This window comes from Hyperoodon ampullatus (assembly GCF_949752795.1).
Source record: "Hyperoodon ampullatus genome assembly, chromosome: 14".
In the NCBI taxonomy this organism is placed as follows: Eukaryota; Metazoa; Chordata; class Mammalia; order Artiodactyla; family Ziphiidae; genus Hyperoodon; species Hyperoodon ampullatus.
In genome coordinates this window covers 66,048,170-66,177,757 of record NC_136927.1, presented here as the reverse complement: position 1 = coordinate 66,177,757, position 129,588 = coordinate 66,048,170, and the positions used below count along the sequence as shown (strand labels likewise).

Genomic DNA, 129,588 nt, shown 5'->3' with positions numbered 1-129,588 from the left:
CAGGGATGAGCATTTTTGTAACCTCCAGGGCAACAGAGACAGGCCAAAGGATTTATGCCAATGTCTCTTTTAAAAAAACAACACAGGGCTTCCCTGGTGGCTCAGTGATTAAGAATCCGCCTGCCGGTGTAGGGGACACGGGTTCAAGCCCTGGTTCGGGAAGATCCTGCATGCCGTGGAGCAACTAAGCCTGTGCGCCACAACTGCTGAGCCTGTGCTCTAGAGCCTGCGAGCCACAACTACTGAGCCTACATGCCACAACTACTGAAGCCTGCACGCTTAAAGCCTGTGCTCCACAACAAGAGAAGCCACTGCAATGAGAAGCCCTTGCACTGCAACGAAGAGTAGCCCCAGCTTGCCGCAACTAGAGAAAGCTGCGCACAGCAACAAAGAACTAAGGCAGCCAAAAATAAATAAGTTAAATAAATAAATTAAAAACAAAAACAAAAAAACCCCACAGATTTATTGACATTTTCATTAAAGAGTATTTGTGAAGTGCAGCATTGCTTGTACAGTTCCCCATCTTTCTCCTTTCTACAATAATCTAAAAAGGATTATTGTCCTTTTTTAGTAGAAATGCCATATTTTATTCTCTTTGACTGTTTTTAATCAGCTTGTTTCTAAAACTTTTACTGTCATAACAACTCCTCCTCACTTTAGTTCCGAGCTCATCAAGTGCATGTAACCCTTCCTCTTTGGTATTCATTTCTTACTCAAATTGAGTATCTCTATTTTGATATGCTCATAATCTATTCCAAAATGATATTTATTGCATTTACTAAGTGCCAGAACTGGGAATAGAGTGGTGAATCAGACACAGCCCCCCACATCAAGTTCACAGAACAGGTAGATTTGCCCCAAATCTCTTCCTGTTGGTAGTTGGTTCTAAGGTCTTATGTATCTTGTCTTTCCATTATATTGTTGCTTTCTGTCTTTTGACAACTCTGTGCGTTGACTAGATCTCATGTTGGGAAATTACATTTCTCTTCTCTCTAGCAGTTCCTTGTTTTTCAAACTTTCCTCCTTACCTTCCCCACCTTATTTCATACTTCTCTTCATACACTGATGTATTCTCAGTTGCTTTTTGCTTATTCTCCAGCCTTGAACTGAGAGAATTACTTCTTTTTAATTCACTTTCTTGAGCTGCTTCATTTACCTTCTGCATTTGGCACTGAGCCTCCACAGGATACATTCCCCTTAGTTGGCTTCTACCTTGACTGCAGCTTTCAGTAATGACTTCTTTTTTTCCTTGAGTTATTCTTTTTTTCTCTTCCTCCACATTATTCTATTTAAAATTTTTTTTCTTGAATCCCTTTCTGCTACTTAAGTCTGCTTAGTGCAAGAATCTCTCTGAACATGGAATTAATGGTATATTCAAAATGGACAGAAAATAGAAAGAAAGCACACAGAGCCTGAAACTTCTGGAAGTTTTGTTGGAGTGGAACCTTGTACCACAAATATAAGAGACAAATAAGTCCCCAGGGAGGTCTTTCTCCTTCCAGAATCTACCAAGTGGGTAGTATTGAACTTTTTTTTGTTTTGGCCATGCTGCGTTGGATGCAAGATCCTAGTTCCCCAAGCCTCCCTGCAGTGTAAGTGCGGAGTCTTAACCACTGGACTGCCAGGGAAGTCCCCAGTAGTATTGAATTTTTAATGAGTTCAGAGAATTTGGCTTCAGTTGACTGCACTCAACTGAGGACCAGCTAATGAAAGTCATTCAGAAACTCTGGATCCACCAGAGGGCAGACAGCAGAAGCAAGAGGAACTACAGTCCTGCAGCCTGTGGAACAAGAACCACATTCACAGAAGGGTAGACAAGATGAAAAGGCAGAGGGCTATGTACCAGATGAAGGAACAAGATAAAACCCCAGAAAAACAACTAAATGAAGTGGAGATGGGCAACCTTCAAGAAAAAGAATTCAGAATATTGATAGTGAAGATGCTCCAGGACCTTGGGAAAAGAATGGAGGCAAAGATCGAGAAGATAGAAGAAATGCTAAACAAAGACCTAGAAGAATTAAAGAACAAACAAACAGAGATGAACAATACAATAACTGAAATGAAAAATACACTAGAAGGAATCAATAGCAGCATAACTGAGGCAAAAGAATGGAAAAGTGACCTGGAAGACAGAATGGTGGAATTCACTGCTGCAGAACACAATAAAGAAAAAAGAATGAAAAGAAATGAAGACAGCCTAAGAGACCTCTGGGACAACATTAAACGCAACAACATTTGCATTATAGGGACCCCAGAAGGAGAACAGAGAGAGAAAGGACCCGAGAAAATATTTGAAGACATTATAGTCGAAAACTTCCCTAACGTGGGAAAGGAAACAGCCACTCAAGTCCAGGAAGCACAGAGAGTCCCACACAGGATAAACCCAAGGAGAAACATGCTGAGACACATAGTAATCAAATTGGCAAAAATTAAAGACAAAGAAAAATTATTGAAAGCAGCAAGGGAAAAACGACAAATAACATACAAGAAAACTCCCATAAGGTTAACAGCTGATTTCTCAGCAGAAACTCTACAAGCCAGAAGGGAGTGACATGATATACTTCAAGTGATGAAAGGGAAGAACCTACAACCAAGATTACTCTACCCGGCAAGGATCTCATTCAGATTCGATGGAGAAATCAAAAGCTTTACAGACTAGCAAAAGCTAAGAGAATTCAGCACCACCAAACCAGCTCTACAACAAATGCTAAAGGAACTTCTCTAAGTGGGAAACACAAGACAGGAAAAGGACCTACAAAAACAAACCCAAAACAATTCAGAAAATGGTCATAGGAACATACATATCGATAATTACCTTAAACGTGAATGGATTAAATGCTCCAACCAAAAGACACTGGCTTGCTGAATGGATACAAACACAAGACCCATATATATGCTGTCTACAAGAGACCCACTTCAGACCTAGGGACACATACAGACTGAAAGTGAGGGGATGGAAAAAGATATTCCATGCAAATGGAAATCAAAAGAAAGCTGGAGTAGCAATACTCAAATGAGATAAAATGGACTTTAAAATAAAGAATGTTACAAGAGACAAGGAAGGACACCACATAATGATCAAGGGATCAATCCAAGAAGAAGACATAACAATTATAAATATATATGCACTCAACATAGGAGCACCTCAATACATAAGGCAACTGCTAACAGCTATAAAAGAGGAAATCAACAGTAACACAATAATAGTGGGGGACTTTAACACCTCACTTACACCAATGGACAGATCATCCAAACAGAAAATTAATAAGGAAACACAAGCTTAAATGACACAATACACCAGGTAGATTTAATTGATATTTATGGGACGTTCCACTCAAAAACAGCAGATTACACTTCCTTCGCAAGTGCGCAGGGAACATTCTCCAGGATATATCACATCTTGGGTCACAAATCAATCCTCAGTAAATTTAGGAAAATTGAAATCATATCAAGCATCTTTTCTGACCACAACGCTATGAGATTAGAAATCAATTACATGGAAAAAATGTAAAAAACACAAACACATGGAGGCTAAACAATGCATTACTAAATAACCAAGAGATCACTGAAGAAATCAAAGAGGAAATCAGAAAATACCTAGAGACAAATGACAATGAAAACACGACAATCCAAAACCTATGGGATGCAGCAAAAGCAGTTCTAAGAGGGAAGTTTATAGCTATACAAGCCTACCTCAGGAAACAAGAAGAATCTCAAATAAACAATCTAACCTTACACCTAAAAGAACTAGAGAAAGAAGAACAAACAAAACCCAAGGTTAGCAGAAGGAAAGACATCGTAAAGATCAGAGCAGAAATAAATGAAATAGAAACAAAGAAAACAGGAAAGAACAATAAAACTAAAAGGTGGTTCTTTGAGAAGATAAACAAAATTGATAAACCATTAGCCAGACTCATCAAGGAAAAGAGGGAAAGGACTCAAATAAATAAAATTAGAAATGAAAACGGAGAAGTTACAACAAACACTGCAGAAATGCAAAGCATCCTAAGAGACTACTACAAGCAACTCTATGCCAATAAAATGGACAACCTGGAAGAAATGGACAAATTCTTAGAAAGGTGTAACCTTCCAAGACAACCAGGAAGAAATAGAAAATGTGAACAGACCAACCACAAGTAATGAAATTGAAACTGTGATTAAAAATCTTCCAACAAACAAAAGTTCAGGACCAGATGGCTTCAGAGGTGAATTCTATCAAACATTTAGAGAAAAGCTAACACCCACTCTTCTCAAACTCTTCCAAAAAACTGCAGAGGGAGGAAAACTCCCAAACTCATTATGAGACCACCATCCCACTGATACCAAAACCAGACAAAGATACTACAGAAAAAGAAAATTACAGACCAATATCACTGATGAATATAGATGCAAAACTCCTCAACAAAATAGTAGCAAACAGAATCCAACAACACATTAAAAGGATCATACATCATGGTCAAGTGGGATTTATCCCAGGGATGCAAGGATTCTTCAATATATGTAAATCAATCAATGTGATAAACCATATTAACAAATTGAAGAATAAAAACCATATGATCATCTCAATAGATGCAGAAAAAGCTTTTGACAAAATTCAACACCCATTTATGATAAAAACTCTCCAGAAAGTGGGCATAGAGGGAACCTACCTCAACATAATAAAGGCCATATACGACAAACCCACAGCAAACATCATTCTCAATGCTGAAAAACTGAAAGCATTTCCTCTAAGATGAGGAACGAGACAAGGATGTCCACTCTCACCACTAGTATTCAACATAGTTTTGGAAGTCCTAGCCACAGCAATCAGAAAAGAAAAAGAAATAAAAGGAATACAAATTGGAAAAGAAGTAAAACTGTCATTGTTTGCAGATGACATGATAGTATACATAGAGAATCCTAAAAATGCCACCAGAAAACTACTAGAGCTCATCAATGAATTTGGTAAAGTTGCGGTATACAAAATTAATGCACAGAAATCTCTTGCATTCCTTTACACTAATGATGAAAAATCTGAAAGAGAAATTAAGGAAACGCTCCCATTTACCACTGCAGCAAAAAGAATAAAATACCTAGGAATAAACCTACCTAGGGATGCAAAAGACCTGTATGCAGAAAACTATAAGACACTGATGAAAGAAATTAAAGGTGATATCAACCGATGGAGAGATATACCATGTTCTTGGATTGGAAGAATTAACATTGTGAAAATGACTATACTACCCAAAGCAATCTACAGATTCAGTGCAATCCCTATCAAATTACCACTGGCATTTTTTATGGAACTAGAACAAAAATCTTAAAATTTGTATGGAGACACAAAAGACCGCCAACAGCCAAAGCAGTCTTGAGGGAAAAAAACGGAGCTGGAGGAATCAGACTCCCTGACTTCAGACTATACTACAAAGCTACAGTAATCAAGACAATATGGTACTGGCACAAAAACAGAAACATAGATCAATGTAACAAGATAGCAAGCCCAGAGATAAACCCACGCACCTATGGTCAACTAATCTATGACAAAGGAGGCAAGGATATACCATGGAGAAAAGACAGTCTCTTCAATACGTGGTGCTGAGAAAATTGGACAGCTACATGTAAAAGAATGAAATTAGATCACTCCCTAACACCATACACAAAAATAAACTCAAAATGGATTAGAGACCTAAATGTAAGACTGGACACTATAAAACTCTTAGAGGAAAACATAGGAAGAACACTCTTTGACATAAATCACAGCAAGATATTTTTTGATCCGCCTCCTAGAGTAATGGAAATAAAAACAAAAATAAACAAATGGGACCTAATGAAACTTCAAAGCTTTTGCACAGCAAAGGAAACCATAAAGAAGACAAAAAGACAACCCTCAGAATGGGACAAAATATTTGCAAACAGATCAATGGACAAAGGATGAATCTCCAAAATATATAAACAGCTCATGCAGCTCAATATTAAAAAAACAAGCAACCCAATCCAAAAATGGGCAGAAGACCTAAATAGACATTTCTCTAAAGAAGACATTTAGATGGCCAAGAAGCACATGAAAAGCTGCTCAACATCACTCATTATTAGAGAAATGCAAATCAAGACTACAATGAGGTATCACCTCACACCAGTCAGAATGGGCATCATCAGAAAATCTACAAACAAGAAATGTTGGAGAGGGTGTGGAGAAAAGGGAACCCTCTTGCACTGTTGGTGGGAATGTAAATTGATACAGCCACTATGGAGAACAGTATGGACGTTCCTTAAAGAACTAAAAATAGAACTACCATATTACCCAGCAATCCCACTCCTGGGCATATACCCAGCAAAAACCATAATTCAAAAAGACACATGCACCCCAACGTTCATTGCAGCACTTTTTTTTTTTTAATTTTTGGATTTTATTTATTTTTTTATACAGCAGGTTCTTTTTTTTTTTTTTTTTTTTAGTTTCTGCTTTATAACAAAGTGAATCAGTCATACATATACATCTGTTCCCACATCCCTTCCCTATTGCAGCACTGTTTACAATATCCAGATCATGGAAGCAACCTAAATGCCCATTGACAGACGAATGGATAAAGAAGATGTGGTCCATATATACGATGGAATATTACTGAGCCATAAAAAGGAACGAAAGTGGGTCATTTGTAGAGACGTGGATGGATCTAGAGACTGTCATACAGAGTGAAGTAAGTCAGAAAGAGAAAAACAAATATCGTATATTAACACATATATGTGGAACCTATAAAATGGTACAGATGAAGTGGTTTGCAGAGCAGAAATTGAGACACAGCAGTAGAGAAAAAAACGTATGGACACCAAGAGGGGAAAGTTGGGGGGCGGGGCGGTGTGACGAATGGGCGATTGGGATTGACATGTACACAGTGATGTGTATAAAATGGATCACTAATAAGAACCTGCTGTATAAAAAAATAAATTAATTTTAAAAAAATAGAAGGAAAAGAAAGTCTGGATGCCAGACACTTCAGACTGACCCAGTCATATCCTTTCTCCAGGATGATCAATCACTCATGAAGCCTGAAGCCATTCTCCAAGAGGATCTGGCATCCCTTTGAGAAAAAAAAAAAAAAAAGCCAAGAAAACAATTGTTATATAGTCTTCCTCTGATTATTAGTACCTTTTTTTTGGGAGTCTAGCTGTGTACATTGCATGAGGAACATGGAATTTTTTTAAAATTTATTATTTTATTTATTTATTTTGGCTGTGTTGGGTCTTCGTTGCTGCGACCGGGCTTTCTCTAGTTGTGGCGAGTGGGCTTCTCATTGCGGTGGCTTCTCTTGTTGCGGAGCACGGGCCCTAGGCACGGGCTTCAGTACTTGTGACTCGCAGGTTCTAGAGCACAGGCTCAGTAGTTGTAGCACACGGGCTTAGTTGCTTTGCGGCATGTGGGATCTTCCCGGACCAGGGCTCAAACCCGTGTCCCCTGCGTTGGCAGGCGGATTGTTAACCACTGCACCACCAGGGAAGCCCCGTGGTATTGTTTTTTTGCTAGGTTCTCAACAAAGAAAAGATCACTTTGGTTTCTGGAGAGAATTGCATCTTTCTGCTTTTGGTACTTCCCTTTGCGCTCTTCTCAGGCTTCAGGGCCTCACAAAATGCTTCGTGACTGTGATCACATGATAGTGAGTAAGGGAATTCATGCATACAGGGACAGCTGCTTCTCAAATTGCTCATCAGAATTTGTGTTTCTCTGTTTCAGGACCAAGATTTTAGTTCAGACTAGAGCGATTTCCCCTAATCTTTCTAAATAATCTGTAAAGGAACCTCTGGGAGCCCAGTAGGATTGAAGCTCTAATATGGTCTGTTTTGACATCATTATAAATTATTCTTCAAAAGATGAATGAATCTTTAAGTTGTATATTACAAAATACTAAGTTACAAACTTTTTTTTTTTTTTTTTGGCCACGCCATACGGCATGCGGAATCTTAGTTCCCTGACCAGGGGTTGAACCCATGCCCTCTGCATTGGGAGTGTTGAGTCTTAACCACTGGACTGCCAGGGAAGTCCCGGCAAACATATTTTTTGTGCCATACCAAATCCTTTTTTTCTAATTTTTTAATTACAAAAGGTAAAGTATATGCTCATTGTAGAAAAGTATAAAAAAAGTTGTAATCTCCCATAATCTGTCTATTTAGAAACAGCTGCTATTGTTAATGTTTTGGTTTTTTTCTTGTAGTCTTTTTTAGTGCATATTTTAATGTAGATGAGGTCAAACTTTGAAGACCATTCTGTAGCCTACTTTATTATCATTTAATAACCGTATCATGTCTTAAACTGGAATGCAGTGGAATTTTTTGTTGTTTTCCACCCAAAGTCTTAACAGAAGTATTTCATCATTTAATTTTGTTATATTGGCGTATTCATTTTATAAATATATATTAACTTATACCTGGCCCTGTGCTGTATGTGGTGGAAGGTGCAAATTGAATCAGGGATCAGGGGCTCACTGGCTGGTCATTTATATCCTACTACAACGATCTGCCCTAGTCCCTGAGAGGGCCCTTCCTCCTGCTTCTCATCGTCTAACTAGATGTTCAACACAACGACTTCTCTGAAGGAGTTCTCAGGAATTGTATGGGGCTAGTGGGGAGCTAGGGAACTCTGTGATCCTTTTTTTTTTTTTTTTTTTGCGGTACGTGGGCCTCTCACTGTTGTGGCCTCTCCTGTTGCGGAGCACAGGCTACGGACGCGCAGGCTCAGCAGCCTCACGGGCCCAGCGGCTCCGCGGCATGTGGGATCTTCCCGGACCGGGGCATGAACCCACGTCTCCTGCATCGGCAGGCGGACTCTCAACCACTGCGCCACCAGGGAAGCCCTGTGATCCTTTTTACCAAGGGCGGCATTCCTTGGAAATGTGCTACCCAGTCCCATCTACGTGACATCTTAGTTGTCTTTCCACGCTGGGACTGCATCAGACTTTACTTTGTGAACTTGGCTTCATGCCAGGACTAATACCTCAGACCGGCTGCCTCCACCACTCTCTGTCCTCTGTGTCATTTGCAGTCTCTCTGTGATTGGTAATCTATTGTGACGTTACTGCCACCTTTACAGAAATGAGGTGGTAGGATACAGAACTGTTTCTAAGAGGATCTTCTTGAAGGGGGATGGGATTGCTTAGTACTCCCTCAGCATCAGATTTCTTGATCTTCTCCGGAGGGGCAGCTTTGGGGAAGGTGCTGATAATTATTATAGCTCCACACCTTCTGGAAGCTTTGTAGACAGATATAACACAGTTTCTAACGAATGAGAGGGTTTTTTTTCTGGGCAGGAGCTTTTACTTTATGAAAAATCAAGTCAGAAGGTTTTCTTTTCCTCCCAAACACGTCACTCATTACCCTGTTTATACTCTTATGTCATACTCTTGCAACTCTGGCATCTGAAATGCTACAAAAATGCCTCTGAGTCATTGCCAATGATTTTTTTTTTTTTTGGCAATCAAACATTACTATGATACAATCTCTTTTTAGAAGCTTGGTGAATTCTCCTCGGATCTTTTGACTTTTGTGTTTTACTTTTTAAACGATTCAATGATTTGTCCTTTTTCCTATTAGCAGTTTCCTGGGATTTACCAGTGTATTAGGAACCCTGTTGTATCCTTCTTTCCCTCCCTCAATGACACCGCCTTTCTTCCTTGTTAAATTTCAGATCTTCCATTTCTGATCCACCTATATCTTTGTTCTCTCTCTCTTTTTTTTTTTTAATTAAAGACACTTTTTCAATTTATTTTGGCTGCATTGGGTTTTCATTGCTGGGCGCGGGCTTTCTCTAGTTGCGGAGAGCGGGGGCTACTCTTCGTTGCGGTGAGCAGGCTTCTCATTGCGGTGGCTTCTCTTGTTGTGGAGCACGGGCTCTAGGCACGCGGGCTTCAGTAGTTGTGGCTCGCAGGCTCTAGAGCACAGGCTCAGTAGTTGTGGCGCACGGGCTTAGTTGCTCCGCGGCATGTGGGATCTTCCCGAACCAAGGCTCAAACCCGTGTTCCCTGCATTGGCAGGCGGATTCTTAACCACTGCGCCACCAGGGAAGTCCTTGTTCTCTTCTTAATCCTTTCTTTGCTTCCTTGTCCCGGGCACTCTGGCTCCTGCCTTCCTTTGCACGTCTCAGGGTTGGCCTCTAGCTCCTTTCCTCCCAGATACCTCCCGTGTGGGTTGTGAATGTGCTCTCAGACTCTGATGCGTGTTTTACTCTCTCTCACTGCTCTCCTTAGGTAGGGAGACAAGAAGTTACAGGCTTTACTGGGAAACCAGGCTCCTTTCCTTCATCTTCACAGGAAGCCTGCCAAAGTGTAACCCCACCTCTAAAGGCTCACCTTTTACTAACACACGTTAGGAACCCACCCGGCCTCCTCTGAAGCCCATTGATGAGAACCATTTTAGTTTCATGGCAACCAAGAGGCTGCACATACACTGCTTTCACTGTGAACTGAATTTGCTGCACATTTGGGGAAGCCACATGGGGAAACTGACTGTGTTTTCTGCCTTCTGTTGACAGAATGGTACACGAAACTTCCAGGACTTTGACTGTCAGGTAAGGACTGTACAAACACCAAGGAGGGCTGTGTACAGGATCTCTACAGTGCTTCCCTCCCTGTGCTGGTGGTGTTATATAGAGGTGGATCTCTCTTCGTAGCTAATCATGACGCCTTCATGTTCTTTTGGTCATTGGATCAAGTTTATTTAAAATGATTTGCCATTGTGTTCAAAAATTGCCTGCCAGGTACCTGTTCTGTGGTTGTAGGTTATTGGGTGGAGCTTTCTCTTTGTAATTAAGATCTCCTTTCCTCAAATGATATTAGAAACCCTAGTTACAGGTGTCAAATGGTTGTCACCTCACTGCAGAGAAGGCAGGGGAGGGGCATTTTGAGGGGAGACTTAACCAACAACAAAATCTTTTCCTAAAAGAAAAAGACACCTTAAGTGTTATTAATATAAAATGCAGATATCTCTTGGCTTTATCTTTGGAAACGCAAAATTCAACCTGGCTCATTAGTATTTTCCTAAATGATATTGTTCGTCTTAGTCTGCTTTTGCCTATAGCTCTATTGCCAATTTGAAAATCAAGAAAGTGAACCAGCAGCCCTCCCTCCATCTTCCTACTTTATCTGTTGCCTGGCCCTGAAAGAAATGGGAGGAAGGAGTATGGAAATGGGAACCTTATAAGCCCGTGCAGCCTGACTCTCCTACTTTTGGGGTAGATGTCATAAGAGTGGCTATCAGAGGCAACATGAAGTAGACTCAGAGGGTACTAGGCAGGAAAGGAAGGTGCAGGAAAGCCAACTTCCTCGTGTCCAGGATTCACCCAACGTGTGTACCCACAGGCAGATAGTTATTTTCAGATATATTAAGTTATGTTAAGTACAGTGGAATCTCTCCATATAGCATTAGAATCAAAAGGAAGAACTAATATCTATCTCATAGGCAAACCAGTTATATCATAATAATTTATTGGGCACCTACTATAGATACTAAACATACATATCTCTAGTGCTTGGAACAATATCATTAGGTGGTTTTTATTACAGAAGAGGAAATTGAGAATCACATTTCATAACTTGCCGTTGGGTGGAATTGGAGTTGAAAAACCCCCCTTGTCCTGAATCCATTGCTCATTCTTTCTCACTTGGGAATGTCCAGAGCTGAGATGTGGCAAGGAGTTGAGTTGTGTGTAAAGCTGAGGTTCCTTGGCAGGAAAATGAGACTGAGACTCACTTTAGAAGGGACAGGCTCCCTGTTACAGACTTTTTAATCCCAGTGCCACACACCTCTTGATGTGACTATTTGGTATACTTACATATACAACATAATCAGCAAAGTGCTATTAGGGAATCATTTGCTATAGACACTTACTCAAAAACAAGAAGTCGGGCTTCCCTGGTGGCGCAGTGGTTGAGAGTCTGCCTGCCGATGCAGGGGACACGGGTTCGTGCCCCGGTCCAGGAAGATCCCACGTGCCGCGGAGTGGCTGGGCCCGTGAGCCATGGCTGATGAGCCTGCACGTCCGGAGCCTGTGCTCTGCAATGGGAGAGGCCACAACAGTGAGAGGCCCGCGTACCGCAAAAAAAAAAACAAAAAAAACCCCAAGAAGTCATATTATTTTTTTGGTGAATGGTGGCAATCAAGTTTGGGGTTAGTTGTCTTTAATTTGATCTAACTTCAGTTACGGTTTGGATCCTAGGTTGAACCAGTTTAACTTGATTGCTGTTAATATTTGATATAATTTACCTAGAAGGAGATCATTTGAGAGAGGGTGACAGTAAAATTCAAGGTGAGGAATCCCAGAAATAGTATATATATTCCTACCTAAAAGTGTGGAAGCATTTATTTTCATCAAATTGAGCACCCCGCCTTCAAAAAAATGGAATATTAAAAAATTATGTGCTTATTGCAAAATAGATAAGAAAATACCAAAAAGCAAAAAAATAAAAATCACTTGTTATTTCACCAGTGTTAATATTCTGGTATATATACTTCAGGATTTTTCTTTCACACATAAACATACTTAGATATAAATGAAATTGAGTTTTAGAGATATAATTATCAATCACTTTTTAATATAAAGGCTTGAAAATAGTCTGGCAAAAATTCTTGATGTTTTGAGTGAAGCTCTAATATATTAACATGTTCTGGCCTCATTAAATATAACTTTTAGTTCAGTTCTGATACAAATAGAATGATGGCAAATGTTTGTCACTGTTTGTCACATGTCTGTTACTGGTTATGAATGTGTAGGTTCTCTGTGTTCTAAAGAAGAAAATATCATAGGCCCTTCTTTTTTTCTTCTCTCAACACTCATGAATGCTCTTCATTCTCATCTGTCTCTTTGTTAAAGGTTTATGTGGTGTTCTGGAGATTGGGGGCATCTGGGTCAGGAGTCTAGCGACAGGTGATAGAAGGCCTAGGAAGTAGGAACTGTGCCGTGAGACATCTAGAGTGGCCCAGTTTGCCTGAAGCCTTCCCGGAGACCACTGGACATTCTTAGGAGACAAAGCAGAACAAATTTAAAGCCTCCCACTGACTGTCACTTAATGGAAAGGCATTCAGCCTTGACATTGGTGTTGTTCATTAGCATAAATGTGGCATGGGGCTAACTGAGGCCAGTTAATCTGGGCTTCCTTCTGGTCTCTGTCTTGCCTCAGAGAGATCTTTAAGGAATCTTTGATGATATTCCAGGAAGTTATCTTAACATCACAACCGTGAGAGACCATAACTTCAGTCTGAACTGCCTTTTCCCCCTGTTTCCTTTACTAATCACCTACATGCTTTTTTTTTCCCCCAATAATTGAAAATATAATTAAAATTGTACCATTTCTCTTGGTTCTTTGATTGTCCTAGTGACTTCATTGCTATATAGCTCCCCTGAGGCCAAAAGCAGTTATATTGGGATATAAGAGTAATGAGGGGAGGGGTGCTTAGAGGTGACATGCTTAGAATTTCTGTAAAAGGAGAAAGCCTGTTGCCAGTTGAAACTGAATCAGCAGGCTTATTGTCCATTTATCTACTTCAGTGCTGCTTAATTTTCTTCTACTTATGAGATTGTTTAAAAATTTGGAATTAGAGCTGAGACAAATGCTATATAGCTTCTTTGTGTTTGTGATATATTGCTTTAAAAAATAATTATACCAGGGGATTAAGAGGTACAAACTACTATATACAGATAAATGTTACAAGGATATATTGTACAGCATAGGAAATATGGCCAATATTTTATAGAAACTTTAAATGAAGTATAATCCGTAAAACTTTTGGATCACTGTGTTGTACACCTGAAACTAATATAGTACTGTAAATCAACGGTACCTCAACTTAAAAAAAAAAGATGAATTAATAAGACGGATAGAGGGATGGATAGACGGATAGATGCATGATAATTAAGTATAGTAAAGTGTTAATGGTAGAGTTCAGGTGGTGGGTATACAGATGTTCACTGTAAGGTATTTCAGCTTAGGCATATGGTTGAACGTTTTCATGATAAAATATTGCGGGGGGACCAATGTTTACTTTTGTTAAAAAGTACACAAAACTGCTTTTAATTTTCACACAGCTCTCTCCATGGACATTTCCAGTACTTCTCCATACGCACGCACACTTGTGAACTTGTGATCACTATGTTTGTATAAATATCATCATTGTTATTTCTCACATGTTTCTAAAACTTCACGTGTAGTATTTAATGTGTGTATATCACATGAGTAAATATGTTAAAAGATAACACTTGTGTATAATCAAATTTAGAAAATGCAGAAAAGTATGAAAATAAAGGTTTCCTATAATCCTGTTCCCTAGAGATAACCGTATTTTATTATATTTCTTTCCAGTTTTTACTTTTATATTCTGGTTATCAAAAGAGTATGTGCTCGGGCTTCCCTGGTGGCGCAGTGGTTGAGAGTCCGCCTGCCGATGCAGGGGACACGGGTTCGTGCCCCGGTCCGGGAAGATCCCACATGCCGCGGAGCGGCTGGGCTCGTGAGCCATGGCTGCTGAGCCTGCGCGTCCAGAGCCTGTGCTCCGCAGCGGGAGAGGCCACAGCAGGGAGAGGCCCGCGTACCGCAAAAAAAAAAAAAAAAGAGTATGTGCTCATAGTTGAATATTTGGAGAGCACAGAGAATTATAAAGTAGCTAGAGAAAAGCTCACAGTCCTAGAACCCAGGGGCAACCATGTTAATGTGTTCAGTGTTGAGATGTATGTCTGTGTGTATTATTATTTATTTATATTATTTATATTATTTATTTATTTTTATTTTGGCTGTGCCGGGACTTAGTTGCCGCACGAGGGATCTTTTTTTTTTTTTTGCGGCAGGCAGGCTTTTTGGTTGTGGCATGCAGACTTTTAGTTGCGGCATGCAGGCGGAATCTAGTTCCCCGACCAGGGATCGAACCCAGGCCCCCTGCACTGGAAGCGTGGAGTCTTACCCACTGGACCACCAGGGAAGTCCCTGTATATTATTTTCTAAAATACAATTTTTAAAACTTATATAATTGGTCACTCTGGATGTACAATTATGTATCTCCTTTTCTGACTTAACATTAGAACACAATCTCATTTACATGTCATTTTAAAACTCTCATAAAAATAATCTCTAATGGGGAACTCCCTGGTGCTCCAGTGGTTAGGACTTGGTGCTTTAACTGCCGAGGCCCGGGTTCAATCCCTGGTCAGGGAGCTAAGATTCTGAAAGCCACGTGGCACAGCCAAAAAAAAAAAAAAATCTCTAATGGCTGCCTGTTATTTCATCATATGGCTGTCCCATGACTTAACTATTCCATTATTTTTGGAAATTAGATTGCTTATAATATGTTCAGTTCACTGAGCATTTTTGTGCATAAATTTTACATACACGTTGGATTATTTCCTTAGATGGATTCATGGAATGAACACACTTAAGGCTCTTGGCATATCTTGTCAAATTGCCTTCCAATTCCACCAGAGGGGTACTCAAGAAATATTAATGGAAAGTGAAAAGCTGCTGTCTGCCACAATATATCATTCGTGTAGAAGATGCTGATGATGGAGTGAACTCACAAGACTGGAGTTCTTGCTCCTAGGTTAAGAACTCCAGGCCTGGCCAAGGGCTGAGTAATTTCATGCTGGCTGTTTAATTGCAGTAGCTCTTAGGAGGACTCATTTACAGAACTCTACTGTGAGGACTGGTTTTTAGTACCACAGTTCAAATGTATGTATGTGACTGCCTCTTCTAAAGGGGTATAAACAGCTTTAAACTCTTGCACGTCACTTGGTGAATGGGCACTATTACAAAATAAGAATTCAGTGAAGTAAATAACTGAAAGTGCCTTGCACAGAAAAGAGGTGTTTGGAGACATCTGGGATTCAGCCACCTGCTACAGTCTGTTAGAGAGCTTGACCAGTTCCACGCTCCTCCCCTTGCCTTGAAGGATGTGATTGTGGCCCCAGTCCCCCTTTCAGCCTGTTGTCCCACTGCTTCCCATTGTACACTCCACCCACTCCCAGGAAAACTAGAATTATTGCTGACCTACACATCCTTCTGCTTTGTGCTTTTCCTTTCTGATGGCCTTTGTTCACAGGTCCTCCCCTTGAGATGCATACCCATCCCCTTTTGGGTCTTTTCTCTTTTTTTTTTTTAACTGTTATTTATTTATTTATTTTCTTATTAGTTATCCATTTTATACACATCAGTGTATACATGTCATTCCCAATCATCCAGTTCATCACACCACCGCCACCACCCCCCGCCGCTTTCCCCTCTTGGTGTCCATACGTTTTTTTCTCTACTTCTGTGTCTCAATTTCTGCTCTACAAACCGGTTTATCTGTACCATTTTCTAGGTTCCACATATATGCATTAATATATGATATTTGTTTTTCTCTTTATGACTTACTTCACACTGTATGACAGTCTCTAGATGCATCCACGATTCTGCAAATGACCCAATTTCGTTCCTTTTAATGGCTGAGTAATATTCCATTGTATATATGTACCACATCTTCTTTATCCATTCGTCTGTCGATGGGCATTTAGGTTTCTTCTATGACCTGGCTATTGTAAATAGTGCTGCAATGAACATTGGGGTACATGTGTCTTTTTGAATTATGGTTTTCTCTGGGTATATGCCCAGTAATGGGATTGCTGGGTCATATGGTAATTCTATTTTTGGTTTTTTAGGGAACCTCCATACTGTTCTCCATAGTGGCTGTATCAATTTACATTCCCACCAACAGTGCAAGAGGGTTCCCTTTTCTCCACACCCTCTCCAGCATTTGTTGTTTGTACATTTTCTGATGATGCCCATTCTAACTGGTGTAAGGTGATACCTCATTGTAGTTTTGATTTGCATTTCTCTAATAATTAGTGATGTTAAGCAGCTTTTCATATGCTTCTTGGCCATCTGTATGTCTTCTTTGGAGAAATGTCTGTTTAGGTCTTCTGCCCATTTTTGGATTGGGTTGTTTGTTTTTTTAATACTGAGCTGCATGGGCTGTTTATATATTTTGGAGATTAATCCTTTGTCAATTGATTAGTTTGCAAATATTTTGTCCCATTCTGAGGGTTGTCTTTTTGTCTTCTTTATGGTTTCCTTTGCTGTGCAAAAGCTTTTAAGTTTCATTAGGTTCCATTTGTTTATTTTTGTTTTTATTTCCATTACTCTAGGAGGTGGATCAAAAAATATCTTGCTGTGATTTATGTCACAGAGTGTTTTTACTGTGTTTTCCTCTAAGAGTTTTATAGTGCCCAGTCTTACATTTAGGTCTCTAATCCATTTTGAGTTTATTTTTGTGTATGGTGTTAGGGAGTGATCTAATTTCATTATTTTACATGTAGCTGTCCAATTTTCTCAGCACCACTTATTGAAGAGACTGTCTTTTCTCCATTGTATATCCTTGCCTCCTTTGTCATAGATTAGTTGACCACAGGTATGTGGGTTTATCTGTGGACTTTCTATCCTGTTTCATTGATCTATATTTTCTGTTTTTGTGCCAGTACCATATTATCTTGATTACTGTAGCTTTGTAGTATAGTCTGAAGTCAGGGAGTCTGATTCCTCCAGCTCTGTTTTTTTCCCTCAAGACTGCTTTGGCTATTCGGGGTCTTTTGTGTCTCCATACAAATTTTCAGATTTTTTGTTCTAGTCCTGTAAAAAATACCATTGGTAATTTGATAGAGATTGCATTGAATCTGTAGATTGCTTTGCATAGTATAGTCGTTTTCACAGTACTGATTCTTCCAATCCAAGAACATGGTATATCTCTCCATCTGTTGGTATCATCTTTAATTTCTTTCATCAGTGTCTTATAGTTTTCTGCATACAGGTCTTTTGTCTCCCTAGGTAGGTTTATTCCTAGGTATTTTATTCTTTTTGTTGCAGTGGTAAATGGGAGCGTTTCCTTAATCTCTCTTTCAGATTTTTCATCATTAGTGTAAAGGAATGCAAGAGATTTCTGTGCATTAATTTTGTATCCTGCAACTTTACCAAATTCATTGATGAGCTCTAGTAGTTTTCTGGTGGCATCTTTAGGATTCTCTATGTATAGTATCATGTCATCTGCAAACAATGACAGTTTCACTTCTTCTTTTCCAATTTGTATTCCTTTTATTTCTTTTTCTTCTCTGATTGCTGTGGCTAGGACTTCCAAAGCTATGTTGAATACTAGTGGTGAGAGTGGACATCCTTGTCTCGTTCCTGATCTTAGAGGAAATGCTTGCAGTTTTTCAGCATTGAGAATGATGTTTGCTATGGGTTTGTCATATATGGCCTTTATTATGTTGAGGTAGGTTCCCTCTGTGCCTACTTTTTGGAGAGTTATTATCATAAATGGGTGTTGAATTTTGTCAAAAGCTTTTCTGCATCTGTTGAGACGATCATATGGTTTTTATTCTTCAGTTTGTTAATATGGTGTAACACATTGATTGATTCACGTATATTGAAGAATCCTTGCATCCCTGGGATAAATCCCACTTGATCATGGTGTATGATCGTTTTAATGTGTTGTTGGATTCTATTTGGTAGTATTTTGTTGCGGATTTTTGCATCTATATTCATCAGGGATATTGGTCTGTAATTTTCCTTTTTTGTAGTATCTTTGTCTTGTTTTGGTATCAGGGTGATGGGGGCCTCATAGAATGAGTTTGGGAGTTTTCCTCCCTCTACAGTTTTTTGGAAGAGTTTGAGAAGGATGGGTGTTAGCTCTTCTCTAAATGTTTGATAGAATTCACCTGTGAAGCCATCTGGTCCTGGACTTTTGTTTGTTGGAAGGTTTTTAATCACAGTTTCAATTTCATTACTTGTGATTGGTCTGTTCATATTTTCTGTTTCTTCCTGGTTCAGTCTTGGAAGGTTACACCTCTCAAAGGATTTGTCCATTTCTTCCAGGTTGTCCATTTTATTGGCATAGAGTTGCTTGTAGTAAGTAGTCTCTTAGGATGCTTTGTATTTCTGCAGTGTCTGTTGTAACTTCTCCGTTTTCATTTCTAATTTTATTTATTTGAGTCCTCTCCCTCTTTTTCTTGATGAGTCTGGCTAATGGTTTATCAATTTTGTTTATCTTCTCAAAGAACCACCTTTTAGTTTTATTGTTCTTTCCTACTGTTTTCTTTGTTTCTATTTCATTTATTTCTGCTCTGATCTTTATGATTTCTTTCCTTCTGCTAACTTTGGGTTTTGTTTGTTCTTCTTTCTCTAGTTCCTTTAGGTGTAACATTAGATTGTTTATTTGAGATTTTTTTTGTTTCTTGAGGTAGGCTTGTATAGCTATAAACTTCCCTCTTAGAACTGCTTTTGCTGCATCCTATAGGTTTTGGATTGTCGTGTTTTCATTGTTATTTGTCTCTAAGTATTTTTTGATTTCCTCTTTGATCTCTTCAGTGATCTCTTGGTTATTTAGTAACGTATTGTTTAGCCTCCATATGTTTGTGTTGTTTTTGCGGTATGTGGGCCTCTCACTGTTGTGGGCTCTCCCATTGCCGAGCACAGGCTCTGGACGCGCAGGCTCAACGGCCATGGTTCGTGGGCCTAGCCGCTCCACGGCACGTGGGATCTTCCCGGACCAGGGCACGAACCCGTGTCCCCTGCTTTGGCAGGTGGACTCTCATCCACTGCGCCACCAGGGAAGCCCTGTTTGTGTTTTTTACATATTTTTTCCCTGTAATTGATTTCTAATCTCATAGCATTGTGGTCAGAAAAGATGCTTGATATGATTTCAATTTTCTTAAATTTACTGAGGCTTGATTTGTGACCCAAGATGTGATCTATCCTGGAGAATGTTCCCTGTGCACTTGAGAAGAAAGTGTAATCTGCTGTTTTTGGATGGAATGTCCTATAAATATCAATTAAATCTATCTAGACTATTGTGTCATTTAAAGCTTGTGTTTCCTTATTAATTTTCTGTTTGGATGATCTGTCCATTGGTGTAAGTGAGGTGTTAAAGTCCCCCACTATTATTGTGTTTCTGTCGATTTCCTTTTTTATACCTGTTAGCAGTTGCCTTATGTATTGAGGTGCTCCTATGTTGGGTGCATATATATTTATAATTGTTACATCTTCTTCTTGGACTGATCCCTTGATCATTATGTGGTGTCCTTCCTTGTCTCTTGTAACATTCTTTATTTTAAAGTCTATTTTATCTCATATGAGTATTGCTACTCCAGCTTTCTTTTTTTTTTTTTTTTTTTTGCGGTTCGCGGGCCTCTCACTGCTATGGCCTCTCCCGTTGCGGAGCACAGGCTCCGGACGCGCAGGCCCAGCGGCCACGGCCCACAGGCCCAGCCGCTCCGCGGCACGTGGGACCCTCCCGAACCGGGGCACGAACCCGCATCCGCTGCACCGGCAGGCGGACTCTCAACCACCGAGCCACCAGGGAAGCCCTCCAGCTTTCTTTTGATTTCCATTTGCATGGAATATCTTTTTCCATCCCCTCACTTTCAGTCTGTATGTGTCTCTAGGTCTGAAGTGGGTCTCTTGTAGACAGCATATATATGGGTCTTGTGTTTGTATCCATTCAGCAAGCCTGTTTCTTTTGGTTGGAGCATTTAATCCATTCACGTTTAAGGTAATTATCAATATGTATATTCCTATGACCATTTTCTTAATTGTTTTGGGTTTGTTTTTGTGCGTCCTTTTCTTCTCTTGTGTTCCCACTTAGGGAAGTTCCTTTAGCATTTGTTGTAGAGCTGGTTTGGTGCTACTGAATTCTCTTAGCTTTTGCTTGTCTGTAAAGCTTTTGATTTCTCCGTCGAATCGAATGAGATCCTTGCCGGGTAGAGTAATCTTGGTTGTAGATTTTTCCCTTTCATTACCTGAAGTATATCATGCCACTCCCTTCTGGCTTGTAGAGTTTCTGCTGAGAAATCAGCTGTTAACCTTATGGGAGTTCCCTTGTATGTTATTTGTCGTTTTTCCCTTGCTGCTTTCAATAATTTTTCTTTGTCTTTAATTTTTGCCAATTTGATTACTATGTGTCTTGGCTTGTTTCTCCTTGGATTTATCCTGTATGGGACTCTCTGTGCTTCCTGGACTTGGGTGGCTGTTTCCTTTCCCGTGTTAGGGAAGTTTTCGACTATAATCTCTTCAAATATTTTCTCAGGTCCTTTCTCTCTCTCTTCTCCTTCTGGGGCCCCTATAATGCAAATGTTGTTGCATTTAATGTTGTCCCAGAGGTCTCTTAGACTGTCTTCATTTCTTTTCATTCTTTTTTCTTTATTGTGTTCTGTAGCAGTGAATTCCACCATTCTGTCTTCCAGGTCACTTATCCGTTTTTCTGCCTCAGTTATGCTGCTATTGATTCCTTCTAGTGTATTTTTCATTTCAGTTATTGTATTGTTCATCTCTGTTTGTTTGTTCTTTAATTCTTCTAGGTCTTTGTTTAGCATTTCTTGCATCTTCTTGATCTTTGCCTCCATTCTTTTTCCGAGGTCCTGGATCATCTTCACTATCAATATTCTGAATTCTTTTTCTGGAAGGTTGCCTATCTCCATTTCATTTAGTTGTTTTTCTGGGGTTTTATCTTGTTCCTTCATCTGGTACATAGCCTTCTGCCTTTTCATCTTGTCTATGTTTCTGTGAATGTGGTTTTTGTTCCACAGGCTGCAGGATTGTAGTTCTTCTTGCTTCTGCTGTCTGCCCTCTGGTGGATGAGACTATCTAAGAGGCTTGTGGAAGTTTCCTGGTAGGAGGGACTGGTGGTGGGTAGAGCTGGCTGTTGCTCTGGTGGGCAGAACTCAGTAAAACTTTAATCCACTTGTCTGCTGATGGGTGGGGCTGGGTTCCCTCCCTATTGGTTGTCTGGCCGAGGCAACCCAACACTGGAGCCTACCCGGGCTCTTTGGTGAGGCTAATGGTGGACTCTGGGAGGGCTCACGCCAAGGAGTACTTCCCAGAACTTCTGCTGCCAGTGTCCCTGTCCCTTGGTGAGCCACAGCTGCCCCCCTTCTCTGAAGGAGACCCTCCAACACTAGCAGGTAGGTCTGGTTCAGTCTCCTATGGGGTCACTGCTCCTTCCCCTGGGTCCCGATGCGCACACTGCTTTGTGTGTGCCCTCCAAGAGTGGAGTCTGTGTTTCCCCCCAGTCCTGCCGAAGTCCTGCAATCAAATCCTGCTAGCCTTCAAAGTCTGATTCTCTAGGAATTCCTCCTCCCGTTGCCAGACCCCCCGTTTGGGAAGCCTGATGTGTGGCTCAGAACCTTCACTCCAGTGGGTGGACTTCTGTGGTGTAAGTGTTCTCCAGTTTGTGAGTCACCCACCCAGCAGTTGTGGGATTCGATTTTATTGTGATAGCGCGCCTCCTACCATCTCACTGTGGCTTCTCCTTTGTCTTTGCATGTGGGGTATCTTTTTTGTTGAGTTCCAGTGTCTTCCTGTCGATGATTGTTCAGCAGTTAGTTGTGATGCAGGTGTTCTCGAAAGAGGGAGTGAGAGCATGTCCTACTCCACCATCTTGAATCAGTCTCCCCTTTTGGTTTGATTTTGTTGGGGTTTTTTTGTGGGGGGTGGGGGGTAAGGGGAAGATTGATTAAGTACTAAAGATAGAGGTGACTTTATTCTCATTTGGGGAGAAAAAAAGAATCTTATAGAAAAAGTTAAGACCTTTTATCACCACCCCCAGTCTCAGTTCCCTTTTCCCCTGTCACTAGAGGGTTTATTTCTCTGACAAGCTCTGTCATAGCATGGGCGTGACGGCTGCCAACTGTCCAAAATTCACATCCTTCCAGCTCAGCAGCCTCACTGCTAAGAGAAGAGATCTTTACCTGTAACTTGAGGGAAAAGGCTAGGGGAGGAATCTTATTGGCTTAGTATGGGTCACGTGTGTGGGGATCACATGCATATCCCTGGACTGCTCACTGTGGCCAGAGATTGGGGTGTCTGAATTGGCCAAACCTGGACCCCTTCCTACCTGGACTAGAGAGTCCATGTTCTGAAGGTGTTCTGGGCCGTTGCATGTGGGTTAAATAGTCATTCACTCTTTTTCTCTTCATTGTTAGCTAAGGCTGTGTGAAGAAGATATTGGAGTCGACTTTGAAAAGACAGATAGGAAAAGATAGATTTTATGTTGACATATTGCAGAAGAAGCTTTCACAAGAAGAGCATGATTTGTAGGAAGTCTGAGAGTGTGGGTAATTGAAAAGTAAAAGTCAATGTCTCAAAGAATATTGATTTAACCAGGCTGAAAGATCTAAGAGGTAAGAGGGGAGAGAGCTGAGGCTGGAGTCAGGGAGAACGTATTATAGAACTTTAAGAAGGAAAATATGATGTACTCATAGGCAGAAAGGCTGAGTAATTGTGGAGGTGGATTCTTTTACTATGGGATTAAATGAAGTCATGCAAATGAACTTTATACCACTACACAGGGGTAAGGCAGTGGGGGCATTATATTAAAATTTCCTATGTAATAAATAACAAAAACTATGCCCAAGGCTTATACAGTAGCCTGCTTATTAGAAACAGAATAAAACTCATACTAATAAGAATGTTGACATTTCCAAGAGTATGTTGTCCTACAAGTTTACCTAAACTGTTTCAGACTGGCCAGGGAGAGGAAGAAGCACTGATACACATGATGTGATCAAAATTTAACGAAGTTCAGAGAGGTATGACAAGTCAGATTTTGTAATAACTCTGGTGATTGCACATTTAGCAGAAGGAAAAGGACTCAGAAAAAAGGTGAACACTGATTATTATCAATTAATGGTAATATCCTAATCTCTCAACTACATCTTTGATTAAGAGGGAGAGGCAGTCTAAGATGGATTCTGTGTGTTGTGGACCGATACGATTTCAGGTGGTTTTATAAGCCTGGAGAATAAAGGATCATGTTTTAAAAGTGCATAGTCCTGGAGGTGGTAAGTAATCAGAGAATGCTGGGAAAGATCTATGACCAGAGCCTATTGGACACTTTCATTGTGCAGTCACACCCTCTAGAATGCTGGAGTGAAGGGTGAGGTAACTGGAGAAACAGCCTGTGCAGCAGCTTATAGTTGGCTAAAGCAGAAAGGTGGCAGCAGCATCACCCCAGCAGTGGCCTGACCACTGAATCAGCTCCATAGCCAAGGTCTCTGCACACTCATCTCCAGATGGAGACTTGGTCAAGCCATTCACATATAAGGTCACAAAGGATATATTTACAAATCCACATGGATGTGAGTGTCTCCTTTCTTTTCATATTACTTTGAAAATGAAGAGAAACCATAAGAGATACTGACCATCAAGGGTTGCTCCAAATAGGGCAACAGGATTGACAGATAGGGCCCAGGACTTGGCCTTTTGGTACTTTGGTCGCTACACAATTTGAGGGCATATTATGGGGAGGTAGGGGCTAAGATCTCCGTAAAAAGTTGAAATTTTGTAAGCCGATTTTAACTCTGAATTTCGTCCAGATTATGAAATGATGACAAAGTAGTTACTTTGCCCTATTGCCTCGTCTGCTTTTTTTTTTAAGGAATTCTTTAATTTTTATTATTTATTTATTTATGTATTTATTTTTTGGCCGTGTTGGGTCTTCGTTTCTGTGCAAGGGCTTTCACTAGTTGCGGCAAGTGGGGGCCACTCTTCATCGCGGTGCGCGGGCCTCTCACTATCACGGCCTTTGTTGCGGAGCACAGGCTCCAGACGCGCAGGCTCAATAGTTGTGGCTCACAGGCCTAGTTGCTCCGCGGCATGTGGGATGTGGGATCTTCCCGGACCAGGGCTCGAATCCGTGTCCCCTGCACTAGCAGGCAGATTCTCAACCACTGTGCCACCAGGGAAGCCCACCTCGTCTGCTTTTTAAATGTGTTCTCTTTTGCCCCATCTGTTTTATCCCCCTTTTCATCATCCTTCTGAACTTCCCTGACAGCTCACTATCCCCCACCCTCCACTTGGCACCCTCCCTTTTCCTGCACACACTATCCCCATCAATTACCAGGTCTTAGGAGGTCCTGCTAACCCTAGGGCCAAAGTGTAAATTGTTTTTTTCCTCAGTTCTCAGTAGCACAGCTGAGACCAAGCCAGGATATTTATGCAAGACTCTACTGAAGGCTTAGATATGACACAGGAAGGCTCCAGCAACTTGACTGTCAAGATGACAGATGGTTGCGCATTCTCTTCAATTTGGGTTCTCCTGTATTGTCACTCATCTGGCAGGGGCTGGTTTCTCCCTGTCTCCCTCCTTATTCTTTCTTTCTCTCAAGAAATGAAACATGAGAGAGATCGAAGCCTCCTTAAGTTCATTTTCGGAATATATCACCTCCCAGAAGGAATCAAGTCCTAACTTTAGTGTACATTCCTTCTCCAAGTTTTTATACTTTAAATATTTGTATGTAGGGACTTCCCTGCTGGTGCGGTGATTAAGATTCTGAGCTCCCAATGCAGGGGCCTGGGTTCAATCCCTGGTCAGGGAACTAGATCCCACATGCATGCCGCAACTAAGAGTTTGCATGCCACAACTAAGAGCCGGCGCAACTAAATAAATAAATATTTTTAAATATATATATATCTATGTATATGTAAACATATACAATCTGTATAGTGTTGCTTTTTTTAAAAATCTACATATGTAAGTCATATATCATATACAGATCCTTCTGCATTTCTACTCAGCATTGTTTTTTCAAGATTTTCTCTGTGTATTAATGCTTATAGTTCTAGTTCATTCATTTTGGTCTGCATCTCATTATATGAATGTCATAATTTATCAGTTTCCTTACTGATGACTAATTAGACTACTTTCAATTGTTTGACATTATAAATAAGGCCTCAGTGTATATGTATATATATCTGCACATATCTTTTTGTCTGTGTGAGTGTGTTTGAGAATCGCTTTAGATTATACCTAAAAGTAAAATTGCTGTAGGGTAGACATCTCTTAACTTTACTAGAAATTACCAAATTTTTCTCCAGAGTAGTCGTTCCAGGTTACATGCCTACCAATAGTGTATGAAAGTTCTTATTTCTCTACATCTTGGCCAACACTTGGCATTATCTGACTTAAAAATTTTTGCCATTCTGGTATGTATGAAATTGCATCTCATTGAATTTAATTTATACTTTCCTGACTGCTAATAGAGTTAATGTCTTCTTCTTCAATTTTCCATCACAGCATCCTATTTATTTCTTTCACAGCTCTGATCACAGGCTATTGTTATGGGTTGGTTGGTTTGTGTGTTTATTGTCTGCCTCCCTGTGTAGAATGTAATCTCTGTGAGAGCAGGGATCACATCTCTCTTGTTCACTGTTTTGTGCCCAGAGCTCAGTCCAGGGTCTGGTAGTAGGGGTTCAGTAGAAACGTAGTTGTTTAGGGAATGAGCCTGATGATGGTGGTGGAGGGGGTTCCTCAATAAGTGACGTTACCACGTGAGAAATGCTTATACAGCAACAGGAATTTATGTCTTTATATTCCTCCCATCCAAACCCTGTACTTTATTTCATAGCCAGTTCACAGTACCTGATTCTCTCCTTCATTTCTTATTCCCCCTTTTCAAGCCTTTGAAGAGGATGTAGCAAGCAGTAATAGAGAATAGCAGAAATATTGAGTCACTTGTGGTTTGATTTGCTAGAGAGATACCTGCTCGCTTGCAGCCCATGATTTGAGATATACTGACGTTCAATTAGTGTAAGATTGTTCTGTGCCCCACGTGAGAGAAGAAACCAAGGCTCTGATGAGGTTCATTATTAGATAGGAAATTAAGTTGGAAGTGCTTTGCCTTTGTTGGGATTCTCACTGACAGAGTTATTTTGTCTCAGCTACTATAACACTTCCTGAGATAGGTACAGACTTTGTCAGCAAAAATTCACTAGGCTAGGTGTGATAATTCATTTTTAAGAAATATAGATGTTGAAGAAGACTAGAATAAATCTCAGTTACTTTTTCTAGAGTCTCTTTCTTTTCTACCCAACCACTCTTAGTGCTGGTCCCAGTAGCTCTGATTTCATCTTGTTCTAGCTTTATTCAGTTCCTGAGCTCTGCTCTGGCTGCATCTTAAATTTTACTCATTGCCTTGGTTAGGACCCTTTAGGATGCAGGGAACAAACCCACCCAAATTGCTTAAACCAGAGGCAATCCGGGGATGTCTCAGAACTTAACAGCACACACAGCCGGAACCAGGAATTAAAGTGGTGGAAATGCCTACTATAAGCTCCCAAGTTTACTTCTCCTTTCAAGAGAAGAACCAAGCTGAGGATGGAATCTTAGTCCCAATTACAAATTCTCAGGGAAGGATGCTGACCTAGCATGGACCAAATGCCCACGTGACTCCAGTGAGCCATGGCCATAAGGTTATAGTCTACAGACAAGGCGGCCAAGAGCCACTCCTGTACTGTATGGATGACACAGAAGGGCAGCTCCCAGGGAAGGGGAGAGATTTTAGGCAGAAACACCCATAGGTGCTGTTGAAATTATCAGTTGTTGAACATGCATTTAGAGGCTCTGAAGCCTCTGCCTTTTTACCCAGCAGCTTCTTCACATCTTCTGCTTCCTTGACTTTCCTTTCCCCAGGTCTTACCTGGCTCCTCACTCAACTCGCTGATCTCCTTGCCATAGCCAGTTGCGAATACATTCTCAACAGATCCCTGGCTTCCCCCACTTAAAAAAGTGAGGGGCTTCCCTGGTGGCACAGTGGTTGAGAGTCCACCTGCCGATGCAGGGGACACGGGTTCGTGCCCCGGTCTGGGAAGATCCCACATGCCGCGGAGCGGCTGGGCCCGTGAGCCATGGCCGCTGAGCCTGCGCGTCCGGAGCCTGTGCTCCGCAACGGGGAGAGGCCACAGCAGTGAGAGGCCCGCATACCGCAAAAAAAAAAAAAAAAAAAAAGAAAGTGAGCTTTGTAGATAAGGTACATTTTTCCTTAGTTTGTTTGTTTATCCGGAAGGTAGGAATATTCTGTATGATACAACATCCCTCTAGTTGGCTTGTAATTCAGCGATGTGTCCTGCCCCAGCTAGTGGGAAACAGCAGTGAACTAGGTATTGTGAAACTTCAGTAACCTGGGAAGTCTGTTCTGCCCTTGCTGAGACCTTTATGTTCTCTTGTTACAGGAACATGATGTAGAAACAACTCACGGTATGGTCCACGTCACTGTAAGAGGCCTACCGAAGGGAAACAGACCAGTTATTCTGACGTATCATGACATTGGCCTCAATCGTATGTATTTGATTTTATACCTTCCCTATTTTATTATAATACATAATCTCTGTATATTTTTTTAAAACACACAAGAAACCCCGGTATTCTGATAAACCATAGGTTTTCTCCTCTCTGCCTTAACCTTCCCTCCTCATTGCTACATGTTAATGGCAGAATTAAAGTTCCTGGGAAGTATGCAGTTGAATGCGTTTTGGGGGGTACTGGGATTATATCTCACTTTGTGTCATATCTGCTAAAGGACTGAAGATTATATGATGAACTGGTTAAGAAAGTAGAACTGCAATTAGTTTTTTTTAAAAAAACAATCTGTGCTTTGGGTTTTTTCATATTTCGGGTTAGAAAATTCAGAGCTTGAACTTAACTTTGTTGTGAGCTCTTTAATAAATTAGTAAAAGTATTCTTATTATAGCCTGTCATGAGTGACTTTATTTAATTAATTAGTTAATTTTTAACATCTTTATTGGAGTATAATTGCTTTACAATGGTGTGTTAGTTTCTGCTTTATAACAAAGTGAATCAGCTAGACGTATACATATATCCCCATATCTCTTCCCTCTTGCGTCTCCCTCCCTCCCACCCTCCCTATCCCACCCCTCTAGGTGGTCACAAAGCACCGAGCTGATCTCCCTGTGCTATGCGGCTGCTTCCCACTAGCCATCGATTTTACATTTGGTAGTGTATATATGTCCATGCCACTCTCTCACTTTGTCACAGCTTACCCTTCCCCCTCCCTATGTCCTCAAGTCCATTCTCTAGTAGGTCTGCGTCTTTATTCCCATCCTGCCCCTAGGTTCTTCATAACAATTTTTTTTTTTTAGATTCCATATATATGTGTTAGCATATAAGTAACTTTAAATGGACTTTGCTAGATGGTAATATAAGATTCTGGCCCTAGCCCCAGGCATACAGAGTCTACGTGTTTTCTTTCACGCTCCTCTGGCTTTCAGAGGTGGCCTGCATTTGAAGTTATAGTCTAGTGCTGGAGCTTTTGTTGCCTCTTTAGCATGAGAAGGGATTTAAGCAGTTCCACCAGCAGGGTAGAAATTGAAGCAGAAACCCCTCCCTGCACCCCAGCAATTTTGCCAAGAGACACGGTCTTCCACATGGTGATTGTAAGCAGCCTAAGATACTCACTTCGGCCAGGTTCTTGGGATATGGTCAGTATCTCTCTGTTAGGTAGGGGAATAAGATACATGAAAAATGGCAGTATTATGGGTGTAAGACTGTTCTGTGAAACACCAGGATTGGTTTCCTCTTTGTAGACATTCTGTAGAATTGAGGATTACTTATCCTTTTCAAGTTGTTGAGATGTCTGGTAGTCAGCCTTTAGGGCAGCTTGAATCAGACAGATTGTTCAGACACTTCACTTTAGTGAGACAGTGATTAAAAGGGGGTGAAAGAGGACGATGATATGGAATTGATTGAGTAGAGGAAAACTGGGGAGAAATGGAGAGCTTGTGACTTATGAGTGTTTTGCTCTTGCAGATAAATCCTGTTTCAATGCATTCTTTAACTTTGAGGATATGCAGGAGATCACCCAGCACTTTGCCGTCTGTCACGTTGATGCCCCAGGCCAGCAGGAAGGTGCACCCTCTTTCCCAGCTGGGTAAGACCACAAGCAAGACCTTCTGGAAGACACGCACTCAGAGAGCAAACGGCTAAGCTCCAGCGGGAGCAGTGGCCGTGTGCTTCCCTCCAAGCTGGTTTTAGCACAGCCTACAGGTTATACTTGTCAACCGACCATCCGCATATTTTCTCTCCTTGTTCTGAGAGGACTATGTACAGTCTATTCACGAAAGCTGCGTGTTTCCCCATATCCAGGAATGGCCCTCCATGAATGGGAGCCAATCACAAGGCATTAGTGTCTGGAACACCCACTTCTCACTGTCTTTTAACCGTCTCCTTCCTCATCTGTTTTAAATCTGTCATTTTTGTGTCCCTCCCTGAAACTCCCAACTACCTAGGCCCGAACTCAGATCCCTCTGAGCTTCCTGGGAGCGCCTTCCCACCCTTACCTTCAATCTGGTGACAGGAATTTGAATATCACTATAACCATTTATTTGGAGGAGGCTGCCCTGTCAGCTGGAGGTGCATTTAACTGGACGTGGACATGGAGCTCTCAGCCTCAGCCTAAGCCTGCTTTGCATGGTGGAGTCACAGTCTCCCTGACTCTTCCCTGGACAGCATAATTATTGAGGAGACCTTGGAGGAGGAATGAAAACACAAGCTGTGGAATGCTAATTCTTCCCCTCTCCTTTACTCATCTCCAGAGCTGCCTTTGCCAGTGACTGCTGTGAAATAGACCATTGCAGTGTTAGAATAATAGCTAACACTTACCTAGTACTCAAACAGTATTCTTGTCACTGCATTGCATACTTTACATTTATTAACTCATTTAATCCTTACAACCCTATGGGATAGGTTTACGGTTATTCCCATTGTACAGGGTAGGGTATTAAGGCCCAGAGATATTAAGTACCTTGGCCAAGCTTACATAACAAATAAGTAATAGAGCTGGGATTTTAACCCAGGCAGTCTGGCTCCAGAATCTATGTTATTGACTACGTCCAAGCTATTCTGTCTCTTAAACACAAATTGGCCGGTGACCAGTTTATATCCAACAAGATTTAGATCCAGTTCCTTTTTTCTGTTTTATGTACAAATGGCTCAAGAGCACTCCAGTGCTTGAAGTGTTTCAAGCAGAGGCAGGCTGACGTCCCTGTCAAACGTAGAGCAGATCCTGCCCTATATGTAGGGGGTTGTTTGAAGATCCCTTCCATCTTTGATGCTGTAATTTCTATGGACACTTCCTACTTTTCTTGGATTCTTGGTCTGGGTCAGTTTCGGGCTTGCCTGACCATCTTAGAATCCAGTGGCTTAGATCATGAACCAAATTCAAAAGCAAATAATAAAGTAACTGGGTTATTCTAGGCCTAAGTAAAACAAATCAGCCTCTATGATGAGGAGCCCAGGATTTGCAACTGTGTGCCTAGGCCCAGTAAAACTTTGTTTAATTTTACACTTAGCTGCCTAAACCTAAGCAGCAGACCAAGAGCAGTAGGTTGACTCTTACTGCTAGAAGTTTACTGAGCCTGAACCCCAAATGAAGTGGTTATTAGGGGTTTGGAAATACCCTGGAGAGAACCGTATTACCTGTTCTTTTCAAATGGCTTCCTCTCGTCCCAGAGATTGCTCTTCAGGTTATAGAAACACGTAGGAGTTTTTTGTCTGTTTTTTACTTTCCTCTTAGTGTGGCAGTTGTAGAGAGTCACACAGCATGCCACAATCATTGCCGGGTACCACATCACCTCCTTTGAGCCTTTGGTAAAGGGAATGCTTTTATCTAAGAACCCTGTACTTTTCTAGCTGTTCTAGTGATGGGGAACTGTGATACATTCTAATTCGGGAGGTATCCTTCTGGATTTCAGGTACCAGTATCCGACAATGGATGAGCTGGCCGAAATGCTGCCTCCTGTTCTCACCCACTTAAAGTAAGTTCATTCTCCAGTTCTTTCACATGGTTTTTGTTTTTTGTTTTTTCGCACTTTCTACTATGTGTCTGATCTGGGGGATGTGACGATGAGCAAAACAGTATCGTCACTACCCTCGTGGAGTGTGGAGCTTACATTTTGGAGTGGGAAATAATTGACAACAAGTAAGCAAACAAATAGTCACAACTTACGTGCTATAGAAGTCAGTGGGGATGTTGTGATAGAGAATAAGGGCAGGGTGTACACAGATAAGGCTAATTGAGGATTACCTCTCTAAGAAGGAGTCCTTTAGATTGAGACCTGGAGGATAAAAAGGAGTTACCTAAACAGAGAGCCAGGACAAGAGGATTCCAGACAGAAGGAATATGTCCAAAAGGCCTGAGCCAAGTGAGCAAGTGGGAGAAAGTCACAGGGTGAAATCTGAGAAATAGACAAGGACCAGGTTGCACAGGTCTCACAGATCAGGTAAGAATTTGGGATTTTATTCAAAAGACAAAAAAACACCGAAGGGTTTTAAGTGCTATCCAATTTAGTCTTTTAAAATGATCACTCTAGATATGTAAATTGCACATCAGCAAAGCAATTTACATTTTTAAAAAGAAATTACTCCAGCTGTGGAGAGAATGGTTTAGAGAGGGGTAAAAGAGAAAAAGCAAGGGACCAGTTAAACTGTTACAACAATCAGGCAAGTGATAATGATAGCTTGGTACTGGATACTGCCCAGGGGATGGAATGGAGTAGGAGAAGGCAGATGGAAATGCTTTGAAGGTAGATTTGCTGATGGGTTGGATATGGAGGTATTAGGAGAGTGAGCTGTCAAGGATGACTCCCAGGTTTTAGTCATATTTCATTTAATCCTTAAAATCAACTTAGAAGTAGGTGGTCATATTCTTGTTTTATAGGTAGGGAACCCAGGCTCAGGAAGTTAAAGAAACCTGACCAAATTCTACATCCAGTAAGCATCAGAGCCAGATTTGAACCCAATTGCATTCTTTTCATTATGCCATCCTACCTCCAAATGAGTTAACCCTGTCAATGTTGGTGTGTCCCATTCACAGCCTGAAAAGCATCATTGGGGTTGGAGTTGGAGCTGGAGCTTACATCCTCAGCAGATTTGCAGTAAGTACATGGAGGATTAGTCTCAACACCCTTGAGGCACTGCCTAGGTCACAGCTCTTACTGCTGTGTTAAATGACAAGGAACTGTTGTGAATCTTATGTCAGTTTTTCTATAAATTCTGTCAACAGATACAGGTTTGTATAAGGCCTTGCTTTGTACTTATAGCACCTGAAGAATAACAAATGAGGGCAAGATATCATCAATAAAAATAGTTCTCAGAGAATACTTATGGTGGAATTTCTTACAACCATTAAAATTTTGTAAGAAGAGCTTGTAATGATATGCAATTCACATACACCATAACCTTAACAAAAAGGTTAGAATACAGATGCACATAAAGTTTGTCATAGGCATAGGAAAGCACTGAAAGAAAACATGAAAATACTAACAGATTGATGTTGTGTGGTTAGATAATATGAGATTTTATTTTCTGCTTTTTATAATTTCTCTGTTTATCAAATTTTCTATAGTGAGCATAATCGGAGGGGAAAAAGTAAGCTGGAAAGTTTTTAGTTTACATAGAAATGTTCTTATTGATTTCTATTTAAGGAACTCTTTCCCAAATGCCTCCTGGGTGAAGGGTGGTCTTCTGGAGGGTGGTATCACCAATTCATGTGGTTTTAGAAAAAAACTTAAGAAGTTGCTCTTGGGGACAAGGTGTATGAGTATGAAATAGCCAGTCTAAGCCTCAGTAGCCCCTTAGGCCATGTAGTCCCAAGGGCACTGCCCCAGCAGGGGAGACCCACCATGAGCTAAACAACTGTAGAGATAGCAGGTGCCGTCCTCTGCTGTGGAAATAAAAACCATCTCCCCCGTAGATCTTTGCCAGGCGAGATCATCTGATGGTAATTTAGGAAGCTGGTTTTCCAGATGCTAAGCTAGATTTATAGAGCTATTTTTCTAAATATCCTCCCTAGCACCTCTCTGACCTTTCTTACTTTCAACTCTGAGGCATTGAGGCCTTGTAAGAGGTGACTAACCATGCTGCAGTATTTTTAGAAGAAGCTGAGAGTGGGGCTCTTTACTGTTGTCTTTGTCTTGTTTCAGCTCAATCACCCAGAGCTCGTGGAAGGTCTCGTGCTCATTAACGTTGACCCTTGTGCCAAAGGCTGGATTGACTGGGCAGCTTCCAAAGTAAGACCAGTGTCCATTGGCTCATCTCTTGGTCCCTTCTCAAAATGGCTTATCTGGTTTTTATTTTTATTTTTTCATTCATACGGTCAAGGGCAAGAAGTTTTAAGTATATAGCTTGATGAATGTTTACACATGTAATCACCACTTAGTCAATATACAGAATATTTCCAGCTCTCTGCTTAATACTTCCTCCCTTTCCCAGAAATAACTGTTATTCTGACTTCTACCACCATAGATTGGTTTTATATATTCTTAAACTTCATATACTTGGAATAATAGAATATATATTCTTGTGTATCTTGCTTCTTTGATTCATCATTGTGAGTCTCAGTCACGAATGGAATACTATGCAACCAAAAACTTATGGGTTTTTTTGGTTATTTAAGGAAATGTGAAAATTCTCATGTTTAAAAAAACAGATAATAAAATTTTGTTAAATACATATATGCATTTATAAGGAAAATAATTTGCTACCGGTAGTTACATCTTTGGCTGGTAGCATTACAGATGATTCTTATTTTTATTTTATGTATTCTATGTTTTCCTAATTTTCTATGATAAATATGTAGTGCTTTCATAGTTACTTTAAAATATTAAACTATTCCACCTGCCAGCAGACCAGATTCTAAAAAGTTTATCCATTCCTCCCCACATTTAACTTCTGGAGAAATGATGTATTTCCTAGCTTTGGATGAAATATATTAACAATGCTATTGCCAGATGCTATGGAAATTCTTTCTTACAACCTGACTTATTTAAAATTTGTTTTAATTCCTATCTAGGATGTGGGTACATTAAAACTTACCTGAACACTCTTAATAACGTGATACAACCTAGTAAAAATTCTTATAAAGCTTTAGAATGACCTTATGAGTATTAAACATGAAATGAAATAGGTTATTAATTCTTATTATCTTTAATGTATAACCTGTGGATCATTGATAACCCATGTGAAGATTTCTGGGCTTCTTTCTTCCTTAATCTTTCTGGGACTACATGATCCTGCTCCACCCATATCCACATCTGTCCCCCTGATTTCCTCTTGTCCATCTCCACCCCCAACTCAGTACTTCACCTCTGATCCAAGGCAGCAGTAGGAATTGAGCATAAAATCAACAAAGAAGGAAGGCTTAAGGAAATCAGCAACATAATTTGAGATGGAAATTTTTCTGAAAATAGACTAACAGTCTGCAGATTTACACAGATTGATGCATTTATTAGACTGTGATGTGCATAGTTTTGAGATGGGAAAAATTAGGAGAAAAATGTTCAAAATGCAAGAACATTCTGTAAACATAGCAATTTCCTCCCACTAATTGAAACGAAGATAGCAAAATTAAAAGAAAGAGAAAAATCATTTTTTCTTTTGGATGGCTTGGGAGTAGTTGTAAGTCATTCCTTATTAACTGTAAACCCAGCGTAACTGCGGAAATACAGGCAGGAATGAAGCAGCTAATAGCTGTGAGTTCTCGGTCCCACGTTTTCAAAGAAGTAATGGCAGCATTTCTTCTAGCCACCTATTTCAAAGCAGGCTATATTATTACCCTGGAAGGAAAACTTTTCGTTTTTTTCTGACTTGTTCCTTGTTCTCAGGTTTCCTGGGACCACCATCTCACGAAAATGTGTGACACTGAGTTGTGTTGTTTATTTGTTGAAGGATAACATATATACAAGAAAGTGCACAGCTTGATAAATTTTTACCCATGCTAACTCCCTTGACACCAAGTTTTTATCTTTGTAGCTCTCGGGCTTGACAACCAATGTTGTGGACATAATTTTGGCTCATCACTTTGGGCAGGTAAGTGCCTGTGCCAGCCAGGAGAGGGGTGTGTTTACTGGCTTGTGTGCAAAGTCTTACTCACCTCAGGAAAGAAGGGGTGCCCCAGAACTCACCTGATCCCAGTGGGTTACCACTTTCAGTGCCGTGTGAGATGCACGTGGCCCAGCAAAGGCCAGTCTTAGGGGAGAGGCATGAACTCAGTGCCACGTGGCTCTCGGCATTTGGAGAGAGGAGAGAAGGCAGCCCCCACCGCCGACCTGTTCCCTGTGAGCAGATGCCATCTGTTCATGTTTGACAACATTATGTGCTTCACCAAGCATGTCTGGAGCCAAAGTGAGGTCTGGGAAGGGCTTCACAGAAATAGAAGTTTCAGAGAAAAAGAAACCAAGAATGTTAGTGCTGAAAGAACCTTAGAGATTATCTTGTTCAAACCCCATGTCTTACTGGTGAGGAAACAAGTCCACGGAGGAAATGACAATTATATGGATAATTGTTACGTGAAAGAGGGGATCCCAGTCCTCTTTTCAGAGAGAAAGTGAGTTGGATAACAGAAGTCTTACACCAATTACAATGTGTGTTTTCTCCTTCACCACCAAACAATTCTCAGACACCAGCTGGGTGTCCTGCAGTTCAGCTCAATGATGCCACTGTCTACCTGGAGATAGGTCAGATCCAAAAGATGGGGGCTCGGTCCTAACAACCAAGCCACCACCACTGCTCCCCCTTCCCCCACTTCAGCCACCAGTTGCCACTCCAGGTTGTCACCTGTGCTTCTGACCAACCAGCTATATAGATCAGAGGTTCCAACAACCCCCTACTTGGGTTCAGTTAATTTGCTGGAGCAGCTCAGCAGAACTCAGAGAAACATTGTACTTACTAGATTACCGGTTTATTGTAAAAGGACACATGACTCAGGAACAGCCAGATGAAAGAGATGCATAGGGCAAGTCATATGGAAAGGGGCACGGAGCTCTCATGCCCTCTAGGGTGCACCAGTCTCCCAGAACCGCCACGCCTTCACCAACCTGGAAGCTCTACCAGTCCCGTCCTTTTGGGGTTTTATGGAGGCTTCATTACAGAGGCATGATTATGTGGTAATCAATTCAATGGCCAGCTCCTCTCCCCTCCCCGGAGGTGGGGACTGGGTGGGATTGAAAGTTCCCACCCTCTACTCACAGGGGCTGGTTCCATCTAGAAGTTACTTAGGGGCTCTCCTAAAATCACATCGTTAACAAAAAAAGATACCTTTAGGGCAGATAAAAAGATATCAATCTCATATCAAAAAAAGATATCAATCTCATCAGTTTGGAAATTCCAAGCATTTTAGGAGCTCTGTGCCAGGAGTGGGATGAAGACCAGACACATACTTCTTTTTTTTTTTTTTTTTTTTTGGGCGGTACGCGGGCCTCTCACCGCCGTGGCCTCTCCCGCTACGGAGTACAGGATCCGGATGCGCAGGCTCAGCAGCCATGGCTCACGGGCCTAGCCACTCCGCCGCATGTGGGATCTTCCCAGACTGGGACACGAACCTGTGTCCCCTGCATCGGCAGGCGGACTCTCAACCACTGCGCCACCAGGGAAGCCCCCCAGACACATATTTATTATTATAAATCAAAACATCACAGATGACCTATGAAGAAGCAATAAATGAGCAATGAGTTTGGGGAGCTGTGAGGTGTCTGGAGTTGGGGAGATAAAAACAATATAAATAGGAGTAATGCGGGCTCAACTGTAGTCTCTGTACTGAAGGAAAATGGTTGGTGGGGAGAAAATTAGCATTTACTGAGTACTCATTCTCTGTAAAGCACTTTGACAAGTACTTTTAGGTACAAACTCAGTTATTTTTCATGTGGTTCTATTAGACTTATTTTAAAATGGAGAAACTAAGGGCCAGAGAGGCAGCATAACTTGCCACCATTGTCCAGATGGCAAGTGGTTTGAATGCAGGCCAAGCTGACTCCAAAGCCCATAGTTTTTTTCTTTCATTGAGATTTTATTTTATCAAAGGTACAAATTCACACATATTTTAGAGTAGAGATGTTCTGCAGGGCTTATTACAAAGAATCTGCCACCCTATTTCCTTCTTCTTAGATTAATTCTTTTAGCTGATTCTTTTGGGTTTTGCCTCTTTAATTAAGGTATTTACTTGCATATAGTAAAGGACACAAATCATAAGTGCATCTCAGTGACCTTTTATGTTACATACATATACTCCTTTGTAACCACCACCAAATCAAGTTACAGAACATTTCCATCATCCCCAAAAGTTTCCCTCATGCCCTTTCCTAATCGCTATAATCCCCCTCCCCAAACAAGGTATTCACTATTCTGTTACCTCTATACATTATCTTGCCTGTTCTTAAACTTTATATAAAAGTAATTACAGTGTACACTCTTCTGGGTCTGGCTTCTTTTGCTCGGTATAGTCTTTGAGATTCAACCATGTCATTGTATGTATCAGTAGTTCATTCTTTTATTCTGTGTAGCAGTCCATTGTTATATACCATGAATGTTCCTATGAACATTTGGGTTGTTTCCAATCTTTTGTTTTTGTTTTACTATTATATTTATTTATTATTTTTTTTTAATTTTATTTATTTATTTTTGGCTGTGTTGGGTCTTCGTTGCTGCACGTGGGCTTTCTGTAGTTGGGGCGAGCAGGGGCTACTCTTCATTGCAATGCGAGGCTTTCTCACTGCGGTGGCTTCTCTTCTTAGAGCACAGGCTCTAGGCACGTGGGCTTCAGTAGTTGTGGCATGTGGGCTCAGTAGTTGTGGCTTGCGGGCTCTAGAGCGCAGGCTCAGTAGTTGTGGCACATGGGCTTAGTTGCTCCGCGGCATGTGGGATCTTGCTGGACCAGGGGTCGAACCTGTGTCTCCTGCATTGGCAGGCAGATTCCTATCCACTGGGCCACCAAGGAAGCCCTGTTTTACTATTATAAATAAAGCTTCTATGAACATTCTTTTCTCTTTTTTTAAATATTTATTTATTTGGTTGCACTGGGTCTTAGTTATGGCAGGCGGGCTCCTTCGTTGTGGCATGCAAACTCTTAGTTGCGACGTGCATATGGGATCTAGTTCCCTGACCAGGGATCAAATCCAGGCCCCCTGCATTGGGAGCACAGAGGCTTACCCACTGTGCCACCAGGGAAGTCTCCTATGGACATTTTTGTATGTGTCTTTTTGGACATATGCTTCCATGTCTCTAAATATGCATATATTTCCACTTGTTGATTTTTCATTTGTAGGCATTATCTGTTGGCATTCCATTATGAAAGATGATTTCTCTCATATACACATACACACCGACCCCATGACACACGTTTGTGTTTTCCACCGCTCCATCCTCCCACTATAATGTAATTTGGATTAGATCAATTTCCAGCATTTACACTAGCATATAAATGTTATTCAGAGCTGAGCCACGACAGATTTCTTTTTCTGTACATTTCCCCTTTACCCAGTGACAGTGTTAGAATTTTTAAGTAAGGGCCACTGGGGGGACACTGCAAGGTGATAGTGGCAGGAAGGCACTTCCTTTCCTTTTTAAAAAAATTTAAGGCTTCCCTGGTGGCGCAGTGGTTAAGAATCCGCCTGCCAGTGCAGGGGACATGGGTTTGAGCCCTGGTCCGGGAAGATCCCACATGCCGCGGAGCAGCTAAGCCTGTGTTCTACAACTACTGAGCCTGCGCTCTAGAGCCCACGAACCACAACTACTGAGCCCACATGCCTAGAGCCGGTGCTCCACAACAAGAGAAGCCACTGCAGTGAGGAGCCCCCACACTGCAATGAAGAGTAGCCCCCGCTCGCTGCAACTAGAGAAAGCCGCGCACAGCAACGAAGACCCAACACAGCCAAAAATATATTAAAAAAAAAAATTTAGCCCAAGAATCAGGGCTTGCCATACAGAAGGCCTGGTGACACTCATCTCAGCAGTCTTCAGGTCACACTTTCTCCATCCTGTGGGCTGTTTCCAGGGTCCAGTCAGGAGAGAGAAACCACACACTTTGAGTTGAGAAAATTTAACATAGAATATTGTTAACTAGTAGAAGGTTGCTTCCTTCTCAGAGAGGTGAAAGAGGACTCTCAGGTGTCTAAAAGTAGCAGGTGGAAACCAGCAGCTACTCCTAGGTAGAGTGCATGTGGACACTCAGGGAACTGTGGACTTAGTTGGGCCCACCCCCACCAAGCCTGACAGTCATGCCTCTTCAAGGAAGGTAAGGTTTCCACAGAAAGTACAACCAGGCAGGAGTGAAAAAACTTGCCAGAGGGTAAGGGCTGTAACTGGTCCATAGAGCCACTCACCAGATGAGGGAGACATTTGTCTAAAATAAGGTCTGAACAGCTGCAGAAGCTCCAGAAGCTGCAGCTGGATGGGGGAGAACCTGGGCCTAGGGTGCAGCTACAGCTTTTCTACGAGAATTCCTGACACCTTGAGCCAGTGGCTCCTGTGCTAAATTTTAAAAAGGGACTGGCAAACGGAAAATGTTTATGCATTCTAGCTCCAGTACTACAAAGAACAGTGGATCTGAGGCTGAGGATAACTGGCCTAGGTTCTTTGCCCAATGGCTAGTGATCCCTGTCTGTCCGAATTTTATAAGGGTGGATCACTGAAAGGCCTGTGTACACCAGGTGAGGCTTATCCCTTGGGTGATTAGACTGGGCCATTTCCTTGGGGAGCCCCTGATGTCAGCAGCTTTAGGTCTCTTCTCTGGGACTGGTCAGATTCCCCAGATAAGCTTTGAGGTTACACACCAGACACTAATGTTAGTATTCTTGGAGCCAAGTTCAGAAAAAGACAGAGAGCCTCAACATTCAGGCTTTAAACTTTCACTTTTCAGTATGGTGTATCTACCCATCTGGGCCTGTGGTCTTCCAGATCAAAGACCTTGTGTTTTATTGTTTCCAGAGAATAGACCGTCAGTCTTCTTCTGAGGTGGGAAAAGGGAAGTCCCCCAGAATGCAGGGGAGGGATCTGGAGCTCCGGCTGCTTTATGCTTTGTTCCCATTGGACCACAGGTGCAGATAATTAGAATGATCATAGTCTTTGGTTTGTAATACACCCTCATCATTCATTGGTCATGCACATAACCCACTTTTATTTAGTTAATTAGCTAGTTATTTTTAATAATGTAATAAGCACCCAAGATATTACCACCCAAAGCAAAAGCTAGGGTTTGACAGTAACCTGCATCTAACCAAATGATACTCTGAATTAACCTGTCCCCCTGCTTTTCTCACCCTGAGGAAACTATCATCTTTTGTCAGCCCTTTGTTTTCCTTTATGATAGTGTTACTGAATTTATATGTGTTCTTTTACATTATGTACATATTTCTAATTATAAAAGGATATTATGCTGATGTAATTTGGGAAACTTTTTTCACTTAAAATTGCCAAGATTTATCCACATTACTGCTGGATGACTGTGAACAGTTTTGTATATGCCTCCTGCTTTATTCGTACAAAAATCCATCTTGGGTGTAAGTTTAGGAGTGGAATTGCTGGGTCTTAAGTGTTCATATATCATAAAATTCAGACTTTTAAGGTTTAGTGGTTTTTAGTATATTTATGGAGTTGTGTAACATTGCACTATCTCATTTCAGAACATTTCCATCACCCCAAAAAGAAACACCATACCTCTTAACAGTCACTCCCTATTCTCCTTCCCCCTGTACCTGACAACCACTAGCCTACTTTCTGTCTCTGTGGATTTGCCTATTCTGGACATTTCTTAAATGGAATCATGTAATATGTGGCATTTGTGTCTGACTCCTTTCACTTAGCATGTTTTTGAAGTTCATCCATGTTACAGCATGTAGCAATACTTCATTCCTTTTTATGGCTGAATAATATTTCGGTGTATGGATATACCACATTCGGTTTATTAGTTGATGGACATTTAGGTGTTTTCCACCTTTGGGCTATTACGAAAAATGTTGCTATGAACATTCATATACCAGTTTTTACATGAACATATGTTTTCGGTTTTCTTGAGTATATACCTAAGAGTGGAATTGCTGGGTCACATGGTAGCTGTGTTTAACATTTTGAGAAACTGCCAGACTGTTTTCCAAAGTGGCTGCACCATTTACAGTCATACCAGCAAAACATGAGAGTTCCAGCTTCTCCACATCCTTGTCAACATTTGATGTTGTCTGTCTTTTTGATTATAGCCATCCTAGTGGGTGTGAACTAGTGTCTCATTATGGTTTTGATTTGCATTTTTTTAATCTTCTTTGGAGAAGTGTCTATTAAAATCTTTTACCCATTCTTTAGTTGAGTTATTTATCATTTTATTATGAAGTTGAAGATTTCTTTATATGTTCTTGATACAGATCTTTAGATATATGAAATGCAAATATTTTCTTGCATTTTGTGGATTGTCTTTAACTTTCTTGATGGTGTCCTTTGAAGCACAAAAGTTTTTATTTATCTATTTATTTATTTATTTTTGTTTGTTTAACCTAATGAAAGCATCTTTTTTTGTTTTGTTTACATTTTATTGGGGTATAGTGTTGATTTACAATGTTGTGGTAGTTTCAGGTGTACAGCAAAGTGAGTCTGTTATACATATATCCACTCTTTTTTAGATTCTTTTCCCATATAGGCCATTACAGAGTATTGAGTAGAATTCCCTGAGCTATATAGTAGGTCCTTACTAGTTATCTATTTTATATGTAGTATTGCGTATGCGTCAATCCCAGTCTTCCACTTTATTCCTCCCCCAACTTACCCCCCCCAGTAACCATAAGTTTATTTTCTACATGAAGCACAAAAGTTTTAATTTTGATGAAATCCCATCTATTTTTCCTTTTGTTGCTTGCACTTTTAGTGTCATATCTAAGAAACCATTGCTTAATCCAAAGTCATGAAGATTTACTCCTATCCTTTCTCGTAAGATTTTTATAGTTTTAGCTCTTAACATTTAGGTCTGTGGTCTATTTTGAGCTAATTGTTTGTACATGGTGTGAGGTTGCAGTACCAGTTCGTTCTTTTATATGTGAAAATCCAGTTGTCCCAGTACCATTTTAAAAAAGACTTTTCTTTGTCCAGTGAATTGTCTGGGCTCCCTTGTTGAAAACAAGTTGACCATAAATGTAAGGGTTTATTTTGGAAGGCTCCTTTTTATCCTATTGATATTTGTCTAGCCTTATGCCAGTATCACAGTGTCTTGATTACTGTATCTTTGTAGTAAGGTTTGAAATAGGGACGTGTGAGTCCTCCAACTTTGTTTTTTACCAAGATTGTTTTGGCTGTTTTGGATTCCTTCCATTTCCATATGAATTTTAGGGTCAGCTCATCCATTTCTGCAAAAGAGCTAACTGGGATTTTGATAAGGATTGTGTTGAATCTGTAGATCAATTTAGGGAGCATTGCTATCTTTTTTTTTTTTTTTTTTGCGGTACGTGGGCCTCTCACTGTTGTGGCCTCTCCTGTTGCGGAGCACAGGCTCCGGACGCGCAGGCTCAGCGGCCATGGCTCACGGGCCCAGCCGCTCCGCGGCATATGGGATCTTCCTGGACCGGGGCACGAACCCGTGTCCCCTGCATCGGCAGGCGGACTCTCAACCACTGCGCCACCAGGGAAGCCCAGCATTGCTATCTTAACAATACTGTTTCAATCCATGCACATGGAGTGCCTGTCCAGTTATTCGGGTCTTTTAAAATTTCTTTCAGCAACGTTTTGTAGTGAAGTCTTCCCACTTCTTTTGTTATATTTTTTCCTAAGTATTTTATTTTGGGGGTGCTATTATAAATGGAAAGCTTTCTTAATTTCATTTTTGAATTGTTTATTGCTAATGTATAGAAATACAATTAAGTTTTGTATATTGATCTTGTATCCTTCAACCTTGCCGAACTAATTTATTAGCTCTAATTGTTTTTTTGTGGATCCTTAGGATTTTCTACATACAAGATCATGTCATCTGCAATAGACATAGTTTTACTTCTTCCTGTCCAGGCTGGCTATGTTTTATTTCTTTTTCTTGCCTAAGCAGAGCTTTCTAGGCCCTGGATAGAGCCTCTGGTACAGTGTTGAATAGAAGTGATAAGTGGACATCCTCATCTTGTTTCTGATCTTAGGGGAAGCCATTCAGTGTTTCATCATTAAGTATGATGTTAGCTGTGGATTGTTCATAGATGTCCTTCATCAGGTAGAGGAAGCTCTCTTCTGTTCCTAGTTTGTTGAGCACTTTTGTCATGAAATCGTGTTGGATTCTGTCAGATGCTTTTTCTGTATCTATTGAAATGTATGTGTGACTTATGTTCTTTATTCTTTTAATATGGTGTATTACATTTATTGATTTTTGTATGTTGAACCAGCCTTGCATTCTCTGGATAAATTCCACTTGCTCATGGTGTGTAATCCTTTTTATATGTTGTTGCATTTGGTTTCCTAGTATTTTGTTAAGGATTTTTGTGTCCATATTCATAAGAGATATTAGTCTATACGTTTCTTATGTTGTCTTTGTGCGGTTTTGGTATTAAGGTGATACTTGGCCTCAGAGAATGAGTTGAGAAGTATTCTCCCTTTTATTTTTTGTAAGAATTTTGGAAAGATTGCTGTTAATTCTTTAAATGTTTGGCAGAATTCACAGTGAAGCCATCTGGGCCAAAGTTTTTCTTTATGGAAAGTTTTTATATTACTAATTTAATCTTTGTTTCTTCTTGAGACACTTTAGGTGGTTTGCATCTTTTTAGGAACTGGTCCATTTCATGTAGGTTATCTAATTTGTTGGCATATAATTATTCATAATATTCCCTTATAATTATTTCTGTTTCTGTAAAGCTGATAGTGATGTCTCCTCTCTCATTCCTGTTTTTAGTAATCTTGAGTTTTATCTTTGTTTTTCTTGGTTAGTCTAGCTAATTTTCGATTTTATTGATTTTCCCCATTCTTTTTCTATTCTCTCTTTCATTTATTTCCACTCTCATCTTTATTATTTCCTTCCTTCTGCTTGCTTTAAGTTTCCTCTCCTTTTTCTAGTTTCTTAAGGTGGAAGGCTAGCTATGAATTTGAGATCTTTCTTCTTTTTTAATACAGGAATTTACAGCTGTAAATTTCCTTCTAAATATTAACATAGCTGCATCCTATAAGGTATTTTCATTCATTTCAAAGTATTTTCTAATTTCCTTGTGATTTCTGCTTTGATCCATTATTATTTAGGAGTATGTTGTTTAGTTTCCCACATTTCCTTCTGTTATTGATTTTTAATTCATTCCACTGTGGTCAGGGGATATTCTTAGTATTTCATTCCTTTTCAAATTTATTGAGACTTGTTTTATGTCCTAACATGGTCTATCCCAGAGAATGTTCCATGTACACTGAGAAGAAAATGTATTCATTCTACTGCTGTTAAGTGGAGTGTTGTGTAGATGTCTGTTAGGTCTGGTGGTTTATAGTGTTGTTCATTTCTTCTATTTCCTTGTGATCTTCTGCCTCGTTATTCTATCCTTAATTGAAAGTGGGGTATTAAAGTTGCAAACTGTTGTTGTTGAATATTCTATTTCTCTCTTCAATTCTGTTTCATTTTGCTTCATCTGTTTTCATTGTTATGTCTTCCTGATGTTATGTCTTTTTTTAAATATTTATTTATTTATTTATTTGGTTGTGCTGGGTCTTAGTTGCAGCAGGCGGGCTCCTTACTTGTGGCTCGCCGGCTCCTTAGCTGTGGCATGTGAGCTCTTAGTTGTGACACACATGTGGGATCTAGTTCCCTGACCAGGGAGTGAACCTGGGCCGCCTGCATTGGGAGCGTAGAGTCTTAATCACTGCGCCACCAGGGAAGTCCCGGATGTTACGTCTTTACTAAACAGGACTTTCAACCAATCATCCTTTGTACCATGTTTACCCTCTGCTTACAGAGAGAACTGGTGCAGACAAATCTTGGGCCTTTTCAGGCTCCTTGGTACATGATCACTTACTTTTTTCACTTTCCCCACTGCCAGCCTAGCCGCCTTATTGAGTCTGTTAAATGAGTGATTACAGTCTTCCTTCTGCTTTCCCACTTTCAAAATGTTATTGCTGTTGTCACTTTTCTTTGTTGTCTTTGTCCTTATGAGTTTATGGCTTATAAAGAAAAAAATTTACTGTTATTTTTATGATTTTTCTGGAAGGAGTAAAGCTGTATTTTAATCCAGGATCTTTAATTGGAAGTTTCAAAGACCATGATCTTTCCACTGCATAGTGCTAGGTAGAGTGGGTACTTTCCTGAAGACAAAGGATGCTTGGTTTTGACTGTAGACCTTAAAAACCAGTTCACAGAATTTACAAAATTCCATGCTAAGTGCTCTGGGAGAGACAAATGTATATAAGATATGGCCCTTCTTCTCCAGGAGCTCACTCTGTGGAGAGATGAGATGTACAGAAATACTGCTATGGCACATGTAAAAAGGGATAAGTAATAAGAACTATTGATACCTTTCATTGAACGTCTACAGATTTCAGACAGACGTGTTATGTACGTTAAACAATTCAATCTAATAATCTCATAATGGGAATTGTATTAGTCCCACTTTCCAGGTGAAGAATGAATTGTTTTATACAAGGCCAGCAGCTAATAACATATCAAGGGAGATTTGAAGCCACGTGTATCTAACTCTGAAGCTTTCCTCTTTCTACCATGTCAGGGTATCTTAGGAGAGGCCCCGTTAGGGACTAGAGGAATTCAAAGGCAGGAGAGCATCAAGGAAGGCTTCAAGGTGGAGGCATCCCAGCTGGGCCTTGAAGGGTGGATAAAATTCAACATTTCAGATTTTTTGGGGAAGGGGATCATTCCAGGAAGGGGGAATAGTGTGTTCAAAAGCCAAAGAGGAAGGAATTATAAGATGCATTTGGGGGTTTTCAATAACCTGGTGGTAGACTTAGTGTAGGATACCTGCGGGAGGTTAATTGCCAAAACAGCGCCTGACCTGGAAGAGTGAGGCCCTGAGGTGTTTGCATTGGAATAGGGGAGAGAATTTTAATGATTTTTGTAAAGTAAGAACAGCCTCACAACATATATATAATGTGTGTTTAATTAAAAATGTGTGAGGTCACAGACAGTGGGTTGTCACAAGGCTGAAGAGTTCATTTAAAATTTAAGCCAGCAAACACATGTATATGGAATCTAAAAAAAAAAAAAAAAAAAAAGGTTCTAATGAACCTAGGGGCAGGACAGGAATAAAGACGCAGAGGTAGAGAATGGACTTGAGGACACAGGGAGGGGGAAGGGTAAGCTGGGAGAGAGTAGCATTGACATATATACACTACCAAATGTAAATAGATAGCCAGTAGGAAGCAGCTGCATAGCACAGGGAGATCAGCTCGGTGCTTTGTGACCACCTAGAGGGGTGGGATAGGGAGGGTGTGAGGGAGACGCAAGACGGGGGTGGGGGGTGGGGGGGATATGGGGATATATGTATATGTATAGCTGATTCACTTTGTTGTACAGCAGAAACTAGCACAACATTGTAAAGCAACTATACTCTAATAAAGATGTTAAATAAAAAATAAAAATAAATAAAATTTAAGCAAACAAATGCTTGTATTGCTCTTATTGCTTTGAAATGAAAGCAAATAAGTTTTCTAAACGTTAATAATCTCATCTTCTCTAATAAGAAAAAAAACCCACAGTGATATCCCCTTTCTTATCTATCAAATTAGCAAAAATCAAAAGTGATCATTTGTACTAGCAAGCCTGTGGGAAAACAGGTAGAATAAATAAATGAGATGGCTCCATATATCCTGATAAGGAATGACGACCTCTACCATACTTTTAAGTGGAAAAGCACAGTGTAGAACGGTACGTGTAGCAGACTACACTTTGTGTTTTAAAAAAATGTGAGTGGGGGGAGCAATTTATACGTAACAGCTTTTCCTGGGAAGTTACATTAGCACTTAAGCCAGTTTTACCCCTTTTATACCAATATCATTCCTTCTCTTTTTTTTAATCTCAAACTTTGCTGCTCAAGTTCCCCTTCAGACTTTCAAGGGGGAGCTGGATAGGTCATTTCATCTCTAATTGCCATGTGGTTCATTTGTTGTTCACTTTTCTTAGTATCTTCAGCATTTATCACGTTTCTTTGGAATGGCTCCAGTGCCCTTTAGTTTCAGGTAGCCTCTGATCCAGTTGGTAAGTTTCTTACTGTATTCTTGGCTCACTTAACCCATATAGTAGTGAGAATGCAAATACACGTTCTCCTTATCTCTGTTTCTCTACAAGGCTTGCTGGTGGTGACCTTTACACACTGCTTTAGATTTACTGACTCTCACTATCCCTGATACATTTCTTTCCTCCAGTGTAAACATTTTCCGTTCTGCTTAAAACTATTTACTGGGGTGTGTGTGTGTGTGTGTGTGTATACATATATGTACATACATGCTTATGTACACAAAAACCTAGCAACTCGTTCTGGTGGCCTCCAAGAAGACCAGCAAGATAGGGACCGCTGGACAATGGGTAGTGGGGAGGGAGATTCTCTTTTTACTGATAGACCATTTTGTTTCTCTTGAATTTTATACAGGGAATATAGCCAATATTTTGTAATAACTTTAAATGGAATATAATCTATAAAAATTTTGAATCACTGTGTGGTACAACTGAAACTAATATTATATTATAAATCAGTCCTACCTCAACAAAAAAAATAGTATTGGTAATAAGAATAAATAAATGATAAATTGACTTAATAAAGTATTATAAATGGAATGTAATATATAATACTACAATGTATATTATTAAATGATAGTATATAAATAGATATTATACCCGTTATATTGATGAAGATACAGATACGTTAATTATGCAGATTTATGGCTAATAAGAGAAATGTTACTTTCCACTTATTTTATACATTACAGTCCATATAACTTTTCTTATTTAATTTTTAAAACAGCCCTGGCAGGTAGCTGGTTATTATCTTTATTTTACAGACACTCTATTTTTATGAGAATGGCAGAACATGAATAAGACACAAATAAGGAAACTAGGCTTCCGAATGGTTAGGTCACCTAAGTTTCACATCTGGTACTCAAATCCAAGTTTAGTGCAGCTTCCTCTGTGCTGCAGAGAAGGGTATTCAGAGCATATCCCCAAGTTTTTGTGCTTGATTTGGAGTTGATTACCGACCTTTTCCATCATAGCTTCTTTGGTGCCCTCATTCAACACAGAATATGGCACTGAACCAGTCTGATGCAAATAAAAAAGAAGCCATTCAGCCTCCCAGTACATAAGTAGGCCCCCCAGGCTCTGCCCCATCTCCCATCATGGGCAGGGAGCTTTGGCTTTGGGCATTGAGAATGCAAACCAAACAAGATAGACTTGTACTGTAGCTCAGAAGTTCACCTGTGTCTTCTTTTCATTGTTCTAGGAAGAGTTGCAGGCCAACCTGGACCTGATTCAAACCTACAGGCTGCATATTTCCCAAGATATCAACCAAGAAAACCTGCAGCTCTTCCTGGGTTCCTATAATGGGTACAGTTGTTTCTGTTCCTTCACTTAAATGCAGACTAGGTCTAAGAAGATAACGGATATTTAAGAGAGAAGGAGAAGAGGAAATAAACTACTTCTTCCAGTGTTTTGTGATGGGATTGCTTTCGTACTTTTTACCACAGTAGAAGGGGAAGGGCTTTCAGACAGAAATGAAGACAGCTTTCAAGAGCAATGCATGAATTGAAGGGTGTTTCAGGCATGTTCAACTACCAGTTGTACTTTTAAGATGTTTTGAGACCAGAAGTACCTAAAGTTACGTACACACACAAAACACACAAATTGAGGTGGCACAGAAAGATGCATGTAGAGGAGGCAAAGAATAGAAGTCTTGGGCCCCAATTCAGTCTCTCTGCTGGTGTCCTGTCATCATGCAGAAGTGACACACGGAGAGAAGCTTAATTCTTATCACACACGGAGAGAAGCTTAATTCTTATCTTGGGACCAGCTTCTCCAAGGTGAAAATGTTAGCTCCTTCTAGCTTTCTGGGTACATGGAAAAAGATTGAGGAAATGCGTCAGCTGTAACTTAACCCGGAGTCACACAGCCGGTCAGGAGCAAAGCCAGGTTTTGAACCCAGTCTCTCTAGCTCCTTCCTCTGTGTAACAAAGCCTCCTTATTTTTCGTTGAAATCAGAAAGGTTATTAAGTACTGCACTGAACTGTTAGTTACCAGGAGAATGTTCCCCCAAAAAAGTTCCCCTTGGACCTCCATGGCGGTCCAGTGCTTAAGATTCTGTGCTCCCAATGCAGGGGGCACGGGTTGGATCCCTGGTCGGGGAAGATCCTGCATGCCATGTGGTTTGGCCAAAAAAAAAAAAAGAAAAAAGTTCCCCTTAAGAAATTATTCCTATAAACTAGTTGGAAAGTTGAACACTTAAGACTTGAGTATTTCAACAGCATTGCTATTGAGTTTTGAAGTTGCCTCCTTTTAGCATCCTGCAGAGTCCCTTTTTCCTGCTCTGTACCACTCAGGATGCCACTGAACAAAGTGCACAAGGGCCCCTTCCCTCATCTGTGTGAAAGAAAGATAGTTTTCAGATTTCTTGATACATTTTGTTTTTCACAACCAGGAAGTAACCTGAGTTGCCATGATTTTACCTGAAAAGTGCATTGATTCCTTTGTGTTTCGCTAGACGCAGAGACCTGGAGATCGAAAGACCCATTCTGGGACAAAATGATACCAAATCAAAGACATTAAAGTAAGTCCCTCAGTCTCCCCCACTACGTTGCTCAACATCTTTGCCTTTCATAGAGCCATTTTCAGTGGAGTATATGTGCTGCTTGCTGAGTGTCCTCTTATTTACCCTTTCCCTAGGTGTTCTACTTTATTGGTGGTAGGTGACAATTCACCTGCAGTTGAGGCTGTGGTAAGTACGTCCTGATGTTGTGAAGGTGAATAAGATGAAATGCAATAAATTGTGCGTAACACACTGCTGACGCACTTGAAACAGTTGGTAGGTACTAGTTTTTGTGATTTCCCATTACACAGACCAGGGTTTGTACTTTGTTACCCAATTTGGAGGAAGAATTCCTCGTTGATCACTGTGTTTCATCAGAAGGGATCAGGACTGCCCTTGAGTTCTTTGGGTGGTGGAGCTCGCTCTGTGGCAAGCAGTACAGGTAAAGGCCACTGGCTTATCGTCAGACTTCTGACAGCCTTGGCCTTCTGCAGCCACCACAGATAGAGAAGGCTGCTGGGAGCCTGTATACTTTCCTCAAGCACGTAGCACACTGGCAAAAAAAATATGTGCTCATTGTAGAAAATTGGTAAATAGGAGAACAGGAGGAGAAGTCATGATCCCATTACTCAAAGACAAGCCATTATGTTTTTCCTTACAATAGATAGGATGATATTAGCTATACAGTGTTTTGGGACCTCATGACTTAGCACTGTTGAGAGCATTTTTCCATACTGTAAAGTCAGGATGTCTGTATAATAGTCAGTCTTATAAATATACCCTTGTTTATGTAACCTCATTCTCCTGTTGATTATTTCTGATTTTGCACCATTAATAATGTTGCTGTTGAACATCCTTATAGAATCTTTGCCTGAATCTTTGATCATTTCCCTGGGATGAGATGGAAATAATGGGTCAAAAATCATAAACCTCTGTAAGGTTTTTAATACGTTTTGCCAGATTCCTTTCCAGAAAAGACATAACAGTGTGTTGCCACTGCCTGTGTATGAGAGTGCCTGTTTCACAGCATGCTGTTCAGCATTGGACTTTTAAATTTCATTAGTAGTTAATTTGATTAAAAATGGTCTCCCACTGTTTTAATTTGCACTTCTATAATTACAGATGAAGCTGACAGTTTTTCATAAGTCTGTTATCACTTGCTTGTCTTTCCCACAGCATATATAACTTAAGTATCTGCGTGAAATTATCTGGTTTTCTTTGGCCTACTTCACTTCTACCCTATAGCAAAACATAAGGAAGTAAAGCTTTTAGAAAGGGAATCTAATAATTAATCAGAGATGCAGACATAGATGAGAAGGTTGGTGGGCAGGGGGAGTGTTGGTAGGGTGAGATAGGTGTGACAATAGAATATATTCACACTTCCCTGAATTACCCTGTAAAACATTCTGTGTCTAGTGTAAAATACATAGTGTGGCTTGAGCACAGAGGCAAATAACTCTCAACTCAAAAAAAAAAAAAAAAATCCCCAAAGGTAATAAAGTTATAGTGAAGATCTCATCAAGAAGGAGTTTTGTAAAGGTCAGTCTTTTTTGGCTAAAAAGGTAGAGATACGTGCTACAAAATATCTGTCAAAACCATTTTTTCATAAACATGTGTTTATGAAAATAGTATCGTTTACAGAAAATACCCTTAATCAGAATTCTCTAATCATGCTGAGTTGCCTTTTGGAAATTACTTGGACTTAAAGCAACATTACCAATTATTTTTCAAGATTGTGTAAGTTGGCCAATACAGATAAGATCTTTTTCTCTTTCTGATTTCCACACCTTCAGTGTTTATAGAGAAGAACTTCAGGAACCCCATCTGTGCCACAAAATAGATGCTCTTCCAGACGCATTCAAAACCAGCTCCCCTGCCAGAGCCTTTTATCCCATAAGTTGGTAGGGATTCAAGGGCTATATCCTTGCATGGAAGAGCAGGAAGAAACTCGACAAATTCTGGTCACTGTTGCTAGCTATTCTTTTTTTTTTTTTTTTTTTTTTTTTTTTGCGGTACACAGGCCTGTCACTGTTGTGGCCTCTCCCGTTGCGGAGCACAGGCTCCGGATGCGCAGGCTCAGCGGCCATGGCTCACAGGCCCAGCCGCTCCGCGGCATGTGGGATCTTCCCGGACCGGGACACGAACCCGTATCCCCTGCATCGGCAGGCAGACTCTCAACCACTGCACCACCAGGGAAGCCCTGTTGCTAGCTATTCTTGCTCACATATTCATTCAGCATCATTTTTTGAGCATCTCCTATTCTCTCGATGCTGTGGAGAATTCAAAAATGAATAAGACGGAGTCTCTGCACTTGGAGCTGAGGAGAGAGTAGACGTGTCAAAAACCAACTGTTGTTCTTGGCCTACCAGAAACTGAGACTTCTTATAAAGTTACAGAAATTACAAAGTGGTGAACCAGGAAAGCATGCTTTATTATATTAAATACAGACTTGGGAGTTCATTCTTCCAGAAAATATTTATTGTATATCTACTGTGTTCTCAGCATTGTGCCTGGCAGTTAGGGATCCGGTTTTTACATTCTGCCCTTTAGAGCACCTTCTATAGTAAGTAAACGGGTACATTTGTTTGTCACTGCCTGCATTGTCATTTGTATAGAGCAAAAACCTTCATTTGGTGATTCTGGCTTTTAGATCATCCTGTGATTTTAGAAGAGTTTTGAATACCTACCCATCAGCAATCCCCAGAGTAAACGTTCAGCTGGGTTACTGGTTCTTGCCTAGGTAATTTTAATAACTCCCTAACTGGCTCGCTGCCTCTGCAGTCTGTCATACAGACCACGGCTGGTTATTTTCCTAAAACAACTCACATCCTGTCACCCCAGAAACCCTCTGTGGCTTTTTGCCTTCCACAGTCAGTTCAAGTCTTTCCAACCTCTCCCCACAGTGCACCCTCACGCCATGCTTGTCTCTGTAACGCCACGCATGCCCTGCACACTCACTTCGTATCCCCTGGGTCTTTGCTTATGCTTTCCCCCTGACTCTGGAAGCCTTCAAACGCCCACCCCTTCTTACTCTAGCTATAGAAATTCTACTCATTCTTCTATTCTCACTCAGCTCAGAAGTGAAATTTTCAAGTGATCTCATTCTGCCTCATATTACATTATTACATTTCCACCCCACTAGATTCCATGCTCTTAGCACAGTGTTTTATATGTGTGCTTGGGCAAGCATGTGTAAAGAAGAGATCCAGTTAATCAAGTTAACCATAAAACATTGTTGAACCTGGAGATTATCTCCCCAGAACATTTTCTTTGAGGTCCCTGCCTTTGTGGATAACAAAGGTATGAGATACGATACATGTAAATATACAAGGTTGTAATTCTTAATTGTAATGGCTACAGTGAGAGAAAAACCGCAGAGAGTTCAACTTTCTGTGGGATAGCCAAAGATCTTGAGGCAGAAGAGAGTCAGGGTGTAAGGAGTGGCAAACCCACTACCTCCAGGGCACGGGAAAGGGGTGAGAAATGGGCAGAGGAGGGGTATAAGGGCCAGTCATAAGGGCCGGTTGTGCTGGGAAATCATCAAGACCCCAGCAGGTGAGGGCCACGGTCCAGTTCACTTCTTAAAGTAGGTAACTTGTCCCCATGTTATATAGCGGGTAGGAGGAATTAAATTCAACATGTAGTCCTTTAAAGACTCTACTCGTAACGGATTCAGAAAATGAACTTTGCCAGATTTTTAGATCTACTAAGAAATACAAGATATAAAGTACTTCATATAAATATGTCTCCCACTCTGTATTTTGGTAATTTGGTTGATTCAGCCATCTCCAAATGAGCCATTGATCTTGGAAGATCAATCTCATGCCAAGCTATTTCTGATTTTTCTAGCAGTTCATAAAATTGTCTGTCTCTCTCTCTCTCTCTTTTTTAAGGTTGAATGCAATTCTCGCCTGAATCCTGTAAATACAACTTTGCTAAAGGTAATGTGTCTTCCTTCCTCATTGCCAACCATTAGTGAGTAAATTATACGTGGTTCAAATTACTTTATTTCTGGAATAGTTGCCCAGAAAGAAGGAAAGCTTCTCTTTCTCTGTCTGATTCTCTCATTCTCTTAAAAAAAATTTCTTTTCCTGAATATATTCTCATTGTAGAAAATTGGAAAATAGGAAAAAAATGGAAATATAAAAAAGAATAAAATAAAAATTACCCTAATCCTGCCACCCAAAGGTAACCTTCTGGTAAAAATATCAGTCTTTTTCCTATACATTTTACATCATTAAGATCATAGGCTGTTGATAGCCCTGTGTCTGTTTTCCTCAACTTTTTGACATATAAACATCTTCCCGTGTCACTAAAAATGTCATAAGCATTATTTAATATTGTTGTGAGAAATTAGATAATGAATGGAAATTATTTACTTGCTAAATCCCCTTGTATGGATAAGGAAGCTTCCAATAACATTCTCATGATAAGGGTAAATGCATTTTTTCTTTCTCTTAGGGCAAATAGAGAGTAACTCTTGTACTAAATTTCTAGGGTTAATATCTAGCTTCGGGCTTCCCTGGTGGCGCAGTGGTTGAGAATCTGCCTGCTAATGCAGGGGACACGGGTTCGAGCCCTGGTCTGGGAGGATCCCACATGCCACGGAGCAACTGGGCCCGTGAGCCACAACTACTGAGCTTGCGCATCCGGAGCCTGTGCTCCGCAACAAGAGAGGCTGCGATAGTGAGAGGCCCGCGCACCGCAATGAAGAGTGGCCCCCGCTTGCCACAACTAGAGAAAGCCCTCGCACAGAAATGAAGAGCCAACACAGCCATAAATAAATAAATAAATAAAGCAAAAAACTGTCAACAAGTAAAAATAAATAAACACTATAAAATCCATGACTTAAAAAAAAAAAAATATCTAGCTTCTCCCCATTTTGATTGTACCCCAGGCTCACATTTTCTGGAGCCTCTAGTGACATATTTAAGGGCCTGACCTCCTGGTTTGAATTTGGATTACAGTAGATTTAAGTACTGATCTTATGCTTCTCACTGTTTCTCAGCCTGAAAGACCTCTGCTTTCTTCCCTTTCTCTTTGAAGTGAGATTAAAAGGGAAGTGCTGCCACCAGAAGCAGCCCATAGTTCCTGGAAATATAACATGAGGTTAATGCTCTGTGGTGACAAAACTCAGAGTGTTCTGGGGTCCAGGTGATTGATGAACTAGTCTAAAATTTGAATTTTTTTTTTAAAGCATGTGGTTTCAAATGAGCTTTTTGTTGCAGGTTTGAATCAGTTTTCCAAAAGCGCAAAACAACTTTACAGTAGCCATAGATGTGCTTATTTCTGGGCAAAAATGCCCATCCACAACAACATGATGGAACTGATTCTCTGTTTGATAGGTATCAAGCTTGGAAACAGTCTTTCCCAGTATTCTCTCTGCATACGGGAACTGTTTTACAGTTCTAATCAGACTTTGACTCCTAACCTTCATGAAAATACAGCCTGGGCCAGTTAGGTCTATTTGATACTTATTCAGGTTAAATATTTGTTCCTGATCTTACACGTAGAATTTTCAGGGAACTGTTCTTATTAACCTCAAATTCCTGTGTCTCCTGTGGCATCCCATCTGCTGAATAACAGTCCACCCTCAAAGAAAGTTTTCATGTTAGTGAAGGGAGACCATGGGGTTCATGTCTCTTTTTTAAAAAATGCCAGTCAGCCTGAATAGGCTACTATCTGAGTATGGAATGCATAGCAGCTGGAAGGAGGAGGGTGGCCTCATGGTTGGCCATCATGCCCTAGAAGCAGTGTTCTCTGCGGATTGGCAGAATATGCATCACCTGGCTTGTTAGAAATGCAAGTTCTTGAGACCCGCTCCAAACCTATTAAATAAGAATCTCTAGGGACTTCCCTGGTGGTCCAGCGGTTAGGACTCCGTGCTCCCAATGCAGGGCGCCCAGGTTTGATCCCTGGTCAGGGAACTAGATCACACATGCTGCAACTAAAAGATCCCACATGCTGCAGCTAAAGAACCCACACGCCACAACTAAAGATCCTGCACAGGGCAATGAAGATCCCATGTGCCGCAAAATAAATAAATATTAAAAAAAAAAAAAAGAATCTCTAGGGCAGGAACTCAAGAATCTGAGTTTTAAGTCCTCCTGGTAATTCCAATGCATGCTAATAAAACCCTACTCTAGAAATCTTTGCACAGGTGAGAATAACCAACTGTAAAGATTTATGAATTGAGAGACAGCCTTACCAAATCCAACTATGAAATGAAAGTGGCTGACCAAGTAGGTTGGCTGAATTCAGCCTCAGTGCCTGACTGGAGACATCCCCTTAGTCGTGAAGTGAAGACAATGTAGAGTTGAGAGGAAACCTTAAAAGTGTGGTACCCTGAGAAGTTAGGATCACACTGTTTGAGGACTCTGAAAGTAACGTTCTCCAGGTGGAGGCAGAACCATGGTTGAAGGTAGTGGTTAACTTCACTGTCACCCAAATGGAAAGTTCCCGACATGGGCCTGAAAGTTAGGCCCTGCACTACTCATTAATGTTGAATAATCCTTCAAAATTACATCCAAGGTTATTGCTAGGATTTAAGTCTTTGTGTAAGAGTGCATTGAGGGGGACTTCCCTGGTGGTGCAGTGGTTAAGAATCCACTTGCCAATTCAGGGGACACGGGTTCAAGCCTTGGTCAGGGAAGATCCCACATGCTGCGGAGCAACTAAGCCCGTGCGCCACAACTACTGAGCCTGTGCTCTAGAGCCTGCGAGCCACAACTGCTGAGCCCATGTGCCACAACTACTGAAGCCCGCACGCCTAGAGCTCAGGCCCCACAATGAGAAACGACTGCAATGAGAAGCAAGCGCACTGCAATGAAGAGTAGCCCCCGCTCGCCGCAACTAGAGAAAGCCCGCGTGCAACAACGAAGACCCAACACAGCCAAAAATAAATAAATAAATAAATAAATTTATTTTTTTAAAAAAAAGAGTGCATTGAGGAGATGGACACTTGGATGTAGTTAAACATTAAGTTAAGGAACCTAAAATTTGATCCTGTCCTGTTTGAAAGGACCCATGGATGTTCAGAGCATTTCCCTTAAGAGTAAGTCTCAGCTGACTTACCTATTTTTCCTCTTCTAGATGGCAGACTGTGGTGGACTACCCCAAGTAGTTCAGGTAAGGAGATTTTTATAAAAGCACCCATTTGATTCCAGCTCTCTGACTGTGCAAAGATTAATGCCTTCTTATTTTGTCCCCCTAGCCCGGGAAGCTCACCGAGGCCTTCAAGTACTTTTTGCAGGGAATGGGCTACAGTGAGTAGTACACAGCTTTCTATTCTACCAAAGATTTATTGATAATGGGGTCATTTCGGCATCTGATGAGTACTCAATTCTCAGGGCTTAACCTCTGTGCTAGCCAGCCTGAAATCAAGTAGAAACCAAAATGTTTATGGAACATTCATCTGTGCATATATATAAAGATGAGCTAATGCTTATTAAGCACTTACTTTGTGCCAGGCACTCTATATTCTTAACCTTGAGAGGTAAGTTCTGTCATTAGTCCCATTTTATAGAAAAGGAAACTGAGGCTCAAAGAGGCTAAGCACCTTTCCCAGGGTAACAATTCAGCTGCAGAGCCATGATTCAAACCCTGGCAGTCTGACTCCAGAGCCCACATTTTCAACCACTGAAGCTTAGCCAGACCTAGCTATGAATCTGAAGTTGTTATTTGCATCTGAACTCAGCTGGTTAATGACTCCTGGACTAGAGAAACAAAATGGAGACTCCAGAAGAAAAGGAGTTAAATCAGTTAAGTCTGCTTCACCACAGGAGATGAATTTGCAGAGTATTTTAGAGTGAATCCAAGGATGTGTCCATATCATGTGCCACTGTCCTGGTCTCTTGTATTGTGAGACCCCTGAGCTTTCTCATTTGTCACAGAATATCCACACTTGCTCCTTTCTTGGAGTTATAAAAAGGAAAACTCTTCTACCCAGGTACAGAGCTCTTTATCCAGTAGGGTGATTTTTCTCCTGTCTTTGGTATCGGTGTGATTAATGACGATTGGGCAGCTGCTCTGGGCAGCAGCTGGGCCCCTGGGTACAGCCCTGTACCTGGCAGGCAGCTCGTGTATGTCTCGTCTAGAGTGGCTGTGTCATCCCCGTCTGTGAGCCACTACCAACCGAGCCCACACCCATATCCCTCTGGGAGGAGCAGAAGTCCCTCTCCTTTCCTAGGAAGCAGCTGATCTTCCAGCTGTTGGATCCATTTCTGATCCAAGCAGGTTGGCTATTTTTAGTGAAGGAGAAAACCTTTGACTAGTTGAGAGAAGTAACATCTGAGATGTAATTGAAGCATCAATTGGCCTCACCTCCTTTCTGGGCCCTTAAAATAAAACTTCACCCCTGGCTTAGAGTGTTCTGTCAGTGTCTGCTAGGCAGCCAAGGTTGCCGCTTGGCACTGTCGGGTCACTAACCTGCCTTTTCCTGTGTCCATCCTGCTTCCAGTCCCGTATGTGCAGCTCAGTCACCTGAGCACCGAGTCAGGTACCTTTCTCTACGCTGGGCCCTGCCCCCGCCTCCCAGCCATGCTCTCCTGGCTGCATTGGCTGCCCGCAGCATGTCCGCGGTTTTCCTGTGCGGTGAGAGCCCGATAGAACGTGGCTCGTTCGTTGTGCCCTGAGCGAGTTAGCCTCCAGGTCCCGCCCTGGTCCCCCAGGAGGAAAGGAGCGGGTTGTAACAGCCAGGGTCACAGCAGCAGCTGAAACTTTATAGGCAGGGCCCCTCCTCCACCACCACCTACTTACTGATCCCTTGAGTTAAACCCCAGACACTGGATTCTCAGTTAGGAGCGTCAGAGCCTGTGCCCGGAGAACTGCAGGTGATGGCATCTTCGGACCCCAGCGTTGAAACGGCAGCTGGGGGAGTGGCTCGTGTCTCAGAAAGATAGGCAGGGGGGTATGCCGGGTAAGGCCCTTTCCTGGCCAAGCTGGAAGGACCTTACAGACAAAGCAGTGGCAGTAGGCAGGAGTCTGAGTTAAACAGCCACCTCCAGTGCTGTTCCTCACAGGCAGCCTGTACCTCACCCCCTGTGCAGAGACCAGCTCCAGGCCTGCCTGCCCTCCCTACACCTCATCTTCCTCCATGTCTCCTCCCCAGGTAGCAAGGGTCGCCTGTGGACACGGGTGGTAGTCTTGTTGTATCGGGCTTGCACTGTGTTTGTGAAACACCTTCCTACTTGTGTGGTGTGGTTTGTCTTTCTTTGGTTTAGCCTTGCATGCACTGCAGGTTTTGGTTACCTGCTTGGGTTCCCAAAGCCTGCTTCCTAATCACCTTATGAATGGCATGGGCACAGCTAAGAGGCTATACTCTGGACTTAGGTTTCCCCTTGTTCTGCTGTGGACTAGAATCAGCTGAGATTCCAGCCAGAACCAGAGGATTAAAGCAGCCTTGCCTATAGCCCCTCACCTAGAGCCAGTAATGCAAAGTGGGGATGGCTATGTCTTGTCCTGGTGTCACCTTAAATGGGTTGGGAAAGCGAAATGTAAAGCTTTTGGTGAAACTTCTAGATTAGCTGAGTTGAACCAGGGCTCCTTCCTATAGTCCTCTTGGTTCTTTCTTACAGTCCCATCTGCCAGCATGACCCGGCTCGCCCGATCACGGACCCACTCCACCTCAAGTAGCATCGGCTCTGGAGAAAGTGCCTTCAGCCGATCTGTCACCAGCAATCACTCAGATGGAGCTCAAGAATCCTCTGAGTCTCCTGATGTTCTGGACAGACACCAGACCATGGAGGTGTCCTGCTAAGCAGATGCTCCTCCCCTGGACCATGCAAGTCCACCCCCCTTCAAACAAGCACTCCATAATATAACACTTCATCCAGCAAACTGGCATCTTATCTATCTTTAAGTCTTGCATGGCCACTGACTCTCTCTTTCTGGTATCCTGGATTAATCATCCTCTCTGCCTGCCCACCCCCCTTTTTGTATGTACCAAGAACCACTTCCATGCCATTACTATAGCATTCCAACATCTTCAGCTGGTCAGATCTCCATATCTTCTCTTGCCAGCTTTTCCCTGTGCTTTCCCAACTATGTAGCTAAGATTGTTTGATCCTGATGTATGTGTGTGAGCACGCGTGTCTGTGTTTGTGTGTGCATAGTTCTGTGATTTTAGACAGGCTTTCTTGTAGAGCTTCTGCAAAAAACAAAAAAAAGGGACTCTTTTTTTGCATTTTCAGTGGTGTTTTTAGGGGAAATATGCAGAACAGGTTTCTAGGTTGGGTAGGCCATTGCATTCCCTTTCGCTTCCATATTGGTCAACAAGATCTGCAAAGTGACTTCAGGAGAGCAGTTCTGAGGAATGTGGAAGATCATAATTCCTGTTTGGATTGTTGACTGTGACCAACAGAAGGGAGCCTGTTACATAGAGAAGCAGGCCGGGTGGCCAGCCACCTTCTCCTCTCCAAATGAATTCACATATACTCTTCTGTGAATAAAAGGGAGGGATATGTTCTCTTAGAAGCCCATGAATAATGAGGTTCTGATGCAACATGGAGTTTTTCCCGAGGAGTGAGTGTGGCTTAATCGCTGGACTTTTTTAGCACAGGAAGGGGAAAACGAAATTCCAGGCCTCTGCTCTGTCAGAACAAAACTGAGTCTCTGCAGTGTCTGATACCACATACCAGACGTCTGCAGGAAGCACCTCCCAGGAAGAACACTCTCCATCCCTCGATTGCCCCAGAAGGGAGAGGTATTATAGCCTGAAAATTAGGTAGATGATGAGGAAATGGCTGGGGAGAGAGGAACAGTATCGACTTGATTTCAGCAGACTTAATGGAAGCTAAATGAAATTCAGATAGAACCCATTTCTCAGGAAGTTATTCCTGTGAACTCCCTTTTGTAGGAGGGAAGGGACCAATCTGTAAGGGCAGCCTGTCCGGGTAGAATTTTGTTCAGTCCGCTGCTATGTGAGGGAGTCACAGTCACAGAGTATCACCAGGAGGAGGGTGAAAGCAACTGCCACCCAGTAAGGGCCCAGCTTTGAGGGCATTGAGATGTTACATAGAGAAGGGTTACACAGTTCTGATCTTAGGAAGGGGCTTTTCGGATATAGCATTTGCTTTCTGCTGAGATACGGAATGCGTTACTCTGTCAGAGTACAACTTTTTACGGATGGTGAAATAAAGCTGTATATGTCTCATTGTTACCCGGCGGTTGGTGTGACTTCTCTCAAGCCACTTCCTGGGGCTCAGGGGGGTACTGAGTGACTGCGTGTGGGCTCCGCGCTGGGTGTACTCACATACCTGATGATTATCCACCCAGCAACACTGTCCATTTAAAGTGAGGAAACCAAGACCCAGGATAAATCATTTGCCCGAGGTCATACCAGTAAGCCAGCCGAGACTGAGCCCTGAGTCCATCTGACACACCTATATTCCTCTCAAACCGAAAACCTGACCGTGAGCAGCCTGACCGTGAGGTGATGCAGGAGAAGCCAAGCTCTTGGAAAGGCATTCTGCATCTCAGCTCTGCCCTCTTTGTGCAGTTGCCACCTCCCACCCCTCATGTAGTAATCTGCAGCCACCTGCCAGGGCTCCTCCAACAGACCAAACTGTATTTTGCCAGAAGGGGCTGTCTTCCTACCCACCAAGGATAATTTCAGGAGGCAGCCGTCTCAGGTCAGTTTTGAATGGTCCAGGGGCTGCAGCTACCACTACATCGAGGTTGCTGTGTCTGTGGCAGATACTTGTAAAATGACTCGACCCTGTCCATCCTGGTAGAGGACAGGAAACAAATGCATGTGGGCCGATACAGGTGACTGTGCTGAGGTCCTTACAAGACAGGCAAAAGCAGAGTTCCAGAGCTGGAGGTGGTCTCATGGGCACAGTTGCTCTACGAACCCACCTTGCTCCAGCTGCCTTGGCTACACATCGGCAGGGATGGTTGCCTGTTTCCCACCTTGGCTGTGTGCGTGGACTCGGGCCCCAACTAGCTGGTCCTTACCACACTCATCCTCTTCTCATTTTCATTTCCTTTCTTCCTATTCAATATATTCCAAAAATAAAAAAGTTGGGGTACCTGCTTTGTGAGAGGCAAGGAAGTGGCCAGGTCGATGCTACCTACCCAAGATGATTGTGTGAAGCTTCTCCGTATAAATTGTCTCACCCAGTTCTCATGGCAACTCTGCAAAGTGGCAGTGTGTTTTACAGACAAAGAACAGCTGAGGAAAGTTAAGTGATTTGGCCAAGGACATCTAGCTAGAAAAAGTTCCCAGTTCTTCCAAAATCAATGCATTTTCGTATTTTATTAACTACAGGCCACGCCCTTACACCTTCCTGAATGTTCCTCCTACTGAGCCAGTGAGACCCTATTCCAGTTTTGTGGATGAGAAAACAGGCCTAGAGGTAACCAATTTACAAATGGTCAAAAAACTAACAAAGCAGCAGATCTAGGCTTTAAACTTTCTAATTCTCAGGTGCCTCCCTGAGTGGAACGGGAGAGGATATGGTATGATTTTTTTTGAGACCATAGATGGTCATTCCCTACTTCCTTCCTCGTTCATGGGCCTCTCCTTAAGGCCAGTCCAAAAGTCTGCCTGTCAGATGAAAAGATGGACATCGTGGTGGTGTGGGGGCAAGAGCAGGAGGGTGGGCCTGTGATCAGTTCCCTCCCAGCCACAGGCCACATCCTTGAGTGGCCGTCACCCACCCTAACATCCTGGTTAGAACCTCCACTCTGGCTCCCTCAGCTCTCCACGCCAGGTGCCGCAGGAGTTAAATCTCAAACCAGCCGTCCCCGGGAGAAAGGGAGAACGAGAGCCCAGGTGCGCTCAAGGCCCCAGAAAAGGCTGCATTGTCTGTGAAATAGCGGTTTCATGTTAAAAGCATCTGTCTCCAGGATTGCTAAGCCCTAATGGGGAGGCAGTGAATGGGTGGTTATTTAGATACTAATGAGCTGAGATTTTTATTAATTTAAATTCCAAAAAAAAATTTTTTTTTGGCCACGCCACACGGCTTGTGGGATCTTAGTTCCCCAACCAGGGATGGAACCCAGGCCCTCAGCAGTGGCAGCGTGGAGTCCTCACTACTAGACAACCAGGGAATTCCCTAAATTTAAATTTTAATGACTGATTTAAACATACCAATCAAAGGGCTAGCCGAGTGGTTCTTAAGTTTAGGGTGTACATCAGAATCACCTGGAGGGCTTGTGAAAACAGGTTACTGGCCCCCTACCATGGAGTTTCTGATTGGGTAGATGAGAGATGGATACTGAGAACTGGCATGTCTAACAAATTTCCAGATGATACTGAGGCTGCCGGCCTAGGGACCGCACTTGAAGAACCACTGTCCAGGTCCTGCTACGCAAAGTGTGGTTCCCAAACCAGCAACATGGGTATCGCCTGGGAGTTGTTAGCAATGCAGAATCTTGAACCCCACCGAACCAGAATCTGTTTAACCAGATCCCCAGGGGATTCCTATGCACATTAAAGGTGGGGACACTCCAAGGCAGTGCTTCCCATACTCGCTAGTCAAAGGAATCTCTTGGAGTGTTTAAGATTCACATTTTTGGGCTGCTCCTCTGGTGACTTGGATTCAGAAGATGTGGGGAGATCCCAAGAATCTGATACTAACAAGCCCCTCAGGTGATTATTATGACCAGGTAAGCATGGGAAACTCCTGCTCATTTAGCTTGGTTCTGTGTTCCTTGGATCAGACCAAGCCACAAAGTCAGAGAGAAACCTCTCCCTCCAGGATCATGATGAGGCAGCTGCTTCTCCCCCATAAACAGGAACTTGGGGAAGGTGACTCCTCGATGGTCTGTGATGCCGTCAGAGGAAACGGGTGGTTGTGAGAACCACAGAGCCTGCAGATGTGAGCTGGGAGCTCCAAGGACCCTGTGACAGAGCTTGAAGAGCCCTGAGCCTGCGTCCTGGCCTGGCTGTGCTTGGGAGGGCCAGCCAGTTGGAGGTCTCTAAGGAGCATGGGGCTCCTGTCCCATCCCCGGGGTACAGACTGCTGACCACAGGCAGATGCCAAGCTCCCCAAAGCAATATCAAGAGCCTCTCCCTGAAGACTCCCAGGCTGAGAGGGTCCCAGGTGACCTAGGACTAAGGACATTGGCAGACTTCCAGAAGGGGCCCCCCAAAGCCCTAACCTCTTCAGCTAAAGCATACGTCCTAGCCGAGCCCCTGCCCCAAGCCTCTGATGACAGGAAAACAGTAAGTACGCTTGTTTTTTGTTTTCCGATGGCCTTGGAACTGTGTGGAAGGATGGTCCCCTCAAGACTGGGAGTGGGCTTTACGGTTGGGACACAGTGTCAGTGGCTAAGAGGAGTCTCGATTATAACTTCTGAAGTCACGTTCAGCTCTAGAGTCTACAATTCTTAAAAGGGTGATCTTTCTCAGTTGAAAGGGAGGGAGGTCTCCCTTCAGCTCAATCCAAATTTATCACTTACGCCACCACAGAGAAATTATCTGCAGAAAATTATCTTCAGAAAAACACAAAAGACGCGGATTGTAGATCCAGCTCTGCACTAACCAGCTACGAGCAGTGAGCACGAGGTTGCTCTCCCTGGGCCCTGGTCCTTGTCTTGAATGGCATTCAAACCCTGCCGACGTCTCAAAGGGTCAAGTACTATGGTCAAAACACCAGATGTTCCACATGCTGACCGCGGCTGCCTTTAACTCTTTGCTTCCGCCCATGCCTCGGTCCCCTAGAAAGCGCCTACCTAACATGTAGTAAGTTGTTCAAATACTTAGACAATTATGATTAGATTCTTAAAAGTTCGGGCCAGTACCATCTCCCCCTCCTAGGTCTGCCCACCCACCGTCTTCATTTTGCCCCTAGAAGGCCTGACGTTGACGGGACCAGGTGAAGGGAGCTGGCAGAGTGCTGGGGGCTCTGCTGGCCTGAGTGCAGGGTTCTCCGGCCTCATGGGCCCAGCCCCCGGCACCACCTGCAGTGGGGAGAAGTCTCGGTTCAGTGTGGTTGGTGACTGTCTTGTTGAAGCAGGGGAAAGGAGACTAACCTCTACTGAGCACACACTCCATGCCAGGCCCCTCAGCTTCTCCTCACAACCCCATGGAGTCAGTATTATCCCAGATTCACCAGTGAGACTCAGAGAAGTTACACGCTTTGCCTGAGGTCACACAGCTCGAGCTTGGTTGGTCTGAATCACTCGTGCTCCCCAGGAATGATCTCTCCCAGGGATTTTCTGGACCCCTGTCTGTCTGCATAGTTAAGCACAGAGCATGTGCCCCATACCCAAGGGGAAAGGACTGTTGAAAACCTGGCCTGAAGGGTGCCTTGGCATTGAGGGAAGCAGAGACCCCAGGAGGCAGCAGCGCCATCTCGGGCTGCCAAGGCTTCAGGATCCCAAAGTCGGAGCAGGAGGTGGCTGCCGGGAGCCATTCCCTAATGGTGGGCCTGTTTGTGTTAAAGAGCTCTCCTGTCCCATGAATACGGAGCTCCCCCAGGAGGCAGGAGCAAACAGGCCGTCATCCGCATGTGGATGGCATGAGACTACAGACAGCTGTTCCATTTTCCAGGGCCGGATCCTTGCTCCTCGGAGAGGAAGGCCCGTGAGGCCATGGGAGTCACTCCACCATCATGACGGACACCTGTCTTCACCCAGGTGTGGGAAAAGGGTCAAAGGCAAGGACGGAGCCTGCTATGTCCCTAAACTGGTATAATTATGCCTTGTCTCTAACGAAGAGACTGAAAACCATCTGAAAGAATGAAACCGTCTCCCCACAACATCTTAATACGTATAGTGTTTGAAAAAACGGCATTACCCTGGAAACCTGGGAATTTAAATTATTCTAAGGATAAGACACCTGTCCAAAGAGCTAATAATCACTTCGTCCATTTGGATAATGTGTATCAAGTGTGGGTGATACACTTGTGTGGGTGAAAATGCTGAGGAAATGGGCAGAGAGGTCCTTGTTCTCAACAAGCTCTAGAATAATGGCTCATTAAACAAGCACCCTAGTACGTGAATAATTAAAACTTGGGAAGAGCACAGCAGGGAGCCCCGAGAGGGAGAGAAGGGAAGGTCCCCAGGAATGGCCTCTGGGGAAGTGACACTCGGAGCGTGAAAAAGGAAAAGCAGGCCCTGACCTGGCTCTTCACATGCGTTCTCTCTCAGACCCGTATGGTGGGTACCGTTATCCCCATTTTTCAGATGGAGAAATGGAGGCAAAGAGAGGGAAATGGTTCGACAACCAATCCTGTAAAGGCTTGCAAGTCATCACTGTGCCATACAGTCTCCCAGGCGTCTTACTTTGCCCTGTGGCACTAGTAACAGTGTGCTCAGTGTCACCTTGGCGCGTGAGACACGCCAGCCAGCTCCCAAGCCCCCTCAGATCCCCTTTGCCCACCCAGCCGTGGGTCCTGGTGTGCCTGGAGTGCACTCTGTCCTGTCACTGGCCCCTGCCACCCAGTGGCAGAATGTGATCCCAGGTCAGGCAGTGGTTCTGAGGAGCCATAGGAATGATCAGCTAGGGCTGGGGGATTCGGGGAAAGCTTCCTGGAGAAGGGTGGGATCCAGACAGGCCCTAAGTGGAAAAAGGGTCTTCCAGTAATGGGAGGGGGCTTCACACACGCAAAGGCCCGGGAACAAAGAATGGAGCATGGCTACAGTGTAGAAGAGATGGGAGGCAAGGAAAACAGGGTCTGGTTTGCAGAAAGCCTTAACAGTCTGGTGGAGGGGCTGGAACCTGGTTCTGATGGGAGGGATCTCATTTGCTTGTGTCAGCAAGGAGGTCAGCAGGGCTGAGCTGGGGAGGGAGGGTGTCTGGGCACCAGGCTGGGAACCATGGCTCTGTCCCCATCACAGCATCTCTTTCAGATTTCTCTTGGTGATGCACTTCTGAGTGTTCTGCTGAGGAACAATGGGAAGTCAGCCCAGCAGGGGGAAAGCCCTTCCAAGCCCAAGCCTGAGCCCCTGTGTGCAAGGCCAGGGTCCTGAGCCCATGCAAGCAGGTAGGCCGAGGGCCCCAGGGCAGCCAGGCCCTTCCTGAGCAGCCACTCCAGCCTCAAGTATCAATGAGGACCTGCTGTATACCAGGCCCTCCCCATGAACCACACAGCCAGGGTCCCTGCTCTTAGGAAGCTTACATATTAGTGGTCAGAACATTAAACCAGATAAACTAGAAAATGTGAGGGTGACCAGAACTAACCAGGAGTGTGTGATGGTCCCCCAGGCATCTCCCATGGCTTCCCTCCTCCTAAACCAGTTTATCCAGAGCCTGAGCTGCAACCCTAAGACCAACCCACATCCATAGCTCTCCAAAGCTGCACCGTCCATTATGATAGCCACTAGCCTTATGTAGCTATTTCAGTTTAAACTGAAGTTAATTAAAATAAAATAAAATTAAATATTCAGCTCCTCAGTAACACCAGCTATATTTTAAGTGCTCTCCAGCCATATGAAGCTAGTGGCTACCTTATTGGGCAATACAATTATAGAACATTTCCATTATCACAGAAAGTCCTACTGGACAGAAATGGTCTTATCCTGAGAGGTGCTGTGAAATACTTGAAGCAAAATAGAGCTATGATGATTGGAAAAAATGAGTTCATGCAATGCATGGGCTGAACCTGTAATTGTGGTTTTCTGAGGCAGTCCTGACTAAAAAATACCAGTTTTTAGGACGATTAGACAATCAAAGTATCTTGCAATATCTAGTACTTTGATGTCAGAGCTACAGCCCCAGTTTGTTTCTTGTTCCCTGAAACAGTTCACAAATCCTTTCTCAAATCACATTCTGATTTGGGGTTTTGATAATGTATTTGTCAGGGCTCCCCAGAGAGACAGAACCAGTAGAATGTGTGTGTGCGTGTGTGTAAGAGAGAATTTATTTTAAGAAGTTGGCTCACGCAGCTGTGGGGTGGCCAGTCTGAAGTCTGTAGGGCAGGCCAGAGGGCTGGAGACCCAGGGAAGAGTTGATGCTGCTACAGAATTCCACAGTGGAGTCTGGAGGCAGGATCCTCCCTTCCTCAAAGGACCTCAGTCTTTTTCTCTTAAAATCTTCAACCGACTGGTTAAGGCCCACTCACATTGTGAAGGGTAATCTGCTTTATTCAAAGTCTACTGATTTAAATGTTAATCTTGTCTCAAAAATAGTGTCACAACAACATCTAGACTGGTGTTTGACCAAATATCTGGGTACTGTGGGCTAGCCACGTTGACACATAAAATCAGCCGTCAGAGATAACAAGATGACTCTAAACCAAGCAGCACTTCTAGGAGGAAGGACACACACACACAGTTAAACAGAAGTAGAAGACTGCAGAGCCACACTGGCTCTCTGTGTTTGGCAGGCTCTCCCCCAAACTGAAAAGACCTCTGCAATGGCTGGGGCTTCCTTTCTGCTCCTCAGCCCCCATCCCCAATATCCACCTTTCTTTTTCTTAAATACTCTTATTTTTTATTAATTTTTTTTCTTTTTGGCCACGCTGCACAGCACGTGGGATCTTAGTTCCCCGACCCAGGATCGAACCCGCACCCCCGTGTTGGAAGCGTGGAGTCTTAACTACTGGATGGCCAGGGAAGCCCCAATGTCCTCCTCCTCTCTTTAACAGCAACCTCCCCTAGTCCCCTTGGTCATAGATCGGCACCCTGGACCCTGTAGACTCCTGCTGGGGAGGCAGTCGCCTCCTTCTAGCCACGCAGTGTGCGCCGAGAGCCTGGGGCCCAGCAGGCCCTGCAGGAAGAGATCTGGAAACCACACAGACCCCCACCTCATTTCCTCTGAATCTAGCCACAGGCAGCGGCCCCGAGCCTGCTCTGAGTCATGCCCAGGATGCTGAGGGGGTGACCCCCCGGCAGGTGTCCTGGGCCCCTCCTTGCCTGTGGGAACTGAGGGGCACTGTGTTCCCCTCTCTGTCAGGGTCTCCAGGGGACGAATGGGCTTCTCTCAGTACTTCTACCCCTGGTCCCAGCAGGAGCATGGATTCTGGGCAACTCCTTTGTCCATCAGCCTTGCATCCATCCAAAATCTACCAAGGCTCTACCCCATGCCAGGCCTTGTGCCAGGACCGGGGTACACAGTAGTGGACAAGACGGATACAGTCCCTGGGTTCAGGAACAGTCAAACCTCAGGGACAGGTGCTAAACCAGTAATCAATTACAACTGTGTTAGATTTTGATGACAGTGTTTTAAGGGACTCTGACCAAGAGTGTGTGCTGAGGGGCTCATCAGGGAAGGGACGTTTCATCCAAGGAGTGAAGGATGAAGGTGACTCAGCCACCGGAGGGGACCCATCAGGGGGACAGCATGTGCAGCTCAGTGGCTCCTGGGGCGCAAGGCCAGGGCTTCCAGGAGGGGGAGGGGCCCTTCTGGCCACCTGGCTCTGTTCTTGTCAGAGGACACCCTCCCCAGACTTACTTGCACCGTGCATTCGGGCATCAGGCAGGCATTTCCCTGCACCAGGGGACGGCGAGGCCCTGCGTTCTGAGGAGCTCCTGTCTGAGCTCACCACGCGGGGCTCCATGTGTGTCTGGGAGGACATGTAGGAACTGGTCCACTTCCAGAACCACAGTCTCATTCTGCTCATGTCCCAGAGGCCCTCAGCCCACAGAGCGTCCAGCTCTGTGTCTGTCCCACCCGTCCCCTGGGTCCTTGTCTGTCCTCTGCTCTCCCTCCCTCACTTCCTGGGGCCCCAGCTCTGTCTAGAGGGCTTCACAGAGGCCTCTCAGCCTCTGAGGAGCATCTGTGAGGCACATAAACCTTTTCTGCTGACCTCACTGCTTCTCATAGCTTCCTGCAGAGACCCCTGCTGAGATGGGGTTGGAGGCAGCGAAGGGAGGGCGCTGGGGTGTGGGTGAAGGGCGCTCTGCAGCCCATGTGTGTTCAAGACACGTAGGCCTGGACAGGCATCAGGAGGTCTAGATGGTCGGGGCAGGCTGGTCCCTGAGTGGGGGACGAGGGGATGAGCGTCCTGTGCTAAGGGAGCCGCTGGCCGCCTGCTGTCCAACCTCAGAATTGGGCCTCAAGGCCACCACGTGCTCAGGACCAGTCCTGGTGTGATGGGGTGGGGTGCGGCGGCTTGGTGTCCTGTCTCTGTGACTCCCTCTTTGAACGCCAGCCTCCCGGGGAGTCTGGGCCTTTCAGAGATGTGCTGCTGCTGTCCAGCCCAGTCCCCCCACCCTGGGCCCATGGGAGGACAGGGACAGGGTGATGTGGCATAGGAGCTGTGCCCGCCCTCCCCAGCAGACTGCTCCGTGGCGCCTCAGTTGCCTTGCTGTGTAATGGGGCTGAATGGAGATGACACATACAGCACCCATCAGGCCCTGACACAGAGCAGGTGCTCAGGAAGAGATGGCAGGTGTGTGACCAGGACACTTGGCTGAGACACACATTCCTGCCGGGCGTCTGCTCTGGGCCAGGCCTGTCCCAGGGGGCCCTGGGGCTGCACCTCTTCTGAGGGGGCAGCACAGATCTACGCCTGTCGCTCTGGACAGAGGTCACGGGAGAGCCACTCTGCCCACGTGCACGGCACTCCAGAGTTACAAAGCCCGTCCAGGTCAGTGATTTCCTGGGCCCCTCCAGGAGCCCTCCCCCTCCTGTGGCCACCTCCCAGCCCCTCAAAGCTAGTCCATCTGGTGGCCACCTCATCGGTGCCTTTCAGAAGCTGAGCTCAGAGATCCAGGCTGATACCTGCTTAGAGCTGTCGGCTTTAAGTTTGCTGAATTCCTTTATCAGAATCTCCTGTGATGATCTGCATAAAAAATGGGATTGTAGCCAGGAGCCCCGCTTCCTCTTGCCACGCCAATCCTTTCCCCGAGGGGCCCCCAAGAGATGTCTGGGCACCCCCAGGGCTCTGCAGAGCCCTATGGAAAAGCATCAGATTCCAGGTTGCCATCCCGGGATCCCAGCAGACATGCCGCCCTAGGGTGCCCGTGGGAGGATTGATGGTGGGAGCCCAGCCTCCACTGGAACTCATGTCTGGCCAGAGGGTGACCATCTCTGTCCCTCCATCCAGAGAGGAGCAAGGCCAAAGCTGTGGCCTTGGGCAGTTTCCCGGTAGGCGAGCAGGCAGAGCTGTCTCTGAGACTGGGGGAGCCACTGACCATCGTCTCTGAGTAAGTCCCTCTGAGGGCACTGGGTGGGGTGCTCTCTCCCCTCCCCCGATCCCCGAAGATGCATTAGTGGGAGGAGGGGCCCCTTCCAGGAGAAAAGAGCATGGACTTTTGTGCTGAGCTCACACAGCACTCTAATGGGATTTTAGGCAGCTTGACACACCTGTAGGGAAAAGCAGCGGGTGGGCAGGGCCTTGCAGGGGGGCCCTGAATCAGGCCATTCACTGCCCAGGAGGTACCCAGACTGGCTGGTGCAAGGAAACCTGGGAAACTCAGGTGGGATAGGTGGCCGCAGGACCTCACCTGGAGGGTCCTCGTGAATCCCACATGAGCGGTGCCCAGGGCCTTGGCCCTTCTGAGAGGGGTCCCCTCACCCTTCTCTCTCCAGGGATGGAGACTGGTGGACGGTGCTGTCGGACATCTCAGGCAGAGAGTACATCTTCCCCAGCATCCACGTGGCCAAAATCTCCCATGGGTGAGTTCACACCCCAGGCCCTGCCTCCGGGGAGCTTCCTGCTTTCTCCTCCCACAAGTGTAGTTCTTTACGCCCAGTCTTATGCTGAGCAAAGCTGGGGTCAGGGGAGAATCAGGCCCAGACCCTGCCCTCCAGAGGAGCTGACGACTGACTGTCTCAGGTCAGCCTGTGAGACTTGGGAGCCCAGAGGAGAGGGGCTCGGCAAGGCCTCATGGAGATGTGGCGCCTGGGCTTTGGAGGGTGGCCGGGAATCTGGTGGTGGAGAATGCTGGAAGGGACTTGCAGGAGGTGGGGGCAGCCTGCATCAATGTCCCCAGAGAGCCTCCTCAGGCTGCCCTTCCAAGAGGCACTTCCTCAGGAGGGCTGGACTCGGGGACACAGGGTCTCTCAATAAGTGTGAGCCATCCCTTGCCCAGAGTAAGGGACAGACTGACTCCAGAGCAAATTCTATGTCGAGAGAGAAAGACAGTGAATAACCTGGAGCCAGGGACATGTCCCTGTGTCACTGTGTGTGCTGTGGCAGCCACGCTTCAGTTCTGAGGCAAAGCACGGCTCCCACACTGGATGGCCTTCCTTTCTGAAGCTCGTGGTATGTCTGGCTCTGAGGAAAGCAGCATAGGATCCTGAGACATGTGGACACATCATAGAATCAGCTCGCGTCTCCCAGTGGCCTGGGCCTGCTGGGCAGGGTTTTGCCTCCACAGCCTGGCGTGAAGTTTAAACAGAGGAAACACCGACTACCTCTAAGAGGCCCCTTTCCTTGCCTCTGCTTCATTTATAGCCTCGATTTTCCTAAGTCATATGAATGGTGTATTTTATTTACTATAAAACTAGGCTCAGTTTGCTGCTGGCCCCAAGACAATCACAGCTTCTCTACTTTATTTACTTGGAATCAACTCAACCCTGACTCTGGCATTTCACAAAATGACAGGGAGGCAACCATTTCCATCAAATTGGCTTCAGGAGGCTTTGCCTGGGACCCCCGGACATGTCTCTGGGGACAGTAAGAAGCTGATGGACTGTAAGCCAAAAAATTCCTGCATGACTCCTTGAACTTTTCACTGCAGTGAAGTCCTTCATGGACATACATAGGTGAGGGATTAAGTGAAGAGAGAAAAGGAAGGTGTGGACTCAGAGTTATCAACAATCCCAGCACCGGAAGAGGCACGTATGGCTACTGATGGGCTACGTGATTTTTTCCAAAATCTTAGAATGTCTTGAATATTCTAGTTCCAAACTTTCTACCCACAAATAAGCTACAGTGGAAGTTAGATTTCAGTGATAATGAGTAAATGTTCACCTGCATACCTTTTGGCTACAAAGTTAAACTTTAAACTGTTGAAAGAAAATATTTACTAAAATTTAAAAAAAGAGAGAGGCAATTCTTGAAGAGGTAAAGGCTTAGACAGGTGAGTGGATGGTGTAGGGGCGCTGGGGGAACTGGGCAGTGACAGGAGAGGGTCTGGGATCACCTCACATGCCCCCAGACCCTGGCCACTTGGGAATGAGCTCTTCAGTTAGAAAAGGCTGGGGCTGACCCCATGAGATGGTCCTGGCTCCAGGGGCCTCAGAGGACAAGGACAAAGCTGGGGGCCCTGAGAGACCTGAGGCCAGCTCTTCATGGGACGTTTGGAAGTCTGAGGCCCACAGAGGGAAGAGAGGTTCCAGGAGAGTCTTGGGCCACCCACCCCCAGGCTGACCCCTGACCCTCTCTCTGCTCATCTCCCCACCCCCAGGTGGTTATATGAAGGCCTGAGCCGGGAGAAAGCTGAGGAACTTCTGCTGCTGCCTGGAAACCCAGGAGGGGCCTTCCTCATCCGGGAGAGCCAGACCAGGAGAGGTGGGTAAGCTCAGCCTGCCATGGGCTTTTCCCTTTCGTGCCAAGAGCCAGGTGTGATGTGACTAGGGGGTAGAGGTAGGCCACATGTGGAGGGCTGGAGACCTGGCCTTGGAGTCGGGCAGTCTGGCTGACTGACCACATGTTGCTGCTGTGAGAGCCTATCAACAATGGGGCAATAACCTGCATTTCTAAAAGTGGTGTGAATTGCCCACAGGAGGGATCCAACTCAGCCAACACTTTAGCAACCAGGACTCGTAACAGAGTATAGTCACAGGCTTTCTCTGCCTTGGCCAGCAATGATTTCTCCCTCCTCAAGACACAACATGACCCTGATCTCTTGACAAGGTCTCTGTGCTTTGGGTCACCAGCCAGTCGGAGCCAGAAAACCCAGTAGGAGTCATCTCATGATCTTCCTCTCTGTGCTGTGCAGATGGGGAAACAGAGGCCCACAGAGGGATAGGGACATGTCACACTGCACGTTCATATGGGACTTCTCCCACCCCAGGTGCAAACGAAACACGAAGTTGAATCTGTCTCTGATGCCCCCGCTTCTCTCTGAGCTGCCCTGAGTCCCTTACAGCAGGGACAGAGAGGGACATTGAAGGAGTGGCAGTGCCCTCGTTTATGTTGGGCTCTTTAAATGCCTTCAAACAACCCTGTGGGGATTGTACTTCCAATGTCTCCATTTTACAGATGAGGAACTGGAGATTTGGGGGAAGAGAAATGATTTGCCTGGGGAGACACAGCTAATAAGTGCAGAGCTGGGATTCAAACCCCGCTGAGGTTCATCACACTTCAGACACCCAAGAGAGGCCCACCTGTGACAGTGATGGTAGCATTACAAGCACAGGGGCAGACTAGGGAGAAGCTATTCAGGAGTGAGGACGGGATACCTGTGCTTCCCTTAACTGAACTCACGTTGATGCGTCGTCAGGGTCCTTTGCTCTCTACTCAGTCTCCCTCCTGGGGCCCCTTCCAGTGCGTCTTTGCCTCTCCTTCACTTCCTTTGGGAGCCCCCTGGGTTGACCTCTCCCCAGCCTCTCCTACTATTTTCCAGGCAGCGCCAGCATCCCTCACATACACCCATAGGCAGGCCAGGGTTGGGGGCTGGCTCAAGTGCAACAGCTACAAACAGGAAACCATAGCGGTGCTGTTGGGGGCAGGGGCACTGTAGACCGGGCCCCAGTGAGCGTGAGAAGTCACAGGAAGTGCTCCGTGCTCAGCTGCCCCTCCCACACACCTTCTCTGGCCTGGTTCAACCCTAGGAGCATAGTGACCGAAACTTATTGCCTCTCAGAGCCCCTTTTCTAAGAAGGCACATATACAAGAGGAACTGGTGGAGAAGTAAAGGAGAAAGCAGATAAGAATCCATAGGATCTTTTTTTTTCCTTGCAGTTTTATTGAGACATAATTGATACACAGCACTGCATAAGTTTAAGGTGTAAAGAATCCATAGGATCTTTAAGGATCCACAAAATTGCTGGGATTAAGGTTAGATTTGACTCTGAGGTTCCCCATAGCAACACCAAAAAGGGATAGATCAGAATGCAGCTCTCATTATCGAAAAAGGAAGAATTTGCCAATTCTGCAGGAAAGGCAACAGTTTCCCAGTACTGATTTCTAATCTCTCATCCTGGGCTTCCTTTGGAGAGGAAGCTTCACCAAATCTTTTTCCATTGCTTCACCAAACTTTTTGTTTTCGATAATTTTAAGTGTGTCCTGGGTCACTGTAAAATTTCACATGTGGCTTGTGGTCAAAAAGTTTGACACTAAATCTGTACGGGCCCGAGTGATGCCACAAGATGGTGGTTCTCAGATTTGAGTGTACAGGAATTGTCAGGGTATCGTCTTGCCGATGCACTCTTAGGCCCCGCCGCAGACCTGCCAAATCAGACGGTTGGGTACAGAGGTCAGAAATCTGCTTCCTTCACAAGCTCTCCGGATGGTTCTCATGTTCTTTTAAGTTTGAAAACACAGTTCCAATCTAGGGAACCCAAAATTAAGTAATGAGAGACAATGTTTTTCATGTTTACATAATGCATCTTGTCATATATAACAGTAATTAACTGTTGACCAAGTGAGTGATCAGGATCAGGATCAGCTTTTCTTTGGCCCAAGATCCAGACGTACCTCTGGGAAGGGAATTCTGTAGGGGCTTTGAGCCTGTGGGTGGACCAAGGAGGAAGGCCTGGGGCCACTGAGCTCCCAAGAACACTACTCAAGAGTCTGGAGGGGGAGGGGAAGACCCCCCATCTTCCCCAGAGTCCCTCTGGCATACCTGGTTGTGTTCTAGGCCTGGGGGGAGCCACGGCAGGGCCCAAGTCAGGCCGAAAACCTTGGTGTGTGAAGGGGCACGAAGAGTTTGTGGAGGTCCCAGGACTGCTCCAGAGGTCAGCGCCAGGGCCAGACCCCAAGAGCGTCACCCTCTTGCCTTCCTACTGTCCTACTATGTGTCTATGCTGTGTTGAGCATTGCAAGAGAGACTGATGAGCAAGACACGCTTCCTGCCCCTGAGGGACTCACCTCTGTGATTCTGACAGCCGAGAAACACTTAAAAGCATCTCCTCTGAGTCAGGCCTGATAAGTTGTGATTCCTGCCCTCAGGCTTCAGACAGTCAAGGGTCCAGGGTGCAGCATCCTCGAGGCTATCAGCTTCTTAGAGGTCTCAGAAGAAGTTCAGAGGGTCCTGCTAGACCTGCGTCCCCCAAACAGGTTTTAATGTGCTCCCTCACACCACTGCGGACCCCTCCCCTCCTCCCGGCATCATCCTCAGAACACCTGGGAGAACATGGCTCCTGAGCCCACGGGTCACTGCAGGCCAGGGTGTGACACTGGCTCAGCCTGCTGGAGCTTTCTGGAATCCGGGACCTCATACTTTCCTTGCCTTTTTCCCAGTGGGTCTCCCTCCAGGCCCTGCACCCAGCCATAGCTCCTACCATTCCTTCCCACAGCCCGCCTTCTGGCCCACTGCCCACCGGGACACTCCACGAATGAACACCTTTTCTTTCTACTGCTGCATCCTTGCACACGAGCCTCCCTCAGGGCCTGGAAAGCCCTCTCCTCCAGTCCTCCACTTGGCCAACCCACACTGATCCTTCTCGATGCATGGCAATGCCATTTCCCCAGGTTATTTGTCACTCTTTGCTCTCAACTCCCACAGCATCCTGAAAAGACCTCTTCTGTAGCCGCAATAAACATTTCTTAAAACAAAGTCAGGGTATGTGGTCTAACAGCAGGGGAACTAAATACTTGAGATGAGGACCATAAAGGAAAATTCTGGCTGAGGGATGTGCTGAGGGACAGTACTTCTTTCCCCAGAGTATGAAGACCTGATTACCTGTGTCTGGGGCTAGTGCAGTGCCAGCTTGTAGCAAGTGTTCAACAGATGTTTACTGTATAAATGGATGAGTGAAGGAGTGCATGCATGTACGTTGAGGGGAGGAGAGAGGATGAAGAGCTGGGGTAGGGTAGACTGACCCCCAACACCATCTGTGCTCACAGCGGTAGGAGTGCAAATGGTGGCAAGGACTCCTCAAGTCTGCTTGTAATCATGGCCGTGTCCAGTGTTTATCACAGAGACTCAGTAATTCATTCAACAAATAAATATTGCATGGTGACTCTGGGCCAGCCACTGTTCTAAGTGCTGGGGATTCAACAATATAAAAAGTACCAAAAAAGAGGTTAAAAAAAAGCAAAATCCCTGCCCACAATCCAGTTGGCAATGTGCATAGTGAACAAATAGTAATTGAGCAACTGATCACGGCAAGTGCCACAAAGAAACAATCAAGCGACAGTTAAGAGGAACAGAGTAAACAGGTGCATCCTCAGCAGGAGGCAGGTGTGCCTGGAGCAGATCCAAGGTCTCCGGAAGTCAGGTCATGCAAGGCCTTTCCAGGGTGAGAGCTTCAGGGAGGGTTCTAAGCAGGAGAGTGACATGATCTGATCCCTCTACGGTGCAAAGAGAGGATTTGGCAGGGGATGAGGCGGAAGTGGGAAGCCACATGGGAAGTTATTGCAGGCTAAGAAGTGGTTAGATTCCGGATATGTTCTGAATGTAGCCAGTAGGGTTTTCTGTGGGGCTGGATGGGAGGTGAGGGAGAATGGGAGCTGCCAGGGATGATGCCGGGGTTAGGAGCTTAGTAGTGAATGGATTGTGCTGCTGTTTTCTGAGATGGGAAGATGGTGGGCAGATACATTAGGACAATCCCTTGTGAGGCTCACAGTTGGTTATATGGTGGGGCGGGGTAGTGTTGAGGGACAGACGATGGGAGAGTAGCACCTTTGGTGCTAGCACTTGTGTCTGGGCAGCCTAGAGCTGGGGTTTCTACCAGGCAGAGAAGGTGTTCTGGAGAGGAGTTGTCTGAGTAGGAACTGAGTCGTCAAAGGAAGGCTGGCGGTTACGCAGGTGGAAGAGTGTTCCATATAAAAGGAACAGCGTGAACAAAGAACCAGGGAACTGATAAGGAGCACTGGATGCTTGCTATGCGCCAGACACTGCTAAGTGCTTTACCTACTTTACCACCTGAATCTTTGTGGCAATCTATTGAGGCGGGGACAGTTATTATCCCCCTTTAGAGAGGAAGAAACAGATCTGAGAGGCCAAATAATGTGTCTTAGAGACACAGCTAGGGTTATAGGATGTAGGGGTGTTATAGTGTGTGACTCTGGGTGGGATATGAAACCAGGGAGTCTGAGTTTAAAAGACGTCCTGGAACTGGGAGCCAGCCACAGATATCTGGGGCTGGCTGAGCAGCAGTGAGAAGGAACAGCAGGATAGCAGGCACACAGGGCAGTCAAAGGTGGCCTTGGTAGGTGACCTGTCCCCACAGCAGGGTAGACAACCCCACATGGGCTTGACAGAGCTTGCTTGTTATCTCTGAGTCTACCAGTCACATCCTTAGTGTAGCTGTGAGGATCCCTCCTGGGTCTAGTAACTGTGATGACAGTGGCCAGGGTGGGGTGGCTGGAGAACCAGGCCCCATAGAGGGACTTGGTCACTTAGTTCAGCTGGTTGGTTGGCTTCCAGGGCCTAGTTTCAGATATGTATCCCTTTCCCAACCACAGAGCTTTTTCAGGGTCACAGCACAGCTCCAGAAGAGATTCTTCTTAAAGGTACAGAGTCAAGGGGTCTCCAGAGTCAGGTAGAAAACAACGAAAAGGAAGCAAGGACCTTACTCCATACTTCTCAAAGTATATTGACTTTGTATCCTGTAGCCTTGCTAAATTCACTTATTAGTTCTCGTCGCTTTTTTGTAGGTTCCTTAGGATTTTCTACATCTATGATCACACATTATCTATAAATATAGTTTAACTACTTATTTTCTAATTCATATACCTTTTTTTTTTTCCTTGCTTTACTGCACTGGACCTCTAGTATAACAAGTAAAGTGGTAAGAACATTCTTGCTTTGTTCTTAGAAGGAAAAATGCAGTCTTTCCCATTAACTATGATGTTACTTATAGATTTTTCACAGATGCTTTATGTCAGGTTAAGAGGAAGTACCCTTCTGTGGTAGGCAGACTAGCCCCCAAAACGATGTCCAGGTCCTAATCCCTGAAACATGTGAATATGACTTACCTTACATTGCAAAAGAGAGTTCGTAGACATGATTAAGGATTTTGAGATAGGAAGTTTATCGTGGATTATCCAGATGAGCCCAATGAAATCACAAGGGTCTTTACAAGATGGAGGCAAGAGGGTAAGAGTTTGAGAGATTGGAAGATGCTATGCTGCTGGCTTTGAAGATGGAGTAAGGGGCCATGAGCTAAGGAATGCAGGGGGCTTCTAGAAACTGAAAAAGCAAGGAAATAGACATTTCTCTAAAGCCTGCAGAAGAAGTACAGGCCTGCTGATACCTTGATTTTAGTTTAGTGAAACCCATTTTAGATTTATGACCCCCAGAATTGTAAGATAACATTTTTGTTGTTTTAAACCACTATATATATGGTAATTTGTTATAGCAGCAATAGGAAATTATTACACCTTCTATTTGTAGTTTTCTTTTTCTGTTTTTTAAAAATCATGATGCGTGTTGAATGTTGTCAAATTATTTTTCTACATTTCTGCAGGTGATCATGCTTTTTCTCCTCTATTCTACTAACTTAGTGAGCTAACACTGACATTCAGTTTTTTTTTTTTTTTTTTTTTTTGCGGTACGTGGGCCTCTCACTGCCGTGGCCTCTCCCGCCGCGGAGCACAGGCTCCGGACACGCAGGCCCAGCGGCCATGGCACACGGACCCAGCCGCTCCGCGGCATGTGGGATCCTCCCAGACCGGGGAACGAACCCGTGTCCCCTGCATCGGCAGGCGGACTCTCAACCACTGCGCCACCAGGGAAGCCCTGACATTCAATTTTTAAATCAACTTGTACTCCTGGGATAAAGCCAATTTAGTCATAATATATTATCTTTTTTATATATTGCTGGATTCAATTTGCTACCAGTGTGTTAAAGATTTTTTGTGTCTACATATATGAGGTATATTGGTCTATAGTTTTCTCATAATGTTTTTGTCTGTTTTTTTTAGCAAGTTAATTGCTGGCTTCATAAAATGGGTGGGGAAATGTTATCTTCTCTATTTTCTTAAAGAGTTTGTATAAAATTGATATTATTTCTTCTTTAAATGTTTGATAGAACTCACCAGTGAAGCCATCTGGACCCAGAGTTATCTTTTCAGGAAGTTTTAAAATTATGACTCAATTTCTGCAATAGATATGGGTCTATTCAAATTTTCTATTTCTTGTGTCAGTTTTGGTAATTTGTGTCTTTTAAGGAATTTGTCCATTTCATCCAAGTTGTAGAATTTATTGGCATGAAGTTGTTCACAAGATGCCCTTATCCTTTTAGTGTGTGTAGGATCTGTAGCGATGTCCCCTCTTCATTCCTGATGTTGGTAATTTGTGTGGTGTTTTTCTTTTTCTTTCATCAGTCTAGTTTGAGCTTTATCAATTTTATCAAACTTTTCAAAGAATCAGCATTTGATTTTTCTCCATTGTCTTCTATTTTATTTCCTTCCACTTAAATTTATTCTTTTTCTAGCTTTTTAAAGTAGAAACTTTATTTTATGCCTTCTTTTCTTCAAGTGTAAGATTTAAAGCTAAAAATATACCTTTAAGTCCTGATTTAGCTGAGCTCACAAATTTATTTAAATTTATTTATTTAGTTAAAAATATTTTCTAATTTTGCTTATGATTTCTTCTTTGATCCCTGGGTTATTTCCAAGCATCTGGGGATTTTCCATATGTCTTTTTGTTATTAATTCATAATTCTGTGTGGTCGGAAAACATACCTTTAATTATTTCAATCCTTTTAAATTTGTTTTTATGGCCCAGTCTATAGTCTGCCTTGAATATTCCATGTGCTCTTGTTGGGCCCAAGGTTTGTTAATTAAATCAAATGGGCTGACTGCATTGTTCAACTCTTCTATATGCCTGTTGATTTCCATCCTATCAAGTACTAAGAGAGGAGTGTTGAAATCTCCAGTTATAATTATGGACATCTATTTTTTCTGTTAATACTGTTGGCTTTGCTTCTATATTTTGAATCTCTGTAACTGGTGCATAGAAATTCAGGATATCCTCTTATCTCTGGTAATACCCTTGGTCTTGAGTTCTACTTTTCTGATATTAATATGATCACTCCAGTTTTCCTATGATTAACGTGTGCATGATACATATTTACTTTTAGCCTGTGTTTTAATATTCAAAGTGTGTTTAACATGTAGTTGGGTCTTGCTTTTTAAAATAGTTTGAAAATCTCTGCCTTTTAATGGAGTATTTAGACCACTTCCTCAAAGTAAAAGCTTCCTAAAACTGAGCACTGCCTGTGGTTTGGGAAAGTCACTCCTGCATTTTGTTGGCATTCCACAGGGAAAGGTGAAGTGACAGGGTCACTGGCTCTTCCTCCAGGTTCTCTGTGCCAGTTTTCTCATCTGTAAACTGGGGATAACTGTACCTACCTCACAGGGTGGTTATGAGAATTAGACGAGATAATCCATATAAAAAGTGCACAGTAAGCACTTAAATAAATGAAAGCTACAGATAGCTTTAAATAATTAGATAGTAATAATAGGTTATTATTATTATTCCACTAAGCACCCTCTTCCCATTTGGCTTTGACGAAGTGTTAGAAATGAATCCCACTTTATAGTTATAAAGAGCACTCATATGCAACCTCCTCTGCTGGAAACTACTGCTGGAGGCCTGATTTTATATAGTTATATAGTTATGATTTTATATAGTCTTTTCTCTCTATTCATTTTTCAACCATGTGCTTTTCCTCTTCTAGCCAGTTATCTTTTAAATTAAAATTTTCATTGAAACCTATCAAACTGTACACTTTAAACATATGCATTTTATTTTATATAAATTATACCTCAATAAAGTTGATTTAAAAAACTAAAACAGGGAGTTCCCTGGTGGCCTAGTTGTGAGGATCCTGGGCTTTCACTGCCAAGGCCTGGGTTCAATCCTGGTCTGGGAACTGAGATTCCACAAGCCACGCAGCACGGCCAAAAAAAAAAAACAAAACTAAAACTAAACTGGAAAAATTCTGTCACTTGCATCAGTGAATATAATATTCATGTATAGGTTTAAGACTAATAACAGGGACTTCCCTGGCAGTCCAAGTGGCTAAGACTCTGTGCTTTCACTGCAGGCAGTGTGGGTTTGATCCCTGGTTGGGGAACTAAGATCCCAAATGCCGTGTGGTGCAGCCAAAAAAAAAAAAAGACTAATAATAAAACCAACATCCATATGCCCACTTACCAGCTTAAGAAATTGTGCAACAGTCCCTTTGAAGCCCTTTGCCTGCTTCATTGTGTTAATCAGTTACTTTTCTTCACAATTTTTTCTTTTCCTGGTTGTGCCGGGTCTTAGTTGAGGCAGGTGGGCTCCTTAGTTGCAGCTCACCAGTTCCTTATAGTTGCGGCACACGTGATCCTTAGCTGTGGCATGCAAACTCTGAGTTGTGGCGTGCATGTGGGATCTAGTTCCCTGACCGGGGACTGAACCCGCTTCCCCCGCATTGGGAGGCGGATTCTTAACCATTGTGCCACCAGGGAAGCCCCTTCTTCATAGTTTTGCCATACATGCGTCTCTATGCAGTAGTCTTGGCTGCCTCTGAACTTTATTTAAATAGAATCATACTGAACGTATGCTTCTGTGACTTGCTGTTTCTGCTCATTATTTTAAACATTTATCTATGCTTATGTGTGTAGTGGTTATTAACTTTTACTGCTGAATAGTGTTACATTCTAGAACCTACCATTCTCTTGAGTCCATATGGGCTGTTTGCAGTTTGGGGCTTTTCTGAACAATGCTGCTATGAATATTTTTGTTCATGTATTTGCAAGGCACCGTGCTGGGATGGAACGGCTGGGTTGTGAGGTATGAGCATGTTCAACTCTACTAGATAATGCCAACTGTTTCCAAAGTGGCTTGTACAATTTATCTCTCCACCAGCAGGGTAAGAATTCCTTTCTCCACATCCTTGCTGACATCTCCTGACACATTTTCACATCCTAACACTTCTGCCCACTTGAGTCTTTATAAGAACAGCCAACACTTAATGCTCACTTAAACTGTGGCAGGCCCTGTTCTGGGCACTGTGTGCGTGGTCTTGTTTCATCCTCACGAGAGCCCTAGCTATGGTAAGTGTGTTGTCACTTATGAGCAAGGGAGCAAGTCTTTGTCCCTCCCTTCCCCCTTCCCTCGTCTGGGCCCAGTGCCCACTCTCTGTGGCCATTTCATGTCTTCCTTCTTCCACTCTGGGCTGGGCTTGGTCCCAGCATAGCCTTAATCCCACCCTGGACCCTTTCCTTCTCAGGCTGTTACTCCCTGTCGGTCCGCCTCAGCCGCCCTGCATCCTGGGACCGGATCAGACACTACAGGATCCAACGCCTTGACAATGGCTGGCTGTACATCACACCGCGCCTCACCTTCCCCTCACTCCAGGCCCTGGTGGACCATTACTCTGGTATGGCCATCCCCTACCTCCATGAGAGCAGACTGGGGTGTGGGTCTGTGGGGAAGTTAGTCATACCCTCGGACACTTTGCCTGCTGGAGAATATCTAGGCAGAAGAGGGACCTCCCCTCTCTCCATGCCAGTCCCTGTGCCAAGAAACACAGCCCGGAAGCCCCAAGTTCATCTCGTGCCAACAGAGCCACGGAGGTGTCCCGTGTTAGTGCAGGCCAGTGCCTCACCCACCACTGTGGTTCTGAGTCAAAGTCCCCAATGGCTGGCACGGTTCTCTCCACAGGAACTAGGCCCAGAGCTGTTGCTATCGTGGAATTCAGTTGATTCTCAGCATTTTCTGGTGCCTGTTCTGTAACACGCACTGCAGCCACTAGAGCAGAGTGTCAGAGAAGCAGAGAGGAAAGACTGCTACTGGGAAAACTGATCGGGGGATTTCAGGACAGTCATTCCATGCAGCAGATACTGACAGAACAAGTAGAGACTGATCATCCCTTAGCTTTCTTCTTTCCAAAGCACTATTCTAACCAGAAACTGGGGCCCAAAGAGGTTCATCAACTTACCCGAAATCACACGGTAAATTACGTCTCCCGAAAACTAGCCCAGAATGACCTTTGACTGCATGTCAGCTTCCAGATTAACAGCTTGGGGCTCATGCTCCCATCTGCCAAGTGTGGAAAGCTGTCAGGGTGAGGGTGGAGTTGTTGGGGAGGAAGGCAGGGCTGGAGCCAGCCATGTCAAGGGTCTAGGTCTCTTCCTCAGAGCTGGCGGATGACATCTGCTGCCTACTCAAGAAGCCCTGTGCCCTGCGGAGGGCCGGCTCACCCCCTGGCAAGTCCATACCTCTACCTGTGACTGTGCAGAGGACACCACTCAATTGGAAAGAGCTGGACAGGTGAGAAGCCCCTGGAACGTGAAGGCAGAACAAAGGAGAGTTAGAAGGACCCACCCCTGGGAACCCAGAATGGGCTTGTCACCTTCAGGGACACCTGGGAGCCAATAAGCGTTGACTGAACTCAGGCCAGCCCAGGCTCAGCAGGTCTGCTGGGGGGACTAGCAGGGAGGCCAAAGTGGGCATGGATATGGGGCATGCCTGGGCACCAAGGTGGCCAGGATGGAAGGTCAGACAAGATGGGGTACAACAGAGAGCACCAGTCCTGAGTGAAGTCAAGGGGAGTTTGATCTGACAGGGAACAGGGAACCACTGTGAGTTTTTCAGCAGGTTTTGAGAACAGGGAACCATGTGGTAGGTGCAGGGAGGAGGGTGAGGCTCCCTGGTGCAACTCCTTCCCCCTCTCCACAGCTCTCTCCTGTTCTCCAGAGCATCTGCCACAGGGGAGGAGTCCCCCCTCAGTGAGGGACTCCGGGAGGCCCTTAGCTCCTACATCAGCCTGACTGATGACATCTCCTTGGACGATGCCAAGGCCCAAAGCAGAGGCCGAAAGGGGAACCAACGCTGCAGCACCTAGAACCCCAACTCAGCTCAGCCTGACCGAGCACCCCAGAGGCAAAGACTGTGCAGAGTGAGGGGAGGGCTGGGACACAGAGGCACGGCCAGAGTCCCACCTCTATCCTCTGTTCCTTCCTCTCTCAGCCCTAAGAAGTCACCTAACCTCCTCCCAGTGCCATGACCCGACCTACAGCCTCTAGTTCAAGTAAAGACCAGTTAAGAACAGGGCCAGGACTCCAGAGAGACTAGATGTACTTGGTGTGACCCAGCCAGTTCCCGAGTTTGGGAGCCCCAGTACCACCTTCCTCCCTCTGCCTGTCCGAGTCTCATTCTACATCCCCACAACCACTCCCACAAGGCAGAGAACGCCCACTGGCATCAAGGAGAAAAAAACCATCATTTAAGGAAAACTGACCAGTCTCACTCAGAATGCCACCACACCTCAGAAGGTAGAACTACGGCCTAGAAGGGACAGGAAGGAAGAGGGGATGGGTGGCTTAAACGGCAGCAGAACCTGGGCTCTCCGGCTTCCAGCTGACCGCCACGGCAAAGAGCAGGACCTCTGACAGTCCGGGTCCTCCATGTCCCCATTAAGCCCCTTCTCTGGACAGTCCTAGCTCTCAGATTTTTCATTTTGTGGCTCATCATTTGAACCTGGCTAAGCTTTCTCGGCTACAACAGCCTTGCCGTCTTGTAGCCAAATGCAAAGGACACCATCTGAGCCCAGCACACTGCGGTGAGCTTAGTCACGTCTCAGTGCTGAGCGGGAGCATCAGGGCATCAGAAGGCGGTAAGCCCTCCCTCCACAAAGTCAAGGCCACAGCCTACACCAACTCCAGCCCTGGATTTCCCTGCTGCACATTAAGGGAAAGAAGCCTGGATAGAGGTGTTAAGGGAGCAGGGAGAGGAGGAAAAGGGAAGGGGGAAGAGGGAAGGGGATGGGAGGGCACCACCTCTATTGCTCCTATTGGGTTCTGAGGCTAGAGGTGAGGTGGGAAAGGCTTCATCAGGTATCACCAACAGGGGCTCAATTAAAGATCTGATTTATTCAAGTATCTGAAAACATTCTACAACGAAAACTGTTATTAGATGCTGCTTGTACTGTGCTATGGACCACGCACGTACTGCCATACTGTTTTCAGGGGACTTGAAATGCCAATGTTTGATATAGTTTAAAAACCGTACACCTGATGGAAAAGGAAGACAATTTAATGTTTCATCCGGATCCAGAGGTGCACCAAATTGAAGGACAGCTCCAATCGGCAAACAGGTGTTTCATGATGGTATCCAAGAAGAAACGGTTGGTGATGGACAATTCAGAAATGCTTCCCCAAAAGGTGGATGGTTCTTTAAAAAGTTTCAGGTCACAACCCTTGCAGAAAACACTGACGCCCCACACACTGATTCTCGGTCCAGGAAACACGGGTCTTCCAGGTTCCGCGTGGCTGGGGTGCCCCCCAACAATCGTGCTTCTGTGGTGTAACTAAGAGGGTCCTTTGGACCAGACAGGGAGCAGGTGGGGACTGTGCACCGTCAATCATAGTGGATGGCAGTGTAAAAGATGATCCAAATGACCTAGAGAGGAAACAAGCAATGTTCATGGGCTCCCTCACCAACAGGGCCAACACAGGCTCCCATTCCACAAATCAAAAGCATCCTAAGAATGTGCGCACAGTGTACTTCCCGGGGGCTATCCAGTGCATAAGCTGCCTGGGGGCTTACATAATTTCACTGAAATCAAGCTGTCTCTAATAGAGCCCAGGACCACCGTCCTGTGCTCCCAAAGGGACCCTGGACAAGTCTCTCCCCCTGCCAAACAGAGACCAGAGTGCGAGGGCTTCGAGTTATAGGTGTGGAAATGATACAGGTAAAGCAAACTGTACTGCTAGGAAGTGTTAGCATTAGCAACAAACGTGAAAACAAAACTACATCATACCCTGTCAGCTTCATATCAAATAAAGCAGAGGTTCTCAAACCTGACTCGCCTTTGCAATCTTGTGGGCTCTTTAAAAACCTACAGAGAGATGCCTGGGCGCCACCTCCCAGAGATTCTCATTTCGTTGTTTGGGCTAGGTTCTATAATTTTTAAAAAATAACTTTGAGATATAATTCATATTTCATGAAGTTTACCCTTTTAAAGGATACAATTCAGAGGTTTTTTAGTATATTCAGAGTTGCGAAAACATTTTGGAGCATTTGCATCACCCTGAAGGCAAAATCTACTCCCATTATCAGTTACTTCCCATTTCCCCTCCCACCCCTGCCACTGGCAACCATTAATCTACTTTTTATCCATACGGATTTGCCTATTCTGGACATTTCACATAAATGGACTCATACAACATGTGGTCTTCTGTGTCTGGATTCTTTCACGTAGCATAATGTTTTCAGGGTTCATCCTTGTAGCACGTACCAGTTCTTCATTCCTCTTTATGGCCAAGTAATATTCTACTGTATGGGTATATAACATTTTATCTAGCCATTCATCGGGTGACGGCTGTTTGCATTTTTTGGCTGTTATGAATATATTTTTAAATGTTTTCCAGTTTTCAATATGCAGCCAGAGTTGAGAATTAGATGTAGAAACTGACAATGAGCTCTCACCACAGGGAGACTATACAGTGTATCACACCACATCTTTTGGGACATTAACTCAAGGAAGGACATGCCCTCCAGCCTCTGGAGTCTAGAAAAATGGTACCCAAATCACACATTGTAACTCAATCAAGGGGCTCCCCCTGAATAACTGACATCTCAGGAAATGACAAAACCTACTGTGAAATTATCAGCTACACATACCATGAACAAGGCAAACGATGTCATAAACCCTTCCTTTGTGAGCTCCCACGTGCCGCCATACTCTTCCTCATCTATCTGTAGGTAGTTGCTGAAGTAGAGGTACAGGACACCTGCATTGATCAGGCAGAATCTGGAGCAAGGGAGGACAAGCACCAAACATAAACTGTGAGCTTGGAAGACCGAGAACTCCCACCAACATGGTCCAGCTCTATCAGGGCACTTGCTGTTGCACAGTTAACTCTATTATGGGGGCAAATGAAATAATACATAAAAACGCCTAGGCCCTCAATGGAGCTGCCCACTTGGTTGTGCTAGAGACTTAAAAAAGGAGCAACTCTTTTTAGCTGACCAGCAAAAGCAGAAAATAAAATAAAAATAAAGCACATATAAGTTCTCCAAGTCCCCTTGAAGTATGACAGAAGGCTGCTTGCTGAACAACCCCAAATAGGTCCAGTACCTGACATGGGCCTCCAGGTAGCTCCAGCTCGGGGGGTGGGGGTGGGGGGGCATGGGGAAAACACATGTTAAGCTGCTGCTTCATGGCCTAGTTGAGCAAGCAAGGGCACAGTAAAGCAGCCTCTGCAAAATTCCCAACGGGAGACAATTTCTGAATGTCCACTGTCTGCTACTGCACTTGATGCAGAGGTGAACACAACAGTTCCTGCCCTCAGCTCGCCACCTATTAGGGGCCAGAAACAGCAGTCAGAGTGGAATTGAAACCAGAGGTTTGTGAGCACTTCCAGGAAGGTCTTTGACCCCTATCACATATGATTTAACTGATGCAGGAATCAGAATACCTTTATGGCCAAGTAATATTCTACTGTATGCGTATATAACATTTTGTGAGTAGTAACATATCACTCTGCTCTACTGATCTCTTGGTACTGTCACTATGTAAAAGTAATATTCATAAAGTGATCAAAACTCTCTTTATGATCTTTCCAGTTACGGCACCTAATCCAATGGGGGACTATAAGCCTTAGGCCACACGCCTTCTGAAGGCTGCAGTAGAAAATGCAAAGAGAACAGGTTCCTCCTAGCAGTTAAGTGTGGGCTGGTGTAGGGCAGGGCAGTATGATGGCGAAGAGTGTAAATCGGTATTTGGGGGGGCGGGGCAGGGAACAGACCCTGAGGCTGTCTGAGCAAGGTAACAAGGAGGTAGGGTGTACATACACCAGGAAGTCTAGTTTGTGAGTAGTCAAGAGTATGGGCTTTCTCGTGAGTGGAAGGAAAAGGAGCTAGGAGGCTGGTTTAGACCTGTTTCAGGACGTAAGTACAAATAAAGTTTGAGGACAGGGACTAGGAAAATGGCTGAATGGGGAGGCAAGAATCCGCAAAGGCTTCAAGCCTAAGGACCTGGGAGAACCATGGGTCCGGTAACAGAAGCAGGGAGCCAGGAAGGACAGATGGTTTTTCTTGGATTTCACACGAAATACAGTCCTTGGCTTGGCTATGTCATGGCCATATCCTGATCGTCTACTAGAAGTCTTGGGACCCAGCCAATCTGGCCACCTCCCCCTGACAGGCGTTCCATTTTGGACAGGCTGAGTTAGTGGCTCTAGACAGAGCCTACTATCAGGACTTAGCAGTGTCACTCTGGGGCTCAGCTAATAAGCTAGGGCTGGACAGTGAATGGAGACTCACTGACAGTCTCCAGCTGTGAGGTGGTTGCTTAGTGAGATGAGAAAGGGAAATATAAGAGAAAGAGATAAATAAAGGATGACGGGAGAGAGAAAAGGGCTGACAGAGGCCCTGCCTTCCAAGGGGTACACATTAAGTAGAAAATGAATTCACAGACACAAAGGCATTTAAAAGTCTGGTGTACAAGGGGGAGGGGTCAGGAAAAGGACTGGAAAGGCTCACACTGAGCTTTAAGGATGGGCATAAATTCTGTATTGGAAATGGGAGAGAATGACATAGCAAATGGGTGGACAAAGAAATGAACATACTGGGGACTTCCCTGGCAGTCCAGTGGTTAAGACTCTGGCTTCCACTGCAGGTGGGCAGGGGTTCGATCCCTGGTGGGGAAACTAACATCCTGCATGCCGCATGGGGCAGCAAAAAAAAAAAAAAGACTGACTCTCAAATGTATTTTTAACAATTCTATCTTAAAAACTCCAGCCTTAACAAAATAATGAGACTCTAACAAATACTGACTTCAGGGCTGGAAGGTAATATATGACTCTGCTTCCAAGGGTCAATGGGAACTCATTTCAGCTTTTCAAAAATTTTAACAAGCATCCACTGAGCACCTCTTAATCATGTGCCAAGCTCTATGAGAGACAGGCAGAAAGGGATGAATAGAACCCCTCTCCAATAATGTAAAACCTCGGCAGACAGAGCAGAACCATCACACTCAGTTCCCAGGCAAATTTTAAGTAATGAGACCCAAGGAAATGGCTTTACCTTAATAGGCCCTAGCTGGTGGCCACACCAGAAATGAAGAGAAGTCAAGTGGGGGTCCAGACAGAGGGCAGCGGAGGCGGGAAGTGGGGAGGAGACGGTCACCACAACTGAGCACAAGGCAGCTGAGTCAGACAGATGGAGGAAAGGGGGTGTGTGTGGAAAAATCAATGTCCTTGGGCACTTTCCAAGAGCTGGGAAAAAGGTGCCAACCAAAGGAGGGAAGGGATTCCTTTGGAGTGAGAGAAACTGGCTCTGGCAGGACAGTGTGGGACTGAACCCTAGAAAACAGGCAGTCCTGAGAAAGTGGCATGATGGGTAAGCCACTCCAAGGTGAATTCACTGCAAACACCCTGTTTCTTGCTTTCTCAATAGCCAGCCATATTTTATCACTCTTTGTAAAGCTAATCATATGATTGCAGTGAACCACTTATGGAGTACCTATGATGTACTAAGCCCTACACTTAGCAATTTACTTGTATCATCTCATTTAATTCACACATCAATCTCATGAGGAAGGCACTTCTTTATTGCCCCCATTATAATAAGGAAACTGAGTCTCAGAAAGTGAGCTCCAAATTATGTAGCTTGAAAGTGGCAGAGCTGGAACTTGAATCCAGAGCTCTCTAGAAAGTTTAAAAAAAAAAATCTGTTTGGGCAGCCTTACTCATTTGCCACAGTGGGAAGGATACTAGACCAGCTCTAGTCTTTGCTATATTATTTCCAGATTGGGTGACTTCGGAAAAATCCCGTAGGACTCCTACAAGACGAGATAGGTGCTGGGGGTTTGAGCCAGTGTCATCCTCTCCTAGAAAAGTGATCTGGGGAAGACAGGAGACTACCTTTTGCCTTTAGATTGCCTTCTGCCTTCTCTGGCATTTTCCTTATATCTGCCTTTTTTTTTTTTTTTTCTCATAGAAAGCTAAAACTGGGTGACCAACATTCTAAAAATGTATCTACATACCACTTCCACCCTGAGAAGACCTCTGTGAACGCCAGGTCCTGCCTGTGTCTCATGACCCTCAATGAGTCCTCATCAAATGTCCACTCAAAGTCAGTCAGAGGATAAACTCTTACAGTTTCCTTGGACAAATGAAGCTCAGCATCATAAATCGAAAACTTCTTTAGGGACTTCTCTGGTGGTGCAATGGTTAAGGATCTGCCTGCCAATGCAGGGGACACGGGTTCGAGCCCTGGTCTGGGAAGATCCCACATGCCGCGGATCAACTAAGCCCCATGTGCCACAACTACGGAGCCTGCACTCTAGAGCCCTCGAGACACAACTACTGAGCCCGTGTATCACAACTACTGAAGCCTGCGTGCCTAGAGCCCGTGCTCCACAACAAGAGAAGCCACTGCAATGAGAAGCCCGCGCACCGCAATGAAGAGTAGTCCCCTCTCGCCACAACTAACCCTGCGCTCAACAACGAAGACGCAACGCAGCCATACATACTTACATACATACATACATACATACATAAATACAACAACAACAACTCTTTAGTTAGGACAGGGGACTGTACATTCCTTTGGGTTATCTTCTGAAAAAACAGGCAACTCAAATGAGTTTGAAACGATTTCACACTTTTCACCCCAGAGTAAGGAATAAGAGATGTATGTGATCACGGTTAAAACAATATATGTGATTTTCCATGGGTGAGTATGACAGTTTGTATTCCCAGAGGCCTGCCTGTCCATTTCTACTATAACTTGCCCACAACTCCTATCCTAAGACAATTCCGGGACTTTCCTGGTGGTCCAGTAGTAAAGAATCCACCTTATAATGCAGGGGATTTGGGTTCAATCGCTGGTTGGGGAACTAAGATCCCACGTGCCATGGGGCAACTAAGCCCGCACACCACGACTACTAAGCTCGTGCGCCTTAACACGAGAGCCCACATGCCACAAACTACAGAGCTCACATGCTCTGGAGCCTGCGCGCCACAACTAGAGAAGAGAAAACCCGCACGCCACAACGAAGAGCCCGCGCGCCACAACAAAAGATCCCACATGCCTCAACGAAGATCCTGCGTGCTGCAACTAAGACCCGATGCAGCCAAAAATAAATAAATACATCTTAAAAAAAAAGAAAAAGACAATTTCCACAGATCCTATTAAGTCAACCTGGCGGGCATTCGGACTTGCTCTCAGTGACTGGTTAACAAGCTGAGCCATGACCGGGAGCTGGTGTCAACTGCTGCCACAGGCACACAATAAAAAACTGAGGGCTTCATCTCCTACTTTTCACTGCCTTTAAAATGTAGGCACCTGGGACTTCCCGGGCGGTCCAGTGGTTAGGACTCCGTGCTTCCACTGCAAGGGGCACGGGTTCCATCCCTGTTCAGGGAACTAAAGATCCCGCATGCTGCAAGACGTGGCCAAAAAAAAAAAGGAGGGACCTAAAACAACTTCTGCCAAGTCCAAGATTCAGGACATCCAGCACAGTGCACAAGGGAGTGGTCTTCAAGTATTAGAAGCTCTTCCACAGACAACAAAGGTCATGTCAGAACTAGATGCCTGCTGCCAACAGGCAATATGGCAACCTCTTGCATGAGGTCACTATGGACCCATGAATGAATAAACTAACCCGGATCTTCATAAAGGTAACATGCCTGACCCAAGCTGCTCCCAAGCCTGTGGAATTGACGAGTGCTGTATCAGACCCAGGAGTGCCATCATGGGGCCAGTTTTTTGATTTAGTCATTACACACACACACACACACACACAGGGAAAAAAAACCAACCAACCAAAACAAAACAAAAAACACAAGACTTACCCTGCTATTCCCAAGAAACCTCGCAATGGTAACACTCCCCAAATGACACCTAGGACCACAGCAATGATCTGTCGGAACCAGTAGATCACATCTAAAAATTCATCCTGTAGAAAAGAGAGAGAATGTGTGCATAATCTGGAGTGGGTGCCACAAGAGAGCCTCTTGTGATAGGTGAGGAACAGAAAAGCTTTCTGCTAAACTCATCTTCCAGAGGAATTTTCCCCAAAAGCAATGGTATATGGTTCTTGAATCTCCACATCTTCTTATACTAAAATGTGGTTAAAAAATGATGCATTTAGTTATGTTAAGTGATGGCTTCCAGGGCGTTGTGCTCTACATAAAAATCTTTAGAAAAATCATTTACTTTATTTTTTCAGAAGCTACAAAAATGAAATTGCTGTGATAGTAACTGAGCTACTGGCCAGTTATCTGACCTGGAGAGACATGAACAGACTATCCACAGGCAGAAGGGCTGACTGTTAACCAATTCAGTACCACCTTCCCAAACTCTGAATTTTGAGTAAGTCACAAAAGAGAAAAGAGATTAGAAATAAAAGTGCAGGAGGCAGGTGCCAGCATATCTAATTTTCATACAAGAACACGGAAGACTCAGGTTTCTGACCTGCCCTGGACTGCAGAAACCAGTCCTTACACAAGGAAGGAAAGAAATGACACAGCAAATCAGAAAGATTTTACAACAGCTGGGCAGCACTATGGGCAGGACAAGGGCACCTTCAGGAAGTACCTCCCATCCCCCCCTTTACAGGAACTCTAGGAAAAACTACTTCTGATGAAAGTAACTGATGAAAAACTACTTCATCAGTCCAAAAAAAAAGGGGGGGGGAAAGACTGCAAATCTAACATTCTTTTCAGGCCAACTGGAATCAAGCTATTTGTGATGGTTCCTTCCACGCAATGGAGCAGAGTTGGGGAAGTGCTTACACTCAGATCTTCTGAATGAGTGTGACTAGTAAGGACATCTTGAAGCCCCCCAACCATTCCTCACACACATTTGGTGGTTTCTCCCCCACTCCCTCGCGTGTACATACACACACACCACACACACACACACCACACACTCACCCCTGAAAGGTGGTCTCATTCTCCCCTCTCAACTCTCACACTTATTCTGTTTTCTCATTCAGCAGTAAAGCACTGGCAGCTCAACTTTAGTGAGCCTCACCATGTGCTAAATGCTTTACCGCACCACGGTACCCCACTTCAGAGTTGTTCGGAGACTTGAGTGAGATGACGCACAGAGGGCGCACAACACACAGCAAGTACTCAGTAGAAGTCTGTTACCGTTACTGTTCGTGCTAACCACGGGGGTAAGTAGTTAATTCGACAAGGTAAGTCACTTACTCAAGATCCTACTGGGAGTAAAAGGCGGAGATCGAATCGAATTCAGCTCGCTCTCGCCGTTCAGGCACCCGACCTGCCCGCGGGGTGGCAACACCTCCGCCCCCTCCTTGCTGCTTCCCGCGTGACCCAGGCGACTTCACTCTTAGGCCACTCCGTAGTGAGCCCGGAGCCCGACAGCCGGGCCCTCCGAGTTCGCCCCGACACCCTTGGGCCACCCGCCCCACCACCACGAACACTCGGCAGCGCCCGGACGGGGGCAGGGGCAGGCTCGGGCCTGTCTATTCGTCCCCGAGTCCCAGCCGGCTCCTCGAACGTGCGCCCTCGCCAGGCCCCACCGCACCTTGTCCTCCCAGGCCGCGTCGCTCCGCAACACCTTGCTCCAGACGGAGACTTTGAGGGCCCCGTTAGCCAGCTGCGGCTGAAGCGGCTCCTCCTTCCGCCGCCCGCCGCTCATCCTCCCGTCGCGCCGCCCGGGCCGAGCCTGGGGCGCGCGGGCCGATCTAAAAGAGGTCGGGGTCGCGGGTCGCGGGTCACGGCGCACGGGGTGTGGCGGCGGCGGCGGCGGCGGCGGCGGCGGGCAGCAACAGGCTCAACGGATCGGCTCGGCGGCGCGCCTGCGACTGCCCCCACTTACCCAAACACCCTGGCTCTGCTAGCTCGGCCGAGACCAGGAGCGCGGAGGGCGGAACAACGCAGCGCCGCGCGTCCTCCCGCCGACGTGCCCACGCAGCCAATCGGTGGCCGCACAGCCATCTACGCGGAAGAGCAACCGTCGCTTCGGCGCAAGCGCTCTACGCGCGGGGAAGTGACGGGACGCTTCCGCCAGCCCCGCGGTAGAGTGAGAGGGAAGGGACAATCTTGGTAGGGACGGCGACACGAGCGCGAGGAGGTGCTGCGGAGACTGAAGAACGGTGGCTGAGGCGAAAGCAGAGGTTGGGACAGGAGCGTCGTCCAATCCACCACAGCTTGTCCCGTCGAGCCTCGGGGCAGAACGCGGCGCTACCTTCCCCGGGGCGTCCTTTCGAGCCCAAACCTTGCTTCCCGGAAGCCACAAGTTGCCCCTCAGGATTTAGCCCTTGCTCGTTTTCTCCCCTAACCCTTCAAGTCCCGTAGGACCTTGTTCACAGAGTTAACTCTTTTCTGTAATAACTTAGTGTCTCCTCATGCCTAGCACCCTCTTTTGACAAATGTGAGCCCTGAGATCCAAAAAGGGGAAGTGATTTTCTAAGGCTGTATAGCATGTTGGAACCAGCTGAGGACTCCTCGGGGGAGTAAAGTTGCGAGAGTACTTTATTGGCTATCAGAAGATCTGGGTATTCATCTATCGTGGCCTCGCTATGGACTTGGTTAGTGGTTCTCACAGTGTGTTTCTGGACCAGCAGCAGCTGCATCACCTGGGAACTTGATTAGAGATTCAAATTCTGAGATCCCCATCCCAGACCTACTGAATCAGAAATTCTGTGGGTGGGGCCCATAATCAGCGTTTCAGTAAGCCCTCCAGGTGGTGTCATGCGCACTGTGCTATGTAGCAAGGCCCATCATCCTACGTGGTGGGTTTCTATAGGCAAAGAAACTTACTCAGAATCACTCGACTGTTACCTGGGTCTGTCTGACTTCAAAATCTGCACTCTGGGGAGTTCCCTGGCGGTCCAGTGGTTGGGGCCCCGCGCACTTTCACTGCCATGGCCCCAGGTTCAATCCCTGGTCAGGGAACTAAGATCTTGCAAGCCGGGCGGCGAGGCCAAAAAAAAAAGAGGAAAATCCGCCCTTTTTTTTTTTTTTTTTTTTAATCCGCACTCTTAATCTTACACTTGAAGTCTTAAGGAATATCAATAAGGTCAGAACATCCTTTGCATACCTCTCAACATTCAGATGTAGTTCTCCACCTTAGGTGAACAGTGGCATCTCCTAGGAAACTTTTTCAGAATACCATAGCTGTTGTTTTCTCCCACAGCCCAATCCCAAGATCCTGTTTCAGTAGGCTGAGTGGGGCTGGACCCCAAAGATGATACACACTTCAACAGACATTACTTTGTCTGGACCTGGTGGGACAGCCATATACCTGACATGGACGTACAACTTTAGTACTAACTTTCCCGTGGATCTTGTTCTTATCAGCCCTCCCTTCTCTGAACAGTTTCTCTCCCATATGCAAAACTGTGGTAAAGCCTAACCAGCTCACTCCAGTTTGGATGTGCACCACTGATATAAAGCCTATTTTATAGACTCCCTGGTGGCATGCAGTGCTGGAGACAGACAGATCATTCTGTCATAGAATGTTGGGAAAATACCTAGCCTGGAGTCAAAGACAGAAGAGGTAAGTTTTTAGTCTGCTGGGTCTGGTGGCAAAGGTTTGTAATGGGGAATTTGATCTGGGGGGTTAGGGAAGACTGAACTCTGAGGGAAGAATAGGAGTTAAGAAGAGGGAGAGGGAGGGGAAGGGAAGAGGGCATTCCAGGAGATGAAACCATGTCGGCTAATGGTGAGGTATAAAGCCACAAGTTGGGGAAGGACGAGGAGAATCATGCTGAATAATTTTTTTCCAGTGGTATAGAAAAATAATTGATGTACATCACTGTATAAGTTTAAGGTCTACAGCATGATAGTTTGACTTACATATATTGTGAAATGATTACCACAGTAAGATCAGCTAACCTCCACCTTCTCAGATAGATACAATAAAAAGAAAAGAAAGAAGAATCTGAAAAAGGGAAAAAAAAATTCTCCTGTCCTGAGAACTCTTAGGATTTACTCTCTTAACTTTCCTCTACATTGTATGGCAGAGTGTTAGCTATAGTCATCATGTTGTATGTTACATCCCTAGTACTTATTTATCTTTTAACTGAAAGTTTGTGTCTTTGGACCACCTTTCTCCACTTCCCTCTCCCCTCACCCTCTGCCTCTGATAACCACAAGTCTGATCGCTTTTGCTACGAGTTTTAAAATGTTTATTATACTTAAAGATTCCACATGTAAGTGAGGTCATACAGTATTTGGCTTTCTCTGTCTGACTTATTTCACTTAGCATAATGCCTTCAGGTTCCATCCGTGATGTGGCAAATGGTAGGATGTTCTCTTTTTTATGGCTGAATAATATTCGTGTATGTGTGTATGTATGTATCTCACAACTTCTTTATCCATTCATCCATCGATGGACACTTAGGTTGTTTTCATGTCTTGGCTATTGTACATAATATTGCTATGAAAATGGGGGTGCAAATATCTTTTTGAATTCGTGTTTTCATTTCCTTTGGGTATATTCTCAGAAGTGGAATTGCTGGATCGTATGGTAGTTCTATTTTTATTTTTTTAAGGATCCTCTACAGTGTTTTCCACAGTGACTGTTCCAATTTACAATCCCACCAACAGCGCACAAGTATTCCCTTTTCTCCACAACCACGCCGGTATTTGTTATTTCTTGTCTTTTTGATGATGGCCATGAAGAATTTGTTTTTATCCCAAGCGTGGAGGAAGCCACAGAAAGGATTTCAGCAGGGAACACTTCACTTTTCAGGTTTGCATCTTGACAAAATCACCCTGGCTGCTATTTGAAGGACTGGATCACAGTGGGAGACTAGTTTTTAGATAAGATTTTTTTTTCTCTCTTTTTATTGGCTGCGTTGGGTCTTTGTTACTGCGCGGGCCTTCTCTAGTTGCGGCGAGGTGGGGCGCTGCTCTTCGCTGTGGTGTGCGGGCTTATTGCAGTGGCGTCTCGTTGCGTAGCTCGGGCTCTAGGCGTGCGGGCCTCAGTAGTTGTGGCGCACGGGCTTCGTTGCTCTGCGGCATGTGGGATCTTCCCGGACCAGGGCTCAAACCCATGTCCCTTGCATTGGCAGGCAGATTCTTAACCACTGGGCCACCAGGGAAGCCCTGGGAGACTAGTTTACCCAGGTGAAATTTGGTGGGGGCAGTGAAGATGGAGAAAATTGGAATAAAACTTATAATAAACAATGATAATTATTATTAATAATTATTAAATTTAATAATTTTATTATTAAATAAATTTAAATAATAAATTTATTATTATTAAAATAATAAAAGTTAATTCTTTTTTAAAACATAAAAAAATTAAAAAATTTTGCTCTAAAATATACATAACAAAATTTGCTGTTTTTAAGTCTATAGTTCTGTGACACAGTGAAGTACATTTACTTTGTAGTGTGGCCATCACTACTATCCATTTTAAGAACACTTTCATCTTACAAAACTGAAACTTGGTGCCCATTAAACTATTAACTCCCCGTTCTCCCCTCCCCTCAGCACCTGGCAATTACCATTCTACTTTCTGTCTCTGAATTTGACTGAGTTCCTCATAAGACTGTAATCACAGTGTTGTCTTTTTCTCATTGGCTTATTTCACTTAGCACACCATCTTCAAGGTTCATCTATGTCATGGCATGTCAGAATTTCCTTCCTTTGTAAGGCTGAATAATAGCTTTGTTAAGTGTCCACGGTATATACATTTTATTTATCCATTCATCTGTTACTGGACACTTGGGCTGCTTCCACCTTTTTGCTATTGTGAATAATGCTACAGTGAACAAGGGTGTACAAATATCTGTTCGTGTCTCTGCTTTCAGTTCTTTTGGGTATATACCCAGAATAGAATTGCTGGATCATATGATAATACTGTTTTTAATTTTTTGAGGAATAGCCGTACCGTTTTCCATAGCAGTTGTACCATTTTACATTCCAACATTGCACAAGAGTTCCAGTTTCTCCACATCCTCATCGACACCTGTTTTCTGGGGGTTTTTTTTTTCTTCTTATAACAGCCAACCTAATGGGTGTGAAGTGGTAACTCATTGTTTTTGATTTGCATTTCCCTAATGATTAGTGATGTTGAGCATCTTTTCACTTGCTTGCTGACCATTTGTATATCTCTTTTGGAGAAATGTCCATTCCAGACCTTTACCTGTTTTTGAGTCTAGTCTTTTGGTTTTTTGTTGTTGAGTTTTAGGAGTTCTGTGTATATTCTAGATATTAATCCCTTATCATATATGTAATTTGCAAATACCTCTCTGTCCTTTGGGTTGCCGTTTTACTCTGTTGATAGTGTCCTTTAATATACAAAAGTTTTAAATGTTAATGAAGTGAAATTTGTCTATTTTTTGTTGTTGTTTCCTGTGCCTTTGGTGCCACATTCAAGAAATCATTGTCAAGTCCAACGTCATCAAGTTTTTCTACGTTCTAAGTGTTTTATAATTTTAGCTCTTATGTTTAGGTCTTTGATTCATTTTGAGTTAATTTTTTTTTTTTTTTTTTTTTATTTTTGGTTGAGTTAATTTTTTAATATGGTGTTAGGTAAGGGTCCACCTTCATTCTTTCAACATGTGGATATCCAGTTTTCCCAGCACCATTTGTTAAAGACTCTACTTTCCCCATTGAATGGTTTTGGCACCATCATTTGACCATATATGCAAGGGTTTATTTCAGGGCCGTCTCTTTTATTCCATTGGTCTGTTTGTCTGTCTTTATGCCAGTACCACTCTTTTGATTACTGTAGCTTTGTAGTAAGCTTTGAAATCAGGAAACGTGAGTCCTCCAACTTTGTTCTTATTTTTCAAGATTGTTTTGGTTATTGGGGATCTCTAGAGATTCCATATGAATTTTAGAATGAGTTTTTCCATTTCTGAAAAAAAAAAAGCTATTGGGATTTTGATAGAGATTGCAGTGAATCTGTAGATTGCATTGGTAGTAACAATATCAAGTCTTCTAATCCATGAGCATGAAATGTTTTTCTATTTATTTGTATGTTCTTTAATTTCATTCAGTGATGTTTTGTAGTTTTCGACATATAAGTCTTTCACTTCCTTGGTTAATTCCTAAGTATTTTATTCTTTTTGATGCTATTGTAAATGAAATCGTTTTCTTATTTTCCTTTTCAGATTTTTCATTGCAGAAACAGAGTTGCTTTTTGTGTGCTGATTTTTGTATCCTGCACCTTTGCCGAATCCGTTTGTCAGTTCAACAGTTTTTTGTGTGGAATCATTAGGGTTTTCTACATATCCGATCATACCTGCAAACAGAGATAAATTTATTTCTCCACCTCCCCCCCCCCCGCAAAAGTTAATTCTTTATATGTCATATTGTATCATATTTTGAAGCTCTGCTATTAACTCCAAGATTCTGTAAGTTTGTGTTTACATGGGAGGAGAGGAGAGTGTCACAGAAAGTTGTATTTGGAAGGGTGCTTAGATCCTGCCCAAGGTCACACAGCAAAGTTAGAGGTCCAACAGGCATCTGAAACCTCATCTGTGTCCCTCCTCTTAGCTTTCTAGGAGCAGACAAAGCCAAGCTGGCAGCCTGGAAAGCCCTTGCCGAGAAGGTATTCATGGGACTGAGACGTGTTCCCTTTCTGCTTTTACCCAAAGCTTTCCTTATCTTAGGAAGTGGGGAATTTGGCTGAAACCCAGTGCATCCATCTGGTTAAAATAAACGTCTTGGGTGGTCTAAGATGGAAAAGAACTTAATGAAGAGTCAGATTTGGAAGTGGGAGAGACAGATTTGGAAGTAGGGGAAATGTTGCCTTTGTGAGGTTGGGGCTTTTTAGCACCAATTAAACATATGATGTCAGTCTTGGGCCTGAGAGTGTCCCTTCCAGTTGAATGCCCCTATACCACTGCCAGCTGCCTGTAGCAGGGTTTGGAGGAAGGTGTGCTCTGAGGGGTAAGATTGTGGCCTCAGACAGAGATAGATGGAATCACAGAAATCAGGAGCCATGTGGGGGAAAACCAAGGAGCTGTGGAAAGAGCACTGGTTGTGAAGTAGAGGTCTGAGTTTGTATGCTGGTCCTCTTCTTTTTTTTTTTTTTTTTTTTTGCGGTACGCGGGCCTCTCACTGTTGTGGCCTCTCCCGTTGCGGAGCACAGGCTCCGGACGCGCAGGCTCGGCGGCCATAGCTTACGGGTCCAGCCTCTCCGCGGCATGTGGGATCTTCCCGGACCGGGGCACGAACCCGTGTCCCCTGCATCAGCAGGCGGACTCTCAACCACTGCGCCACCAGGGAAGCCCCGGTCCTCTTCTTTTTGCCCACAAGAAATATTTTACTAGCATTATTGAGCCCTTACCAGGTCCCAACTTTACTAAATGTTTTTCATACATTTGTCTCCAAAAGCTGGCTGGGCTCTTAGTCACTGTACTGAACTCCTCTCCTTTTACAGTAGTCCCTCCTTTATCCACAGGGTACATGTTCCAAGACCCTCAGTGGATGCATGAAACCATGGATAGTAGCAAATCCTATGTATACTACGTTTTTTCCTATGTGTACGTAACCTATGATAAAGTTTAATTTATAAGTTAGGCACAGTAAGAGAATATCTGAATCGCCAGCATCACTACTCTTGCATTTTGGGGCCATGATTAAGTAAAATAAGGGTTACTTGATCACAAGCACTGAAGTATAACAACACTGGATCTGATAACAGAGCAGGCTCCTAAGTGACGAATAGGCGGGGTGGGGAGCACATACAGCATGGATAAGCGGAACAAAGGGATGATTCACGTTCCCGGCCCGGAGGGTGGGAGGTTTCATTATGCTACTCAGAACAGCATGCAATTTAACACTTATGAACTGTTTATTTCTGGAACTTTCCAGTTAATATTTTTGGACTGAGGTTGACCATGGGTAACTGAAACTGCAGAAAGTGAAAGAACTACTGTATCTTTACTTAAAATTTTTCTATAGTGAATGTTGACTACTTATGTAATTAAAATGACAACCTCAGGAAGGCTACACTTGACCTTTAGGACATTATAAACTCCTAGGAGCCGAGAGAAGTCAAATGGTCTTGGGGACTACTTGGAGGTAGTCTTCCTCTCACCTTGTAACTTTTTTTTTTTTTACATCTTTATTGGAGTATAATTGCTTTACAATGGTGTGTTAGTTTCTGCTTTATAACAAAGTGAATCAGTTTTACATATACATATGTTCCCGTATCTCTTCCCTCTTGCGTCTCCCTCCCTCCCACCCTCCCTATCCCACCCCTCCAGGCGGTCACAAAGCACCGAGCTGATCTCCCTGTGCTATGCGGCTGCTTCCCACTAGCTACCTACCTTACGTTTGGTAGTGTATATATGTCCATGCCTCTCTCTCGCTTTGTCACAGCTTACCCTTCCCCCTCCCCATATCCTCAAGTCCATTGTCTAGTAGGTCTGTGTCTATTCCTGTCTTACCCCTAGGTTCTTCATGACATTTTTTTCCCTTAAATTCCATATATATGTGTTAGCATACGGTATTTGTCTTTCACCTTGTAACTTTGAAAGATGAGGTGCTGTCTTCCCAACCCAGCAGTTTCCTGGGGATAAGTCAGTGTCCTGATTATAAATGATCAGGTCTCTGGAGCAATAGCATGAGAATCTCCTGTGGCATCAGTGAAGGGTGCAGATTCCTGGACTCTCTGGGGGTAAGGTCTGGGAATTTGCATTTTTGTAAGCTCTCCTGATGCATGAGAACTACTTCTCTGGGTTCTCCCACTTAAAAGCTGTGTGGTATTGGGCAAGTGATTTTTTAAAAAAACATTTATTTATTTGGCTGCGCCAGGTCTTAGTTGCAGCACACAGGATCATCTTTGCAGCGTGCGGGATCTAGTTCCCTGACCAGGGATTGAACCCTCCCCACCCCCTCCCACAGCATTGGGAGCGCAGAGTCTTAACCACTGTGCCACCAGTGAAGTCCCTAGCATGTAGTTTTAAAATCCAGGGACTTCCCTGGTGGTCAGTGGGTAAGACTCTGTGCTCCCAGCGCAGGGGGCCTGGGCTCAATCCTGGTCGGGGAACTAGATCCCACATGCATGCTGCAACTAAGAGGTCCGCATGCCGCAACTAAAGATCCTGTGTGCTGCAACTAAGACCCGGAGCAGCCTAAATAAATAAATAAATAAATAATCCAGAGTCCTGAATCCCTAGGGATTCTTTTTAAAAAAAAAAAAAAATAAATGAATGTGTTATTATAGAGTGTTGCTATATTTCTTCTTTTTTTAAAAAAATTATTTATTTATTTATTTATGGCTGTGCTGGGTCTTTGTTGCTGGGCGCAGGCTTTCTCTAGTTGCGGTGAGCGGCGGCTACTCTTCATTGCGGTGCACAGGCTTCTCATTGTCGTGGCTTCTCTTGTTGTGGAGCACAGGCTCTAGGCGCACAGGCTTCAGTAGTTGTGACACGTGGGCTCAGTAGTTGTGGCTCATGGGCTCTAGAGCACAGGCTCAGTAGCTGTGGTGCACGGGCTTAGTTGCTCCGCGGCATGTGGGATCTTCCTGGACCAGGGCTTGAACCTGTGTCCCCTGCACTGGCCGGTCGATTCTTAACCACTGCGCCACCAGGGAAGCCCTCTCTTTTCTTTTTCTTTTTTTTTTTTTTGGTGAATGTGTGTACAAAAGTTAAAGAGATAATGTTTGGGCTGCAATTACAATGTACAGTCATTTCAACAGAAATGCTACAAGGAGCTTCAGCAAAAAGGGGAACTTACTAGCTTACATAATAGGGAAGTCCAGAGACGGTACTGGTTTCAGACATGTCTAGAGTATCCATATAACATCTCTGCTTCTTTCTGTGCTGGCTTCATCCTGTAGTCATGCTCCTTCCTCATTAGGAGGGTGGGGGGGACAAAGTCACCAGCTCACTAAGTTCCCTTACCACTTAGCAACCCCAAAGCTTGACTGCTGACACAAAGGAAGACTGGTCCAGCTTGGGATACATATGCCCCCTGCACACTGTGATGAAGAGGATGTGGAATACTCGTGAGGCCCAGGAAATAGGGATGCAGAGTACACAACACTCACAGGCAGCTACTAGAGGGAGGGTGAAAGAGGTAAGGCAGAGTAAGAACTCAGCAATTGTCCTGTCTCCAGGCTGGGCCCAGGGTCATAGTGGATCAGTCCTTCTGCTTTGAAAAACAAAAACAAAACCAAAAAACAAAAAAACTTTATTTGACAAAAGACAAAAACCAAAGTTATTTACAGTAGTTTTTTGCTCAAATAATCCAACGGGATAACTGTGCTTCCAGGGTTACCTCAGAACCGAACCAAGCAGAGGCTGCCCTGCCCCCAGCCTCCCCATCTTGTACAAGGGGGGAGTGCCAACCAGAATTCAGCAGCATGGCTCCCTGACCCCTCACCACCCTCCACTGCTCAGTGCACTGTGGGAGGGAAATTCCCACCCCAGCCCCACACGCTTCCACAGTCCCCTGCTGCCAAGAGTCCTGCAACAGTGACAACAGACCTGGGCTCAGAGACATGGGTGGGGTGCAAGAGGCCGGGCAAGCAGCAGCTTCAACTGATCTTGAAGCTGCCGTGTTCATTCTTCCCCAGCTGGGCCTCAGGAGGGTGAGGGTCCCTGATCCCCCCCGGGGCATGCCAGGAGAGGGCACAGAGAGGGGAGGAGGCAGAAGAGAGAGCCTAGAAAGCCTGCCCACTAACAGAGGGCAAAGCCCCCTCTCTTAAATAACCAATCCCCACTCCCACAGCAGTGGGTGGGCCAAGCCACTCGGAAGTTGGGGAGCCTCCCTGAAGTCTTCAGGGATCATCCCAGAAAGGATAGAACACATGTTGCTGCCTTTCTCCCAGCCAAGCCCACCCACGTCAGCCAATACCCAGGAACTCTCCCCCTGTGCCCAGCATGGCAACTTCAGGAAACTACAGGCTGAGGATCCTGACCTGTCTTTTGGCCCAGTAACAATGTTATTCAGAACAAAAATATTTCAGCTAATAACCTAGGATTAGTGTTTCTTAGGATATACTAGAAAGATGGGGTATATTGCTGTTGAATGCTATCAGCAATGAAACAGCAAAAAAAAAAAAAAAAAAGTGGGGCCCGGCGGGGGTAGGCGGGAGGAGAGTAAGACTAACTGTGATCCGTTTCACTGTGAAGTTCAGGGCAGGGGCTTCTGCAACTCCAATTTAAAGAGAGGTGCAACAGAAAGACACTCACAGCGAACAGGCTTCGTGACCGATTCCCAGCCCCAGCCTCCTCCCGGGGCAGTTCCACAGGCAGCTGGGGGAACTATTCCAGGTTTCCTCCAGGAACAGTTTCCGGCCACCATCATGGGAAAAGCTGCCCGTCTGGATCAGCGAAAAGGCCTTCCTGACCACTAGATGGCTCACTTCTCTCCAAGTAGGAGCAACAGGGAGCTTTTGACATTCTGGCCCCACTAAGCCAAGTTCCTAGAAGTAATTCAGAACTCAGGCCGTGGGGTGAAGCTTTCAAAGATAAAGTAGGGGAAAACATGAAAGAGAAACAAAACCACCACCCCACTGCTCAGCCTAGCTTACCTCCCCCTCCCCTACCCCACAATACAGTAAAAACCACCACCAACCAAGCAGAAAAACACCTCTATCATCCTTCTCTGCTCTGCACCTAGAAGGTTTGGTCAGATTTGCTGGACCCTCTCTGGCTGTGCCTTTATCCCCTTCTCCCTTCTGTGCATGATGCAGAAAAGCCAAAGCCCATAAAAGTTTTTTTCTAACTTTTTTTTGTAAACCAAACCAACAATAAACAACCATTTGGAATTTTGCAGAAATTTAGCTGGTCCCCCAAATGAAAATACTCCTTCCTTGTAAAACAATCACCAATTGCAGTGGTGGATTCTTCTCAGTTCATCAGACTCCACCAAGCAATGCACTCTCATTCCCCACACCTGGGCTAACTACTCCTGTTAATGCAAACCACAGCAAAGGGAAAAATAAACACAAAGTTTAGCAAAAACCTAAACATTCAACCGGAGTCGGTTCTGTTACATCTGCTGGGCTCCTCTTTTCTTCTGTTCACACTTATGAACCTGGAATGTCCACACTTAACAAAAAGAGGCCCTGTCAGGGGCAACTGGGACCCAGCACAGGTGTGAGTGAACTTGGCAGGTTTCCTGTGCCCAGCCCAGGAAAGCAGGTGGGAACAAAGGGGTCCCGGGGATTCTCTGCAGCAGCAGCACCATGCCTGTCTCCAGTCTCTTGGTCTCATCACTGAGGAGGCCTGGAGAAACGGCAGAGTCAGCAGAGGAGAGGTCCCATCACAGTGCAGTGACACCAGCTGGCGTCTTCCTGCTGAAGACCTCTGGACAGAGGAGATGATCCCGATGTTTGGCAGTGATCCAAAGAAAACCCTCTGTAGGAAGGGGAACCAAAACGGAAACCCAGGACAGCTGGCTCGAGCCTCGAGCACCCCTGTTGGCAGATGCCTACTTGGGGTTTTCAGAGACAAAAGAAATGGGAGTGCGCAGCAATGGGGGTGACGGGTCCTGCTGCTTCTGGAGCTCCATCTCAGCAGCCCTCTGGAGCGCCACCTCCACCAGCAGCTGGAAGCTGCTGAAGTCCTCCTTGTCCTGCTCTGGGGGTGTGGGCGGTGGTGTGTTGAAGAGTCCACCCGTGGGGCTTCCAGCTTCAGCCCTGGTCAGCAGGGTGAGTGTGCTACCAGGGGTCACCAGGGGCTTGGGGGGCTCCAGCTCGCCTTGTGGGAAGGTGGCTGCCGGCTTGTCTCCCTGGCCTGAGCGGAGCGGCATGGAGCACACGGACAAGGAGAGCACACTGGTGGGGGCCGGCACAGACACAGCCAGCACTGAGGGGCTGCCGCCTCGGGGGAGGGCCACATCGGAGGCTTTGCCCCCACGGCGGGAAATGGTGTACTGGTTGGGGTCTTTGCCGTCCTTCCGAAGCATGTCTGGGAGAAGCCGCCGCCGGGCGTTGATGAACCAGTTACAAATCTGGAATGAGAATGAGTTCGAGAGAGTGATCAGTTTACTCTCTCAAAACCGGCTGCAAAGCACCTGCATTCCTGGCCCCAGAAACACAGCAGCAAACAATTCAGGCACAATCGCAGCCCTCAGATTTATGTTGGGCAGAGAGAGTTAAAGAAGAAATCATATCATTGAAAATAAACTGCAACTGTCATCCAGCCAATGAAGGGAAGGTACGTCGGTGCTGTTGGACACAGTAATGGGAAGACCCAATCCAGTCTTCGTGGACGCGGGGTCGTATTCTCTGAGGAAGCGGCTTGCGAACTGAGATCTGGAGGATAAGCAGTAGGTTAGGTGGGAGGCCGGAGGGGAGAAGAGCGTTCGACTGAGAAGGGTCAACACCTGGGAAGTGCCTATGACGAGCTCAGAGAAGGAAGTCCCGTCTGGATGGAGTTCAGAGTGGTAACTAGAGGTTACCTCTCGTGGTGGGGATCTGGTTCTTTATTCTAAGGACGATGGGGAGCTGCAGGAGGGTTTTAGGCAAAGAATGCTAAAAATGCTATGTGGAGAACAGAGTGCAAGCAGAGTGCAAGGTTAGTAGTTCAAGTTAGGTTAAGGGAGATGAGAAGATGACAAACGTTTGATCTGTCTGGGAAACTGGAAATGACAGGACCTGGAGCCCAGTTGGATATGGGTGTGTGAGAGGAGAGGGGATGGGGCCAAGGGTCATTCACTCCTAAGATTCTAGAAGAGAGTCTTGCTGTATGCCAGGGAAAGAGCCACAAAGACACTAAAGGGACTCTCAGGTAGAAGAAAAGTTATTGTTTCCAAGCAAAACCAAGGTCAGTGGTTGACTGTGCATTCAACCAACATCCTTAAATCCTTTTTTCCTATATGCTGCTGAGAAAGCTACCATTAACCGTGACCCCATTCCTGTCCAGCTGATTGTTTAGATCAATCCTCTTGGGCCTATGCCTGAGGCATGACATTTCTTACTGTTAAGTGGTCTGCTGCAAAACCAAGGCATATCTAGCACCCATCCTATATTTGTCTGGACCCTTTATAATAGCCTCCAGATTCACAGCTCTCCAATCCAGCCTCGTCACTGGTTGTCACTCACTTTCTAAAATGCAGTACTGTTATTCCTGTTCTAAAAAACTGCCATTTGTCTCCTACTGCCTATAGGAACAACTCCAGACTCTTGGGCCTGGGTGGTAAAAGCCTCCCCTGTTCATGGCCTATCTTTCCAGCCCTTGTATTCTTCTTCTTCTTCTTCATTTATTTATTTTTGGCTGCGTTGGGTCTTTGTTGCTGCGTGTGGACTTCTCATTGCAGTGGCTTCTCGGTGCAGAACATGGGCTCTAGGCGCATGGGCGTCAGTACTTGTGGCTTGTGTGCTCTAAAGCTCAGGCTCAGTAGTTGTGGTGCACGGGCTTAGTTGCTCTGCAGCATGTGGGATCTTCCCGGACCAGGGCTTGAACCCATGTCGCCCTGCACGGGCAGGTGGATTCTTAACCACTGTGCCACCAGGGAAGTCCCTATATTCTTCTTCATGTGAAATTGCTCACCAGCCCTCATTGAGGCCCTGTGCTTTAAAAAACAAAACAAAACACAACTCCATGCCTTTTGCACATCACATTCCTTCTTTCTGGAACACCCTCTTCTCTACCTGGAGAATGCCTACTATTCTAAGTCTTGGCTGATCTAAGATATTAGAGACTGGGCTGAGGCAGAGGAAATGGTTTCAAAACATCTCTCCTCACCTACAGCTGCTGTAGGGCCTGGCAGTTTCTTTTCATACTTGAATGAGTAACACCATGAGGGTAGATAACTGTTCAGGAAGAGTGTGAATAGTTTCTGCACACCCCAGAGAAGGCACCTAATCATGGCATCATTACTGATCAGCTAAAAGACCAGCCACTTACCCCCTCCTTCCTTTCATTTACTCCTAACAGCCTGGAGATGTGACAAGACCAGTCCTTTAACAAGCTCCCCTGGGCATTATTTTAGAAGTTATGGATTAGACTAGAGAACAGTTTCTTAGCTGCATGGCTGGTGTAAGCTCATAAATACAAAACCCGTTTTTCCTTAAATAGGCAAATACAACCCTTTATCATTGTTTCCATGTCTTTCTCCCTCTTGCCCTCCACTGGAGGAGCTGCCACAGGGGAAAAGTTGCCTAAACTTTCTTGCTAACAGAAAAGTAGCTGGAGAGAAGAAACAAACTGTGGGAGTGTGTTGGTGATGAGGCCTGGGTGTGGCATGGTATGCCTCCACATATCTAGGCATCTTTCTGGGAGCCTTCGTTGAGAAGCTTTACCAATAGCTGCCGTTTACTAAGCACTGTACATCTACGCAATTTTCTTCTAACAGTTGTATCAGCCCTGTGAGTTTGATCAGCTCCCATTTTACTGATGAACATATATAAAGTTGAGCCTGGAGAAGTCAGGCAGGATTCTACCTCTAGCCAAGGATCCCCAAGCCTGGACCTTTGGATCTGGAGGAACGAGAACCCCTACTCTCTGAATCTTTCTCTCAGACTATCACAGGACCCCAGAGCCCAGCTTATTTTACTCACTAGAATGGTCAAGTTAGAACTTCTCACCTTCCTGTTGCTCTCCCTTTCAAGGCTTCGTGCTCACTCAAATAATATTTATTGATGCTTGCTATGTGCCAGGCCAGTTCTCGGTGCTGGGGATGCTTCTGTCAATTAAATAGATATGCACTCTGCCTTGTGGAGCTTATAGTCCGTCTAGTTGTGGAGACTGGCAATGAACGAACATCACTATAGCAACAAGAAGTGCCAGGAAGGAAACAGACAGGAATAAAAAGATAGTATATAAAGATAAGAGAGACCTCCGTAGATAAGGGGTCTGGGAAGGCTGAGACCTAACAGATAAGAAAGAGCCAGCCACACAGAAAGCTGAGGGAAGAGTGTTCTAGACAGAGGGAACAGTAAATGTCAAGGTCCTGAGGCAGGAAAGGGTTTGGTTTAAGGAACAGACAGAAAGCAGGCAGGGCTGATCCCACTAGGCCAGAACACCATGGTTAACCACCAAAGGGGCCTAAACAGTGGCTTAAGCTAGTTTTCAAACTGTACGTCCTTCTCCTGGTCCTGTCTTTTCTCTCCTCTTAGTTCATCAACGGAAACTTACAGAGCACGTAGTAGCTGCTGTAGGGGAAGAAATGAAAGGAACCCCTCCCGCACACCCCTCCTGTGCTGAGAGGCCAGGAACTGTGCGGGCTGCAGCAATGCCTAACATTCCTCTAATGGGTGACTGGATCAAAGGCCCAACTCTCCTCAGGGCTCCCATACCAGTTTCTACCCCTGCCTATCACCTTCCTTAGCTGACACCTGGGCAAGGCCTTGAGTACCACTACCCAGACAAAGGGATGGCCACCTATGACAAGAGCGGGCGCCTGGAGTTGGCATGGCTCCTTGCCCAGCAGCCTGCAGCTGTACCTGTTCCACAGGTGACCCAAGGATAGCACCAGGCTCCAGGTCCTGTCAGGCTGGGAAAACTCATGGGCAGGGCAGAGCCAGAGCCTTCTTGGGGCTTCTCTCCCTTTCCATTCCAGCCTGGAAGGACCCTGCTTCTGGGGTTCTCATTTACCCCTTTACCTCTCCGGTCCTCTCAGTGTACACGTACACACACACACACACACGCGTGCGTGCGTGCGCACGCCAGCAGGCATCAGCTGACACTGTTTGAGCTGCTCCCTCCAATCCTGGCTGGAGCTGCAGGGGAGCCCCAAGGGAGAAGTAAGACTGAACAGCTGAGTGGACGAAGGAACTAAGGATCTTTGACACAAGGTATCACGCCAACCATCTCACTCGCATTATGTTTAATCTGCATGACAGCCTGGACGGTAGTAAGCAGTGTCCCCAAAGTACTACAGAGAGACCTGGAACTCAGAGATGAGAGAACCTGCCCAAAGTCACACAGCCTCCGAGTACAGAGCCGGGATTCAAACTCAGGTCTCCTGCTGCTGTTCCCATCTGGTCTGCTGTCTTACCAAAAGAGGAACAAAATGGATAGCTGCAAGGCATCACCATAATCCTAAAAGCAGACTCTGGCTGAACACAAAACATATCAGGTGCTGTTCTGAACATTTCCCATCTAACTAATTTAATCTTCAACAGCCTATGAGACAGGTTCTGTGATGATCTCCATTTTATGTGAACCACTGAAGAAACAGAGGCCCTGATCAGAGAGATTCAGTAACTTGCTCAAGGGCACAAGGGCAAAGGCTAGGATGTGATCCAGACAGCCTGATTCCAGGCTACTACCACTGTCAGGTGAAGATAAGAGACGGAGGAGAGTCAGCCTGAGGCCTTTTCTCCTTGTTCAGATGCTTCCATCTCTCCATCCTGCAGCTGCCTCCTTGGCTACCTGCGCTACAGGAGAGCACTACACCTCTCCACCTCAGCCCAGGACGCAGGGGAAACGTGACCTGGGTCAAGAGGAGTAGGGACTAGTGCTTTTGCTGAGAGCAGTCCTGGGGAGGGGAGCCTGGTGTTTACTAGCAGATGCGTGGGCACTTAGCCTCTAGTTGCACCTCCCATTTTGGCTTCTAATTCTGAGACGAGAACAGCAGAAAAACACCCCCCCTCCCACATGCTCACCCTGGTCCACAGAAAACTTGGCAGCCTACTTACTGTTTTGTCTTCTCATCCGATAGAAATGCACAGCTGAGGGCAGCCGGGCAAGGGCACATGGCCCGAGTGCACCACCAGTGCCAGCTGTGATAATGGGCTCTGCGGATTTTCTGTAGCCCCTTCCAGCAGCCTGACCCACGCCTAAGTCAGGAAAAAAGCATGTGACTTGCCCCAATTCAAGGTCCTTGGGGAGGGGGTAGGAGAATGCCAAGGTGAATTCTGTGATTGATTCGGCAAAACACAGGCTGGGTGCCTGAAAGCCTGTCTCTACCATAAAGCAGGGCTCTATCTGAAAAGCTGCTGCCCTGTCAGTATTTTTTTTTTTTTTTTAATCAGTGGCTGAGATGAAGGACACGGGAGGAATCACTGTGGCAAATGGGAGTGGGAGGGGCCCTGGGGAGCAGATAAAGGCCCTGAGGACCAGAGCAGGGCTTTTGAAGGCGACACAAGTGCTTTAATTGTAATGTCTTTTCAACTGTGAAAGACAGAAGCAAAAGAGGGGAGAGAGAGGGCATGGAGAGACCTTTCCCAAACACCACGGTCCCTCAACCTGCGTTGTGACCACCCGTATCCAGGTGCTCCTAAAGGCTGCTGGCTGTATTAGAATAACCTTGAGGGTGATTTAAAAAAACTGCTGTCTCATCTGCTTCATAGATGGGGGGCAGGGGAGAGGGCTGGGTGGAATCAGGCATGTGTTTTTAAACAAGCTCTCCAGAGTTCTGCCACCCAAGCTTAGGAACCAATCAATGGTTTAACCCACTGGTTTAACTTGTCCGTGCGGGCCAAACTCTTTACTTAAGCAAAAAAGCTTACACAAAAGCTCAAAAAATATACAAATGAAAGGCCTTAAGGTGGGGAGACAGGGGTTACCAGGAGGAAGAATCGGGAGGCAGCAATCTGTGGAGCCAGAGTAAGGACAGCAGCCAGGCCACGCCCTCACCACACAGCAGGCCGCTACAGCTTCTGCACCAGGCTCCTTTCTTGCCCAGTACAAGTACCAGAGGGACTGCTGCCCCCCACCTCCCCAATCCTTCAAGTCCGTCAGGATTCCATTCATATACAGCTTCCGGAGAAGCCTTGCCTACCAGGGCAGCTCAGCTGACACACATGGGTAATTAATTACACTGAATTCTCAGTCCTTTCGATGTCTTCCCTCCCCCAGGGGGGACAGTGCCGTTTCTACTGTTGTGTTGTTCCCAGCACACAGCACTGGGTCTGGCACAGAGCACACCCCCAATCAATATTACACAGAGAAGGAATGGGCACGAACCGTCCCCGCCACACTTACCTCCCTGCCCAACTGGCAGCCCCTTAGAACAGAAACCACAGCAATAAAGTGGGCTTACAGGGTGTCACTGGGACCTGTGAAAATCCTTCACAAATGACTTTTTGGTTTTACCCTCCCAACTGCCTCGCCCCGGGCAAGTACCAGCTAACCAGTTAGTTAAATAACTCATTGACTTGCTAATGAGATTGCTCCTGGGCCGGTTAAAGAAGACAATCGAAAGGGAGGTCCCCAGGGAGAGAGAAAACAAACTTGGCAAAATGTTGATGCTTGCTGGAGCCAGGTGACTGGTGCCAGGGGTGCGTTATAATATTCTCTTACTTTTGCGGTTATCTGCAAACGTTCCTAATAAGCAATGGAAATTTTTAAAATTAAATACAGGAAAAAGAGATGCCTCCGGGGACTGACTTAAACCAGCTTTTCCAGATTGAGGAGCCACTACATTTCCTTTATTTCTGAGGCCCTGCCTATTGACATTTCCAACACTTTTGTTTTCTTTTTTTATTTTGGGCCCCACGCGCGGCTTGCAGGATCTCAGTTCCACGACCAGGGATTGAACCCAGGGCCCTCGGCGGTGAAAGTTCAGAGTCCTAACCACTGGACCACCAGGGAATTCCCTCTAGCACTTTTATCTTCATTTTGTCACTTCAACAATTATTTACTGAGCACCCACCAGACACCTGGCATTGAGCTAACACTGAGGATGTAGTGATAAATAAGTCTAGGCCTCTGGAGTTTAGTGTGTTCTAAAAAGCAATCGGTCAAGTCCAAATGCTGACCCAGTCCCGGTGCTGTGGGAGCACAGAGCTCCTCTAGGGGTCAGGAGTCTCCCTGGTCAGGGCTGGGAGCAAAGCGGTGGGGGGTATCTATCAGTGTGGCAGCAACATGGGGGGCCAGGGATGAGGCCCGCTGCACAGATTGGGAAAGATGATGTTGTCAACAGGTTGGCAGGAGCCACTGAAGGGTTTTAAGTAGGGGAGTGACGTGATCAGATGATGATAGGTTGGACTAGGGTAGGAAAGAAGCTATATTCCGGAAATATTTAAGGGGTAATGTATAGGAATTGGTGAGACCAAAGGAGCTGAGAAAGGGCTATCAAGGGGAGCCCCTTAGAAAGGGAAGGACCCAGCTTGGACAAACTACCTGTTATCAGTCAGGAAGTCTGGGGTGCCTGTGAGACCTTCAAGCACAGATGTATGGCTGGTGCTGCTTGGAATTCATGGTACAGTTTCCATCAAGGAGCACTAGATGGACCCCACTGCTCCTTTTTTTTTTTTTGGCCGCACTGTGCAGCAGGTGGGATCTTAGTTCCCTGACCAGACCAGGGATCAAACCCATGTGGAGTCTTAACCACTGGACCACCAGGGAAGCCCCCCCACCGCTCCTTAACTCTCAGCAGCCTCTAGAACAGGGTGGCCACCAGTGGAACCCCTTCCACCAGGGGATGCCAGGATCCAGCCAGCCCTTCCTCAGAAGTCTCCAGCAGCTAATCCTGAAATGGATTAGCTGTAGCCCCAGACCTACATTTCTGTAAGTGGCATCTGGGGATATGCCGTCCTAGGGGCCCACTAGTTCCCCACAAGAATGTTTTGGTTTTGTGTTTCCAATTTGTTCACGAGTAGGAGTGCCGTGGCCTCTGGCAACACAGGTTTGCTCAACTCTGGAGCCAGTGCCTCTGTCATACTACACATCATAGTGAAGTCAACAAAACACCATCCACCATTTGTTATTCATGCAGTTAGATGGAATCTCATTCGTTTTACATCTATTTACTTTGGAAAACTGTTTGGTTATTTCACAGTTGTGTATAAGAGCAAAAGCAAGAGGTTTTTTACCCAGTTTTATGTCTGTACATGCTTAAGTGACGTGATAAAAATTATTCAAGTGTACATTGTGAGGGAGGCAAGTCCGTGAAAAAGATTTTCTTTAAGAGGAGTCAGTACATTATTCAGACTTGAGAAAGTGTCCCTGATAAAAGGCAATTTCAATACAGTGTGGAATGGTTTGGTCGCACAGGTAAGAGGCACACTGAGATACACAGCTGGGGGAATCAGAGAATGCTTTCATGAGAAAATGCTTAAACAGAGTGGGCCAGGCTCAGAGAGGTCAAGAAACCAAGGGAGAAGGCCCGGAGGGCTGGGCGTTCAGGGGCCCCAGAGACAGGAAGAACTAGGCTGCAGGCAGTAAGATTAACAAAGAGGCTATCTAGGTAATCCTGGCTCTTAGGCACCAAGACTTTGGCTTGTGCTGTTCTGCATCCTGTGAGTTCAAGGCCACCTCTTCTGGGAGGCCTTCTGGGGCTCCAGGCCTGCTCAGAAGCCCTGCCCTGAGTCTCTGCTGCCATCTGTCCCAGCGGGGATCACTTTTTGCAAACATCAGTGGCCAGGTCTTCCCCTGCTTTCCCATCCCAGACTAGACACTCCCTAGGGTAGGCATGTGCCTGGATCCTCTCTGGGATCCCAACCCTGCCCCGCATAGAGCTGGGCATAGTGCAGCGCTTGTCGGTAAACTCGTGAGGTTCTAGGAACTGCTAGGCGAGACCTATGATCTAGGAGAGATGAGGATGAAAGGGAGAGGAAGAAGCGCCCACACTGTGCCCAACACCTCACAGCGGGCCTTGAACTCTTCTCAGTCCTGCCCCCCAACATTTACGTACCAGGAAAGTGCTACAATCAGCCCCCTTTTCAGGTGAGGAAACACGAAGCTCAGAAAGGAGGCAGTGACTTGGCCAATGTCCAGGCTTTCTCTTGTGGAGAAGATGGGATCCGAGTCAGGGTCAGTAGCTCTAGAGCCTTTCTCACAGACAGACTCCGATCAGCCACTGCCCAGCGAGTATAAAGTCAGGTGACAGGAATTCTGAGGGGCGAATACTCACCACGAGGCTTCGTGGAAGAGGGCGCAGCTGGAAGAGGTGGGGGGTTCAGAGTAGGGTAAGGGAAAGAGAGATGGCGCCAGGGATCGGAGTAGTGGGCCAGGAAAGAACAGAGGTGGAAGGGGAGGCGGCAGGGGGTGGGGTGGGGGGAGTGGGGCGCCAGCGGGGCAGAGGGTGGGCCTTTGCTAGGCTGGGGGCCTGTTCTGTGTCTCCCAGGTAGGTGAGAGCCCAACTGGAGGCAAGGCAAGGCAGCGGCAGTCCTGGGGGTCTCACCTCAGCATCAGGAAAACAGAACAAAAACACCTGTAGGTCAGCAACTGGGGCAATTCAAAGGGGGTAATACCTCTCACTCTGACCAAAAGTGGATAACATGGGCTTCCCTGGTGGCGCAGTGGTTGAGAGTCCGCCTGCTGATGCAGGGGACATGGGTTCGTGCCCTGGTCCGGGAGGATCCCACATGCTGCGGCATGGCTGGGCCCGTGAGCCATGGCCGCTGAGCCTGCGCGTCCGGAGCCTGTGCTCCGCAACGGGAGAGGCCACAACAGTGAGGGGCCCGTGTACCACAAAAAAAAAAAAAAAGTGGATAACATGATCTTCTGAGCGTGTTCATGTTCGTGGTTCACAGAGCACTTTCACATCCAGTTCTGAATCTATTCCTCCCAACGGTTCAGTCAGGCAGTATAATCCCACTTTACAGATGGGAAATCAAGATGTGGTTTACAACTCCTGCGTGGCAGAATGGGGTTTCGACCCCAGAACCTCTGACTTCTGCCCTTTCCTTAACTGTGACTCCAACTCATTTTTAACCACTCTGCAGATCACCAGCTGCCCCGTGAAACCAAACTGCCATCCAAGTACCAATCTGGGGCTAAAGGCCAAATCCCAGACACTCAATGCCTCCTCACCCTCTCCCAGCCTCCAGTGTTAATGACGACACCTAGGCATTAATAACAAACAATTCCTTGCCTCTTCATAACTCTCCAAAATCTGAAATCTAGCTGCAATGACTTCATGCAATTGTCTTCCCTTGAGGCAGAGAGGGTAGGTATTCTCATCTGACCTACAAAGAAACTGAGGCCCGGAGAGGGGAAGTGACCAGCCCAAGGCCATACAGTTGAGTCAGTGACAGGGCTGGGACAGGACCAAAATCCAGGTCTCCTGCTACCCGCTCCTTACCTGCAGCACCGACAGGTTGGTCTGTCCAGAAAGGCTCAGCTTCTCCTGCTCTGAGGGGTAGGCGTTGTAGCGGTGCAGGTACAGCCAGTCCCGGAGGATCTTCACCGACTCCTTGGGCAGGTTCCCTCTGCGCTTCCTCTTGCCTGCCAGGGAGAGGAGGCCTTCATCCTCACCCAGGTCACTGTCTGACATGGTGTCGAGGGGCTACGCTGGACCTCAGGCAAGCCTAAAACAGGTGACAAAGGGGAGGGGAACATTATTACCGTGCGGTAATAACCCTTTGACCCTTTCCCTAGTCTTCCAGCACAACATTACTAGAGCCTAGGACACCAGAAACGGGGTAATCGGAATTCAAAGTCTCAGGCCATACTAAAGCCTGGGCAAGGTAGAAGGAAGGGTCCAAAATGCCTCTATTTCATCAGGCCGGTAGATAACTACTGAAATAAATGGCAGATCATTAATAAGCAGAACCAGACTAGAATTACAGCTACCACTGAGGCCTGTTTTCCATGCTCTGTACTGAGCATTTCACCTTTATTATCTCATTCAGTCCTCACAAATGCCCTTGTAAGGGAGACACTAATATCATCATCATTTTACAGATGAGAAAAACCAAGGCCCAGAGAGATTCAGAAAGTCACCCAAGATACTCTGGCTGTTAAACAGTTACCATGTGACCCAGTAATTTCACTCCTAAGGTAGCTAAGCTACGAAGAGGAATGAAAACCCATGTCCACACAAAACCTTGTACAAAAATGTTTATAGTAACATTATTCATAATAGTCAAAGGTGGAAGCAACCCAAGTGTCCTCCAACAGATGAATGGTTAAACAAAATGTGGTGTATCCATAATAGAGCAGAATATTATTCAGCCATAAAAAGGAAGTTCCGATCCATGCTATAATACGGATGAACCTTGCAACTATTATGCTAAGTGAAAGAAGCAAGTCACAAAAAACACATACTATATGATTCCGTTTTTATGAAATGTCCAGAATGGGCTGGAGGGGATAGAAGAGTGATAACTAAAGGGTATGAAGTTTCTTTTCCAGGTGATAAAAATGTTCTAAAATTGATTGTGGTGATGGTTGCATAATTGTGAATATACAGTGAAAAAAACTGGTGAAAAAAACACTGGTTTGCTTTAAAAGAGTAAGTTGTATGGTATGTGAATTATATCTCAATAAAGCTGTTATATATATATAAAAAAAAATCTGGGCTTCCCTGGTGGCGCAGTTGTTGAGAGTCCGCCTGCCAATGCAGGGGACACGGATTCGTGCCCCAGTCCGGGAGGATCCCACATGCTGTGGAGTGGCTAGGCCCGTGAGCCATGGCCGCTGAGCCTGTGCGTCCGGAGCCTGTGCTCCACAACGGGAGAGGCCACAAGAGTGAGAGGCCCGCGTACCGCAAAAAAAAAAAAAAAAAAAAAAAAAAAAATCTCACCTCCAGGATATGGTATGGAAGTAGGGTTTGGACCCAGATAGCTTGCCCCATCCTCCACCCCCATCCCATCTTGCTTCCAGGGTCTCCCAGGACCCAGTGAGGAGTCTGGAAACCCTATCAATCTCCACAGTCCTACAGCAATCCATGTAACATTTACTGTGTACCTACTATGTATACCCTACAGAGATGCTGAGTTATCCTTACTGGTTGTCTCTCATTCTCCTTTGTCATCTAGCCCCTGGCCTGGTCCCAGAATCAGTGCCTCAAAAATCCAGATAAATAAGCAAGGCTGGGCTCTAGTTCCTCCAACTTGGCTGTGTGACCTTGGGCAAGCATCCTTCCCTCTCTGGGCTTGAGCCTCCTCTTCATCTGTTAATTGAAGGAAGGTGTTTCCCTAGACAATCCAACTCAGTTGCTTATCCCCCTGACAAACTTCTTGTTCGCACACGCAAAAGAGATATTATACATTTTAAAACCAAAAGTTCCAGGACAAGCTGATGCCAGAATCTTAAGGCCCCTCCCTCCTCAGCCTTTTAACAGCTCCCTAGCAGGCTGGGCCAACAGACTCTGGCATCTCCCAGGTTTTGTTTCCTCGACTTGGGCCTGAGCCCAGATATCCGGGCTGGCTAGGCCAGGCTTTCGAGGGAAGGGTCTACCCTCCCAGCCGGGCCACCTGGAGGTGGGACAGGCATTGGTTAGAGGTGCCACTCCTCAGAGAGCAGCAACAGCAGGCTGCTTTCTGAGGTCAGGTTTCTGAGGTTTAGCTGGCCAGGGCAGTTGGGATCTGAGCTCAGGCAGGGATGCAGCCCTGGCAGGCTGTGAGAAGTTTACTCAAGGTTATCTGTACAGATTCCACCCTGGCTGCCAGTCAAGTCCCAGTCTGCAGGGTTCCAGTGGGTGGCGTGTGGAGGTGACCCCCTCAGTCTACACAGACCTCTCTACCGCAGTGTCCTGCACTCCAGCCATGATATTCACCGACAAATACAGCAGACACAGTTTACAAATCCCAATCCAGGAGGCTCCCCCCCGACACACACACCCCACACTCCCACCCAGCCTCACACCAGGCAACTAACTCTCTACGAGCACTCAAGATAACTGGCACCAACCCATCACTCAGCCCCTGGAACCCCCAGGACTTTCACCGACAAATTCAACAGACACACAGTTTACAAATCCCACGTCTAGCACGAACAACTGGTACCACACAACCAATTCCTGGATATACGCCCACCCACGATCTCTCAGACTGGGACAACTCTCGACGACATCAGACTAAGAGTCAGTTCTTACCCTAACTGGCCTGTGGTAGCACCCTCTCGACATAACACCCAGGGCACCCTCCTACACACGCCACGACGCTGACCTGCAACGAGTCCCGCGCCAACTTTCTGACAACTTCCCCAGCTCTGCCCGACACTCCCCCGGGCCGAACACTCACGCTGCATTCCCAGCAGTTCACACAAAGCGCGCAGCCTCCCCCGCGGCCCAGACCCGAGTCGGAGCACATGGCTCCCGGGGCGGCGGGGAATCGGCCTGCGCTCGGGGCGCCTGCACCCCTCAGCCCCCCACTCCGCGTCAGACTCGGCGCTTCTGTTCCCCCGCGGGCCTGCAATCCGGGTGGGGCGGGGGCTCTGGAAGAAAGAAAACTCACGTGTCTGTCCCGGGGCAGGAAAAAGTTTCGTTCCCACCCCCTTCCCCCGCCGCTCGGCGCTCCTGACTCTTCGGGGCGCGGGGCTGGCCGAGCCTGCGCGCTCGGCTTTGTGCTCCGAACTCGGCCCGGAGGGGGAGGGGAGGGGGCTGGGCTCCCACCTCCGCACCGCCCCCCCCCAATCCTGCGCCCAGACTCCATGTTGGCCGCCCCCTGCCCCGGAGACTGCGCGCTTCGCCCGCGGGAGGCTCGGCTCAGGCTCGGCCTGCCCGAGGGACCCGGCGCGCACAAACTTTCTTCGGGTCGCCGGCCCCACGCGCCCCGCTTCCTTGGCTCGCCTGGGAGTGACAGATGCCTCCGAGACAGACTTTCCTTTGTTCCAAAGGAAAAGGGAACTCGCGCGGGCTCCCCGGCTCCCCCAGCTCCGAGACCTTCCGGCTGCCCCCACCCGCAGCTGTCACTCTCGGGGGGCCCCTCCCCGGCTCGGCCGCGGCGGGGGGTGGGGGGGCTACCGGCGGTTAGCAACGTGCACTTTTGAAACCAAACAAACCCGCCCCCCGCGCGCTCACCCCGGCGCGGGGCAGGGGCGGCCCTCTACCGGGGTGGGCTCCTAGGGAGTTGGGTCCCCCAAAAGGGCCGCGAGCGAACTTTTCCGGGGGGGTGGGACAGCCCCCCCCCGCCGGTCCCAGTCAGCACACCGCAGTCGGGACTCAGAAACACACCCGAGGTCACCCATCCACAATCGCACGCGCTTGGACGACGCCCCCTCCCCCGCCCGGCCGAGAAAAAGAAACTTTCCAAGTTGTCCGCGCGCCCCCCGCCCCCATCTGCCCCCCTCCTGCGCCCCTCACTGACTTTTCCCAGCAGCTTTTCCGTCCACGCGGCCTAGGGCTCGGTCCCGGGCGTCCCGGCAGGGGGCGGGAGGCGCCGGGGGAGCGCGCCGCGTACCTGCCGGGCCTGACACTCGGCCTGACAGCTCGCGGCTGGAAAGCACCTCGCGGCCTGACGTCAGATCCCCTCTCCTCCCCTCCGCGATCTCCTCGCCCTCCCCCACCCGCCCGGAGGGAGAAAACAAACTTTGTGAGAAGCGCTGCGAGCGACGCCCACCCCCCGCGGGGCGGGCCAGCGGCGGCTGGGGGCTTCGCCCCGCCCACCGCGCCCGGAGGGGGCGGAGCCGGGAGGGCACCTTCTTCCTGCGCCCACCCCCACCCTCAGGAATGCCACATGGCCTCCGAAGAGGAGTGGTGGGAACCCGGATCGGGATAGTGCGCTTGGGGGCAGGAAGTGGCCCGCTCCTCCTTTCGGAGAGCATTTCCGGAGCGCCTACTGTGTGCTCCAAGCAGGGGGTGGGGGTCGTTACCGAGAGGAGAAATAATGCAAATACCGATGTTTGTTAGTCAAATCTCCGGAGAGGAAACTGAGGCCCAGTTAGTCCGGGGATTTACCCCCAGCTGGTAAGGACTGGGGTCTGAATGCGGCGCCTGTTCTGGCCTCAAGGTCGCGTAGAGTCGGGTAGAAGTCTCCCTCGGACACAGCCCCAAAGCACGTAGCCCCAGGGTCTGTCACACAGGGGCAGCCAGAGGTAAAAATAGCCAAAGTTTAAGGAGTGTTTATAAGGCAGTGACGTTAAGCGTGTGTATCACCCTCGGGTTATGGGGTAGGTCCTGTTATATATGTCAGTCCCTGGTTTGCCCATGAGCTGTTCTTGACTTTGCTCCTTGTCACACAGTCAACCAGTGTCATTCAGCCCAGGTGGGTCCGATAGCGGGAGGCCGAGCGCTTATCTGATTGAGACGGGCCCTTGAAGGAGGCAGATCACCGTCTAAGAGCTCTCAGCGCTCCCTGGTTTCTTTTTCCTCTGCCCTCAACACCGAACTCCAGGACGTTTCCCTTGGTCTTCCCCAACCCTGCCAGTACTCTCTTCCCTGCTCTTTGCTCTCTGTTGCACGTACTGTAAAATACCTGCTGACCAACCTTTTGGCCTTCTGGGGAGACTTTGTGCCCCGCAAAGCCTAGCACAGAGTCAGCCTAGAAATGGGTAAGGCCTTTTGGGTAAGGCCTTTTCTGGGCCTCTGGTTCCTCATCTGGTCTCAGATATGTAGGACCCTCGAGCTTGGAAATCAGCAGCTTTGCAATGGTTTTTGGTCTTAATTGCCCTTTAGCTATGGAGAACTCAGAACAAAGATCTAGTTTGCTCCCCAGACCCTAAGCCAATCAGAATGCTGATTAAATGACTGTTAAGGTGCACCTGGACTCCCCATTGAAGCCAGACTAACCTGCAAATGCTTAGAAGCTAGTTGGCCACACTGCTTTCCTCACAGCGGTAGCCAGAGTGTCAGTGCTGCAGCCCAACGCTCTCCATGACACAGACGGGGAAACCAGAGCCCAGAGTGGAGGCCCCAATTTCTTGGAGCGCTCTGTCCACAGCCTTATGAGAGAAAAAGGGAGGCTTGGGGAGTCTCAGGTAAAAAAGGTAAAACCTCCGGGCCCTGCAGAAATAGAGACGCAGATGTAGAGAACAAAGGTATGGACACCGAGGGGGGAAAGTTGCAGGGGATGAATTGGGAGATTGGGATTAACATATATACACTAATATGTATAAAATGGATAACTAATGAGAACCTGCTGTATAAAAAATAAGTAAAATTTTAAAAAAAATTTTTTTAAAACCTCCAGACCCTGGTCCCTAGGATCATAGAACATGTGTGGGATGGAGGCCTACATAAGGGGGAGCCTGGAAGGGAAAACGGGTGCAGCCAGGTAAGCCTGTTGATGCGACGGTTCCCAGCACTTGGTGTCAGTGCATGAGAGCCAGACTCTGCCCGTTTGGGGGAAGCCACAGGGGACCTGGGCTGCAGCCCAGAGACCTCCCGGCAAATTCAGCCGGCAGCAGCCCCCTAGGCCAGTGCTTTGCACGCCTTATGCTAGACGAGGTGCATGGGGCAAATGGAAGAGAGCACTTCTGTCCTGCTTTTAGCCTGCAGTGGAGCCACCTGAGAGCCGATAACAAAGCAGCTTCAGGAGCCCCTCCCCAGACTTCCTGGAGGGGGAGGGGGAGAGTTGGGAGGTAGAGGGGAGGCTGGGAGTATGTCTAGATTGTGCACTGTAAACAAATTTGAGACTTACCGCGTGTTTCTCAACTGTAAGTTATCAGAATTTAAAATATGTGCATCCTTTAAAAGCCAGTAAGTGTACTTCTAGTAATCTATATCGAGGAATAATTGCAGAACAAAGATGAATGCTTACACAAGATTGTTCTTTGCAGCCCTATTTATTTTGCTGGAAAATTTCAAACAGCTACATGCCCCTCAGCAGGAGCTGACTGCTTACAGGCACTCTGGGACCTCTGCACAGCGGGATGTTGTAACGGGGTAAGTCTGTGAGCACTACCTAGGAGATGGCCAAGGAATATTTATTATGACACTTTGCAATGTCCTAGCAAGAAGGGGCTTTGGGTATACCTGGTGAGAACTTTCGTGGGAAAACTTTTTCCAACTGGGAAGTTACTCTTATTGTCATTTTTCTCTCATCCAGTTTTGCACCCCCCATCTCTTTTTCACAGATGAAAAAACTGGGTCCCTGAGAGAAGAAGGGACTTGCCCCATGATCTGCCTGGGGTCCTGACTCCTGGCACAGATCTGGGGTGGGGCTTGGAGGGGAAGGAGAGGTGGGCGTGGCATCAGAGCCCATGCAAACCTGGTGGCCGCCAGGAGGCCATTTTAGGAAGAGTCCCAGGAACTCAAGATCCCTCAGGGCAGAAAAGGGACTGGATAGACTGCATGAGGCAATTCCTCCTCTGTACCTGAAAACCCAAATTAGAGGCTCCTGATGATGGGCTTTCTCTTGATTGTGCCTGTTTCTAGTGAACTTGGTTATTGCCTGCATAGGTTCAAATGAATGTTATGCAAATCTATTTTCATTGGGGAAAAAAAAAAAGGCCAGCCGTTACTCTTTTTACCTGGGGTTGTGGAAATGGGGAAAGAGACTGATATTTACTATATTCACTTGGCTTCCAACATGAGCCAAGGCGCGATCCAGTAGCACAAAGGAGATAGGGTTCTGGGAGGTAGAGGGAAAGAATCCAGCAAAGGCCAGGGTCAGTCAGTAATTCAGGAAAAAGCTGGATTTGATCAGCTGCGGGCCTTGAAGGCTGAAGTGAAGGATTTGGATTTGGCAGTGTGGGGTAGTAGGGAGCCCCTGCAGGGCTGCTGAGACAGTGGCTGAGGAGAGGTGGGAAGAGACTGGAGGTAGGGTGATCAGGTGAGGCAGCTCTGGGTAATTGAGACCAAACAGATGGAGACCTGTCTCTGAAGTCTAGGAGATTTGTAGCTCTCTTCTGTGAGGTTGTGCATTTTCATCTAGTGTGGATTTCAGTTTATCAACATCTTACTTTAAAAGTCTTGTAGTATTCTTTTTTAAGTACATTTATTTGTTTATTTATTGATTTTTGGCTCTGTTGGGTCTTCGTTGCCGCGCAAGGGCTTTTTGTAGTTGCGGTGAGCGGGGGCTACTCTTCGTTATGGTGCGCAGGCTTCTCATTGCGGTGGCTTCTCTTGTTGCGGAGCAGGGGCTCTAGGCATGTGGGCTTCAGTAGTTGTGGCACGCGGGCTCAGTAGTTGTGGCTGGCGGGCTCTAGAGTGCAGGTTCAGTAGTTGCGGCGCACAGGCTTAATTGCTCCGTGGCATGTGAGATCTTCCCGGACCAGGAATCTAACCCATGTCCCCTGCATTGGCAGGCGGATTCTTTTTTTTTTTTTTTTTTTTTTGCGGTACACGGGCCTCTCACTGCTGTGGCCTCTCCCGTTGTGGAACACAGGCTCCGGACGCGCAGGCTCAGCGGCCATGGCTCACGGGCCTAGCCGCTCCGCGGCATGTGGGATCTTCCTGGACCGGGGCATGAACCCGTGTCCCCTGCATCGGCAGGCGGACTCTCAACCACTGCGCCACCAGGGAAGCCCGGCAGGCAGATTCTTAACCACTGCGCCACCAGGGAAGTCCCTAGTATTTTGTTGATGAGCTACAATTTGCTTAGCTTTCTCCTAGTTGTTGGGTATGCACTCATTCATCTAATTTTTGAATGCCCAGTGCTTGACAGGCTGTGTGCTTGAAGCGGGTTTGGGCTACGGTGCCCGGTGGTGGAAAGGATATGGGATTTGGGATTTGGAGCTACTAGCCAGGTGATGGAGGCAAGTCACCCAAACACACTGAACCTCAGCTTTCTCATCTGTGGAAACATCTGGCTTTGGTGGGGGTCAGAGGAAATAAAGGCTGTGTAAAAACCGTTTGTGAATAGCATTCAGCGTTTATAGAACAGCAGATACCATTATCAGGGCGTCTTAGCTCTGCTTCTAATAGCTGTGCGGCATTTGACAATCCGAGCTCCCGTTTCTTTCTCTTCATCTGAGAAATGACAGGGTTGAAAGATAGTCCTAAAGGTCTCTTCCTTCTTTGGCGTTCTACCATCTAAGGCTTAAATGTTTTTGAAAGCAACGTATTGTGTATAAAAATGTCTGTTTGCCCAGTTTAGGCAACACTGGGTTAAACACTAAAACACTGGATTAAGATTTAAAAATCTTTTTTTTTTTTTTTTAAGTTTTTGTCCGCACCCCACGGCACGTGGGATCTTAGTTCCCCAACCAGGGATTGAACCCACGCCTCCTGCATTGGAAGGCAGAGTCTTAACCACTGGACTGCAGGGGAAGTCCCAAAAAATCTTTTTAAATTTTATCTTTTCTCGGTTAAGTGGTGAGGACTATTACCTAAAACTGTATCTGTCCGCACGGCTTTCTTAAATAGCTTTCTAGTTACACTTGATTATCTGATTTTCTTCCTGTGCAGTTTACATTTCAAATGGGCCCCAAGTTATAGCACTTTAACTTAGGGATGTCTGTGTGGCAGGGATGTGGCAGTGACCTGCAGGTAGAGATAACCACAGTCTCTTCTCTTGATGCCTTCTGGCTTCTAGACAGATTAATTAGTGAGTGTTGTGCTTTTAATTCGGGGATTGAAAAAAATCCCTTGCGATGTTTCTGATAGTCTGCTCTCCTACCTGTAAACCACTGGGTACTGGTACTTGGAATCACAGCCATAGAAATCAGCTGTCAGAACTGGCTGTTGTGGGGCCTGGGAGATTTAATGACTATTTTTCTTCATTCTTTTTATTAGGATCCCAGGTGACAGGACAGTGAGGGATCAGATTCTGTTTGGCGTGGTTTCATCTTCTCTATATGTGGGAACTTTTTTACCTCCTGGAGTACTTTTTATTATTTTTATTTTTAAAATTAATTTATTAATTTTTGGCTGCGTTGGGTCTTCGTTGCTTCGTGCGGGTTCTCTCTAGCTGCGGAGAGCCGAGGCTACTCTTGGTTGCGGTGCGCAGGCTTCTCATTGCAGTGGCTTCTCTTGTTGCGGAGCGTGGGCTCCAGGCACACAGCCATTAGTAGTTGTGGCTCGTGGGCTCTAGAGCGCAGGCTCAGTAGTTGTGGCGCACGGGCATAGTTGCTCTGTGGCATGTGGGATCTTCCTGGACCAGGGATCAAACCTGTGTTCCCTGCATTGGCAGGTAGATTCTTAACCACTGTGCCACCAGGGAAGTCCCCTGGAGTACTTTTTAAATTACAAAAGGAAATACACTGTGTTCATTATGGCAAGTTAAACAATGCAAAGCATATAAAGAAAAGTGAATAACCTCCCTGCCTCATTCCCACCTTTCAGCATTAGCAGTGATAACAGGTATGTATTCTTCCTCACCTTTCTCCATGTTCATGTAAACACATGCAAATATATACACACATCCTGAGAGGTGTTTTCTCTCCTCCCTCTTATTTACATTTTTTCCTAATTTTCAACAATTGCAAATAACATTTCCTACATAAAGATGTTTGCAATTCTGAGAATTTCCTGAAATAGATTCTCTGAAGTGGGATTACTGGGACAAAGAGTAAGAATGAATATTTGTAAAGCCTGTTACCAAAGTGCTCTCCATGACAGCATTTGTAGTGTTTGAGTGCTTGTCTTGCCCCATCCTTAGCCACATCAAGTGTTAGCAGTTTTTTTTTTTTTTTTTTTTTTAGTACGCGGGCCTCTCACTGTTGTGGCCTTTCCCGTTGCAGAGCACAGGCTCCGGACACGCAGGCTCAGCGGCCATGGCTCACGGGTCTAGCCACTCCGCGGCATGTGGGATCTTCCCGGACCGGGGCACGAACCCGTGTCCCCTGCGTCGACAGGCAGACTCTCAACCACTGCGCCACCAGGGAAGCCCAAGTGTTAGCAGTTTTATGTTAATCTTTGCTCATTTGATGGCTGAAGAATCGCCTTTGGTTCTTTTAATCTGCATTTCTTCTTATTATTGGTGAGATTGGATATCTTTTTATTTTTTAAATTTTTTTGGGCTACGTTGGGTCTTCGTTGCTGCGCGCAGGCTTCCTCTAGTTGTGGCTTGTGGGGGCTACTCTTCGTTGCGATGCACGGGCTTCTCATTGTGGTGGCTTCTCTTGTTGCGGAGCACGGGCTCTAGGCGCGTGGGCTTCAGTAGTTGTGGCACGCAGGCTCAGTAGTTGTGGCTCGCAAGCTCTAGAGCATAGGCTCAGTAGTTGTGGCGCATGGGCTTAGTTGCTCCATGGCATGTGAGATCTTCCTGGGCCAGGGCTCAAACCCGTGTTCCCTGCATTGGCAGGCAGATTCTTAACCACTGCACCACCAGGCAAGTACTGAGATTGGATATCTTAAAATTTCATAATTATTGGACATTTGTCACCTGTGAATTATCTCCACATCTTTTCAGGTCATTATGAGTTTTTTTTCTGACCTGGAAGTTTTCTAGTAGTAAGGATACTTAATCCTTGTTTGTCCTATTGGTTGCAGGTAGTTTTTTCCCCCAGTATTATTGTTTGCTTTTTTTCTAAGACTTTTCTAAGCTTTTTTTTCCTTTGTTTTTTTTTTTTAAACTTCTCGTTTGGTCAAATGTCAGTCTTTGTGATGTTGCCCATTGCTTTTAGGCTCAGAAAGAATATCAGTGATCCAAGGATATTCACCTAGACTTTCTTGTTGATTTTGTTTCTTAAGGTTTAATTTTTAACACTTAACCCTTTGCTGCATCTGGAGTTTATTTTGATTTACAGTGTGACGTAAGAATCCCAATACATCTTTTTTCTGAGTGGCATACGATTTTTTATCATCTTTCCTTATGTGCGATGCCACTTCTTCTAAGGCATTGAGTTATTACACTCTTTTTCATGGTATATCCCAAGGAGGGGGTATCTTGAGACTACTACTTTAGATGATGAAAAGACAGATTTTGGCCAGGGAAGGAAAGCCTTTGAATTTCTGTAGTGGAGACAGATTCTCCTCTCTGAAGCTAATGATGTTTGGGATTTAAGGACCCTTACCTGCCCCTGTCTCTTCCAAGGCCCTCGAAGAGGACATATGTTTTCAAAAAACGTACAAATTAAGAAATTGTCATTGTAATCACTTAAGATCACTGTCTTATTCCACAATGACTTCCCTCCTCACTGTTCCCCTCCTGCTAACTGGCCTTCTGTTGGCTCTGGACATTTTTCTGGATCTGGCTAAGGGTTGAGTTAGAATGCATTTAGGTTGGGTTTATCTATTTATGTAGCTTGTAGTCACCTCCACCAACAGTTCAAATACTGACAACTGTCCTGGTAGAGGAAAGCCTTTCATGACACAAAGCTGCAGGAACAGAGGTAGTGGCACCATATAAAGGTGTCCTATAGCATCCACACCAGAAGTATATAAGTAAAGGAAGATAAACAAGGTTGGAAACATGGATCAGAAGCTGTTCTGTGGCAAATTCTTCCAATCATGAAGATTGTAAAAATGGAAGCAGAGGGCCCAGTTTCTGTTTTTTGTTTTTTTAAATTTATTTTTGGCTGTGTTGGGTGCTCGTTGCTGCGTGTGGGCTTTCTCTAGTTGCAGTGAGCGGTGTCTACTCTTCGTTGCGGTGCGCGTGCTTCTCATTGTGGTGACTTCTCTTGTTGTGGAGCACAGGCTCTAGGCACGCGGGCTTCAGTAGTTGTGGCACGCAGGCTTGCGGGCTCTAGAGCTCAGGCTCAGTAGTTGTGGTGCACAGGCTTAGTTGCTCCGCGGCATGTGGGATCTTCCCGGACCAGGGCTCGAACCCGTGTCCCCTGCCTTGGCAGGCAGATTCTTAACCACTGCACCACCAGGGAAGTCCCGAGGACTCAGTTTTTACCATCACTTATTAAAAGTGGAACTTTTCGGGAATTCCCTGGCAGTCCAGTGGTTAGGACTCTGCGCTTTCACAGCCAAGGGCCTGGGTTCAGTCCCTGGTCGGGGAACTAAGATCCCACAAGCCGTGTGGTGTGGACAAAAAATAAAATTAAATTAAATTGGGGAAAAAAAGGAACTTTTCTTCTTCCAAGAATGTACTTGATAATGCAGTGTACACAATTATAAATGTGCACATCATAAGAAAGACTGAA

At 45.3% G+C, this 129,588-nt stretch overlaps 4 protein-coding genes across 7 annotated transcripts; 2 read left to right on the top strand and 2 right to left on the bottom strand.

Moving 5' to 3' along the window:
* Positions 1-27,580: 27,580 nt before the first annotated feature.
* On the top strand, positions 27,581-60,096 carry NDRG3 (NDRG family member 3). Of its 2 annotated transcripts, XM_079720182.1 has the most exons (14): positions 27,581-28,086; positions 29,575-29,695; positions 31,518-31,580; positions 32,639-32,699; positions 33,747-33,833; positions 35,575-35,631; positions 48,963-49,066; positions 50,217-50,282; positions 50,399-50,450; positions 54,155-54,202; positions 57,354-57,389; positions 57,475-57,526; positions 58,720-58,758; positions 59,837-60,096. In XM_079720182.1, the coding sequence occupies exons 1-14, from the start codon at positions 28,008-28,010 to the stop codon at positions 60,016-60,018; spliced, it is 1,047 nt and encodes a 348-aa protein (XP_079576308.1). In that variant the 5' UTR covers positions 27,581-28,007; the 3' UTR covers positions 60,019-60,096. The 2 variants fall into 2 exon arrangements, with proteins under 2 accessions (XP_079576308.1, XP_079576309.1); XM_079720183.1 differs by lacking the exon at positions 58,720-58,758 and having other exon boundaries at positions 27,993-28,086.
* Positions 60,097-67,104: 7,008 nt separating this feature from the next.
* SLA2 (Src like adaptor 2) lies at positions 67,105-85,053 on the top strand (the record flags this gene model as incomplete). Its single annotated transcript, XM_079718699.1, has 7 exons — positions 67,105-67,195; positions 71,201-71,300; positions 71,686-71,772; positions 73,509-73,612; positions 83,437-83,586; positions 84,347-84,479; positions 84,888-85,053. The coding sequence occupies 7 exons, from the start codon at positions 67,105-67,107 to the stop codon at positions 85,051-85,053; spliced, it is 831 nt and encodes a 276-aa protein (XP_079574825.1).
* Positions 85,054-86,061: 1,008 nt separating this feature from the next.
* LOC307062737 (GEL complex subunit OPTI) lies at positions 86,062-94,829 on the bottom strand (the record flags this gene model as incomplete). Of its 2 annotated transcripts, none has more annotated exons than XM_079718573.1 (4): positions 86,062-86,609; positions 87,806-87,963; positions 93,014-93,117; positions 94,716-94,829. In XM_079718573.1, 4 exons carry the CDS (start codon positions 94,827-94,829, stop codon positions 86,572-86,574), a joined length of 414 nt encoding a protein of 137 aa, XP_079574699.1. In that variant the 3' UTR covers positions 86,062-86,571. The 2 variants fall into 2 exon arrangements, with proteins under 2 accessions (XP_079574699.1, XP_079574700.1); XM_079718574.1 differs by having other exon boundaries at positions 87,834-87,963.
* An 11,714-nt stretch (positions 94,830-106,543) lies between these two features.
* Positions 106,544-117,223, bottom strand: TGIF2 (TGFB induced factor homeobox 2; the record flags this gene model as incomplete). Of its 2 annotated transcripts, XM_079718572.1 has the most annotated exons (3): positions 106,544-106,843; positions 106,961-107,065; positions 117,032-117,223. In XM_079718572.1, 3 exons carry the CDS (start codon positions 117,221-117,223, stop codon positions 106,544-106,546), a joined length of 597 nt encoding a protein of 198 aa, XP_079574698.1. The 2 variants fall into 2 exon arrangements, with proteins under 2 accessions (XP_079574698.1, XP_079574697.1); XM_079718571.1 differs by having other exon boundaries at positions 106,544-107,065.
* Between the last annotated feature and the right edge of the window lie 12,365 nt (positions 117,224-129,588).

Bases quoted from the DNA above. Each gene is read 5' to 3' on its own strand.
- NDRG3 (XM_079720182.1), top strand. From the start codon at position 28,008: ATGGTCCACGTCACTGTAAGAGGCCTACCGAAGGGAAACAGACCAGTT. The intron at 32,700-33,746 runs GTAAGTACATGG...GTCTTGTTTCAG, and splicing joins ACATCCTCAGCAGATTTGCA to CTCAATCACCCAGAGCTCGT. The intron at 50,451-54,154 runs GTAAGTACGTCC...CTCTTTTTTAAG, and splicing joins CACCTGCAGTTGAGGCTGTG to GTTGAATGCAATTCTCGCCT.